Genomic DNA, 121,896 nt, shown 5'->3' on the forward strand with positions numbered 1-121,896 from the left:
GGGCTGAATGGCCGGGCATGTTCCGACCATTCAGCGCCTTACAATGACGCCAATTGGCTAGCAGCGTGATGACGTGCTTGAAAGGCGCTGATTGACGGGGCAAGTCATTCTGCCCCACCAATAAGCGTCATTGGACGTCGCTCGTTCAGCTCCAGCAGACCTGCTCAGAAGAGAGCAAGTCTGCATTGCCAGCGGACAGAGTGGGAACATGTGAGTATGTAAAGTTTTTGGGTTTTTTTCTCATAAAACTGTGAGTGGCATGATCTATAGTGGGGGTTCTATCTACAGGGGGGCGTCTATATGTGGGCTACTATATACAGGGGGGGTCTATATGTGGGGATATGGGGAACTAGCTACAGGGGGGTCTGTATGTGGGGCACAATCTACAGGGGGAGTGTCTATATTTGGGGATGTGGGCCACTATATACAGGGAGGTCTATATGTGGGGATGTGGGCCACCATATACAGGGGGGTCTATATGTGGGGATGTGGGCCACTATATACAGGGGGTCTATATGTGGGGATGTGGGACACTATATACAGGGGGTCTATATTTGGGCCACTATATACAGGGGTGGTCTATATGTGGGCCACTATATACAGGGTTGGTCTATATGTGGGCCACTATATACAGGGGGGTCTATATTTGGGCCACTATCTACAGGGGAGGTCTATATGTGGGGTGTGGGGCACTATATACAGGGGGAGCTATATGTGAGACACTATACAGGGATGGGCTATATGTAGAGCACTATCTATAGGGAGCTATTTTTAGGGCACTTTTTATAGGGTGGGCTATATGTGGGACACTATATACAGGGGGAGCTATATGTGAGACCATCTACAGAGGTGGGCTATACGTGGCGCATTGACTATAGGGGAAGCTATATGTAGGGCAGCACAGTGGCTCAGTGGTTAGCACTAATGCCTTGCAGCTCTGTAGTCCATATGTGGGCACTATCTACAGAGGGCTGTATGTGGGACACTATCTACAGGGGCTTCTATGTAGGTCACTATCTACAGAGGCTCTATAGGGTTCACTATCTACAGGGGGCACGGTCGGTGTGTGTGTGTGTGTGTGTGTGTGTGTGTGTGTGTGTGTGTGTATGGCCCTTTATTATATTTAGATGTGTTGAGAATTTTAACGTCGTTTATAGGTGCAGAAGTGATTTAAAAGTGAGAAGCTGAAGAAATCTGAGCGTAAAACTGCAGAAATGGGTCATGGCCGGTAGAAATCCATCATAGATGTCTGGACCGGAGGAAGAAGAAAAGAACTAGAATCGGAGACGTCACCGGTGAGTCACTTAATGTAAATGTTTATTATGCCTCTAATCAGTAATGTAGTCACTGTGTGATCTGCAGCGAGATGATGGTGTTTTTTTTTTTTGTGAAACAGCATCTCCCAGCATATCCTCACCATTGTTTGGGCCATGCTGGGAGCTGTAGTTTTACGCTGTACAAACCTATACGGCAGGGGTTGCACTAAATTGAGCTGTATTTGTTCTGGTGTTGTATATGGACTGATCTTGGTTCTGATGCTGTATGTACTGTAAGTACTGAGCTTTGTTCTGGTGCTGTATATATGTAATGAGTTTGGTTCTGGTGCTGTATATACACCGCATTCCAAATTATTATGCAAATGTTATTTTCCTAAATAGTCGATGCAAATGACAGTCAGTATAATCTTCAAGCCATCAATGCGAATTTTATTGAACAAATCTCCTAATGATAACAGATTTTTTTTTAGAAGCAAAAAACTCAAAATGCACTGTCTCAAATTATTATGCACACTAGAGATCAAAACATTTTAAAGGTTGTAAAGAGAACTAAAATGGTAATTTGTTGCATTTGCAGCATCAGGAGGTCATATTTACAGAAATCAAAAGCTCTTTCAATCAAAAAAAACTTAACAGGCCAAGTTACATGTTAACATAGGACCCCTTCTTTGATATCACCTTCACAATTCTTGCATCCATTGAATTTGTGAGTATTTGGACAGTTTCTGCTTGAATATCTTTGCAGGATGTCAGAATAACCTCCCAGAGCTTCTGTTTTGATGTGAACTGCCTCCCACCCTCATAGATATTTTGCTTGAGGATGCTCCAAAGGTTCTCAATAGGGTTGAGGTCAGGGGAACATGGGGGCCACACCATGAGTTTCTCTCCTTTTATGCCCATAGAAGCCAATGACAAAGAGGTATTCTTTGCAGCATGAGATGGTGCATTGTCATGCATGGAGATAATTTTGCTACGGAAGGCACGGTTCTTCTTTTTGTTCCACGGAAGAAAGTGGTCAGTCATAAACTCTGCATACTTTGCAGAGTTCATTTTCACACCGTCAGGGACCCTAAAGGGGCCTACCAGCTCTCTCCCCATGATTCCAGCCCAAAACATGACTCCGCCACTTCCTTGCTGACGTCGCAGCCTTGTTGGGACATGGTGGCCATTCACCAACCATCCACTACTCCATCCATCTGGACCATCCATGGTTGCACGGCACTCATCAGTAAACAACACGGTTTGAAAATTAGTCTTCATGTATTTCTGAGCCCACTGCAACCATTTCTGCTTGTGAGCATTGTTTAGGGGTGGCCGAATAATAGCTTTATGCACACTTGCAAACCTCTGGAGGATCCTACACCTTGAGGTTCGCGGGACTCCAGAGGCACCAGCGGCTTCAAATACCTGTTTGCTGCTTTGCAATGGCATTTTAGCAGCTGCTCTCCTAATCCTATTAATTTGTCTGGCAGAAACCTTCCTCATTACGCCTTTATCTGAACGAACTCGTCTGTGCTCTGAATCAGCCACAATCATGTTCCGGATCCTGTACATCCTCATTAGTCTGGAGTGGCCAGAGGTGAGATGAGGGGCAGCGGCGCCACTGAAACCAGCCTCCGCCCCCCCCCTCCTGCACCATAATTGTATCTACTTCTATAGGACGCAGATACAATTCTAAGTCATTCAGTATTCTAAGTCATTCATTTGTAAACTGCCTGAAGAAGGGGCCTCTGTGCTCTGAAAGCTTGCATATAGAACTTTTATGGTTAGCCAATAAAGGTATCATACCTATTATACTTTTGTCTTTTTTGACACAAAAGTATTTAACATTTCATACATAAACGCTGAATGACAGGGCACGTTCAGTGCCTTGCTATTCAGCGCTTTTTAATGACGCAAGCGGCGTGATTATGTCATCGCGCCGCTTGCATAGTTGAAAGGCGCTGATTGGCAGGGCAAAATGACATGACGCAAGCATTGTGCCACTTGCATCGATCAACCCAGCAGACCTGCTCAGAAGAGAGCAGGCCTGTATTGCAAGAGGATGGTGTGGGAGCAGGTAAGTATGCAAAGGTTTATTTTTCTCTTATAAGTGTAAGTGGCATTATCTACATGGGGGTCTATATGTGGGGCACAATCTACATGGGGGGCTATATGTGGGGCACTATTTACAGGGGGGCTATATGTGGGGAACTATCTACAGGGGGGCTATATGTGGGGCACTATCTACAGGGGCTACTATCTGCAGGGGGAACTATGGGGCCACTATCTACAGGGGGCACTGTGTGTGTGTGTGGGACACAGTGTATGGTGCTATTATAATCAGTGACACAGTGTATGGCGCAATTAGAATTAAAGGTACAGTTTATGGCGCGATTATATTTAGGAGTGTAGTGCGTGGCACCATGAGAATTTTATCTTCGTTTATAGGTGCAGAAATGTTGAAAAGTGAGAAGCTGAAGACATCTGAGCGGCAAATTGAAGAAATGGTCTGTAGCCAGGAGAAGTCATCATAGAGGTCTGGACCAGACGGAGAAGAAAAGAGAAAAACAACAACTAGAGATAGTCGCTTAATGTAAATATATATTCTGTCTCTAATCAGTAAAGTAGTCACTGTATGATCTGCAGCGAGATGATGGGTGGTATGATTTTTTTTTTTTTGTGAAACCGCAACTCCCACCATATTCTTATCATTGTTCGGGCCATGTTGGGAGCTGTAGTTTTACGCTGTAAAAACCTATATGGCAGGGGTTCCACTAAATTGAGCTGTATTTGTGTTGGATTTATGTACTGAGCTTGGTTCTGGGGATGCATATATGTATTGAGCTTGGTACAGTATATATGTATGAGCTTGGTACTGGTACAGTATATATGTATGAGCTTGGTTCTGAAGCTCTAATTATATAGGATATATTTGTAATAACAAAATTGCAGTGCAGATGGGATTGTTTCAATTCATTGTATATTTAAATGGGAACCGGTCAGGTAGTTTTAACCCCTTGAACCGCCATCATGCGGTAATACATGACCTGACAATATTTCCAAACATTCCCTTGTATGTTTCTTTCACATGCAGCAAAACCTATAAAAATCAACTTTTAAAACGGCGCACACTATATGCTAGTTACTCATTAAAGGGTCATGGGGCGGTGCCGCTATCATGAAGAGTCACATAATCCTGCTTCCAAACCCAACTTTCCATGCTTGATTGACATTCCCCTGGCTGTTATACATCACTAGCAGCTTCCTCCAACTTTCTTGGATGTGCCATTGCCTTGTATTACCTGGCCTTGTCGTTTTGACGGAATCAATAGTGTAGTCAAAACGACGGAACCCCTGCACAACTGAGACAAACAGAAACCATTGGCGCCAGATCCGTCACCATTGAAATCAACGGTGATGGAAACGGAAACCTTTGGTTTCCGTTTGTGTCAGTCAGGGTCCCGTTCCGACGGAGAGCCCTGACAGAACAGGATACTAGCACAGATGTGAACGAAGCCTCATAGGAGTACAGATTCTGAGGTGTTCTCCAATTCACTTTTAATGCGAGTAGTTTCCTCTCATTATCATTAGAGGGCAGAGGATTTACAGTGCTATTGTGCTACCTAGAGAAGGCAAAATAGAAACACTATACACACTCGAGTCTTCGTATGCAGCTCCCGGTCACTCTCTGGAGGAAGAGGCTGTACTCCATTTCTTCCTGTAGACTATTAGTCTATGAACCCTTTTCTGACCATTAAATATCATTCATTTCCTCTGCCATAGAGCAAAAACACACCCGGCTGCACGGTCTTATACAGACAATGCATGAAAGATGTGTGTCTCTAATATGGAAGCTCCCAGGGGAGATTTTAAAAATAATCCAAAAATTATCATACGTTATTTCTCTTTTAGGATTTGTTCATATTTGTTTGGTTGTGTCGGTTCATAAATAAAAACCACGAGGAATATCCCTTACAATGGGTCCGTCTGGTTGCGTTTTTTCCTGTAATTTTTAGGGAAAGAATAGCGCCGCATGCAGCACATATTCTTCCCATCAAATCTGCTGGGACTGCTGACAGAGGCTCTGACTGTAGTATGAACAGAGCCTTACCGGAGTTAAATCTAATTGATAAAAGTAAAAAGTTAAATTACCTGATACGTTCTCTTTAAAGTACAACTGCAGTCACAGTTTATATTAAAGTACAATGTGGAGTTTAAAGGTGTTTTACAGCTAAACAATTGCTTAGGCTTGTTTAAAAGTAATGTGAGAGATGACTCTCTAGTGGTCAAATGTGCTGTTCTGCCATTTTCATCGCCAGTCATGTAATTATGGAACTCCGTTCTTTATTCTGAAGCCATTGAAATGGGTGGGTCATGTATGCCACGCACAGCCCGAACCCCTTCTTCTCCATCCATGAAGCCCTAACCTTCCTGTCCTCCTCTCCATCACACAGCCAACAGCCCAAACCCTCTATACTTTTTTAAGATAATCAAGAGGGAGGCTAAGAAAATAGAGAAAATTGTTATTGTAGCACATGCACTGTTCATAGGCACAGTGACACAGGCCAAAAACGCGCCCCATTGATTTCAATGGGAGACGGAGGAGTTTTTTTTCCCAGCAAGTGGAAAAAAACGCTCGCAGGAAAAAGAAGCGTCCTGCCCTTTCTTCAGGCGTTTCCATCTCTGACTGGATGGGAGGCAGAGAAGCGTTTTTTTGACCATGGGGCTCAATGGCTGCGGCCAAAAAACACAGCTAAAATTGCTGCAAAAACCGTGGCAAAGAGAGTGCAGGCAGGTCAAAATCTGCCTTAAAATTCCTAAAGGAATTTTGAGGCAGATTTTTCCACCTGCAAAAAACTGTGAGAACAGGGCCTAAGGGTCTGTTCACATCACCGTTCGTTTTCCGTTCCGGCAGGTTTCCGGTTTTCCGACGGAATCAATAGCGGAGTCGACTGCACTATTGATTCTATCGGAAAACCGGAAACCTGCTGGAATAGTGACGTGCGGAACCATTAGCGATCTTTGCGTCACCATTGATATCAATGGTGACTGAAACGGAAGCTGTGGTTTCACTTTCACTTTCCGTTGCGGGGTTCACCCGACGGAAACCTCCGACGGAACCCCGGAACGGAAAGCGAACGGTGATGTGAACAGGTCCTAAGTGACGCTGATATTACATTTCAAATAACAGAAACCCCTTTAATCCTCACATGCGGTTTGATGATGAAGGTCAAGTGTTTGGCTTCTCTGCTGTAACTCCTTCTCCTCTGTGTCATAACGCTATATCCGCTATTCGAGAGCAGAAGGAAAGAGTAAAAACGGACAAGATGGACACTTCACATTCATTAGAATATGGCGTGTGAGGATTAAAAGTACATTTTACTAGTATGGCTTGCAGTATTATCACCAACACAGGTATGATTAAACTTGTTTCTTGTATACCCAACACAGGTATGATTAAAGGGAACCTCTCAAGTAGTATATGCAGTCTGATCTACAGGCAGCAGGTTATAGAGCATAAGTAGCTAAGCAGATTGATGTATAGTTTTTGTGCAAAAAGATTCAGGACAACAATTAATTTATTCCTTTAAATCCCCTCACTGTGAGCTAGAGTCCAGTGGGCGGTCTCAACCATTGATTGACATCCTTTCCTGCATGTGTGAATACAGAAACAGCTGTCAATCACTGAGTAGGCCCGCCCCCTGGACTCTTAGTTGGCAAGGATTGAAATCAATAAATGACAGGTTATACTGTATCTTTTTGCACAAAACTATACATCAATCTTCTCTGCTCTTCCAGCTCTAACATGCTGCCTGCAGATCCGAATACATGTACATGACAGGTTTCCTTTAATCTGGTCTCTTCCACACCTAACATAGGTACGATTAAACTTGTGTCTTCTACATCTTTCTAGTGGGGGGAACCAAAGTGGTGACAGACCCCATTTAAACCTAAATCTAACTTACCATTTACAATACTAAGGACAGTCACTGGAATATTCTTCAAAGAGAAAATAAGGATAAGCTGCGTTGTGTAAACCCATCCTTTTCATTGTAAATGCTTCCAGTCAGGATCATGGCAAAGTTTGGTAACAACCGCTCTGGAGTCCGTAATGGTGGCCATATTGGTTAAAAAGAAACAAGAATAAATAAATCTAGCTCTATACAGGATATAGCTAAAAGATGAACGCTCATTTGGCCGGCAGCCATAACCCCCCTCCCTCCCTCGATTCCCCAATAAACAAATCTGGTGTCAAGGGCAATTTGACTTGGAATGGAAGAAACTGCAAAGCAGATTAGACACAGGAAGGTACAACGATATCGCTTACGAGATCAAGGTGAGCTGTAAACCGTGTTATTACGTCAAATTATGATATATATATGTTTTAAGAGTTACATACTATACTGCACACAGTATAAAGAAAAAACTACAAACAACATTTTAGTTGTGAAGCATTTATTTAGAAGAAAAATAAATAAAAAAATATTCAGACAGTTGTGCCTGGTGCCCAGTTAGCTGATCGGAGTTAATGCCGCCAAGCTTTCCTCCACCTCTGACAATTTCTTCAGTATTTCATTCATCTTTGTTTCATTGAGTTCTATGCACAGAAATTCAGAATCCTAGAAGAGAAAAGGTAAAACTAGTGAATTAAATAAAATAACGGTGGCAATACATAGAGACAAATATAGAGGAAAAAAATCATCACCCGCCAACCGACTCCCCAATCCCTGCAGCTCCCTTGTTTGCAATCTAGAGCTATGACATGGCAGACATAGTGACGGTACATCACATAAGTAGGGCAACTACTCTGCAGCGACGCTGCGTCTGCCGGCAGTGAAAAGTTTATGACAACATTTTTGTTTTATTACTTTTAGGCCCATTTTATTCCAAAAGAAATCCCTTAAAAAGTTTTTGTTCTTCTGCCCGGCCACCTCAGACTTTGACATCCAAGTGGCATTTTCAGGAAATATTTGAGGATCTGCTTAAGAAATTCCCTTTGGAGGATAGTACAGGAACTAGGAGAAGAACTTTCTCATGAAGATTCTCAGGTGATCAGCGGCCATGCTCCTGAAGCAGCTTGAAAGTCAGATAACTCTACAGTACGAAACCTCAGAGAGTGGGGGAGGGGGTCGAACGCTGGACAGAAACTTTATTTGGGGTTTTAACATATTACTTTATTTAAAGCTACCCTTTGGGAAGGAGTGTGCACATTTCCTGTACAGGTTCCAGGTTGGCTCATGACCACCGCTACCCAGGACCTCAAAATGCAGCTGTGGTAAGGAGGCCACCCGTATGAAGACCCCTATGGATCTCCAGAATGAGGGAGAGGGTAATGAGGGAAGTATAATTTTGGAAGTGCAGTGGGTGCCTTCTCTCTTGGAAAAAGCTGCATTTTTCAAGGAGTGCTGCTTTAATTTACACTTCGCTCCATTCTACTGCTTCACCCTAGGAACAAGCATTAGAATATTTGTACAGATGGACCACGTTGTACACAGACGGACAAGAGCTTTCAGCAATCATCAATCACTTGACATTTCTGCCCCAGAATCTATTTAGATTTCATAAATATTATTATTTGGAATTCCTTTTAAATCGATAATCTGATCATTTTCATCCATGGAGTATCTATAGGATACGTGACAAATGTCTGATGTCCCCCAACTATTGGAAGTATGGTGTTCTGCTGGTCTGTGGCTCGCTCTATTTTAGTCTATATGAGTTACAGTAATAGCCGAGCGCACTGGCTCGGAAGTTCCCAATATTTCTATAGCCTTTAATGGAGAGAATAGCGCACATACTCGTCCTGCTCGCTTCTTTTTGACCCTGTCCTGGGGACTGGCAGACATTTGGTTACAGAACTTCTGCTGTATTGATAGGTAAAGGTCACATAGGTGCAAAATCCAGATTCATACAGAGATATATTTATACCAACATTAACATTTTATGTGCACCTTGGGGGAAAAAAAACGAAGTAGTATATATGAGGCTGGAGCAGCTCACTTAAAGAGGACCCGTCAACTTCCCAAAAAACTCCAGTTGACATCTCAGCTGCAGTTTTTTGGGCAGGTGACGGGTTCTCTTTAACACAATGCAGAAGTAGCGAATACAAGCTAACCAATGTCAGCAATATACTGACGCCACACAGATCTATCACATTGGTATGGATATACCATGAGAAGAACACATCAATGCGTTTACACTGTCTGAATTGGGCAAATTAACCCAATGATAAATTGCTGTTTATTAATCTATCAATTTAAGAATCCAACCATGTGACGTGGTCGTTACTAAATATGTTGACTTAATGAGCTAAAGTGAAAGCACCTCTGAGGTAAAAATAAATAATATACATATATATATACACACATATATACATACACACACACACACACACACACTGGATATAAAAAGTCTACACACCCCTGTTAAAATTACAGTTTGTCACGTTACAAAGTCAGAACAAGATGAATAATTTCAGACGTTTTTCCACCTTTAATGTGGCCCATAATCTGTACAATTCCATTGAAAAACAAACTGAAATTATTTAGAGGGGAAAAAAAATAAAAAAAAATAATGTGGTTGCATAAGTGTGAACACCCTCTTATAATTGGGGATATGGTTGTTTTCAGAATTAGCCATTCACATTCAAACGCATGTTAAATACTAGTCAGTACCCAGCTGCCATTATTTAAAGTGATTCTGAGTAACCCCATATAAAGTTCAGCTGTTCTATTAGGATTTTCCTGACATTTTCTTTGTTGCATGTGACAGAAAAAGCCATGGTCCGTAAAGAGATTACAACACATCAAAGGGATCGGATTGTTGAAAGGCAACAGTCAGGAGAAGGGTACCAAAGAATTTTCAAGGCATTAGCTATACCATGGAACACAGTGAAGACGGTCATCAAGAAGTGGATTACATTTGGCACAACAGTGACATTACCAAGAACTGGACGTCCCTCAAAACTTGATGAAAGACATGAATAAAATTGGTGCGGGAGGCTACCAAGAGGCCTACAGCAACATTAAAGGAGCTGCAGGACTTTCTGGCAAGTACTGGTTGTGTAGTGCATGTGACATAAATCTCCCGTTTTCTTCAAATATCTGGGATGTAGGGTAAGGTGGAAAGACGGAAGGCTTTTCTAACAAAGAAAAACATCCAAGCCCGGCTATGTTTTGCAAAGACCTGCCAAAGTCTGCCAAAAGCATGTGGGAAAATGTGTTATGGTCTGATGAGACCAAGGTTGAACTTTTTGGAATTATGGTCAAAAGGTATGTTTGTCGCAAAGTCAACACTGCACATCACCAGAAGAACACCATACCCACAGTGAAGCGTGGTGGAGGCAGCACTATGGAGCATGGTGGAGGCAGCACTATGGAGCATGGTGGAGGCAGCACTATGGAGCATGGTGGAGGCAGCACTATGGAGCATGGTGGAGGCAGCACTATGGAGCATGGTGGAGGCAGCACTATGGAGCATGGTGGAGGCAGCACTATGGAGCATGGTGGAGGCAGCACTATGGAGCATGGTGGAGGCAGCACTATGGAGAATGGTGGAGGCAGCATTATGGAGCATGGTGGAGGCAGCATTATGGAGCATGTTGGAGGCAGCATTATGGAGCATGGTGGAAGCAGCATTATGCTTTGGGGCTGTTTTTCTGCAGCTGGAACTGAGGCTTTAGTCAAGGTGAAGGGAATTATGAACAGTTCCAAATATTTGTCAATATTGGCACAAAACCTGCAGACCTCTGCTAAAAAGCGGAAGATGAAGAGGAATTTCACCTTTCAGCACGACAATGACCCAAAGAATACCTCCAAATCAAGAAAAGAATGGCTTCACCAGAAGAAGATCAAAGTTTTAAATGGCTCAGCCAGAGCCCAGACCTGAATCCCAATGAAAACCGGTGTGGTGACCTGAAGAGGGCTGCACAAAGGAGATGCCCTCGCAATCGGACAGATTTGGAGCCCTTTTGCAAGGAAGAGTGGGCAACAATTGCCAAGTCAAGATGTTCTATGCCGAAATTATTAATCTTGTAATGACTTTTTAAAATGGCATTTTAACAGGGGTGTGTAGACTTTTTATATACACTGTATATATATACAATCCACGGGCAAAGAGACACAGCACTCCACAAATCAAGAAAATCAGGCCATGTGCTCGTCACCAGGGGATGAATCAATTCCCCTTCTTTTTAGATAGATACCAGCATAGAACGTAGTAACGGCACCAGGACTTCATGGCACTTAAGTATGCAAAACTCGCAACAATGCTCAAAAGTGACTTTCATCCTCCTTCTCCATCCGATATTTGGTCTACGTCTGGTACTTTGATTACACTCCACGCAAAAACTAATACACTGTGTTATGCCTAGCGCAAGGCCGTAGGGGGTGGTGCATGACACAGGGATTCCCTCACAGTGTACAAGTTTTGCTCAGAACGTTCCTTTAACCATCTGGACTTGAACCATTTAAATTTAATCACAATTAACTAAACACTAAGCAATTCATATACTGAAATTAACTTCCTGTAAATTACCATAAAAAAACAAAAACGTACTCAGGAGAATACAGACAGCAATGTACCAGAAATCAAATGATCGTCCAACATTTTACATGGGATAAATTCCACCCCAAATTCGTTGTTTGCAGTCAGTAAATTAGACATAATCATTGATATTCATCGATTTAAATGTAAAAGCAGCCTCTGACGGCCATTTAGGATTGGAGATCACGAAACCTCTATTCTCCCGAAAGGTAAGGGTCACAGAGGTAGGACCCCGACCCACAAAGGCATTTATAATATAACCTATGGATATACCGTATGTCCTAAAGAGGAATAGCCAGTTAAAAGGCGTTCCATCAGTTATGGCATATAGCCAGAATATGCCATGGTGACCGGCTGTGACATCCCATCTTTCACTATATTGAAAGGGCTGCGGCAAATAACATTCAGTACTGCCTAAAGACAATGATTTCAAAATATATCCCCAGACCCTCATCTCCTGTGCTACAGATTAGCATCATTGTCACAAGTTCAGTGACCTCTCCTAGACAAACATTTCCATGAAATAAGAGGAGATGCAAAACGCGTTCATACATTAGGACCATGGACAGGACTATGGATTCCCAACACAAAGAGACAAAAGAGGTCTTGGCTCCGTCACCTGAATCACACCAAATATTGTTTACCTAGTTCTCTTCTCTACATGTCCCGGTGAGGTATCTATGTTTATGGGTTTATATTGACAGGAGCTAAGGACGCTGGTTACCAAACATTGTATAGCCCAAGTTACAATGGAACATATATGTAAGTAATGAATTTCCAGATCGGTGTGGACGACAAAAGTAGAACTTTGTTGGTGGGACAACCTCTACCTGGAGTCTCACTTTAAATAAAAAAATATACATAAATTGTTCTTTAAAGGCTTTGTACGCCTTTAAAATATTTTTATTTAAAAAACAAAAACAAAAAAAAACTGTCTGTCTATCAGTGTGTTTGTTGCAACTTTCTAAATACTTAATTAAAAATTATTTTTACTTTTAGAGATACAGCTGCTTTGTATCCTGTATACAGAGCAACTGTATCTAGAGCTGAAACCTGTATCCGCCAGGTCAGCGGCACTGACGGGTTCAGTGTCAGCGGGTCTTGCGTGTCTCCGACACGCAGGATTGAGCGGTTACCAGTCACATCTAAGTTCATAACTTAGATGTGAGCGATAACTGATTGATCCTGTGTGACCCGCTGACAATGAACTTTTCAGTGCCGCAGACCTGACGGATTCGGCTCTCAGCGTACGATACAACTGTTCTGCATATAGAATACAAAGCAGCTGTATCTCAAAAAGTAAAAATAATTTTAATAAAAAGTATTTATAAAGTTGTACCAAACCATGAACCGGCCATTAGTTTTAAAGGGTACTGTGTAATACTAGCTTTGTCCTGTGGTGGCACTGCAGAGGAATGGAACACTGGCTGCCAAGTTCCTCCCAAAGATTACTGCTGATCAGTGGGGTTCCAGGAGCAAGACACCCTGTGATCAGCTTATTATCGGGGGACCCTTCTAACTAAAATGGATCCCCTTAAATGAGAGGCTCATGACAGAATGATAGTGTATGTGAAGAGACAACTGCTCATGAAAAGAGACTAATCACATATTCAAACCGCTTTACAAAATGAACTTAATCTCTCAGGGAGTAAAAATAAATATTTAACTCACTAATCAGCAGCGGTCAAAGGTTGACCATGCGCGAGCTTGCTTTTCCACCGTTGCATTGACATCATATGCTTGAGTACAATATTTAACACATTTTATCGTGTACGGCAGACATTGTGACATCTGATCTACTTACATAATGCAAATAGCTGAAAATATCAGCAACATGGACTTCTATTTAGGTCTAGATATGTAGAGAATCCCATACGAAGGGCCTTAGGATGAAAGAAAATTAGTAAAGTAAAACTCCATGAGTTCCCACCATACATAGGTCATACAAGTGTAATAAGGACATGGACAGAACTATAGTATTTGCCAACAACTGTCTTAAGTTTTAAAGTGCCCATTCACATAAAGTGCATTTTGAGATATTTGTTAAAAATTTCTTAGGGTGCATCATTAAAATGCATTATTTGCGTGCCATATTTTACAGACATGTTTCCTTCATGGAGATGCTGAAAACATTTTAACAGGAAGAACTGGCATTGCTAGTTCCTAATGGCCACGTGGGCTGTCGTTGTGGATGCCACCTCCCTGTAGTGGTGCTTTCGCTTTGTGTACTAATCTAAGTGACAAAAGGCACAGGGGTCTGATAATGGCAGTAACAAGCACACGCAGGGCCGCCATCAGGAATTTCGGGGCCCCCTACAGCAAAATTTTCTGGGCCCCCCTACCGTGGCACCGCCTGTTAACGGTACTCCGTCCAGCACTATATCATGGTACCTAGGGCCGCCATCAGGGGGGTATTAGGCGTACTGATGTGAGAGGCCCGGCCAAACCTAATTGAAAGGGGGGCACGGCAAACTGCCGCGACTTGCCTTTGGTAGAAAAAAAAACAGGCCCCTGCAATGGGGCCTGTTTTTTTCACCAAAAGAATGTCATGAGCTGCGGGCCCCCCTTTCAATTAGGTTTGGCCGGGCCTCTCACATCAGTACCCATAATACCCCCCCTGATGGCGGCCCTGGGTAGCATGGGGATCGTCATGGGGGCCGTCAAACACCGTCGCCCGTGCGACCGATCGCGCGCACCCGCAAACTCCCGCGCATGTGCACCCGCGACCGCCTGGAACCGCGCACCGAATTTTGAGGCAGATTTTGACCTGCCCACACTATCTTGCTGCGTTTTTATGCTGCGTTTTTTGCCCGCTGCGATTGAGGACAGCAGACAAAAAACGCAGCGAAAAATGCATTTTCTGCCTCCCATTGATTTAGATGGGAGGTCAGAGGCAGAACCGCGGCAAGAAAGGACGTGCTGCTTTTCCTTTTTTCCGTGACTGGCTCCCATTGATTTCAGATTAAATCAATGGGAGGCGGTTTTGGAAGTCGTTTGGTGCTGATTCTGATGCAGTGTCCGAGTCAATATTAAGGCCCAAAAACTCTGTGAACTGGGCCTTATTGTTAGGGCTTATTCAGACGATCGTGTAATACATACGCCTTGCACGGACCTATTTTACTCTATGGGGCCGTGCAGACTGTCAGTGATTTTCACGCAGCGTGTGTCCGCTGCGTAAAACTCACGACATGTCCGATATTTGTGCATTGTTCGCGCATCACGCACCCATTGAAGTCAATGGGTGCGTGAAAATCACGCCCAGCACTTCCGCAGCCGTATAAACTATGAATGAAAACAAAAGCACAACGTGCTACAAACATACAAACAGAGTGTCATAATGATGGCGGCTGCGCGAAAATCACACAGCCGCGCATCATACGCTGCTGCCACACGGAGCTGTTATGGACCTTTTGCATGCGCAAAACGCCACGTTTTTGCACGCGCAAAAAGCACACGCTCGTGTAAATCCGGCCTTAGGGTAGGAACACACTAGGCATGAACACTGCGGATTTTATGCAACACATTTTATTGTGGAAAACTCCAAAACCCGCCTTTTCAGATTAAATCAATGGGAGCCAGTCGCGGAAAAAAGAAAAAGCAGCACGTCCTTTCTAGCCGCGGTTCCGCCTCTGACCTCCCATCGAAATCAATGGGAGGCAGAAAATGCATTTTTCGCTGCGTTTTTTGTCTGCTGTCCTCAATCGCAGCGGGCAAAAAACGCAGAATAAAAACGCAGCAAGATAGTGTGGGCAGGTCAAAATCTGCCTCAAAATTCTTTAAGGAATTTTGAGGCAGATTTTTTCGGCCTGCAAAATATTCTGTGTGAACAGGGCCATACTTAAACAGCACTTTGAGACACTTTACTCACCGTGTCAGAAGAGCTGCTCCCACTCCAGTCCTCTTCAGGCGATGTCTTCGGTCCAGACGTCGTCCTTCACCTCCAGGCTCCAGAAAATGGCGGGGATCGTAGAACTGCCGCCGCGCAAGAACTCCCCCTCTCCTTACGCAGCTACGCTCTGGAGGAGGAGGCGGAGTCGGACGAGGAGGCGGACGAGGACAAGGAGGACGAGGAGGCCGAGGAGGACAAGGAGGACGAGGAGGCGGAGTCGGAGGCGGGCCAGCAGGTAAGTAGACCGTGCGCCGCTGTCCCTGTGTGGCTGTCCTTCCACGTCGATGTACTTGTGTTGCTCCCTCTCGGCGGCGCGCCTGGTCGTTCGCGCGCAAGCGGGCGGTGTTTAGAGGCGCGGCGGCGGTGATGAGAGGGGGGCCCGCAGCTCACGACATTGATTTGGTGAAAAGAACAGGCCCCATTGCAGGGGCTTGTTTTTTTCTACCAAAAGCAAGTCGCGGCAGTTGCCGGGCCCCCCTTTCAATTAAGTTTGGCCGGGCCCCCTACAGTAGTACCCCTAATACCCCCCTGATGGCGGCCCTGAGCACACGACTTAAAGACATGAAGAGGGGGAAGATGCAGGAGATCGCAAAAAAACAGAAGATTCAACTCCGAAGTCTTAAAAAAATATATCACTAAATGTTTTCTCCTTCATTACAGTAGGAGGAGCAGCTCTGGAGAACAAACTTCTGCTCTAAGAAGTGAAATATTGTACAGACTAAGAAAAGGAGCAAGTAAAGTTTCATTATCAATATATAATTGAAAATGATATAGCAGACATGCACAAATGGAGGCCGTGATGACTTTCTGTATGAATCCCAAGAAAGAAGTCATACAAGAAATAAGTAATACCTATGTAGCACCATTCACCTCAGTATAATAGTCAGGTTCTGAAATCAAAATATAATTCTAAATATTTTAACCTTCTATTGCGGTCCCTTCTCGAAGTTCAGCATTAACCCACGCTGGTTTCCAATATGAACTGACAGAAATATACCAATGAAGCATAAAAAGAGTCTCGAATCCATACTCACATCACAACACAGCATAGAAGACGCTATCAAGTGCAATGCTATGCTGCCAAATGACAAGTATTACCTTGTCCAATTTTTCAGAGTAGTTATTTGTTATGGTTGCTGTCATTAACCCCTTAATGCCCTAAGCGGTAAATCTATGGCAATGGGAGCCAGTGCTTAAAGGGGTTTTCCAGTCATAAGAAAGTGATGGTCTATCCTCAGGATACGCAAACAATATCTGAGCGCTGGGGGTCTGACTTCCGGCAGCCCAGCTGATCAGCTATTTTGCAGGGGTCTCGGCGCTCATGTGAGCGCTGCTTCCCCTTCTTTACTTGTCTGCTCGTACTGTGAATCACTGACACACTTGTAGAGTATTCAGAGTATTTAATACTCTGACACGGTTCAGAGTATTACAGTCTTCTCCCATTCAAGTGAATGGGAGATGTGAAAGTCATTATACAAGCATGGTCTCTGTGTCTCTAACCTTTCTCCAATATAACCTATGGGATTTACAGAAACAGCGTTGACAGTGTGTTATATCAAGTCCAGAGTCAGCGCAGCCGTCTACCAGGAAATTTTCGAGCACTTCATGCTTCCCTCTGCTGACAAGATTTCTGGAGATGGGGATTTCATTTTCCAGCAGGACTTGGCACCTGCCCACACTGCCAAAAGTACCAACACCTGGTGTAATAACCACAGTATCACTCTGGTTGATTGGCCAGCAAACTCGCCTGACCTAAAGACTATAGAGAATCTATGGGGTATGGTCAAGAGGAAGATGAGACGCCAGACCCAACAATGCAGACGAGCTAAAGGCCGTTATCAAAGCAACCTGGGCTTCCATAACACCTCAGCAGTGCCACAGGCTGATCGCCTCCATGCCACGCCGCATTGATGCCGTAATTCATGCAAAAGCAGCCCCGACCAAGTGTTCAGTGCATATACTGCACATACTTTTCAGTAGGCTAACATTTCGGTATTAAAAATCATTTTTGAAATTGGGCTTATATAATATTCTAATTTTCAGAGACACTAAATTTTGGGTTTTCAATAACTGTTACCATAATCAACATTAAAAGAAAAAAATGCTGAAAATAGATCACTCCTTGTGTAAATGAATTTATATAATATATGAGTTTCACTTTTTGAATTGAATTACTGAAATAAATTAAATTTTATTGATATTCTAATTCATTGAGAAATACAAGTATATAGGTCAAAGAGAGTAAAAAATTTAAGCAATGTGAAGTTTGAAAACATACTAAGTAGCACAAAATGAACACAAGGACACTATACAACTAGGCCAATTTAGAGTAGGTAAAGACCAAGTGTTCTATGTAATGCCATTAGATATTTCCAAAGAAAAACCCTCTGTAGCTGCAACAGTGGAGTCTTGTTTGTAAATTTCCAGTTCATGGTGACCGTGAAGTATAAGCTCATAAACACGGTTAGCTGCAGATCACCCATGTCAATTATAGAATAAATTTTTCATGTGACAACAGTTGCAACCAAAATTTATAGGAAGAAATTACACAAAAACAAAACAAAAAAAAGATTCCTTTACAATACAACAAAAATCTACACAAAAACCCCAAGATCTACCCTTGTGCTCTTGTAAACACACTTCTTTAAACTGACCCTTCCTGAAAAAGAAAGAAACATTACTTTTGCCGGGGGGCGGGGGTCGGGGTGTGGATGGGGATACGATCCCAGGAGTTATACTTACGAGGTCCCCTGTTGTTCCAGGGAGCAGTTATCTTGAGCTGCCTGGGAACCTGTAAAGGAAATAACTCTCTTCGGACAGGGCAAGTATAACTTTGGGGTGAGATGGTTGATTTCCCCTTTCAGTTTCTTTTGCGATGGGTCCCTTTTAAGGTATAATTAGGCTTAGAATAGGTCTAACTTAGGCAAGGTAAGAAGACTTGGGGCCTCAGGATATGAAAGATATCTACAAATAAGGCAGTATCATAACGTTTTAACACAGAGTTGATCCCTTTCCTGTGGCCTGTGGAGTTCCGTATTAGTTTTATTAGTTCTTCTATCTGCAGGTAGTAGCTCTGATAACAAGTCCCATAAAACCTTTCTCAGGCATCTCATAAGGAGGAGTGGCCAGATCACATCTATCTAATTCAGGTCTAAAATACAGGAAAAGGCACAAGAGAGGCTGTAGAATGCACCCTGTGCAGCAGCATGCATGTCACAGGCATTATGTTAAGCTCCAGCCCACTGCAGGGAGAAGCAGAGAGGATTGGTAGAAAGTATCCTTACATCACCTAAAAGAAACAGCTTAGAGTAGAGTCAGTGACAAAAGCAGAATACACAGTGCTAAACATAATTGCGGTCGTCACCAAGTGCATCTTTGTTGCTATGCAATTGCCCATTTATATTCTGCAAAATATCTTATTACTCAGAAACCTAGATACAGATACAGAAGTGATATTAAGTATCATGGTTATTGGTGAAAATTCACATGGAAAACTAAGAATCATAATAATTGAAGGGAAACTCCGTTAAAAACCCTAAAGTGCTAGATAAAACATAAATCAAAAAGACCTCTAGCAACTTCTGGTTAATAAACATGTGGTATTATGTGTAATTATTTTTCAGTCTACATAAACAGGGTATATTTATGAAACCATGGTAAAATCCTGAACATGTTTTAATTAATATGAACATTGTATTATGTTGTGATTAAAATTTAATTTATTTTTATGGTTCAATAAAGTTTTTATCATAACAGGTACAAAGTACAAAATAATAATTCTAATGACATGTGCATCTTCCCGGTTTCGAATAAATGTTTCATATAGGAGTGTACACAAGATTTTTCAAAAAAATTAACTTGGCTAATGCAATCAGCACATACAAACGATAGAACTCAATCCAATAAGGAGTGGCGGGGGGGGGGGGGGGTGAAACAAAAAACCCATAAAGATAGATTGGGGGAGGGTAAGTGGTGAGGGAAACGTATCTGAGGATAGGGGAAGGGCACATAAGTGACACAAATTAACGTTACCGAAGCGTCGGGAGTGTTTAATAGACATCGCGTCCTGGCTGGAGGCGATGTCTATTTACTCTCAAGACACTTCAGTAACGTTAATGTGTGAGTAAGTGACAGCACACGCTGTACTGATTTCATGAATGGAGAAAAGTGTATGACGTTGATTGGTCACTGATTGGTCAGCGTCATACACGCCTCTGTACAACACCCACTTGGTCAAAAGTAAAAACACGCCCAGTTGGGCATTAAGAAAGTCATTAGCATAAAGCTAAAATAGGTCATAACTTGGTGAAAATTGTTTTTCTAAATAAAAATCACTGCTGCTACCTACATTACAGCGCCGATCACATTATGTAGGAGATAGGGCACTTATAATGCTGTGACAGGGCCTCTTTAAGGCCTACGACTGGTTGAGGCTTTCCAAGGCGTAAACACTCCAGTTTATTTACAAGCCCGAGAGGAAGTATTACGGCAAGTCCCATTATACAGCTCCAAGGCCTGGATTGCATTACATTTTTAAGGCTTTTAGTTCCAAAATAGCATAAGTACTTAAGTCTAGAGCTTTAATGCAGGTTGTCTCACTAGAATTTGTAGTTTCAGAGAGAATACAATTCTGCCAGTGCTTGGGGCTGTGCCAGGAGCGACAGGTTTAATGTGGTGCATCGGCTATGAGCCATGACAGGACACAATTTTGCTATATCTCCTGTTGCACAGCAAGTAACATGCTTTAGATCAGGGGTCTCAAGCACGCGGCCCAAAGGCCGCATGTGGCCCCTGGGGCTGTCATCTGCGGCCCGCGGGACACAGAGCCGCTAGTATCGGCTCTGCTCCGAGACTCTGGAATTCCCTGACATCCCTGTCCACATATAAACAGCGATGTCTGGGGCTTCCCCAGAGCCGGAGTCCCGTGCAGAGCGCTAGTATCGGCTCTGCTCCGGGACTCTGTGGAATTCCCTGACATCGCTGCCCATATATGGACAGTGTGTCAGGGTCTTCCCCAGAGTGGAGTCCAGGGCAGATCGCTAGTACAGGCTCTGCTCCGGGACTCTGTGGAATTCCCTGACATCGCTGTCAACATATGGACAGTATGTCAGGGTCTTCCCCAGAGCGGAGTCCCGGGCAGAGCGCTACTATCGCCTCTGCTCCGGGACGCTGTGGAATTCCCTGACATCGCTGCCCATATATGGACAGTGTGTCAGGGTCTTCCCCAGAGTGGAGTCCAGGGCAGATCGCTAGTACAGGCTCTGCTCCGGGACTCTGTGGAATTCCCTGACATCGCTGTCAACATATGGACAGTATGTCAGGGTCTTCCCCAGAGCGGAGTCCCGGGCAGAGCGCTACTATCGCCTCTGCTCCGGGACGCTGTGGAATTCCCTGACATCGCTGCCCATATATGGACAGTGTGTCAGGGTCTTCCCCAGAGCGGAATCCCGGGCAGAGAGCTATTATCGGCTCTTCTCCGGGACTCTGGGGAAGCCTCTGACATCGCTGTCCATACATCAACAATGATGTCAGGGGCTTCCCCAGAGCAGGATTCCCAGTGATGTCAGGTGCACAGCTGGAGTCCAAGGAAGAGACTACTAGCGCTCTGCCCGGGACTCCATCTCTGGGGTTGTCCCTGACATCTCTGTCCATATATGGACAGTGATCTCAGGAGCAGAGCTGGAATCCCAGGCAGAGTGCCAGAAGCGGCTCTGCTGCGGGACTCCAGCTCTGGGCAAGCCCCTGACATCACTGTGGTAGCATCTGCGGAGGGCACTGCTGTGGCAGCATCTACGGAGGGCACTGCTGTGGCATCTACGGGGGGCACTGCTGTGGCAGCATCTACGGAGGGCACTGCTGTGGCAGCATCTACGGGGGGCACTGCTGTGGCAGCATCTACGGGGGGCACTGCTGTGGCAGCATCTACGGGGGGCACTGCTGTGGCAGCATCTACGGGGGGCACTGCTGTGGCAGCATCTACGGGGGGCACTGCTGTGGCAGCATCTACGGGGGGCACTGCTGTGGCAGCATCTACGGGGGGCACTGCTGTGGCAGCATCTACGGGGGGCACTGCTGTGGCAGCATCTACGGGGGGCACTGCTGTGGCAGCATCTACGGGGGGCACTGCTGTGGCAGCATCTACGGGGGGCACTGCTGTGGCAGCATCTACGGGGGGCACTGCTGTGGCAGCATCTACGGGGGGCACTGCTGTGGCAGCATCTACGGGGGGCACTGCTGTGGCAGCATCTACGGGGGGCACTGCTGTGGCAGCATCTACGGGGGGCACTGCTGTGGCAGCCTCTACGGGGGGCACTGCTGTGGCAGCCTCTACGGGGGGCACTGCTGTGGCAGCCTCTACGGGGGGCACTGCTGTGGCAGCCTCTACGGGGGGCACTGCTGTGGCAGCCTCTACGGGGGGCACTGCTGTGGCAGCCTCTACAGAGGTCACTGCTGTGGCAGCCTCTACAGAGGTCACTGCTGTGGCAGCCTCTACAGAGGTCACTGCTGTGGCAGCCTCTACAGAGGTCACTGCTGTGGCAGCCTCTACAGAGGTCACTGCTGTGGCAGCCTCTACAGAGGTCACTGCTGTGGCAGCCTCTACAGAGGTCACTGCTGTGGCAGCATATACAGAGGGCACTGCTGTGGCAGCATATACAGAGGGCACTGCTGTGGCAGCATCTACAGAGGGCACTGCTGTGGCAGCATCTACAGAGGGCACTGCTGTGGCAGCATCTACAGAGGGCACTGCTGTGGCAGCATCTACAGAGGGCACTGCTGTGGCAGCATCTACAGAGGGCACTGCTGTGGCAGCATCTACAGAGGGCACTGCTGTGGCAGCATCTACAGAGGGCACTGCTGTGGCAGCATCTACAGAGGGCACTGTGGCACTATCTAAAAAGGAGCGGCCCAATCTTGACATGTGTGCTAACTGAGCCGCCGGACTGCATTTAGCGACACAAACTGGAAAGCTGGATTGTTGAAATAAGCACGTGGAGAAATCTCTCAAATTTTAAACCTAGCGGTATTATTATAGTAATATAGTGTTATAGTAGTTCAAATAACTAATTGATTAAACAATAATTTTGTATTGTATCAAATTTGAAAGTAATGCGGCCCGACAACTTGACATTTTTTCTATATGCGGCCCACTTACCCGGCCGAGTTTGAGACCCCTGCTTTAGATTTAGCCTAAAGAGTTAGGGTTGTGTAATTTAATTGACAAATAGCCAGTTATAAACATTTTATCGAAGTTAAACTTTAATAAACCATTTCGATTAATTTTATAAATGTATTCATTGCCCAAGATGTTACGACAGACAATGTGTTGGGGGATAGCAGTACAAGAGTGGTGGGCGATAGCAGTACTTTATCACATCACCGTCCTTACAGACAACCACTTCAATCTTAAAGCTGTAGCGGCGCTCAAATTGAACTGCAGATTTTGCGGGGGGGGGGGGGGGATTCAGGAGGGCTGTGCAGATGAATAGCCATGCACATAATACTGTACATGGACAGCAGCCCTCCACTCTGGCTCAAAGAAGGGCATAGTCTAATAGTTCATAAGGAAAGGGTATGTCCTGTTGGGGCAACCGCTTTAAGGCTCTGTGCACACTACATTTTGGCCCTAGGTTCAGCGTGTATGTCAGAAAATCTCCTCCATAGGGCTACATAACCCCAATGTTGGCCAAAAGAGTGTCCTTTTGGCCTCCGTTTGGCTGGTATACATCAGTATACTTTTTATTTTTCTAAGGATGAAATAGCGTAGCAGATTACGCTTTTTCATACCAAAGAATCCTGCATAAAGCTGTTTACCGTGCGGTATACTTTTTTTTTTTTAAACATGGGAGTCTATGGGTGACGTATGTCACTGTATAGAATACGTCGCAGATAGGTCTTTAACATATACATCATGCGCTCTTCATTAGCATTTACGTATATATGCTAAAAAAAAGATCCCATTATAGTCAGAGGGCGACTTATGCACTAAAAGGATGCCTAACGGTGGTATCAGTCACCATAGACTATAATGGGATCTGTTTACTGTATATAGATAGAAGAACGTATGACACAAGACAATTTCTTAGTAAGCAAAAATATATATATATTTTTCCTTTGTGTTAAGAAGTGGTATACAAATAACACCATGACAATAGTGTATAAATATAGAAAGAATTCACCCAACATGCTGAAGTCCTTGTGTTCATAGCCGTCGGATGTATTTCTTTTCCGGACAGAAAGAGATATGGACTTTTAATGTCTGCCCGTTTTTTCTACGATATCTGTTTACCGTATACCATTTAACTCTTTAACGTTTAATAGTTTAACGAATGCATTGGGAGATTTTTCTGGCTTATACATTAAACACATGCCAATAACGTGCTAAGGGCTCATAAATCCTAAGGACTCATTCAGACGAGCGTAAAACTCGTCCGTGTGCTGTGTGTGAAAATCACATTCACACAAGCAGGAGTTTTCACGCAGCGTGTGTCCATTGCGTGAAACTCACGCACCTACGCGCCCATTGAAGTCAATGGGTGTGTGAAAATCATGCACAGCACACGGATGCACATCAGTTTGCTGTGCGTGATTTGCACATCAATTCCATTGAAAAAAAAAAGATGTGCTTTGCGAGTGCATGAAAAACGCATGCCACTCGCAAAGCACACTGATGCATAACGCAACACACATGCACCAGATTCATGCGAGTTTTTCACGCACGTGAATCTGATACGCTCGTGTGAATGTAGCCTAAGTTGTCTTTTAACAGGTTCAGGACCGGGCTGTTTTGAGCCTTCAGGACTAGACACCGTTTATTCATTTTTAGCACGCGTTAGTTAAACGGCTATAACTTTATTTGTTGGGCTAGCGGCGTGATTTTTGAGATAATTTTTTCGTGGAAAATGCAGGTTTCTTTTTTAATCATTTTTATACACATCTTTTTGCCATTTTAGAATTTTCAGGCTTATAGTTTGAAAATAATATAGTGAAAAAATATGCTTTTTTCAGGTAATATAGTTTTAACCTTTTATTTGTGATTGGCATGGTGTAACATAAATGCTAAACTATTGCATGTCTATTTCAGGGTAATTGGATCAGGGCTAGTGTTAGCCCTTATTCACATGACAGGGTTTTCCCGGCCGTGTGACGGACGTTCATAAAATGGACGTCACACGGCCGCAGTAGGAAGAATAGACCCCTAATGGGGCTATACACACACGACAGATTTATAGATGGGCCGGGAAACCCGGCCGTCAAAAAATGGGACATGCCCTATTTTCGGCCGTATATGCCCTATTTTCGGCCGTTCACCCGGCCGCCCGGGTCCCATAGAAGTCTATGGGGCCGGCTAATACACGACCATGACTGGAATGTGGTGGTTCTGTATACAGGGGTACTGTTTGGCAGGGCCGGGGTGTACAGCAGGTGGAAGGGGGCGCTGCGCTGGCTCCCTTCCCCTGCTTGTTTTAAAAGCGCCCTGGCCTCAGCAGCCGCCTTTCTGCCAGGGCGCTTCTTCAGGCATCGCTACCGCTATAGCAGCCATAGTGGCTGCTAGCGGCGACACCTCCCATGAAGGAGCGGAATCCCCATGTGTTCGGGGATTCCGCTCCTGGACAGAGCGCTTGATGTCTCTGTCCATATATGGACAGTGACATCAGGGGCAACTCCTGAAGCGGAATCCCCGACCACTATGTGGCCGGGGATTCCACACCAGGAGAAGCCAGTAAAACGTTCAGTGTCCATAAATGAACACAGATGACAGGGACTTTTCCTGAAGTGGAATCACCGGCCACATGGGGATTCCACTTCAGGAGTTGCCTCTGATGTCACTGTCCAGATATGCCCGGCCCGGAACGCATGTAAACCGGCCGGGAAAAACGGGCGATTTTATCGGCCGAGACTCGGACCCTGTCATGTGAATAAGGCCTTAGAACAATGATTGGTGTGGGAAATGTTTTTTTTTAGGTGGGTATTTTATGTGTATTTATTATTTAGTTTATATGCACTTTATTCTCCTTTAATTTTTAAGTATTATAAATCCGCAACAAATACAGTAGCAGCAAAGTGGATGAGATAAAACAAATCTCATCCACACGCTGCGTAAATATGGAGCAGAAAAAACGCTCAGAAATTGACCTGCGGTGCAGAGTTTTATTCTGCAGAATGTCAATTTTATTTGTGTAAACGCTGCTTATTTGTTGTGGGTTTTCCCAATTCAAATGGGGTGCAGAGTTTTAGGCTATGTTCACACGGAGTATTTTGCCGAGTTTTTTGACGCGGAAACCGCGTCGCAAAACTCGGCAAAAACGGCCCGAAAACGCCTCCCATTGATTTCAATGGGAGGCGTCGGCGGCTTTTTCCCCGCGAACAGTAAAACTGCCTCGCGGGAAAAAGAAGCGACATGCCCTATCTTCGGGCGTTTACGCCTCTGACCTCCCATTGACTTCAATGGGAGGCAGAGAAAGCGTATTTCGCGCTGTTTTATGCCCGCGGCGCTCAATGGCCGCGGGCCAAAAACTCCGCGAAAATCGGCGTGCAGGGAGAGGAATATCTGCCTCAAACTTCCAAACGGAATTTTGAGGCAGATATTCCTCCTGCAAAATACCCCGTGTGAACATAGCCTTATTCTGCAGAATGTCAAATTTTATTTGTGTAAACGCTGCTTATTTGTTGTGGGTTTTCCCAATTCAAATGGGAAAGCAAATCCCGCAACAAATAGAATTTGCTGCGATCCCGCCGCAAAAAACGCAATTCAGAAAAATAAAAAAAAATCACATACTTACACAGATACCTCCCTACAGCGCGGCCTCCTGGGACATCATCCCAGGAGGCCGGGCTGCTAGCAGGCCAGTAAGTGCTTACGTTTTCCGCAGTGGACAATGTGGGCGAAAAACTGCACCACAGTTTGGTGCGCTTCTTCGCCCGGAATTCCCTGCAGCGCACAGGGCGGATAACCCGCGTGCTATTACGCAGCGTATCCGCCCCGTGTGAACACAGCCTTACGGTCTTATCCCTCAAAAGGTTTTTCCACTATAACCTGGGGCTGCACCAATAGGGCTGTGCTGCGTCTACTTAGACCCAGCAACAACCTCAGACGACCGGCATCCCAGCTGCCGCTACCTCTAGTCATATACATGGCTCTCATTGAGCGCTGGGTACAATCGATCAGAGAAGACAGAAGCAGTGAAAGCAGCTTCTATCTTCTCTTCATGGTCCCGGCAGTCTCTGAGTGGTGAGCACCCGACATTCAGCTGCCCGATCACTCGCAGCCAGCTAAAACCTACGCTGTAGATACACTATGGCGCGGGTTTTAAGGATCTCGACCGCCGTAAGTTTATATACAGCCGGCGGTCGGGAACCAGTTAAAAATGGGGCAATTCTGCTAAGAACAAAGTAAACACTTCTGCATTGTGAGAACTTAAAGGGGACCCCCACCGATCGACAGAATGGGAGTCCCAGTTTCCCCCCAGCCGCAAGACGGCAGATTGGAGGAGTTGAAATGGAGCGGCCGCCAAGCATGCGTGCTGCTGCTTCATTCAGTCTATGGGAATGGCGGAAACAGCCGAGCAGTTTAAAAGTAGGTGTCTAATGAAGGACAGATAATTTATCATGATATCCCAATGATTTGTGCAAAAAGACAAACTCAGCTCTGCAACATCTGTAGTTATCTTGTGGATTGTACAGACATATGGGTATTGATTTGCTAATGTACAAGAGAAGAGCTTTGCTGAGATCATCTGAAAACATGCAATCTACTGATGGAAAGTTTACACGCGGCTCTATGAGCCAAACGCTACCAATTATAACAACATCTCACTGATGAGACATAATCTGCGGATAGATTGTCAGATCCAGTGAGCCGGGAAGGCTGCAACAGCTGAAGGGCAGCATTATCTAATCTGGTAGCTATAACATTTGTCACACAATCAAGCAGCATACAGGGATTATTCATATTTTTACACAGCAACTGACCTATTTTTGTTCCTGGGGAATGAAAGGTTTTTGTAAACAGTTAGGGTATGTTCACACGGCCTATTTACGGACGTAATTCGGGCGTTTTTGCCCTGAATTACGTCTGAAAATAGCGCCTCAATAGCGCTGACAAACATCTGCCCATTGAAAGCAATGGGCAGACGTTTGTCTGTTCACACGAGGCGTATATTTACGCGCCGCTGTCAAATGACGGCGCGTAAATAGACGCCCGCGTAGAAGAAGTGACCTGTCACTTCTTTGGCCGTAATTGGAGCCGCTATTCATTGACTCCAATGAATAGCAGCGCTAATTACGGCCGTAATTGACGCGGCGTTCAAGCGCCTGCACATGCCGGTACGGCTGAAATTACGGGGATGTTTTCAGGCTGAAACATCCCCGTAATTTCAGCCGTTACGGACCCCCGCCGTGTGAACATACCCTTATTTATGACGTTGATGGGGGACAATTTAAAGGGAACCGGTCAGTAGGTTTCGGGGCACTAAACCACCAGCATGCCGTTATGCAGCTGGGGTTTAGTGTTCCAAACATGCCTACCTCTAAGGCCTTATTCACACAAACGTGTTAAACGCCCGTCTGACGGCCATTGAAACAACGGCCGTCACACGGACCTATATAATTCAATGTGGCCGTTTACACGGCCGTCGTTTCAATGGACCATGTGAAGGGTCCGTGAGAAAATAGGACATGTCCAATTTTTTCACGCTTCACGCATCCCTCCATAGACTCTAGTCTATGGAGGATGCGTGACATCACGTTCCGCAGCGTAGAGAACGTATGCACCTCAAACGTGAAAAACTGCAGTTTGAATCTAGCCTAAAGGTATGTTCACAGAATTTTATATAGAACAGAGACGCTCAAGACAAAACAGATTTTTGTCACACCTACGTCTAGAGCAGGGCCTGAGGCGGCGGCTCCGGTGCATGACACACATTTTCTCTCCTTTGTGTCAGTCAGGGCTCCGTTCCGATGGAAAGCTCAGACGGAACATCGGAACGGAGCCCTGACGCAGATGTGAACGAAGCCCTAGCTGTGTGGGGATTTGGTGCGCTGTAATAATAAGATCTGATGTGAATGGTAGCAATCTCTATATAAGACATGGAAAAGAAATAATAAAACAAAAAGGTTACTAATATATATATTTAATTAGCCAGAACAATATTTTAGACCTATTAAGACCAGTGAATATAAGCTGTGAAGTTAATTCAGATGTTTTCTTGATTATATCGGTTTCTTGAAAAGCTGGGTAACAATCAACATGGCCTCCAATACAAGTCAAATCTGCCTAGTTTTAAGCAATAAGCTGAGTTCACACGAGACGAATACGCTGCGTAAAAGCACGTAGCGTATCCGCCCTGTGCGCCGCAGGGAATTCTGGGCGAAAAACTGCACCAAACTGTGGTGCAGTTTTTTGCCCGTAATGTCCGCTGTGGAAAACTTAAGCACTTACCGGCCTGTTAGCAGCCCGGCCCCCTGGGATGACTATTCATCCCAGGAGACTGCTGCAGCCTGTGATTGGCTGCAGCAGTCACATGGGATGAGACTTCATCCCAGGAGGACGCGCTGGGGGAAAGAACACAGACTTCTGGGTATCAGGCTTTTTTGCGGCGGGATCGCTGCGAACCCACCATAAAAAACGCAACAACTGCTATTTGTTTGGGGATTTAGCTCCGCATTGAATTCATATTTTCTGCGAAATCCCGCAGCAAATATGCAGCGATTACGCAAATGCAATTGACCTGCGGTGGTTGAAATTTCTGGGCTCAGTATTTACGCAGCGTGTGGATGACATTTGTTCAATCTCATCCACTTTGCGGCTACTGTATTCCGCTGCATTTTTTACGTCTGCAATTCCTGGAAAAACTGAGCAAATCCGCTATGTGTGGACAAGCCGACATGGTACAGATGGATATGTCATTGCCTCCATTTATGTGTCCGGTCTTCACTGTAATAGGATTTATAATCTCTAGCTAATGTAGACCCAACTTTGGGAACCAACAAATAAAAAAACAAACGGATTTTCAGATGCAGAAATTTCTGCAACAAAATTTGCCACGTGTGACTGCACTTTAAACGGGTTGTCCGAGATACCATCATATTTTCAAAAACCCCTTTAATGCATGTAATTTATAAATGTAAATACATTTTTAATATACTTACATTTTCCCTTAGTGGCCCCGTTTCCAGATCCTGCCGTGGGGAACTTGACGGGTGACGTCACTTTCTGCACTGGCTCTGCCGCTTTGTTGATCTTGAATTTGCTGGGTATACGACACGTCACTTGTCACGTGGTGTATATCGGCTTGTTTTGCTTCACAGCCCGTAACGCTAATGCGCTGTCACTGCTGTTCTCGCGGTCCCTGCTGTTCTCGAGATAACAGCAGGGGCCGCGCATGCGCGTTACAACAGAACAAGCCAATATACACCACGTCACAAGTGACGTGTCATATACGCGGCAAAGAATTCAAGATCAACAAAGCGGCAGAGCCAGTGCAGAGAGAGACATCAACAGTCAAGTTCCCCACGGCAGGATCTGGAAACGGGGCCACTTTGGAAGATGTAAGTATATTACAAATATATTTACATTTATAAATTCCATGCATTAAAGGGGTTTTTGAAAATATGATGGTATCTCGGACAACCCCTTTAAGGGCTTATTCACACGAGCGTGTTAAATGTTCGTGGGATGGCAGTTGAAACAGCGGCCGTCCCACGGGCCTATGTAATTCAATGTGGCCGTTCACACAGCCGTTGTTTCAAGGGACCGTGTGAAGGGTCCATGGGAAATAGGACATGTCCGTTCTTTTCGCGCATCACGCATCCCTCCATAGACTCTCAACTACGGGGGATGCGTGACATCGCATCCCGCAGCGCTGAGCACGGATGCACCTCGGATGTGAAAAACTGCAGTTTTTCACGTGCGAGATGCGCAGCGCTCGTGTAAATAAGGCCTCAGGCTGCATGTACACGTGTATTTTGCTGCGATTTTCCACAGCATTACGCAGATATAATTTGCAAGCAGAAACGCGAGATAAATTGACATGCTGCGGATTTAAAATAGGCACCGCAGGTCAATTTCCGTCCCAAAAAATACCACAGCGTGTACATGAGATTTCCTGGAACCTCATAGACTATGCTGGTACTGTATTACGCTGCGCTAAGGCTTAATGCACACGATGCGTATTACATGCTGTGGACGCTGCGTTTTTTTCTGCATGTAAATTGACCTGCGGTGCGTATTTTACAATCCATCTTACAATTTTACAATTTATCTTGCGCTTCCGCTTGCGAATTGTATCTGTCTATTTGTAAGGAAAAACGCACCAAAATTCGCAGCATAAAAACACACTGATTTACGCATGAAAATGTAAAAACCACACGATTAGGTGCGGTTTTTACCTGCGAGTTTACTGCGGTTTTGATTAATATTTTCTGCAGCAACGTGTGCATGTAGCCTGAGAATCGCAGTCAGTGGTTTCTGAATGCTGCGCTATTTTCTATAGATCTCTTGTGCGGTAGGGACATTGGAGCCAAGACCCATTGGTGGCAGGTATGGCAGCACAAGTCAGTTGTTGGATGGCTGCCTACGTACAAAGCGTGGCCACGTCGTCGGGCGGCCTAATTCTTCCCCAGGCGCGAATATAGAAAATGGAAGGCCCGTCCCAGGCCGGAGCTGTTGAAGACCCATGTTTTTCCAAATTTACACATAAAAATAGTACACTGAAATATTCATTTATAGGTTACAAAGTGTTTCAGTAGGCAAATGATGAGAACAATGTTCTAGGATACTATAAAATACGGTGGTCAACAATTTTGAGATCAGGACAGAAAAAAATAAATCCTATGAAAAGACGCCCAGTAACCTAGTTTCATCGTAAGACCATAAATAATTTAAAAGACTTAAAATTGTATAAAATATATATATATTTCATGATATGCTTTTTGGATCCTTCTTTTAAAACAAGTTAAGGGTTTAATGGAGACGCTTCTTTTTTGTTTTTTTCCCTTCATATTTAAACTGGGTTCCAAGCGACAGGCCAAAAGCCAGAAAGTCTATCTGCAAATGAAAAAACGAACGTCATTAATACAAATGGCTGATTTAGTAATCTGCCACTATGCGATGACTGCACAGAAATCTGCACACTGCAATGACCTACTTTTATCAATTAATGCACCAAGATCCCTATTTTAAATACCAGACCGAACGTCATAAGACCTTGTTCACACAGTGCAAATTTGTTGCAGATTTTGCATATATTTATTGCATTTAAGCCAAAACAATGAACGAAACCTAAACAAAAGAAAAATATAAAGGCCTTATAGGTCTGATCTTTGGGATTGACTTCTGGCTTTGACTTGCATGCAAAATCTGCAGCTAATCTGCACGGTGTGAACAAGGCCTTATGGTGCAGTCAGATGTGGCGTAATTTCCTGTAAATTTGTGTGTGGAATTTTGCAGCTGAGGGACTTTATCCCGCGTTTTATGTATGTATTGCGGTTCTTGAATATGGAATTTCATCATAGACATCAGTACTATGTGAAGATTCCGCACTGAAATATGCAACACAAATACACCTCCTTGGAATGCGGCAGAATTAGGGTATGTGCACACGTAGTGTTTTCAGGTGTATTTCGGGGCATTTACGCCTCGAATAACGACTGAAAAAACAGAAGCAGAACGCCTACAAACATCTGCCCATTCATTTCAATGGGAAATACGGCGTTCTGTTCCTACAGGGCGTTTTTTTATGCCTCGTTTTCCAAAAACGGCACATAAAAAGACGCCCGCGAAAAATAAATGCATGTCACTTCTTGGGACATTTTTGGAGCCGTTTTTCATTGACTCTATAGAAAAACAGCTCCAAAAACGGCCATCAAAAACGCAGCGAAAAAAGAGTTTGATTAAAAAACGTCTGAAAATCAGGAGCCGTTTTCCCTTGAAAACAGCTCCGTATTTTCAGACGTTTTTTACTGAGCATGTGAACATACCCTACGGGTGCAGTCACACGAGGTGTAAAAATACACAACCGTAAGGGTATGTACACGCATCTTATTTTCAGCTGTTGTTCGGGCCGTAAACACCCCGAAAAACAGCTGAAAATACAGAAGCTGAACACCTCCAAAAATCTGCATTTCGTTCCGAAAAAACGCCCCGTAAAAAGAAGTGCATGTCACATCTTGCGCCGTTTTTCATTGTGTCAATAGAAAAACATCTCCAAAAACGTCCGTAAAAAACACATCAAATAACGCTTGATGCTTTAAAAACTGAAAATCAGGGTCTGTTTGTCCTTGAAAACAGCTCCGTATTTTACGGCTGTTTTTAGTTCGCCGTGTGGACCTACCCTTAGGGCGAGTTCACACGTAGAGTAAAAATAGAGATTTTCGGCCACGCATTTAGTTGCAGCATAATACAGTAGCAGCAAAGTGGATGAGATTTGAACAAATTTCATCCACACACGGCCTAAATGATGAGCGGAAAAACCTCTCAGAAATTGACCTGCAGTGCGTTTTTTTAAATCCACAGAATGTCAATTATATTTGCTTAATCGCTGCTTTTTTGTTGCGGGTTTTCCCCATTGAATTCGACGGGGAGGTAAAACCCGCAACAAATAGCAGATGCTGTTCTGTGTTTCTTCGTTCAGTCCGGCCTCCTGGGATGACGTTTCATCCCACGTGACCGCTGAAGCCAATCACAGGTTGCAGCGGTTACATGGGATGAAACGTCATCCCAGAAGGCCGTGCTGCAGGACGTGTCGCCATGGCTATGTATGTATAAAAGATATATATATATATATATATCTTTTTATATATGCAGCTTTCCGCAGCGGACAATTTGGTGCGGTTGTTCGGCCGGAATTCCCCACGGTGTACAGGGCAGATTCACGGTGTGCTTTTACGCAGCGTATCCGACCCTGTGTAAACATAGCCTTAAAGTGGGAGGCGGACATCTACAGAACTTACAAAAAAAAACACTATGAAAAAGCTACACGAGGAAGGCTCTGCAAGTTCACCTGCTATTGCCAATTTACAACCTGCAGAATGTGAAAAGTGACAAGATTTGTCATAGGGGCATTACTTCCTTTAAATGAAACACACAGCTTGGACAGCCATTTCTCAGAGAGACAGCCAACCACTGATGGAACGCCTATTGATCACCTGTTAGTCTACAGGTGCACGTTGCGTAAACCGCAGGTAAAATCCGCACCCAATAGTGCATTTTTTTATGCGGTTTTTACATTTCGGAAATAGGTGCAGTTTTATGCTGCAGAATTTGGTGCATTTTTTTCTACACTTGCCAGATACAATTCACAGACGGAAACGCAAGATAAATTGACATGCTGCGAATTTTAAAATCCACACTGCTGGTCAAATTACGTGCTGAAAAATTCTGCAACGTGTAGATTAGATTACCTTGAATCACATTTACTTTGCTGGTACTGTATTAAGCTGCGGATTCTCCGCAGGAAACTATGCGCGGAAAATCTGCATGTAATACGCATTACGCATCGTGTGCATTTGGCCTTATAGCCTAAAAGCACAGCAGGGAAATGAATCATTAAGGGTATGTTCACACGCACGGTTTTCAGACGTAATTCGGGCGTTTTACGCCTCAAAAAACTGCTCCATTACGCCTACAAACATCTGCCCATTGCTTTCAATGGGTTTTACGATGTTCTGTTCCCACGAGGTGTAATTTTACGTGTCGCTGTCAAAAGACGGAGGGTAAAAAGTGCATGTCACTTCTTGGGACGTTTTTGGAGCCCTTTTTCATTGACTCCATTGAAAAACAGCTCCAATAACGCCCGTAAAATACGCCGCGAAAAACGCGAGTAGTTACAAAAATGTTGAAAATCAGGAGGTGTTTTTGCTTGAAAACAGCTCCGTATTTTCAGACGTATTTTGCTATGCCGTGTGAACACACCCTAAATGTCACCCATTTAAATAAAAATTCTCCAGAAACATTGTCACTCTTGTCCATAGGCTGCGTCTGGTATTTCTTTTCATGTTCAAAGATGGACATATCCTTAAAGAATAATTATTAATAGGACTGCTTATTCTGTCCAAAAAAAAACTAAGCATCAAACTCATTTCATCAGACTGCAATCTAGTAGTTTTGTTCTGGGCTACAGCCACAACTCCCACCGAGCCAAAAAATAGTAACTGTATAAGAAATCCACAAATATGTAGTAATATTCCCCTCGCCGTCAGTGTGATCAGCTGTGCACCGTGGCCCTGGGTTCCACCATTACCCCGTATACAATACAATCCAGCAACGAGTACCACTGCACCAGCCTCAGGAATGTTTCTTCAATCAAGTAGTCTTTTATAGCGCCAACATATTCCACAGCGCTGTACAGACATGGTCATCACTCACATTGGTCCCGATACCCAATCTAAATTCCAAATTAGTGGGAGAAAATTGCAGTACCTGGAGAAAACACACGCAGACTCGGGTAGAACATAAAAACTCCATACAAATGTTGTCTGGATTCAAACCCAGTACTTCAACGCCATTGTGCGAACCAATGCACCGTATTGCCCATCATTAAGTTTACATGCACAAATTGCGTAATTTCCTGCAGAAAATATGCATCAACTCCGCAGGAAATTCGTAGGTTAAAAACTGGACCTAATCGTGTGTTTTTCGATGCGTTTTTTAAATTTTGATACGTAAATAGGTGCGTTTTCATGCTGTGGGTTTTGGTGATTTTCCTTTAGAACTAGTTAGATCCGCAAGTGCAGGTCAATTTACGTGCTGAAAAAACCCATAGCGTGTAGATGAGATTTCTTGAAACCTCATTTACTTTGCTGGCACTGTATTACGCTGCGGATTTGCCGAACGTAATACGGGTCATGTGCATTCGGCCTAAGGGTATGTGCACACGAGAAGTGCCTTTTACGTCTGAAAAGACAGACTGTTTTCAGGAGAAACAGCTGCCTCGTTTCAGACGTAAAAGCTCCTCCTCGCATTATGCGAGGCGTCTTTGACGCTCGTAAATCTTGAGCTGCTCTTCATTGACTTCAATGAAGAACGGCTCAAATTACGTTGCAAAGAAGTGTCCTGCACTTCTTTGACGACGCAATCAATTTACGCGTCGTCGTTTGACAGCTGTCAAACGACGACGCGTAAATGACAGGTCGTCTGCACAGTACGTCGGCAAACCCATTCAAATGAATGGGCAGATGTTTGCCGACGTATTGTAGCCCTATTTTCAGACGTAAAACGAGGCATAATACACCTAGTTTACGCCTGAAAATAGGTCGTGTGAACCCAGCCTAATAGATACATACAATGAAGGCAACGTTTCTGTCAAACAACGGCCTCTCATACGGGCTTGAGAAAGGCCATTATTTGGCCGAAACATCACCTTCATCGTATGCATCTTTTACTGATGGAGTAAAAATACTACTTGATTGAAGAAACGTTCCTGAGTCCCTATGAGGAATCATTGACAACATATAAAGTTTCTTTTATTACAAACCTGATGAACTTTGAAGCATCTTTTTCTGTTATTGGTCTGTTAGGCACTGATAAATGTACAGTAGATAATAATATATTCTTCTATAGCTAAATATATGACACATTATTCTTCGCTCAGTGCGTTCATGATTTGCACAGGACAATGCACCGTGTTCACATGACCGGCCAACTTTCCGGGAGCGTGACACTATTTAAACTCTGCTGCATGTTCATAGTCTTATATTCATAATCTAGGACTTTGGGATATAGATGTATATTAAGGAATTGCTCAGAATGAAATATTAGATAATTCTGTGCTCACGAGACACATATGATTGATGGAAGTCTTTGGAGGACAGTATTCCCCAATACTGAATTGTGAGCAAATCTACAGTAAACACTGATTTCTCAAACCTCTTCCTTTTCCAGCAGGGAAATAAAGATTCCTCATGGATGGTCTCCCATCATCAACAGGAGGCTACATGTTCATTTAAAGAGGCACTCCACCTAAATTAAGCCCCATGGAAACCTGGTTTGGAAGAACCGCACTACTGAACAACTTTTTAGATCAAAAGTACTATTAGATCTTGGCTTCAAGAGGGGAAATGTTACTGAATATTCTCTTAGGGAAGGTTTCCGCTCTACCTTATGATGCGATCCAACTCTCATTTCGATCTAAAAAGATGAAGAAGAGAGCAAATTTACTGAATATGGTGTGAAAGGGGCCTTCATTTTAACAAAAATATTCTGCCCTCAGTTGAATGCCAAGAATCATAACACAGGCTGGTTGCTAGGGATCTGCTGCCTGACAATCCCAGAGAAGACGGTGGTCGCTAGGTAGTGTATCCCTAGTAACCAGACTATTGGTCTGACACTGTGCGGACAGCATAGACTGGGAAAAGAATTGGCAGCAGCCATGCTCCATCTCAGACTGTGGCATTAAAGTAGGGGGGGGGGGGGTCTCTGTGCCTCAAAGCGTGCAATTATATTTTCTTGGTTTTGTTATATAGAGATAAAGCCGTAACTAATTCCTCATGTTCTATAAAAGTGAATGAAATGCACAGAAACCTGCACGTGTGAGAACACCCTCAGGCATCAGTGTTTTGTAAATGGAGAGGGCCGAGGTGGTTGACATATAATTCTTGTTAGCGTTGAATGTTTATTGTTACTTTGAAAATGATATATAGCGAGGGTGGGAAATTTGATACAAAAAAAACAATATAAAAAACTGGACCAGAGTTGTAACGACATACTGTAGCGACAAATTGTATGACTAAATCTAGGGATCCTGCAAGTTGATCTTCTGGGCAATGCCACATCACCCCAGAGCCCTAGCCTAAATTTAAGGGAATGGGCTGCGATATCCCAGGAAAAGTCATAAACCAGTCCAAGTCCTATCTGTAGCATCATATTTGTAGCCGGTTTTTAATTGACTGATCAGCACGACGGGTATGGAGCAGTAATCTAGCATTTTCTGGGATACCTACATATGTTCGAACTACACGGATTTAAAATGTATTTCTTATACCTTTAAAGCTCATGCTACCAGATCTTAAGTCAGCCCTAGAAAAATTAAAAGTAGAACTTAACTTATCGCTACAGGAAAAATATTTCTAGAAAGAAAAAAAAAAATTCAAAAATGTAACATTTCCGGAGCATCACAAGTATACTCTACTATGCTGCAATCTGTACTCAGACGACAAACAGGCTTTAAAAAAAACCCCTATGTGCTCTAGAGAACGTGCATCATCATTGAAGCATCTACTCAGCCTCTCCCTGTAAGACGGCCAACTCAGATATATACCGGAAGTCTGAGGCTGTGCAAACCTCTGCTCAGCACCGTGACACAATGAAGCCACACAGAACAGTTCATGCTTCAGGTTAAACATGTTCACAAAGTAATACTGTGGTGTTCTTTATTACCAGAGTCCTGAAAAAAGAGACTCTCAGTCAAAATCAGAACTTCTATAAATATTAAACACATATTTTAATCTTTGCAGCCAGCCAGGCCTGCAGCAATTTGAAGAAAAACTTTTTTTTTCTAGATAACTAAATGAACACTTTCAAAAACTGATCAGGGTCTATCTATCTATCTATCTATCTATCTATCTATCTATCTATCTAATATCTATCTATCTAACTATCTCTCATATCTATCTCATATCTATCTATCTCATATCTATCCATCTATCTAGCTCTCATATCTATCTATCTGATATCTATCTCTCATATCTATCTGATATCTATCTATCTCATATCTATCTAGCTCTCATATCTATCTATCTGATATCTATCTCTCATATCTATCTGATATCTATCTCTCATATCTATCTGATATCTATCTCTCTGATATCTATCTCTCATATCTATCTATCTGATATCTCTCATATATATCTATCTATCTGATATCTATCTATCTGATATCTATCTATCTGATATCTATCCATCCATCTAAGGGCTTGAAGGAGAACTGCTACGTTTGATGGTTAAATGTATAAAACCCTTTCTTCAATGTCGCGATGTCCCAGACTACAGCTATATTGATTGGCTTTGAAATCTAAGTAGGAGGAGAAGCTAGCTACTTGCTCGCTGACTGAACAAATCTGCCAGATCCTGGGTGAACAAATAAACTTTTATAGTCACTGATACTAGTTCAATATAGATTAAATCAAGCATGTCTCTGCTACGTGAGAGGGCTGGAGGGATTCTCCCACTGTGAAGGGCTGCAGAAGAGACCTTAGAGAGGGAAATTCTTCTGGGTGACCAGGTGACATAGAAATTTAAACTAATAGCAGGAGAAGTCTGAAGCACACACAGCTGAGCTTACAAGAGAAAGGCCTCATGCACACGACCGTGTTTTTGCGTCCGCAATTCAACCGCAAATCCACGGGTAAATTGCGGACCCATTCATTTCTATGGGCCCATACACACTATCCGTGTTTTCACGGCTCTCCGCATGTCCGCACATCCGTGCCGCAGAAACTACGGACATGTCCTATTATGGGCCGCAAATGCGGTGCGGACATGCCAATAGAAGTCAATGGGCCCGTGGAAATTGCGGATACACCGCCGTGTGTCATCCGCAGTTTTGCGGATTTGCGGAAGTGTTGCTAGGCGACGACCGGGAATGAGTTCTGTCGTCATCATGTTTTACCTAGGCTTTTTATTTTTCATCCGCATTTTGCGGATTACATACGGATGAACTGCGGAGGACATACGGATGAACTGCGGATGACATTTCACGGAACACGGTCCTGGAATTTGCGGACCAGAAAAACACTACGGTCGTGTGCATGAGGCCAAAGACTAGCACAGCCAGGAATTCAGTCAAGTTTTTGACTTGCGTTAATCTAAAATAATAAACTGTACAATTTACACCTGTATAATAACGAAAGCCACATCAGAGTATATCAAGTTCCCAATATCTTACATTTAAGTCCTAATATATTCAAGTGGAATAACTTTATTATTCCAGAACTAGCAGAAGTGATTTGGATAAAGAAAAGCATCTGTAGGGAAATCAAATTCCTTGCAGTTGCTTGACTAGGTTAATTAGAAGTACAGAGGGTGGTATAGTAACGAATGCCTTCCAACACTCCCGGATCCAGCGGGAAAGTCCCAAATTCCGAGCGAGGTCCCGCTGAGCCAGGCGGCCTGCAGCATGTCAACTGTATCTGCACCCTCAGGACGCAGATACAGTTGAATATAATATAGCTCCCTCTGCTACACCATTCACCCTGTAAAGCCTGCAGCAAGCGGCTTGGCGCAGAAAGGAGCGATGCAGTAAGTCTGTTAAGTATATTTATTAATGAACTTGTAGAGGGATTGCACAGTACAAAAAGAACATAAGATAAAAGTTGGACCATCGTTTACAATAATTAGCGTGAACAAACGTTTTATGATGACCGACGGTATACCTCTTTCTGCCGAAAGTATGTTTTGCCAGGTTGGAAAATTTTGTCCGTGGTAGTTTCTCACGTTGAGTCAACCCCAGGGAGTCTGTTCTTTTGAAAACTGACTCCATGATTGGCCTGTTAAGTTTCTGCTTTTGCGGATGGTATCTTTCATATGAACGATTCCAAAAAACATCGATTGGCCGATCATTGTCTCGTGTGTATGGCGGGCTTTATTAAATGGGAAAATATTGGGTTAATATGACATGAAAAAACTCTGAAACTTTAGTGTATAGTAAACTTAACTGTAACAGTCAGTGTCAGACTGCTGCCGCCAAGGTGTAAAAATAAAAAAGATCATGAGATGCATCAAAAGGGGCATGGATGCCCATGACGAGAACATAGTTCTATCATTTCATAAACACTAGTCAGACTGCACATGGAATATTATATAAAGTTTTGGGCACCAGTACACAAGAAAGACCTAGTGGAGCTTGAGCGGGTTAAAAAAAACGGGCTACGGAATTAATAAATGGAATGGGTGGACTACAGTACCCAGAAAGATCAAAATTACAGTTATTTCGTTTAGAAAAAAAGACGGCTGAGGGGTGACCTAATAACCATGTATTATAACAAAGGTCAATACAGAGATCTTGCTTATGATCTATTTATACCTAAAACTAAATATAACAAAAGGGGAGATCCTCTATAGCTAGAGAAAAAAAAGGTGGTTTCTACACAGAGAAGGGGATTCTTTACTGTAAGAGCAATAAGACTATGGAATTTTTTGCCAGAGTAAGTTGTCATGGTAAATTCACTAAAAGAGTTCAAAAAGGGGCATGAATGCCTTTCTTGAGCTATGAGGATATGTTTATTAGATTACTGGAGAAGGATGGTGGATTCAAGGATTTATTCTGATTGTCGGGAAGGAATTTTTTATATTGCCTTATGGGGTTTATTGGCTTCCCCTTTTATCAACATTGCAAAATAATAGGCTAAACTAGATGGACAGGTATTTTTTTTCAATCTTTCAGACTATGTTAGAAGAGAAGCTTACACTACAGAGGAGATGGCCATCAGCACATCACTACATCCCTTCATTAATTGAATAAGGTAATATAAAGAGCCCCTCTATACTGCTGATGGCACTAGGTGAACAGTCATAGGAAATCTGGTTTGGGTGACCGTACACGTAGCGGTAGAATTAGTGGTTTCACTTGAATAGGAGAAGGCTGTAATACTGTGAACCGCCACTACAAGTGTGTTGGCAATTCACAGTACGAGCAGATAAGGAATGAAGGGGAAGCAGCGCTCATACGAGCGCCACGGCCCCTTCAAAACCGCTGATCTGCGGGGGTGCCGGGAGTCGGACCCCACCGATCAGATATGGATGGCCTACCCTGAGAATAGGCCATCAGTTTCCTATGACTGGAAAAACCCTTTAGAGGGGTTTTATATACACAAGTTAAACACTAAATACATGAAGTATAGCTCCATTAGTCGAACGGAGGCCAAAGAGTGTCTGTTTGGCCTCCACTGGGACAGTATATTGAAAAAAAAATTCAAAAAGGTATAAGATAGCTATTCCATGTGACTGTATACAGTAAAAAAACAAAAACCGCTTTGAAATCAGTCTTGGGAGTAATCTTACGCATGAGACTAAATTAATTTTGAGCGGGTGGACAGCACTGGTGGCACCGGTTATAAAAGTACATATGAAGAGGTTCTCAAAACCTCTCTTTCTGTACTCTAGTACTGTGCCGCCAGCGTGGCACTACCATTCGTCTGCTAATAGCGTCAGTCAGGCGTCGGCACATTGAGCCAATAAGGTCTGCGTGGGCATCTCTGTGGTGTCATTAGAAGCCGTCTGGCGATCCCTTGCTGCCAGCACCTGGAAATTAGAAGGGCCGCAAAGACTGAGGTGGAGGGAGACAGTCTGTGACAGCTCCAGGGTCAGAGTTCTCACAGGAGGGAGAGCTGGAGGTAAGAAGATCGCCAGGACGGCTGCGGTCCTTTCCCTGCACCATCAATCCCTTTCCTCCATTGCCTCCTCCTTATTTATCATCCTCCGCCCAAGCCCTGTGTTTATGCACCCATGTGTATCGTCCAACAGTATGATCCTCCAGGGTCATTTGCCCCTTCTCCTGGTCTGCTACTGACCCCATCACCTTCCTCCATTTGATCATGTGCAGGTATCTGAATTTACAGGTCACGGTGAAAATGTGTTGTTGTTTTTTTGGCCTGGAACCGCAGCAAAACCGCACCATTTTGCGGCAATTTTGAAAAATGTATTCATTTTTCCCTGCATAAATAGCGAGTATTTAACACCACGTATCCCTACATACTAATAATTTGAATTACCACAAATTACGTACTCCTCCTCGGCTAAAAATACTGCTCAAAAATTATAAGAGGAGTATTCTTACCTAACTTGTATCCCACTGTTTACCTATACACTGAGATGTCGGAGGTATACATCAGGAGCTTTTCCAGGCGTATACGTCAAATGCAGGGCAATAGCATAATGTGAACAGGGCCCATTCTACTTTGCGTTTCAATTCCTCACAATCGGTCTAGGCAGTGTTCTGTGGGGTAAAAACCTTAGCAGCGGCACAATGTTTGCTACAATCTATTCTGCAGTCCAGGCTGTTTAGCTCACAGAGCGTTGCCTAGACTGATTACAATTGTTTCCACTTCAGCTTAAGAGCAGGACTAGGTATGTGTGGATTTGCAGCGTGTGAATGTCAACAAGAGTATTCTCATTCCCTGACAGAAAACGAATAGCTTGAAGATAGTGAGGAATTAAAACCAGTGTATTAGAAAGTTGTATAAAATGATGTTGATGATTTATACAGTGATTTAGCTTTAATTTCCATAAAACCGGAAAACCCCTCTAACATATTGTTCTATGGGTTGGAGCTCTGATTCCTCTTCTCCTCCTGCTTAACCTACTTTATTACCCATCATTTCTCGCTTCAGGGCGCATACTGAATACAGATTCATATCACTGAGTACAATGCATCTGAGAGGGTGGACGTAAAGCTGAAGTTAAGGTAGTATTACACGGCCCGCTGTGGGCCGTGTAAACAAGTGCCGATCAACGACACAGCTCATTGATCGGCGTTTGTTTGCTCCTTTCACAAGGAGCTATGTATGGATACGAGCGCTCATCCCCATACAGTCCAATCGTGTCGGCAGCGCATCTCCGTTTACACAGGGAGATGTGCTGCAGACAACGATAAAAATGTATGCATTTAAAGAGGCTCTGTCACCAGATTATAAGTGGCCTATCTCCTACATAATGTGATTGGCGCTGTAATGAACAGGGTGGGCCATTTATATGGATACACCTAAATAAAATGGGAATGGTTGGTGATATTAACTTCCTGTTTGTGGCACATTAGTATATGGGAGGGGGGAAACTTTTCAAGCTGGGTGTTGACCATGGCGGCCATTTTGAAGTTGGCCATTTTGTATCCAACTTTAGTTTTTTCAATGGGAAGATGGTCATGTGACACATCAAACTTATCGAGAATTTCACAAGAAAAACAAGGGTGTGCTTGGTTTTAACGTTACTTTATTCTTTCATGAGTTATTTACACGTTTCTGACCACTTGTAAAATGTGTTCAAAGTGCTGCCCATTGTGTTGGATTGTCAATGCAACCCTCTTCTCCCACTCTCCACACACTGATAGCAACACCGCAGAAGAAATGCAGAATGGGCAAAACAAAATGGAACAGGGCCCTCAGTTTACACAGAACATTTTGTTCAGTGATGAGGCAAACTTTTATGTGAATGGTGAAGTTAACAAACAAAACCACCGCTATTGGTCTGACACTAACCCACATTGGATAGATCCCTCCAAGACTGTTGGAACACAAAAATTGATGGTATGGTGTGGTATATGGGGTACAAAGATAGTGGGGCCATTCTTCATCAATGGAAACCTCAAGGCCACGGGATATCTGAAATTGCTACATGATGATGTGTTTCCCTCTTTATGCACTGAAGCTGGCACGTTCCCTGAGTTTTTCCAGCAAGATGGTGCACCACCACATTATGGGTGTCAGGTCCAAGCATTCCTAGATGAACAGTTTCCTGGAAAGTGGATTGGTCGTCGTGGGCCAGTTGAATGGCCCCCTAGGTCTCCCGATCTGACCCCCTTAGACTTTTATCTTTGGGGTCATCTGAAGGCAATTGTCTATGCTGTGATGATACGAGATGTGCAGCAACTGAAACTACGGATACTGGAAGCCTGTGCTAGCATTTCTTCTGCGATGTTGCTATCAGTGTGTGAAGAATGGGAGAAGAGGGTTGCATTGACAATCCAACACAATGGGCAGCACTTTGAACACATTTTATAAGTGGTTAGAAACTTGTAAATAACTCATGAAAGAATAAAGTAACGTTAAAACCAAGCACACCATTGTTTTTCTTGTGAAATTCTCGATGAGATGGATGTGACACATGACCCTCTTCCCATTGAAAAAACTAAAGTTGGATACAAAATGGCCGACTTCAAAATGGCCGCCATGGTCAACACCCAGCTTGAAAAGTTTCCCCCCTCCCATACACTAATGTGCCACAAACAGGAAGTTCATATCACCAACCATTCCCATTTTATTTAGGTGTATCCATATAAATGACCCACCCTGTAGATAACAGCAGTGGTTTTTATTTAGAAAAACTATCATTTTTTACCATGTTATGAGCAATTTTAGATTTATGCTAATTCGTTTCTTAATAGACAACTGGGCGTGTTTTTACTTTTTACCAACTGGGCGTTGTACAGAGGAGTGTATGAGGCTGACCAATCAGTGACCAATCAGCGACCAATCAGAATCATACACTTCTCATTGTTCCAGCCCAGCATGATCCACAGCCCAGCGTGATTGTGCAGTGAAAGAAGCTGGGCTGGAACAATGAGAAGTTTATGACACGGATTGGTCAGCGTCATACACTTCTCTTCACAATGCCCAGTTGGTAAAAAGTAAAACACTCCCAGTTGTCTATTAAGAAATTGCTCATAATTACGGGGTAATGATGGGGTGATTGCATCGTTTTAAAGTTATCAGAAACGAGTGTTTGCCCGATATTTGGCCAAGTATTTGATCCCTTGCTGATTTTGTAAGTTTGCCCACTGTCAAAGACATGAACAGTCTAGAATTTTTAGGCTAGGTTAATTTTACCAGTGAGAGATAGATTATATAAAAAAAAAAAAAGAAAACCACATAGTCAAAATTATATATATTTATTTGCATTGAGAAATAAGTATTTGATCCCTTTGGCAAACAAGACTTAATACTTGGTGGCAAAACCCTTGTTGGCAAGCACAGCAGTCAGACGTTTTTTGTAGTTGATGATGAGGTTTGCACACATGTTAGATGGAATTTTGGCCCACTCCTCTTTGCAGATCATCTGTAAATCATTACGATTTCGAGACTGTCGCTTGGCAACTCTGATCTTCAGCTCCCTCCATAAGTTTTCGATGGGATTAAGGTCTGGAGACTGGCTAGGCCACTCCATGACCTTAATGTGCTTCTTTTTGAGCCACTCCTTTGTTGCCTTGGCTGTATGTTTCGGGTCATTGTCGTGCTGGAAGACCCAGCCACGAGCCATTTTTAATGTCCTGGTGGAGGGAAGGAGGTTGTCACTCAGGATTTGACGGTACATGGCTCCATCCATTCTCCCATTGATGCGGTGAAGTAGTCCTGTGCCCTTAGCAGAGAAACACCCCCAAAACATAATGTTTCCACCTCCATGCTTGACAGTGGGGACGGTGTTCTTTCGGTCATAGGCAGCATTTATCTTCCTCCAAACACGGAAAGTTGAGTTAATGCCAAAGAGCTCAATTTTAGTCTCATCTGACCACAGCACCTTCTCCCAATCACTCTCAGAATCATCCAGATGTTCATTTGCAAACTTCAGACGGGCCTGTACATGTGCCTTCTTGAGCAGGGGGACCTTGCGGGCACTGCAGGATTTTAATCCATTACGGCGTAATGTGTTACCAATGGTTTTCTTGGTGACTGTGGTCCCAGCTGCCTTGAGATCATTAACAAGTTCCCCCCCGTGTAGTTTTCGGCTGAGCTCTCACCTTCCTCAGGATCAAGGATACCCCACGAGGTGAGATTATGCATGGAGCCCCAGATCGATGTCGATTGACAGACATTTTGTATGTCTTCCATTTTCTTACTATTGCACCAACAGTTGTCTCCTTCTCACCCAGGGTCTTACTTATGGTTTTGTAGCCCATTCCAGCCTTGTGCAGGTCAATGATCTTGTCCCTGACATCCTTAGAAAGCTCTTTGGTCTTGCCCATGTTGTAGAGGTTAGAGTCAGACTGATTAATTGAGTCTGTGGACAGGAGTCTTTTATACAGGTGACCATGTAAGAGCTGTCTTTAATGCAGGCACCAAGTTGATTTGGAGCGTGTAACTGGTCTGGAGGAGGCTGAACTCTTAATGGTTGGTAGGAGATCAAATACTTATTTCTCTGTGCACAATGCAAATAAATATATATCATTTTGACTTTGTGATTTTCTTTTTTTTTTTTTATATAATCTCTCTCTCACTGGTAAGATTAACCTAGCCTAAAAATTCTAGACTGTTCATGTCTTTGACAGTGGGCAAACTTACAAAATCAGCAAGGGATCAAATACTTATTTTCTTCACTGTATATATATATATATATATATATATATATATATACACACACACACACATATACATACACATACACACAGCTGTAGGTTCACCAGTAAAGTGAAGTATCATACACACAGCACTTAACTTTTTGTGCACATTTTTCAGTAAGTCGTTCCTCAACAGTCTCTATAATAAACTGCGGGGACTTGTATTATACATTTTTATGCTTTATGTTCTCATTTACAAGTGTTCCATATAAACTGCAGCATAATATACCACAACATTCATGAATATTATAATTAAATACATTTCCACTGAAATCTGCATCTCTATGATGTTAAAGACCAAGTTCTTAAGGTCAAATTCTAAATTTAAATTCTGGGGCCTCGCCAGCGCAGGATTACAGATATTTTTTAGCTCACGGGAGGTGTTGGATTTGAGAATTCCGGACCCTGGGACAACTGCCAGATCATGGGTGGTATTATTCGCTTGTGGAGGACATCAAAGCTTAAACAAACCACGGTGAACTGCAGAGATTTTTGCTGAGCTGAGGCAACTATTGGGTCAGCATCAATAATTTATATTATATCTGAATATATTAAAACGTTCATTGTGGTTTACATTCTTATTACTGCTTTCTCGAAGGTACTTCTGTTTAGGAATGTGTTGTTTGTGACATATGTTGCAGTGATGAATCAGATTTGTAGTTATATGCACTGCAATCCCAAATCCTAAGAAATTCAAGTATATGGATGTGAATTCTGGTTTGTCTGAAATTTTTAATGAATATATTATAAGTCACAACAAAGGGTTAGTGCAGCATAGACTGGCCCCTTATAGAAGCCTCAAGTTATGTTTACATCAGTCGTTTTTTGTGACTTTTTTTGCAAATGTGGTAGTCATGTCAAAACCGCCACAAAAATAGGCGTGCACGTTCCCCGCTGTGAAAATAAACTCCCCGAAATAAAACGTCACTAGTGATGTGCCGTGTACTCGGCTAGGACTATTGGCTCCTAGCCCATGCAATCAGTATACGGCAAGTAACTAGAGGTAGAAGAAAACGCGTCGTCACAGGTCACATGACGCGCGGGGATAGGCAAGAACGAGGATACTTTAAAAAAAGTAAATTTCAATGTTAGTGTGGAGCAGATCTTAGCTTAATTTACAATAAAAAAAAATGTATCTTGGAAAACCCCTTTAAGTAAATGTTAAAGAGGCTCTGTCACCAGATTATAAGTGGCCTATCTTGTACATGATGTGATCGGAGCTGTAATGTAGATTACAGCAGTGTTTTTTTATTTAGAAAAACGATCATTTTTGACGGAGTTATGACCTATATTATCTTTATGCTAATGAGTTTCTCAATGGACAACTGGGCGTGTTTTACTATATGACCAAGTGGGCGTTGTGGAGAGAAGTGTATGACGCTGACCAATCAGTGACCAATCGGCATCATACACTTCTCTCCATTCATTTACTCTGCAGATAGCGACAGTTAATTTTTTTTAAATTATTTATAAGTATTCTATAATAAAAGGGGTGTCACGAAAATTTAGGAAATTATTTTCAGCTCATAAAAGTATGACACTTACAATCTTTGTCAAGATCACGAGGAGAATCATGTGTGTCAGTCATGATGTTAGTACACGCATATTCAAACAGCAAGTTTACGTACCCTCTGCAAACAAGGAACAGTCTGCGCTGCATGGACTTGCATGTGCAAACAAGCACCATACAGAATGGTTCCGGAGAAATCGATATCGGAGACCAAATTGCAGCAAATGCACGTGTTTCAGCACTCGAAGCAATACATTCAAGGATATATTCAAATTATTATTTTCTTTCTTCCATTATTGTTAAAAAAAACAAAAAACACACGGCAAAGAATATCATGTACGCATGAAAAATTATTGTACGTGTGTGTATGTATGTATATATATATATATATATATATATATATATATATATATACACACACACACACACACACACACACACACGTGTGTTCATTAGGAAGGTCTGAAAGATGTTTTTGTAAATGTTGGCTCCAGTGCTTACTTTTAACAGTTCTGTAAATTGTTTGTACAATGAAATATCTATCATATTTATCCACTTCAAAAAACCAAAGAACATACAAAAATGAGCAACCTATTAAATATTAATAAACCTAGATGAAATTACAGGACTGTGAGAAACTCATTAATGGGTTTTGTGTGTGAGCTGTCTGCAATGGCCATAAATTAGCTAATGTATTTATTAATATTTAATTACAGAAGTGCTTTATGATGATAAAAAGAAAAAAGGAAAAATATATTATTTTGAGCAAAAATGTATTGTTCAACATGAACATCTTAGGGCCTGTTCAATTCTGCGTTGGTATTTCCGTTGTTGTGCACCGTCAGAGGAGCAGAACAATTGTTCCATTGTTCGATGGACACCACCAGCGGCTGACGGCACCTACTGGATTCTGTCGAGTTTTCCGGTATTTTCAGGCGAATATGTGACGGAGGCCCCTAAGGGAGCCTTCAACGCAGATGTCAATAGGCCCTTAAAATGACTGAGCAGTGTGCGGTCTGGATAAATATCTTGACCTACTCTTATTAGGGGCAAGCATTAAGAAGCATTCACAGCAATCAAAATAGGTTTTGGCCGGATTATATGGGCTCTTGATTGGTCACACCAACTATGTCAATCTGCACCAGCACCACCCTAACTAGATAAAAAGGAGCTCGTTTAAAAAAAAACAAAAAACCAAAAAATACAAACACATTTTCTCTAATAAAAGCAAAACAAACAAATACAAAAGTTACTTATATGTTGACAAAATCCTATGTAAGCATAACCTCATACATGGACGCACCCCATGTAAACAAACTAACACAGGCACGCCCATTAGTCACAGGCTCTATGATCAGGGCTTAGGTACAGAAATACTACAGAGAATACATTTAAAAAAATGAATGATCGTAAAAATGACCAATTAAATATTGCAGTTTTCATATTGGCCAGTAGAGGTCAGCCAAATTAGCTACATACCAGACTGGTAAAACAAAAAAAGTGTACCAATTTACAGCCTGCTGAAAAGCTGACAAATCATGCACTAAAAATGCTTAGATTATTAGAAAAGTTATAGAATTGTGATAATGTCCCTTTAACTGCATTTTGGAAAAAATTTCTCTGATCGATAAACTTGGTAAGGAAGCTGAACAGCCCTATATAGCAAACTGGGTTTTGCCCTAGTTCTGCCTAAGACACATTACATGACCGACCACTGCCTGGCAACCTACTGGGCATTAACTTTCAGCTTTTCTATGTTAATAAGGTCAAACAACACTTATGTTCAGTAGGGTTCTTATAGTGTGAAGACAGAATCCCAAAATCGTAAGAATTTAAGAGTGTTCCCCTCTCCTAGGTGGTGAGTTAACTCCTGAGTCATCGTGGAATTATTTTTCTATATTACGCCTTAACTGGCATAAACACAGGGAAACTAGAATGAATAGCCTTCCCTGTGTAGTAAATGTGGAAACGGTTTTCCAGAAAAACAACTCAGGACGTCAAGTGAAGCTTGTTACGCTGCCAAGGCTTATAGACCTCTACATGCAAAACATGTGACTAAACCAAGTCACAGTCCACAAGGAGAGACCTCTAACGCTATGTTCACACGCTTAACAAAAACCGGCTGTAAATACGGAGCGGTTTTCAAGGGAAAACAGCCCCTAATTTTCAGCCATTTTTTTAAGCAACTAGCGTTTTTTGCGGCGTTTTTTATGGCCGTTTTTCGAGCTTTTTTTCTATTGACCCAATGAAAAGCGGCTCCAAAAACGGTTTAAGAAGTGACATGCACTTCTTTTTACAAGACGTTTTTAAAAACGGCCACGTAAAAAAACGCTCTGTCGAAACAGAACACCGTTTTTCCCATTGAAATTAATGGGCAGATGTTTGAAGGTGTTCTACTTCAGACTTTTCGGCCGTTTACGGCCCGAAAAACGGCTGAAAATAAGCCGTGTGTACATACCCCAAGTGTTTTCCTATACGCTTCTTCATCGATCCTGACAACTAACACACGTGGACCCGTGCACACGGCCGAAGTTTTCATACGCAATTACGAAATCCGTAAATGCAGATAAAATACTGAAGCATTCATCTCTATCGGCCACGGACACCTTCCCGTATATTTACATGTGTGTGTCCGGGCCGTAGAACTAAGCCGCAAAAAAATAGGACATGTCCTATATTTTGCATTTACCAACCGTGCTCCCATACATTTTTCGTGACACTCTGCGGCCTGACCATAAATACTGCACAGACGCGTGCATGGGGCCTTTGTAAGAACTAAGTAAACCACAGCAATTAGTTTACCTAAAATATTGTCACAATCAAGTTTTTATGAACTTCAATTTATGATGACCTAAACAAATATATTTGGTTTGTAAAGTAATGAAGTTTTGCACTTTTAGGGTATATTTATATATAGTGCAGTTTAAGTCACAACCAGGAGTAGATTAAAAAAAAAAAAAAAGTAGTTCGGTAGAATCTTTCCTTTATCCTTTAGCTCCAATTTTGGTTGTGGCTTCAAAAACTATAAAAACCTGCACCAAAACTGCACTGTGTGAATAAGTCCTTAGAGTGTATTCACACGTGCAGGTTTTTTTCAATGCAGTTTTTAAAAGCCAAAACCAGGAGTGAATTGAAATAAGAGGTGTAATATAGCTCCTTTATACTTTCTCTCCCTTTAGGGTATGTTCACACGGCTTAATAAAATATGTCTGAAAATACGGAGCGGTTTTCAGGCGAAATCAGCTCCTGATTTTCATTAGTTTTTGTAACTACTCGCGTTTGTCGCGGCATATTTCACGGACGTTATTGGAGCTGTTTTTCAATGGAGTCAATGAAAAACGGCTCCAAAAACGTCCCAAGAAGTGACACGCACTTCTTTAACGTGGGCGTCTTTTAACGCGCCGTCTTTTGACAGCGACGCGTAAGATAACACCTCGTGGGAGCAGAACATCGTAATTCCCATTGAAAGCAATGTGTGCAGGGGGCCTAAAGGCACTTTCCAGAAACAGCGTGATTTTTTATTGAGGTATTCCGGCTTGCTAGGGTATGCTGTCACTTGCCGATCGTTAGGCCATTGACAATTGTCGCAATAAAGGGGCCACAGTGCCGTGAGGAGCCCCATGGCTTCTACATTTGCCCCTGCTGCCAAGGCTGTCCAGGTGCTGTGCAGATACTACATCTCAGTCACATTGAATGGAGCAGTGTTGCAGTTCTCTGCGCAGCAACTGGATGGTATCGGCGCTGTGCAGAGAAAACCACGAAGGGGCCACATTAGGGTGATCTTAGGGGGTCTCTGTGGTCTTACTGCCACAAGTGAATTGCTGATGAAGGAATACCCCTTAAAAATACATAATTAGGATATGTTCACACGGCCTATTTTTGGCAGTTTTTGGGGCCGTAATTGCTGAAAAATCGGAAGCAGAACGTCTCCAAACATCTGCCCATTGATTTCAATGGGAAAAACGGCGTTCTGTTCAGACAGGCCGTCTTTTTACGCGGCCGTTTTGAAAAACGGCCTCGTAAAAAAACCGGCTGCGAAAAAGAAGTGCAGGTCACTTCTTGGGACGTTTTTGGAGCCATTTTTCATAGAATCTATAGAAACCAGCTCCAAAAACGGTCAAACAAAACGCAGTGAAAAACGCGAGTGGCTTAAAAAACTTCTGAAAATCAGGAGCTGTTTTCCCTTGAAAACAGCTCCGTATTTTCAGCGGTTTTTGACTCAGCGTATGAACATATCCTAATGCTTATTTAAAGGGGTTGTCTGGAACCCCCCCTTTTAGTATGAAGCATCCAGCTTCTTTAACCCCTAGCGATCAGCCATCATCTCACCATACAGTGTAGCGGATGTGTCGTCTACTGTGACATCCCGTGTTGGGTGCAGTTGGATTTGTAGTCGGCAACCGTATAAATTCAAGGACAGCTCGTACAAATAGGAGAATTTTGGCCAGTGCCCATATTAATAAATAGATGAATCTGTATTTGTTTTTAATTTTTTTTTAAGCGGGACGACCATGTAACCATGTTATAGAGGGGTTTTCCCAAGTGGTAAGATACTAAAGAGGACCTGTCACTAGGTCATATAAAAATTCAACTGCTTTACTGACCTGAATAGCGCTGTCTCCCTTCCAGTCTTTTTTTCCTGGACCACTCCCCTCCAGAGACATGGCCCACTGTGGTGTTGAATTCCTATATGCTACTTTCCTGTATGTAGCCAACAGGACATGAACTACCCTCAAGCTGCTTGCGCCGATTGGTCAGCATCAGAGGCAGGTTAGCTAGCTCCACCCTTACTACAGCAAATAAGCATATTGGGAGCCAACACATCAGTGGGTCATATCTCTGGAATGGGGGGGGGGGGGGTCCAGGAAATAATTAAAACCAGCGCTGGAATCAAGGACACATCGCTATTCAGGTCAGTAAACCAGTTCAACTTATAAGAACTAGTGGAAGTTCCTCTTTAACGGTACATTTTCCTTTAAGAGACAAGGCTTTAGCATGAGAACTCTCCTGTTAATTACACTTCATTTCTAGTTGTGTGTTGGATATCAAATGACAGCCATATGACCAGAGGTTTACATTCCCATTTCTCAATCATCTGCTCTTCAGCGGTCTCTTACTCACAGCCTGATGAGTCTCTTTATCAGCAGCAGTCATGTGCTGCCCTCTTGAATGGGCTGTTGAGAAGACGGCAGTCTGTAAAAGGATTACTAAGAGATCTGAAACGAATGAGTTTGACAGGTTCACAAAGGCCTCTATGAAGAGGATATAAATAACTAAAAGACAGCTTTTTCAGAATGAACTTTCTTGTCTGTAAATTAAAGCTTTATTCACAAGTATGGATTCTATTACATAGGACTGTGTAAAAAAAAAATGAAAAAAAATCTATTTGAATATTCTCTGCTGTAAGCTGCCACCGTGGTGTCTTCTTCACAAAAATTTAAAAAACTTAAAGATAGTTTTCCCTATAGAAGCTCCAGAAATGTCATCTTCTATCAAAAAGGTGGCAATATTTATATTCAGCACTCTCAATTTTATCTATTTCTGAGAAAGCTGGGTGAGAAACAATATGCCTGACATTACAGCTTTCATATCCAAAGCCTTTCTGTAGGGGACCATAGCCAGAGACTGGGGAAGAACTTTTAATGACATCCATGTTTAATAAAATCATTAACCGGTTCCCTACCGCTGGCTGTGTATATACAGCCGGCGGTCGAGGTCCTTAAAACCCGTGCCAGAGACTATTTACGGCGCGGGTTTTAGCTTGCAGCGGTCACGTGCTCTCTGCCTGCGGCTCCCTCGGTCTCCAGGACATCGAGAGTTACTCGATCGGGCGTCGCCCGGCCTCGCTGACTGAGGCAGTCTGCAGCCAATAGGAGCTCAGGAGCGTCAGGCCAATCAAAGTCTGGCTGATGTTCCTGAGCTCCCGCTCTCTCCTTATTTAGTTCTGCCAGGGATAGTTGGCCTTTGTCTGTAATTAGAGTTTCCTTGCCTGGTGCTTTCCCTTGTTTCAGACTCCCCTGAGCGACTTGCATTTTGACTTCCTGTGACCTGACCTCGGCTTGACTCCTGACTTTTCTTTGCCTTCTGACTTTTGTTTTTTCCGCACTCTCCTGGTTTGACCCTGCCTGACTTCGCCTTTTGCACCCGGACTTGTCCGCGGCGCATTTGCCCTGCCTCTCCCTCCGTGTCTTCCCAGGTGACCTTTTATTTCGTACTGTCTCTGTCTTATCCATTTGTCAGTTTCACTTGTACCAGTATAGGGAACGCCGCCCAGTTGTGCGCCGTCGTTTAGGTTGGGTCGTACAAGTAGGTAGGGACAGAGGTTTGGGAAGAACAGGGACCTCACTGTTTACTGTGCATTTGTTCATGACAGCAGCCCAAATCGATCCAATAGGTGAATGTCGGTTCTCCGGCTGTCAGAGACTGCTGGGGACCCTGAGAAGATAGAAGCAGCGAAAATCTGATCTGTTCTACACAGAGCTCAATGAGCGCCGTGTATATGAATAGAGGCAGCGGCAGTGGTCCAGGTGATCAAGTGACTGGTCACATGATCACCGGGTGCCGTTAGTGGCAGACTGATGCTGGGTCTTACTAGACCCAGCACAGCCCTATTAGTGACAATAGTCACTATAAAAGGGCTGTTCTCCCCTGGAACTGGGACTGCTGTGCAGCTCTAGTGGAAAAACATGGTGTAAAAGAAGTAAATAAAAAAAATAAAAGTCCCCCAACGGTCTTTTCTGACCATAATAAATAAATAAAAGTAAAATAAAAGTGCAAAAAATTTAACTACACGCAAAATACCAACCCCCCAAAAAACATCCCCCCCCGCCAATCATAGCCCTGAACCAATTACCCTAAAATAGACATGTAATATATTCAAATTTACAGTAGACAAGGACATCACAAATAAAAGGTCTAAAACTTTAAATTACCAGAAAAAAAATAGCTAAAAAGTAAAAAAGCTTATTTTTTTACTATTATTTTAAAACTCAGGCTACATTTACACGACAGTGAAAAACGGCCATCACACGGCCGCTTTCAGAACAGTAGAGTTCTAGAAGTGTAGAAAAAACACCTCCGCCTCCATTGAAATCAATGGGAGGCGTTTTTCAGAAGGTTTTTTGGCCCAGTCTCCACGTAAAAAAAACCTCTGTGTGAACAGCTCAAGTGCACCAGATCAAGAGCGGTTCGTTCAGAGCGGCTCTCTATTTTGGCTAAATAGAGGGGTGTGTAGAGTAGGGAACCCCACTCAATAATCTCCATATGCCCTAATAGAACATATTGAAAATGATCTTCATTTAGGTGGAAAAGGTCAACTAATGTCTTGAAGATTGTGGGTCCTGAAGCAAAAAGCTGTAACCACCATGAGCCATTTAGAACACTGATCTCCTCTTATGTGGCACAGGGGTCTTTGGGCCACCTCAGGCACCTGGGCCCAGTGTAAAAAAACAAACAAACTCTGCACCTCCTATAGTTACAACACTGACTACTTTCCCCTTATACAGGGACCGATCCCACTTTTTTCAAGTGATGACATAAGCAAACTCTTTTTCGACATTTAACGTGTACGTTCTAGTCAAGAAGGGGGGCATATGGACCAAGCTAAGCCCTCTCCAAATAAAGCCCGTCGCTCGATTGGCCGGGATCGGAGATAACTAAATTGACTTCGGCATCATTTCAGCATATTTGCATCCCCACCCCCAGGTTTTCAGGTTTATTTTGCAGTACAATCCTGTGGAAACAGGAGGGTGAGGAGTTATGTATACCACGTCATTTGGTTAAAACCGTAACACATTTGGGCCTCATTTATCAAATCTAACCGACAGAAAAACTTGCCTTATTGCCTATAGCAACCAATCACAGCACAACTTATTTTTCCAGAGTAGCTTAAGAAATAAAAGCGGATATCCGATTGGTTGCTATGGGCAACAAGTCCAGCTTTTTTTTTGTTAGTTTTGCTATATGAGGCCACAGCCTGAACATTACAGTAGTTCCCGTGCTAAGTTAATCAGCTTATTGAAGGAAAGGCATTCAAAAATATAAATAAATAAAAATATGTTATATAATTTTTTTAAATGTGAGGAAAAACAATTGAAAAAAACAAACCCAATGGCCCCATGCACACAAACGTAGTTTTGCAGCCACAATTCACCCGCAAATCTGAGGGTGAATTGCGGTCCCATTAATTTCTATGGGCCCATGCACACGGCCGTGGCTTCCACGGTCCGTGCATTGCCCGGGAGCCTGGACCGCAAAAAGATAGGACATGTCTTATTACGGCCATATTTTGCGATCCATGACACTCCGCGGCCGTCCGAGCCGCAAATCACGGGCCGTGCACACTGCAAACGGTCGTGTGCATGAGCCCTTAATGTACATCTTCAGTACTCCATATTTAACTACTGCTGGACAACCATAGCCGGATGCTATAACTAACTCCTCCTTTCAAGTAATACAGTTCAGTCAGTGGCCAAAGTACAGGGTGGGCCATTTATATGGATACACCTAAATAAAATGGGAATGGTTGGTGATATTAACTTCCTGTTTGTGGCACATTAGTATATGGGAGGGGGGAAACTTTTCAAGCTGGGTGTTGACCATTGCGGCCATTTTGAAGTCGGCCATTTTGTATCCAACTTTAGTTTTTTCAATGGAAAGAGGGTCATGTGTCACATCCATCTCATCGAGAATTTCACAAGAAAAACAATGGTGTGCTTGGTTTTAACGTTACTTTATTCTTTCATGAGTTATTTACAAGTTTCTGACCACTTATAAAATGTGTTCAAAGTGCTGCCCATTGTGTTGGATTGTCAATGCAACCCTCTTCTCCCACTCTTCACACACTGATAGCAACACCGCAGAAGAAATGCTAGCACAGGCTTCCAGTATCCGTAGTTTCAGTTGCTGCACATCTCGTATCTTCACAGCATAGACAATTGCCTTCAGATGACCCCAAAGATAAAAGTCTAAGGGGGTCAGATCGGGAGGCATTTCTTCTGCGGTGTTGCTATCAGTGTGTGAAGAATGGGAGAAGAGGGTTGAATTGACAATCCAACACAATGGGCAGCACTTTGAACACATTTTATAAGTGGTCAGAAACTTGTAAATAACTCATGAAAGAATAAAGTAACGTTAAAACCAAGCACACCATTGTTTTTCTTGTGAAATTCTCGATAAGTTTGAGGTGTCACATGACCCTCTTCCCATTGAAAAAACTAAAGTTGGATACAAAATGTCCGACTTCAAAATGGCCACCATGGTCAACACCCAGCTTGAAAAGTTTCCCCCCTCCCATATACTAATGTGCCAAAAACAGGAAGTTAATATCACCAACCATTCCCATTTTATTTAGGTGTATCCATATAAATGGCCCACCCTGTAGAGAAGACAAAGCCATTTATTCTATTGGGCTGCACAATCTGCAACGGTCTTTCACTGCAGATTTTCTGTGAGCAAGTTCACACAGGAAATCCGCAAAAAAAACAAAAAAAAACCAATAACACGCTACGTGCGTGGGTACCCTAAGGCCAGGTCCATAAGTGGCATCTGAATAATCGACACAAATCATACAGTCCTTAGGCTGTGTTCACACAGAGTTTTTTTGCAGGCAGAAAATTGTGGCTCAAAATTCCGTTTGGAATTTTGGGGCAGATTTTCATCTGCCTGCACGCCGTTTTTCGCTCACGACCATTGAGTGCCACGGGCAAAAACGCAGTGAAATACGCTTTCTCTGCCTCCCATTGATGTCAATGGGAGGTCAGAGGTGTAAACGCCCGAAGATAGGGCATGTCGCTACTTTTTACCGCTGAAATCAATGGGACGCATTTTCAGCCATTTTTGGGCGCGTTTTCCCGCATAAAAAAACCTCAGTATGAACAGGGCCTTATATCTTGGGGTTTAAGAAGTCAATTCTGGATATTCATAGCAATGAAAGTACCACAATTTGAGATGCATGAAGTAAGATGTGGAGATCGTTCTGTAGTAAAAAATAACTTGAAGGTTCAGACTGCAGTGAGAGAATTTGCAATTGCCGACTTTGTGTTATTTGCATTGAAAAGCTTTGCAAATCATTTTGCAAAAGGTAACCAAAGAAAGGAGAATTTTTTTTCCATATATAAAACATTACTTTTTTATGGCTAGAAGCAAATACCACAAATCTGTACCTCAAAATGTATTTTATTTTGTGTGTGGGAAAGAACATGTTCCGTACTTTAGTTCCAGCATTTTGCTGGTTTGAATCCGACTGGAAAAACCTTCTATGTGTTTTGATGGTGCCCTCCAAAGCTTTTCTTCCCACATTTCAAAATTAATTAATTGGTGTCCAATGTTAACAAGAAAACTCCAGCAGGGCCACACAAAGTCCACTGCCTGTAACCTCCCACCCCTCCCCCACCATCAGTGCGAGGAAACGTAGCGACAGCCATGCAGTTTTGCAGGTAAAACAGCAGCATTACCTGAAAAATTTGGTGGCCATTAACGATGAATTTGTAATCTGCTCCCACCACACATAGGTGTGCGTTTTGTATGCTGCGAAGTGTGACCTCACCTTAAGGCTGGGTTCACACGAGCACATTAACGTCCGTAATGGACGGACGTATTTCGGCCGGAAGTCCCGGACCGAACTCAGTGCAGGGAGCCGGGCTCCTAGCATCATAATTATGTACGACGCTAGGAGTCCCTGCCTCTCCGTGGAACTACTGTCCCGTACTGAAAACATGATTACAGTACGGGACAGTTGTCCTACAGAGAGGCAGGGACTCCTAGCGTCGTACATAACTATGATGCTAGGAGCCCGGCTCCCTGTACTGAGTTCGGTCCAGGACTTCCGGCCGAAATACGTCCGTCCATTACGGACGTTAATGTGGTCGTGTGAATCCAGCCTAAGGCCTAATGCACATGATGCATATTACATGCGGATTTGCCGGGCGTATTTTCATGCAGCAAATCCGCAGAGTAAGGGCTTATTCAGACGAACGGGATATAGGTCCGTGCAACGCGCGTGATTTTCACGCGCGTCGCACGGATCTATATTAGTCTATGGGGCCGTGCAGACATGTGCATGATTTTTACTCAGCGCGAGTCCGCTGAAAATAAGTCACGACATGTCCGTTCTTTGGGCATTTTTCGCGCATCACGCACCCATTGAAGTCAATGGGTGCGTGAAAACCACGCATGCTTCCGTGCGACCAGCGTGATTCGTGCAACAGCAGTGAAAAGGATGAATGAAAACAGAAAAGCACCACGTGCTTTTCTGTTTACAAACATCCAAACGGAGTGTCATAATGATGGCGGCTGCGCGAAAATCACGCAGCCGCGCATCATATGCTGAGGCTACACGGAGCTGTTAAGTGCCTTTTGCGCAGGCAAAACGCCACTTTTTTTGCGTGCGCAAAAAGCACACGCTCGTGTGAACCCAGCCTAATACAGTACCAGCAAAGTAAATGAGATTTCAAGAAATCTCATCTATACATTTTTTTTCTGCACGTAAATTGACCTGTGGTGCGTATTTTAAAATCTACAGCATGTTAATTTATCTTGCGTTTCCACTTGCGAATTGTATATGACGCACCAATATCCGGAGCATAAAACCGCACCTTTATCCACAACAAAATGTAAAAACCGCACCTAAAAACGCACTATTAGGTGGGGATTTTACCTGCGGAACTACCTGCGGTTTTGATGCAGATTTTCTGCACCAAATTCCACAACATGTTCATGTAGCCGAATGGTTTAAAAAGTAAATAAAAAGAATAACCAGGACTATCGTTTCCACGGTAACTGCAGTACCACGAATGGTTGGCGACAGAACTAGAATTAGTACGAATTAGATGTGAAGCAAAACTTCCTTTAAAGGAAGTCGGTCACTGCTGTGTATGTGTTAGTGAGGTGGAGCATTGGGCTTGAATCAGAATAAAAAACGATGACGTCAAGCAGGAGCACACTCCAGCCTAATTAACACACGGCGCAATAAAAGTTATTTTTTTACCCTGACGCATGCCGTGTGTGTGGTTCACACTATGCGTTTTTAGCTTTTTTTTTTTTTTATTAACTCCCATTAAGAGACATGGGAGGTTAACTACAAAAAAAAAAAAAAAAAAAACGCATGTTAACGCAGGGTGTAAACCCATCCTTACACCTCTCCTTTTAGATAGGACCTTGGTATTTGCTGAAAAAATGAAAACGAAAAAACCTGTGTGGCAAAAGTCTGCATACTTACTTCATGAACCCAGCATTCTAGGTCCTACAGGAAATAAAATTGGACTATGTGGGTGTGGAAAATGATAGGACAATTTTCCAAGAGAAATACAAGTGCATGGACCATGTATGGCGCCAAGGAGCGTACCTACGAGTCCGTACTACAAACCCCCTATTCTCCCCTAGAAGGATTGTGACGGAGCGATTGGTCAGTATTTGGAAGCCAAAACCAGTAGTGGAACATAAACAGAGAAAACCTATAATGGAAAGATTTGAACCTCTTCCGTGTTTTGGACCCACTCCTGGTTTTGGCTTCCAAATACTGAAGCAAAATACTGACCAGAATACTGATGTATGTATGAGGCCTTAGACCCCATGCACACGACCGTAAAATATCTCCGCAATTGCAGACCCATTCAGTTCTGTTGGATGCGGACGCCTTTCCGTATCGCTACGGATAGGTGTCCGTGCCGTAGAACTGTACTGCAAAAGATAGAACATGTCCGTGTGCATGAGGCCTAAGATTAGAGACACACAAAAGGTACAGTAACAGCATAAAGCACGGATACATAATACTTTTTGCAGGCAGTTTTTGGTTTCAGAACAACATGGTTTTTAATCATAGCCTAGTAAAAGGGAGCACACCTCCGCCAAACATGCATAGTGAATTATAAATTAATAATGCGCCCGGGAGGTGAGAATCAAATGACTTAAAAACCTTCACAGTGTTTAACCCCTTACTATCACAGCCAGTTTTGGCCTTTGGGAAAAAAACAAATTTTTTAAATTTTACATTTATGACATTATGTGGTAATAACTTCTTAATTCTTTTATGTATCGAAGTGATTCTGAGATTGTTTTGTGTGACACATTGCAATTTATGTTAGTGGTAAATTTTGGTTGATACAGTGTTTATTTGTGAAAAACACTAAAAATGTATGTCTTTTTTTTTTTAACATGCACTTTATTTTCTCTGCTTGTAAGTCAGGCATATCACACACCGCTAATAATTGCCATATGTCTGTCTACTTTAGGTTTGCCTCGTTTTTAAAATGTCCTTTTATTTTTATTATTGCTTATTTTTAGCAGAACCAATTCAGGCCTGAAGTGGCTTTTAGGAGCCTATATTATTATAAACTTTTCAATGAATGTTGAAAACTGCACACCACAAAGTATTCAAAACAGCATTTAGAAAGATTATTTTAACCCTTTAGGCGTTTCACAGGAATTAAAGCAAAATGGAGGTAAAGTTTTTTTTTTTGTAAAAAAAAAATAATGCATTTTAATCAAAAAATTTTTCTGTAACACAGCAAGAGTTAACGAAGAAACATCTCCATATTTATTACCCTGATCCTGCAGTTTTTAGAAATATTCATATGTGGCCCTAGTGTGCTACTAGACTCAATCACAGGCCTCACAAATGAAGGAGCACCATGTGGATTTTGGGGCTTTTTGTTAGGATATTTTTCAGGCACCATTTCAGGTTTGAGGCCTTGAAGTGCCAAAACATAGAAAATACCCCGGAAAAAAAACATTTTAGAAACAACATACCTTATGGAATTCATCTAGGGGTACAGTAAGCATTTTGACACTACAGGTGTTTCATTGAATTTATTTGAATTGCCATGAAAATCAAATATTTTTTTCCAATATGTTGTAGTTTTAGCTAAAAATGTTTTCATTTTTACAAAGAATACAGGAGAAAAAGCACCCCACAATTTGTTACACAATTTCTCCCGAATATGGCATATGTGGTCGTAAACTGCTGTTTGGGCACATGGGAGGACTCAGAAGGAAAGGAGCGTCATTTGGTTTGTGGAGCGCAGATTTTGCTGGAATATTTTCAGGTGCCATGTCTCATTTACAAAGCCCCCGGAAGTACCAGTAAGTGAAAATCTCTGAGAAGTGACCCCATTTTGGAAACTATGCCTCAAGTTATTCATCTAGGGGTGTAGTAAGGCCAGGTTCCCACGTAGTGTAAATGCTGCGGATTCTCCGCAACGGAATTCTGTGCGGAAATTCCGAAGTATTTACAGTAGCAGCAAAGTGGATGAGATTTAGAAAATGCCTACGCTGCGGAAAAAACCTGCAGTGTAAACGTTAATTGACCTGCGGTGCGAAATTTAAATCCGCAGCATGTCAATTTTCTGTTGCGGGTTTTTCCCATTGAGTTCAGAAAGCCATGTGTTGCGACTTTTGCAGCGGAATCGCAGCGTTTCCGCCACAAAAATCGCAACTCAGGAAAAAAAAAATCAAAAAAAATAAAATCAAAACTTATCTAGAACTCTCTCCTTCTACCTGAAGTCCAGCCTCCTGGGATGACGTTTCATCCCATGTGACCACTGCAGCGTCACATGGCTTGCAACATCATCCAGAAAGGCCGGACTACGCGCAGAAGAGGGAGGGGGTAAGTATGGATGGTGAGGTTTTTTTGGACGGAAGGTGCTGCGGGTTCCAGGTCAGGTACGCTGCACAGTTTTTACGTAGCATTTCCGACCCGTGGGAACCCGGCCTGAGCATTTTTCTCCCACAGGTGTTTTCCAGAAATTAGTACACAGTGGATGTTGCGTCAAAATGGAATTTTTTTCCAGTGTCCAATAAGATATGTCCAGTTTGTGCCAGTGTGAAAATACAGCTCTCTAATTATTCTGCCATGTTTTCTGGTTTTTGAAATACCCTAAACTTTTGCCCTGGACATATGGCTGGGCACAGGAGTTCCTTTAACACATCATTTGTAAAAAGAAACCCCAAGATCTGACTTCATTTTGGAAACTACAATCCTCAAGGCATTTATCAAGAGGCGTAGTGAACTTTTTGACCCCACAGGTATTTACAGAGATTAATGCGCAGAAGATGGTACAAGGTGAAAATTGCAATTCCCCAGTTATGTCAATTAGTTCCCAAAATGTCGTGCCCAGTCCATGTTAGTGGAGACACACCATTAATTGTTATGTAGATTCTCCTGGGTATAGAAATGCCATATATGTGGTCGTATGCCATTAGGCCACGCTGTAGGGCTCAGAAGGGACGGAGAGCCATTTGGCTATTGGAGCATGGATTTTGCTTGGTAGTAGTAGTTTTAAGTTTTTACTACTATTTCAATTTACAATGTGGGGGCAAATGTAAGCTGGGCAGAGTACATCAGGGTATAACAATGGGATAAATAAATGATAAAATTACTAGATTAGCTAAACTCTGATCCCAGCCGTAGAGTGTCAGCTGTAGTGTACAGGTGATGGAACTAGTTCAGATTGAGTTCGCACCATCACTCCATTGTATAGACGGGGTTAAAGAGGAATTCATACATTAATATAATAGTTACCCATGTATAAATACACGGGACATTAGAAAATAAACTATTTCCCCTAGATGCGGTATTCCTAAATATCTAGGATCATGACAGTCAACAACTTGGTTGAAAAGTGCCATGTGTTGTGGTCTTTTTCCAGGGCTACCTCTATTAATTATCATTTCTATGTGGGGGGGAAGAGAAGTGACATCACCTCTGGGCAAAACAAAGTGAAGCTTAGTATTGTTGGCACTCCCCCCAAGGGGGCTATGGAGGGAGTAGGCATGACCTGTGCTGCAGGGTGGCACGTGTAACATACATGTTGCCTAATCCGCACCCTTTAAAACGCTGTTCCTACAAATAGTCCCTTACAGGTCTTGCTTATTCAGTCTTTTTGTGTAACAGAGACGTACAACAGTAGTGAGAAGAGAACTGCAGTCGGAAAACTTTATCATAGTTTATGGAATAACAGAACTCGCATGATGTTCAATAGTAAAATCTTTTCGGCATTTTATAACGGTTACAAAGTGTTCTTTTACATGAAAACAACAGTCTAGAATGAATTTTCCATGGAGAGTCCTACCCAGGGGTCATATTCTAAATTATGTTCCCAAGGAAACACTAGGCTTCTCTGATCTCCAGGGAACGACGAGATTTAATTCCCCCAAGGAGCCTTATGTGCCATAAATGGAAACGGCAAAGAATTTATTTTACTATATGCATTTCCCATAGGCAATATATCTAAAACGAAATCCTTAAGAATGCAACTAATTCATGAGCAAGATAAATATGTTTGGAGGTGGGACACGTGTTCTTGGGATTCTTATAATCTGCAACCACGGCTTGCTGTTGATAATAATCATGTTTTATATGTTTTGCTTTTTGAAAGGGTCATGTGACCAATTCAAGATTGCAACAAAACAATCAATAGGATTTAACTATAGCTCCAAACTAGTCAGCAGTAAAAGGACCTACACGGCATTATTGTTATTGTATGGCATAGTTCATGGAAGGTTAGAGGGAACATTTCAGGTACTGACAGTATTCACCAAACTTGCTCCTTGTATGGAGGTTGTGCACACAGGGTTAGGTATTAAAACGTCCCTACAATGATCCACCTACAAACCTCTTGGATTATGCACCTCAGTGTGGAAATTCAAGTTTCTCAATGAGAATTAAAAAAAATATTAGTGCTCTATGCTGTGTAGTAGGTAAATTTCTCTGGCAGACTGTACCCTCAGCATTAAAGAGAAATCTGCACGGATCGAGACAGAGCGAGAGAGAGAAAGAATACGAAAAAGAGAGAGAGAATACGAAAAAGAGAGCGAATACCAAAAAGAGAGAGAGAATACGAAAGAGAGAGAGAGCATACGAAAAAGAGAGCGAACACCAAAAAGAGAGAGAGAGAGAGAGCATACGAAAAAGAGAGCGAACACCAAAAAGAGAGAGAGAGAGAGAGAGAGAGCATACGAAAAAGAGAGAGAGAGAGAGAATACAAAAAAGAGAGTGAGTGAGTGAGAGACAGAAACGCACTGTAATGTAGATTACAGCAGTGTTTTTTATTTAGAAAAACGATCAATTTTTACGGAGTGATGATTATCTTTATGCTAATGAGTTTCTCAATGGACAACTGGGCGTGTTTTACTATATGACCAAGTGAGCATTGTACAGAGGAGTGTATGACGTTGACCAATCAGCGTCATACACTTCTCTCAGTTCATTTACACTGCAGATAGCGATATAGCTATATCGCTTTTTGCAGTCACATAAACATACTATAACGCTACTCATGTGTCATGACAATGAATATACATTACCTCCTGCCAGGACGTGATGTGTATTCATTCTCCTGACCACTTCTATAGCGTCTGTGTGATTTACAGCACAGCACAGTGAGATCTCGCTGTGAATGACAGTTTACAGCGTAATCTCGCGAGACTACGCCTGCTGTGCTGTAAATCACAGAGACGCTACAGAAGTGGTCAGGAGAATGAATACACGTCACGTCCTGGCTGGAGGTAATGTATATTCATTGTCATGACACTGCAGCAATGTTATAGTGTGTTTATGTGGCTGAACATAGCGATATAGCTATATCGCTATGTGCTGTTTAAATGAATGGAGAGAAGTGCATGACGCTGATTGGTCGCTGATTGGTCATCCTTCCGCAAATTTAAACCAATCCGTACTAGAGGATTTTTTTCTGCCTCATCTGAACTCACTTTCTTTGGATTTCACGCCAAATCCAGGCAGAAATCGCTAGCGCTCATCCAGCAATGCATGTGAATAGGGCGTTTTGTGCCATGTGTGGAGAATTGGCTGCACTGCAGATTTAAAAATTTGCAGAACGTTCACTATTGACGCGGGACCGCGCTGAAAAACCACAGATTAGCTACACTGAAGGTCAATGGAGCTAATCCACGTGCACAATTGGGTGCCAATTCGCGGAAGAATTCAGCTTAAGGCCTTATTCGGACGAACATTGTATACGTCCGTGTGCTGCCCATTAAAACAACGAACAGCACATGGACCTATGCAATTCAATGGGGTTATTCAGACATGCATGTCCTATTCTAGTCCGTTTTTGCCTATTCAAGTCTATGGGTGCGTGAAAATCACAGACAGCACACGGACTTCATCCGTGTGCTCTTCGTGTTTCACGCACCAGTCGACTGCGCTATGGATCTCCGTAAAAAAAAAAAAAAAAACCCTTTCGCAGTGGTGACAAACGGAAACCATTAGCAAAGTATCCGTCACCATTGAGATCAATGGTGATGCAAACAGAAGCTATGGTTTCCGTTTCCGTTAAGGGGTTCCCCCGACGGAACCCCTCAACGGAAACCAACGCTGATGTGAACACAGCCTTAATACATAAAAACGTTTCCCAATTCACTACATAGTGAATAGTAAATTCCTTCCTGAAAATATGCTTATGGCAATAGGTGTGGATGATTTCCTGGCATTGAGCACAGGAAGACTGAACAGTCAGTAACAATTTCCTGCGGATCCGATTTTAATTCTCCAGTGCAGAAATTTTTGATTGTCTGTAATAGTTACGCGCAGCCACTGTGCCAAATTCACTTGATATATTGTGTTTTGGGATTAGGAAAAGGACAGAAAAACAGATAAAGGTTCATCTATGAACATGTACACAAGAGGCTTTAGGGCTAGTTCACACAGAGTTCTTTGGTGCTGTTTTTGACCCAGAAACGGCATCGGAAACTGCGCCAAAAAACATTCAAAATTGCCTCCGATTTATTTCAATGGGAGGTGGAGGCGTTTTTTTCCCCGTGAGCGGAAAAAAACGCACAGGATAAAAAGTGTCCTGCTCTTTCTTCCCGCGTTTCCGAGACAGCGATTTTCGCAGTGTTTTTTGCCCACGGCGCTCAATAACCACAGCTGAAAAACACAGCAAAGAAAGTGCTCACAGGTCAAAATCTTCCTCAAAATTCCTTTTCCTGCCTGCAAAAAAAACTCTGTGTGAACATACCCTTATTTAATCAAGATGATGGGCGTTTTAAAATAAATAGTTTTTTTTTAACATGGTTCGTGTTTTTTCCCTACTACTTATTTCTGCTTTCATCTAGCCACAGCAATAAATAAACAGCATTGACCCCTATTATATAGTGTGAACTGTGCGAACCTCCAGCAGTGAAGTGTATTGAGATTGGCGTTTCATACGCTAGTCTTAATAGAAAAAAACATTTGAGTAAAATGCAACACATTTATTAAGAGGTGAAAGCGTCCTAATGAATGTGTTGCATCTTTCGGCTCAGCCGTGCGCTACAATCATAGCGCAACGATCACGGCCATACGCCATCTATTCCCCCCCCATACATCAGCCATAAATTTAAAAAAAAAAAAAAAAACACACACAAAAAAATAAAAAACACATACTCACCTCACCGCTCCCTCAGCATTCTAGCGCAGAGTCCTGACGCCGAGCACCATCAGGGCCTTATATGCGATGCAGCAGTTCAACGTATTTAGTACGTTGTATGAGCCACGCTGAAATGATGAGGGGACCCGGAGGGGAGAAGAGAAGAAGGTGAGAATACGTGTTTGTTTTGGTTTTTTCCCAACTTTGTTGTCCAATGGGTCGGGGGGGGGGGGGTTAGTCTGATCGGGACGGGAGAGAGACAAGGTAGGGGCCCATCATGGGCAATATAATTCATGCCAGTTTTTTGGCATAAGTTATAATAAATTTGTCGGGCCACAATTGCCCCGTTCCCTTTTCCGAAACAACGCCCCTTTCTACAAAAGCGGCGAAGGCGGCAGAAAAAAGGCAGAAAGAAGCAATTTGGGGGACTTTTAGGTCCTTTTTGCGATTTCTCTATGCCTGAAACTGGCGTACAAAGGTTGATAAATTACCCGCCCAAGACTTTCATTTTAGGAACTTCTACAATGTTCTTTCTAGCTGTGATTTTCTGGCATGAGGTACAATTAAAAATACCGCACATGTATGTTCTCGTCTGACAATGAATAACCGCTACCATCAGTAACCACGGAAAACTGAAAAACAATTGTTTTATTAACCTAGACTTAATGATAATCACTTGCTGCCTTTCCCTGAACCCTTCCAGGACTGGGGGTGTTTTTTGGGTCCAGAGCAGTTACTGACCCGCCCGGTTCTATTGGCCGCGGACACCTTTCCATATCGCTACGGATAGGTGTCCATGCCGTAGAACCGTGCCGGGAATTATGGAGCATGTCCTACTTTTCGTTTTTTTACGTGCCGTGCTCCCATACTTTGTATGGGAGCACGGCCCGAAAATGCGGCCCGCGGCCATGCCCGCAATCCTGGGCCGTGATTACAGGCACGGCCGTGTGCATGAGGCCTTAGAATTACATTTTTTAGGTCGTCTTTAGGGAAAAATAGTCCAAAAAAGGCAAGAAAATTTTTATTTTCCCTTAATTTTTTCGTGTTGAGTTTTAAGGTAGTTTACTTTAAAATCAAACCTCAAGTGCATAGCGATGCCATATATGTGTACATTTCGTAACGCATGACGTCGATACAGCGCTGTGAACAGGAACACTATTTTAGTTTTTAGTTTTACATGTATCTTCACCCTTAACAATAGACGCAGCATCTGTACATGAATGAAAATCAACTTTGTGCAGAAATTTTTTAGTGATGGCGCAAAAAACAGATCGGTAGAACAGGCAAAAATTGGTGGCTGGGGGTAACTATTATATATTTGGGGTAACGTACATTCTGCATGACAGGAACCGGAGCACCTGATGCCCATGCAAAATGTGTTTATGTAACGCAGGATATCCAATTTTGTGCTTGTGAGTTCAGAGAGGTATGTATTTTTGGCGGGAAGGGGCCTTTAATTGTTTTTATTATTTGGTTCTAATTGTATAAATTTTTTATCATTTTTTTTTTTTTACATTTAACTATATTGATTTATTAACAGTACAGCATCTAGGCCAGAGAATGTAAGTTACCGTCAGGCATGAACACCCTGTTAGGCCCTGTTCAGACAGAGTTGATTGGTGCCGATTTCGATGTGGAAACCGCGTCGGAATAAAATGACAAAATAGGCCGAAATCACCCCCCATTTCAATGGTTTTTGTCCCGTCCGGCTTTTGGCTGCTCGTGGGGGAAAAATGGCGGCATATACTTTCTTCCCGCTAGTTTCGGAGCCTTTTTCGCTGCATTTTTTTGCCCGCAATCCTTGAATTAGCTTCAGTGGCCGCAGGGGAAAAATGTTGCGAAAACTGTAGAAAAAAAAAAAAGAAAGCACAGGCAGTTTAAAATCTGCCTCAAAATTCCTGAAGGAATTCTGAGGCAAATTTTTTCTGCCTGCAAAAGGACTGTGTGGGAACACGGCCTTATGCTGCTGGAACGTGGCGATCGCTACCTTCCTGCAGCATGGACATGTTCAGGTCTGACAGCAACTAACAGCCTCTGGTCCTCGTGCCTTCATCAAGTAATAACCGGTTCAAGTCCCGATGACGGCACCCGGACCAGAGGCTGTAAGGTACAGCCAGATCTGAATACCCGATGCAGCAGGAGGTTTTTAATAATGATGCATTAAGGATGAGCGGTCTCTTCTCCTGACATGTCTGTTTAAGTATTTACTTGTATTCCCCATGAAATAGCAATTCTGGAGCATCTTTTCTTAGAACTTGTTGTTTTGCCCCTGTTATTTTTCTTGTAAATGTATGAATAAACTGACACTAGGTGCTGCCATTCCCCTGGTCAATGATGCATTTCCCTACACACTAAGGCCACGTTAAGACGTGGCAGATTTGTCACAGATTTTGCACCGAATATCTGTGACAATTTACAGCACAATACTTATACATGGGGTTTTGTATACCGCGTCCACATTTTCTTTTTTCCCACAATCAGCGCATATTTTAGGGCATGCTGTAAAAGGTCACATCCATAACACACGCATTCGGCGAAATAGTTGGATTTTCATTATGGATTTCACTCTTTGCAATGCAACGCAGCAAAAATCTGCATGTAACACATGGAGATTATGCAGAGGATTTGCATTAAACTAGTTCTGTAAAGTATCCACTACGTCTGAACCCACTTTACACTGTCCAACCCGTGCTGACTGTGCCCGGCTGGGTAGAGATACTTTCTATTGACCACGGGAATGGTAACAAGTTGTCAATTTATTCATACATTTCCAGAAGGACAGCAGGAAAGATGCTTCAGAATTAGCCCCACATATTTCATGGGAAATACAAGTACTCACTACGATAGACATGTCATGAGAGCGAACTGGTCCTCTATAAGATGGCGCACTATAGAAATATTGGTGTATATGTACGCAGGTCATGCAGTGGTTATATAAAGCTGGCCATACATATTAGAAATCTCCTCTTACCGGAGTCTGAATATTTATTTTAATGGGGTGAGGGAAAAAGGCCGCAGCCAGACACAACATAAAAGTGTTTCACGTGGCACAATGACATCAGTAGGCACAGAACAGCTAGAGATAATAGTGTTAGCGATATAAAACAGCGCATTGTATAATAAAAGTATAAACAGTGCAATGCAAACACTAAAATGAGAATAATAAGGAGACTGGCAAGAAGACAGAGAACAGGAAAATACATTGCTTAGTAATATGAAACGAGTCTACCGGCAGAGGACTGATCAAAATATCCACATGTACCATATCGCGATGACCGCACCGGTCTTTTATTTGCAGAACACAATAGTGGCCCATGCCCCTTACCTTGTCTTTTGTACCAATCTCCATCTCTACAATGGCAGTCGAGCTGTTTACTTGGTCCGTGTGTCTGGACTGCGACTTTACATCTATCCTCCACTTCAGGCTCTTCAGAGTGTTTTCCCATCTGCTCTGGCTGATCACACTTTCCCGAATTTTTTTCTTGTGATTCTTCCAAAACTTAGCAATGACCAGAGACTGTTCCGCAGCGATTCCTCCTTGTTTTTTAGTCTGTGCCGTCAGGAAGGCATCAATCTGGTTTAAATCCATATCTGCGGATACGATTGACTGAAACAGAAAAAAGAATGAAAGATAAAAACAGATTATCAAACGACCAGAAAATAACATTGTGAACATATATTAGTTTACGGCAAAGAGAACTCCCCCAAAGTCAATCACCAGTAAACTTAACTTAACTTGTAACCACGTTTTACGCCACAGAAAAAAAAAAAAAACAACAACTTATTTCCGTGGATTCCGTTCAGTAAAACTTTGCGGATTAGCCCCACTCAGATTAGTTGTGGATCCTGTAGTAAATACATGTCTGATTTGCCTATGGAAAATCTGAAACCTGTAAAACGTACCCTAAGGGTATATTCACACGTACACGTACAAAAAGAAGTGGCTGAAAATTACGGAGCTGTTTTCAAGGGAAAAAAAAGTCTCTGATTTCAAGGCCTTTTTTGAAGCTGAAAATTAATCCTTTTTTTTTCATTTGAAGCTTCTTTTGAGGCGATTTTCAGAGTGTTCATGGAAAATCAGCTCCAAAAGCAGCAGCGTAAAAATACACCTCATGTGACCAGCACAGTGTATTTCTCATTGAATTAAATGGGAAGCGGTTTGTAGGCGTTTGCGAAGTGTTTTTCCAGGGGTATTTTAAGGCATTTACGCTCAGAAAGAAGCCTGAAAAAAAACGCTGTGAACATTTTTTTCCCCCCTCTGATTTTTATTTAATCCCATTTTCCCTAAAAAAAAAAACAGCACGCAGAGATGTGAACGATATAGATATATATATATATATATATATATATATATATATATATATATATTAAAAAATGTTTCAAAATTTGCAACCACATGGTCTCCTGGCCCCTTTTTTCCCAGTGTGCATAACTTTCAACCCCTTAAAAAAAAAAAATAATAAAAAAAAAAAAATCATCCGGTGTTTGTGTATGGTCTCTGCAGCAGCCACCTGAACAGCTCTCTTCTAAATGCTGAATGAAGCAGCTTGTTTTGCCTCTACCATATCAGGAAATCACAGCATGATCTAAAACACCAGTCACAATCTGACAATTAGCTGAACAATTAGCTGAACTGAGTATACTCCCTCAATAAGGTCTTATGCACACGACCGAGATTGGGCCATACAAAATTATACAGTACGGAGCAGCAGTTCCATGGTGAGGCAGGGACTCCAAGCATCATAAAATGTCTACGATACCAGGAGTTCCGTTCAACTGTACCGCGACACTCGGATCGTTTTTCATGGCCCAAACTCTGTTGTGTGCAAGAGGTGTAAAGAAGCCTCTCTGATGAGAAAAGGAAGTTTTGGTTTTAATTAACTGTGATCTGGGCGAACACATTTCTAATAAAAAAAATAGATATTTGCAGTGCACAAAAAGTGAATCTATCATCTTGGGGGACTACTCACAGGGCGGATTTACACGAACGTGTGCGTTTTCCGCGCGCAAAAAACGCTGCGTTTTGCGCGAGTGGCAGGTGCGTGACAGCTCCGTGTGTCATGTTCATATGGATGCACGGCTGCGTGCTTTTCGCGCAGCCGCCATCATTATGACACTCCGTTTGGATGTTTGTAAACAGAAAAGCACGTGGTGCTTTTCTGTTTACTTTCATTCTTTTAGGGCAGATTCACACGAACGTTGCGTTTTTGCGTACGCAAACAACGCGGCGTTTTGCGAGCGCAAAAACCATTTGACAGCTGCGTGGGTCATGCGTGTCTGATGCGCGGCTGCGTGATTTTCGCGCAGCCGGCATCATAGAGATGAGGCTTGTCGATGCCCGTCACTGTCCAAGGTGCTGAAAGAGCTAAATCTTTCAGCACCCTCGACAGTGAATGCCGAACACAACAGCGAAAAACATGTAAAAAAAAAGATAAAGTTCCTACTTACCGAGAACTTCCCGGCCGTTGCCTTGGTGACGCGTCCTTGGTGACACGTCCATGGTGACGCGCCTCTCTTGACATCGGGCCCCACCTCCCTGGATGACGCGGAAGTCCAAGTGACCGCTGCAGCCTGTGATTGGCTGCAGCCTGTGCTTGGCCTGTGATTGGCTGGAGCTGTCACTTGAACTGAAGTGTCATCCCGGGAGGTCGGACTGCAGGAAGGAGACAGGAGTAATCGGTAAGTTAGAACTTCGTTTTTTTTTTACAGGTTCATGTATTTTGGGATCACAAGTCACTGTCCATGGTGCTGAAACAGTTTAACTCTTTCAGCACCATGCACGGTGAATGTCTCCCGACGTCGCGGACCGGAAATTTTTTGGCCGGGTTCGGCCAAAACGAGTTTGGCCGAACCCGGTGAAGTTAGCTTCGGTTGTCCGGGTTCGCTCCTCGCAAAGACACTCCGTTTGGATGCTTGGAAACAGAAAAGCACGTGGTGCTTTTCTGTTTCCATTCATCCTTTTGACAGCTGTTGCGCAAACACGCAGTTCGCACGGAAGTGCTTCCGTGCGACATGCGTGGTTTTCACGCACCCATTGACTTCAATGGGTGCGTGATGCGTGAAATACGCATAGTTATTGAACCTGTCGCGTATTTTGCGCAGCGAACAAACGCTGCGCAAAATACACGGACTGTGTGTACTGCCCCATAGACTTCTATAGGGCATTGCGTGCCGCGCGAAAACCACGCGCCCTACACGCTGCCAAATCACGCTCGTGTGAATCCCCCCTACTGCTGTTGCGCGAATAACGCGCGTCCCACGGAAGTGCTTCCGTGTGGTGCGCGTGATTTTCACGCACCCATTGACTTCAATGGGTGCGAGATGCGTGAAAAACGCTCAAATATAGAAAATGTCGCGAGTTTTACGCAGCGGACTGACGCTGCGCAAAACTCATGGACAGTCTGCACTGCCCCATAGACTAGCATAGGTCCGTGCGACCCGTGTGAAACCACGCGGGTTGCACGGACGTATAGCACGTTCGTGTAAATCCACCCTAATACTGCATTATATCCCTACGGTTTAAAAACTGTGTAAGTTTTATTTTTTAATTGAAGTTTGATTTTCTAATAGGATCTGTGTTTTAAAGTGGCCTAAACAGAAGATCTACAGGACAGCTACTTGCACCTTGTGTAGGATTGTTTGCACAGATGCAAGGATGCTTGTTCCGGAAGAGGACAGACGCATATACAGGAAGTCTACGCTCTCTTTCAGCATATGTAATCAATACAAATCTGGATGGATGCTTATAAGGGTATGTTCACACGGCCTATTTACGGACGTAAATCGGGCGTTTTTGCCCCGAATTACGCCCGAAAATAGCGCCTCAATAGCGCTGACAAACATCTGCCCATTGAAAGCAATGGGCAGACGTTTGTCTGTTCACACGAGGCGTATATTTACGCGCCGCTGTCAAATGACGGCGCGTAAATAGACGCCCGCGTAGAAGAAGTGACCTGTCACTTCTTTGGCCGTAATTGGAGCCGCTATTCATTGACTCCAATGAATAGCAGCGCTAATTACGGCCGTAATTGACGCAGCGTTCAAGCGCCTGCACATGCCGGTACGGCTGAAATTACGGGGATGTTTTCAGGCTGAAACATCCCCGTAATTTCAGCCGTTACGGACCCCCGCCGTGTGAACATACCCTAAAAGTTGCAATGATACATATTAGGGCACCATTACTCTTCTTCTCTTCCTTAAATGAATATTTACGGAAAAATACATTTCTCTGTAAAAAAGTTTGTGAAGTAGAAATTGCTTATATTATCATTCTACTTTAAAAGTTTTGCACAGAATTAGAAAAACAGGACTCCTTTTTTTCCCCAAAAACAGCACCACACCTGTCAACAGGTTGCATGTGGTATTGCAACTCTGGCATTGCAGCTAAGCCCCATTAATATCAATGGAGCGGAGCTACAATTTAAGAGCAGCCATGTTTTCCTAATCCTGTACAACCACTTTATTGGTATTAATATGGTTATTTATAGCAAACTATACAATCAACTTTTTGTAGGTGTTAGGCCAGATCCACACGAACGAGTGCAAACTCATAGACTTAAGTCTATTGAGTAATCTTTGAAAACGGAAGAAAATAGGACATGTTATATTTTTCAACGGATCCTTCACACGGTCCATTGAAACGGCCTTGTGAATGGCCCCAAGGAAATACATGCGTCGGTGTGACGGCCTTTGTTTGAACTGCCGTCCTACGGACGTATACTACGGTTGTCTGATTTCGACCATACGATCATACTAGCCAACATTCCCGATTTATGCAAATTTAGATCAGGTTTCCTATTATTCAGGGTGTGTGCGCCTTTTGGATGCCCTCTTTACTTTCTTTGTACCCTCTTGGGTATGCAAGACCCGGTCTAATTGATTAATCTATCTATACACACACACACACACACACACACACACACACACACACACACACACACACACACACAGTATGAACGAAAGTATTGGGACACAGGGATTTCATTCAGTGCCATTGCCACAGGTATATAAAATCGAGCGCCTCACCATCCACTCTGCCTTTACAAACATTTGTGAAAGAATGAGTCATTCTAAAGAGATCACTTAATTCCAGTGTGGTCCTGTAATAGGATGCCACCATTGTAACAAGTAAGTTCGTGAAATTTCTTCCCACTTAGATATTCCACGTCAACTGTGAAGCATTTAGGAACCAAAGCGACTCAGTCACGAAGTGGCAGACCATGTAAAGTTACAGAGCAGGGTCTACAAGTGTTGAGGCGCACAGTGCACAAAAGTCGCCAACGCTCTGCTGACTCAATAACTGCAGAGTTCCAAACCTCCTCTGGAATTAACATCCACACAAAAACTGTGCCCCGGGAGCTTCATGGCACGGGGGGCCGAGCAGCTACATGCAAGACTTACATCACCAAGCACAATGCCAAGCGTAGGACTGAGTGGTGTAAAGCCGCCACCTCTGGACTCTGGAGCAGTGGAAACGTGTTCTGTGGAGTCATGTATCCCGCTTCTCTATCTGGCAGTCTGATGGACGAGTCTGGGTTTGGTCAATGCCAGGAGAACGTTACCTGCCTGACTGCATTGTGCCTACTGTAAAGTTTGGTGGAGGAGGGGTGATGCTATGGGGTTGTTTTTCAGGGGTTGGTCTAGGACTGAAATGTTGCATTGTCTGATGTTGCCTGAATAAAGGAAAAAAAATTATCACCTATTGGAGTGCTGCAAGATCTTCTTTTGAATACTTTAAATAGTCCATGGATCAGGACTATTTGCTGGCATCCTGACATTTAAAGAGGCTCTGTCACCAGATTTTGCAACCCCTATCTGCTATTGCAGCAGATAGGCGCTGCAATGTAGATTACAGTAACGTTTTTATTTTTAAAAAACGAGCATTTTTGGCCAAGTTATGACCATTTTTGTATTTATGCAAATGAGGCTTTCTAAAGTACATCTGGGCGTGTTGAAAAGTAAAAGTACAACTGGGCGTGTATTATGTGCGTACATCGGGGCGTGTTTACTACTTTTACTAGCTGGGCGTTGTGTATAGAAGTATCATCCACTTCTCTTCAGAACGCCCAGCTTCTGGCAGTGCAGACACAGCCGTGTTCTCCAGAGATCACGCTGTGACGTCACTCACAGGTCCTGCATCGTGTCAGACGAGCGAGGACACCGGCACCAGAGGCTACAGATGATTCTGCAGCAGCATCGGCGTTTGCAGGTAAGTCGATGTAGCTACTTACCTGCAAATGCTGATGCTGCTGCAGAATCAACTGTAGCCTCTGGTGCCGACACGATGCAGGACCTGTGAGTGACGTCACAGATCTGCACTGCCAGAAGCTGGGCGTTGTGAAGAGAAGTGGATGATACTTCTCATCAGAATGCCCAGCTAGTAAAAGTAGTAAACACGCCCCGATGTAACACACATAATACACGCCAAGTTGTACTTTTACTTTTCAACACGCCCAGTTGTACTTTTGCAAGCCTCATTTGCATAAATACGAAAATGGTCATAACTTGGCCAAAAATGCTCGTTTTTTAAAAATAAAAACGTTACTGTAATCTAAATTGCAGCGCCTATCTGCTGCAATAGGAGATAGGGGTTGCAAAATCTGGTGACAGAGCCTCTTTAAACACACCACACCGTGGATATACATAGTCTACACACTCCTGTTAAAATGACAGGTTTCTGTCAGGTTACAAAGTCAGTCCAAGATGATTCATTTTAGAACAACTCTTACAATTCCATTGAAAAATAAACTAAAATATTTTAGGGTGGAAAAATAAAAACCAAAAATAATGTGGTTGCATAAATATGAACACCCTTAAACTAAGGCCCTATTCACACGATAGGGATTCCCGTCACACAGCCGCAGTAGGAACAATAGACCCCAAATGGGGCTATTCACACGGCCAATTTTTTTGTCCATACCGGGCCGTAAAAAAATAGGACATGATCTATTTTTGGCTGTTCTTCCGGCCGCATGGCTCCCATAGAAGTATATGGGGTTGTGTAAAAAACGGCTGTTACTCCGATGTGATCTGAGTGACGGCCGTGCTTTCTGCCGCACGTTCGCTCTCTTCTCCTCCTCCTCACAGTGGGAAGTGCATGTGAGGAGGAGGAGGATATTTTTTTGCTTCCCGTAGGAGCGGAATCCCTAATCCCCGGCCACAGCGTTGCCGAAGCTGTGGCCGGGGATTCCGCTCCAGTAGAAGTCCCTAACTTCAATGTCCATATATGGACAGTCCCGTCAGGGACTTCTCCTGGAGCGGTCCCTACTCCTGAAGCGGAATCCCAGGCACTGTGGCTGGTGATTCCGATTTAGGAGAAGTCCCTGTCTTCTCTCCATATATGGACATTGAAGTCAGGGACTTCTCCTGGAACAGTCCCCTACAGTGGCGCTATCTACAGGAAGGTAGGAGGGTGCCATATATGGGGGGGTTGCTATGTAAAAGGGGGCTGTGTAGAACTACCTACAGGGGGGCTGTGGTGTGCTACCAACACGGGAGTTGTGTAGCACTACCTACAGGGGGGCTGTGTGGCATTATCTACAGGGGGGAGTGTGTGGCATTATCTACAGGGGGGAGTGTGTGGCAAAAAAAATGTACAAATGGAATTCATCAGTTTTTAAAACGGGCAGGGGAAAAACTGATGCAAACGGGTCAAAATTGGCCGTTAAAAACAGAAACGGAACGGATGCAAAACGGCCGAGAAAAACTAACCAAAACTGACGTTTTCAATCGTCCGACACTCGGATCCTGTCGTGTAAATAGAGGCTAATACTTTGTTGAATTACCCTTTGACTTTATGACAAAATTCAGTCATTTTGGGTAGAGGTCTATCAGCATGGCACATCCTGACTTGGCAATTGTTGCCCACTCTTCCTTGCAAAAGCACTCCAAATCTGTCCGATTGCGAGGGCATCTCCTGTGTACAGCCCTCTTCAGGTCACCATACAGAATTTCAATGGGATTCAGGTCAGGACTCTGGCTGGGCCATTCCAAAACGTTCAAAATCTTCTTCTGGTGAAGCCATTCTTTTCTTGATTTCGAGGTATGCTTTGGGTCATGGTCATGCTGAAATGTTAAATTCCTCTTCATCTTCAGCTTTTTAGCAGAGGTCTGCAGGTTTTGTGCCAATATTGACTGATATTTGGAACTGTTCAGAATTTTCTTCGCCTTGACTAAAGCCCCAGTTCCAGCTGCAGAAAAACAGCCCCAAAGAATAATCCTGCCTATACTAGCGCTCTGCCGGGACTCCGGCTCTGGGGAAGACCCTGACAACACTGTCCATATATGGACAGTGATGTCAGGGGGTTCCCCAGAGCAGAACCTATACTAGCGCTCTACTCTGCTCTGGGACACCGGCTCTGGGGTCAAATGAAGTTGTTTTTTTTACCATTATGTAAGAGAGTGTTGTTTGGTACAGCATGGATATGTTGCAGGTTTATCGTTCGCTCTCACTGATGTAACGCGAGCAGTAAAATGGCAACGGAGATTGTGTATAACTGGGTATAGTAGGCCTGATGAGCCCCTGTTGCGGGCGCATTGCATGTGGGACACAAGCGGTGCATGCTGGGAACACTATGACTGGAAGAGCAAGACAACGAACACACAGAGGTAACAAACCTTTCAATGTAAACCATAGAGAATAATGGTAAATAAAAATAAAAATGTAGATAGCGATATTCAGGGGGCATTAACAGATAAATTGAGGAGCGTTGCAGTGATTTAAAAAAAAAAAAAAAAGTATTGGGAAAACCCCTTTAAGGTAGCAGATTGTTCCCCTTTATATTTTACTTTTTGGTTATTACATTTTAATACAAACATCTCATATACTTGATATATGTCATTTGGGCTAATTTGTGATATTTACAGGTAATGTGGATGCTGCTTTTTCATTATATTGGATTGTATGCTCTTAATTTGTCCCTGGGTGAGTGATTGTGATATTATAGGTATATAACGTGATCGCGGCAGTTAGTAGGCAATCTGGCTTTGAGGCTTTGCTGTAATATCAATCCGGAATGATGTCACGTTAGTTGTTAAAATGTTATGATGACAGGTCCGGGCAATGTGTGGGCATAGGGATCAGGGCACAAAGATAAAACTATTGAGGAGAGGACTTGAGTACAGGGCACTGCTGAACTGTATGAATAGGTCGGAGTTCTGCCATTCCTCCTGCTGCTCCACACATTGCTTACAGGTCAAGTATCTCTAGAAGAGACACTACATCCTCAATCCTCCTTTTCACACGGGCTGACACCAGGGAGCAAGGAAGGAAACTTTAAGGGCTTGTCCAATTTCTGCAGCAGTTCCGTTGAAAGAAGACAATCCACTGCGGAAAAACCGTACCATTTTTGTACTGCAGAAAAAAGTGCAGATTTTTGCTGCGTTTTTCTCAATGCTGCGAGACGGTGACATCTACTCTGAAAAACGCAGCAGGAATGGACATGCTGCTGTACGAAAAAAACGCACCGCAGTTGAATTTCTGGTCGGAAATTCTACTCAGCGTGTGGATGAGATTTGTTAAATCTCACCCACATTGCTGCTACTGTATTCTGCTTCCGTCCGCATTTCCTGACAAAAAAATACGCAGCAATTCCGTTATGTGTGGACAAGCCCTAATACAAAATGTGTTTGTTGCTTGGGAGGTGTTATATAATAGAGCGCGGTCCGTCTATGAGATATTGGTCTTAGAGTTTCGGACTAAAAAACTTTTTGTTGTGCACAGTTGTGGAAATGTACCAAGCTGTTCTGTGCCAGGGCGGACTGGATTATCTTTAGCTAAATATTTTCAGCCTGTTAGCCAAATATGTTTCCATCAATGAAATCCAATTACACCCGACTGAAAGCAATGACAATAATAAAAGTCAGCAAATTATTGCGTTACATTTACAGGCAAGAGAAGCCTCATGTCTCTTACAGCGGTACACACTCTGTTATTCCTCCTGGAAATGTATGAAAATATTGACAACTTGACGTTACTTATCCCGCTTGTCAAAGGGTATGTGCACCTTCCTAGTCTAAGGCTGGATTCACACGAGCGTGTGCCTTTTGCGCACGCAAAAAACGCGGCATTTTGCCTGCGCAAAAGGCACTTGACAGCTCCGTGTGGCAGCAGCATATGATGCGCGGCTGCCTGGTTTTCGCGCAGCCGCCATCATTATGACACTCCATTTGGATATTTGTAAACAGAAAAGCACATGGTGCTTTTCTGTTTTCATTCATCCTTTTGACAGCTGTTGCGCGAATCACGCTGTTCGCACGGAAGTGCTTCCGTGTGAGATGCGTGGTTTTCACGCACCCATTGACTTCGTGATGCGTGCGTGATGCGCGAAAAACGCTCAAAGAACGGACATGTTGTGACTTTTACACAGCGGACCAACGCTGCATACAAATCACGCACATGTCTGCACGGCCCCATAGACTAATATAGGTCCGTGCGACGCGCGTGAAAATCACGTGGGTTGCACGGACGTATATCCCGTTCGTCTGAATAAGCCCTAACTGTCAGCACGAATTGGAGTGTGCAGGGACACGCCCCATTCACAAAGGGATTGGTTAATACCCAGTTTATAATGTATTCATAAATTCCAGGAGGAATAACAGAGGAACAGCATAATTGCAAAAACAGCAGACAACAGTAGGGTCTCCACCAACAGGCTGTAGCTTTTGTTGAGCAGAGTAACAACTACAAGCTCCATCAGGTAAAGCAAACGCATGGTGTGTTTATTGAAATTTGCCCTGAAGCGTATTTTTATTTTAAAATATGAAAAATAGAAGAGTTATGTTTAGTAAAGCGGTGCACAGGTGTTTAAATGTTCAGTTATGTCTTGAAGCAACCATTGTGTCTTTTCCCACTAATTAACATTAAAGGGGGTTGCCACCTTCCGACAACTGAAGACCTATCCACCGGATAGGTCATCAGTACACGATCTGTGGGGGTCCGACACCCGGGACCCGCACACATCAGCTGGTCCTGTGCCTCTGTGCACCAGACGTACATGCCGGAAGCACTTCACTCCGGCCAAGGAATAGCGGCCGAGCTGCAGTACTGCAGCTGTGCTCCTATTCAAGTGAATAGGAGCAGACCTGCAAAACGGCCGCTGTGCTATGTACGGAGCCAACTGCTTCCGGGCCCCGTACATAGCATTATGTGCCACAACATCCGGTGCCCACAGGCCACCGGAGTGGCTTATCGGTGCAGGGTCCGGGGTGTCGGACCCGCACCGATGATATACTGATGACCTATCTGGTGGATAAGTCATCAGTTGTCAGAAGGTGGACAACCCCTTTAAAAGAGAGCTCCCAAATTACCATTATAAGGCTGTGTTCACACGGGGCGGATACGCTGCCTAAAAGCATACTGCATATCCACCCTGTGCGCCGCATAGAATTCTGGCCGAAAAACCGCACCAAACTGGGGGTGCAGTTTTTTGCTCAGAATGTCAGTTGTGGAAAACTGCAGCACTTAGTCGGCCTGCTAAAAGGCCGGCCTCCTGGGATGACATTTCATCCCAGGAGACCACTGCAGCCTGTGATTGGCTGCAGCGGCGGTCACATGGGATGAAGCTTCATCCCAGGCCGGCCCTTTGACGTCATCTAGGCCGGCCTCCTGGGATGGTGTTTCACGTCATCCCAGGAGGCCACACTGGAGGGAGGAACACAGACTTCTGAGTAAGCATAAGATTATTTTTTTCAGCGTTGCCTTTTTTGCGGCTGAATCGCTGCAAACCCACCGCAAAAAAACGCCACAACTGCTATTTGCTGTGGGTTTTACCGCCCCGTTTAATTCAATGGGGAAAATCCGCAAAAATAAGCAGCATTTACGCAAATACAATTGGCGTGTTGCGGAATAAAAAACTGCATCGCGCGTCAATTTTTTAGCTTTCTTTCCGCTCAGCATTTCCGCAGCATATGGATGACATTTGTTTGTTTAAGGGCGGATTCATACGAACGAGAATTGCGTCCGTGCAGGCCACGTGGTTTTCACGCGGCTCACATGGACCAATAGAAGTCTATGGGGCAGTACAGACAGTCCGTGCTTTTTGCGCGTTTGTCCGCTGCGTAAAAAGCGCGCCATGTTCAATATCTCGGCGTATTTCACGCATCACGCACCCATTGAAGTCGATGGGTGCGTGAAAACCACGCAGGTCGCACGGAAGCACTTCCGGGCGAACTGCCTGTTTCGAAGCAACACCTATCCAAAAGGATGAATGGAAACAGAAAAGCACCACGTGCTTTTCTGTTTACAAACATCCAAATGGTGTGTCATAATGATGGCGGCTGCGCGAAAAGCACGCTGCCGCGCATCATATGATGCTGCCCCATGGAGCAGGTAAGTGGCTTTTGCGCAGGCAAAACGCTGCGTGTTTTGCGTGCGCAAAAACGCCACGTTCGTCTGAATCAGCCCTAAATCTCATCCACTTTGCTGCTACTGTATTATGCTGTGGATTTTCCGCAACTAAATCCATGCGGAAAAACCGCAGTGTTTACGCTACGTGTGAACTGACCCTAAAACTTTAACCCCTTAAGGAATTTTCATGGCAAACATTAAGGGTACTTATGCCACAGCGCCACCTTTTAACGGAGTGGTGTCATAAGCCTGGTACGGCTAAAGCGGATGCCGGGCTGTCTAAAGATATCTAAGCTATTGCTCTACAACCAGGATCGGAGTTACCTTTGATCTCAGTTATGTAACCCCAGATGCTGTAGTCAATAGCGACCGTGGCATCCAAGAGGTTTCTGAGGGAGGGGCCTTTGTCTGTCACCCCAGCAACACCCCCGCGACGTGATCGCAGGGTGCCGATGGATTCCATGGCAGCCGGGAGTCAAACAAAGACCCTATGGTCTACCAAGAGTGTATGACTAATAGAATTCCTGTCTTTCTACACGGATGGGCATAAAACACTGAAATACAGAAGTACTGCAGTGCTTAATAAAAGCTTTCAATGATCGCTTAGTGGAACTGAAGAAAAAAAATGTGATCAATAAAGTTTATAATAAAAACAATGAAAAATCCCAAGTAAAAAAACGTAAAACCCATTGTTCCCCCTTAAAAAATCCTTTATGAAAAACAATAATTACAAAATGTTTTAATAATTGGTATCTGTAATGACCGCAACTATAAAACCATTATGCTATTTAACCCGCACAGTGAACGCCATTAAAAAATACAATAAAAAAACTGTTATAATTCTGCCTTCCAAAAAAACTGAATACAAAGCGACCAAAAAGTTGTATGTACTCCAATAAAAACGAAAGTGTCCTGCAAAAAATTAGCAAAAAAAAAAAAAACAACCACAATTATGGCTGTATTTGTAACGACCCACAAAATAAAAAACATGACTGTTTTTTCAAAACACAGCGCCACTCTTGTCAATGGGCTGTGTGTGGTACTGCAGCTTATTCCTATTTAAAGAGGCTCTGTCACCACATTATATGTGCCCTATCTTGTACATTATGTGATCGGCGCTGTAATGTAGATAACAGTGGTTTTTATTTAGAAAAGCGATCATTTTTTTTTACCAAGTTATGACCTATATTAGGTTTGTGCTAATGACTTTCTTAATAGACAACTGGGCGTGTTTTTACCTTTTGACCATGTGGGCGTTGTGGATGACGCTGACCAATCAGTGACCAATCCGCGTCATACACTTCTCTCCATTCATGAACTCAGCACAGCGTGATCTTGTGAGATCACGCTGTGCTGTCACATACTCACACATTAACTTTACTGAAGTGTCTTGACAGTGAATAGATATCGCTTCCAGCCAGGACACGATGTCTATTCACAGTCCCAACACTTTGGTAACGTTTGTGTGGGACTTAATGACAGCAAGCGTGATCTCGCGAGATCACGCTGTGGATAACAGCACAGCGTGATCTCGATGTGCTGTGTGAGTAAGTCCCACACAAACGTTACCGAAGTGTCGGGATTGTGAATAGACATCCCGTCCTGTTGTCTATTAAGAAAGTCATTAGCATAAATCTAAAATAGGTCATAACGCCGTCAAAAATGATCGTTTTTCTAAATAAAAAGCACTGCTGTAATCATGAGACTAAACTAAAAGACTGGTGCTGTTTGTAGAAGAAAGCAGCAATGTTTTTCTAATCTTATAGAACCTCTTTGAGGATTTCCTAATCATGTACTGAAAATTCTTCAGACATTGAAGTTTTGTAAAATCCCCAATACAATTTGCAAGACCCGTGTCAGTTATATCGGGTGACTTCTCAGCAGTAAATTTTTTGGATCCCACATCACTGTCCACACCCTAACCACTGCTGTCAAGTGTCTGTAGATAGACAACGATGTGGGATCCACAGGATGTACTTCTAAGAACACAGACAACAGGAAACCACACGAGAGTTAAAGGGGTTGGACGTTTTTTTTAATACCGATTACCAATCCACAGGATATGCCATCAGTATATGATTAGTGAGCTCCAGCTGCCTCCGGGCACCAGACGTTATGCAGTGTTCAGTGCTGGAAGCAGACGGCTCCGTAAACTGCATAGTGGCCGTGCTGCAGAACTGAATCCAGTGGATAGGTCATCAGTTGTCCGTTAGTGGACAACCCCTTTAATAAAAACATGGAAAATTAAAATTAAGAAATAAATCCGAAAGTAGAAGTTTATAAAAAAAAACGGAAACTGAAATAATTCCAATAATAATTTCAATATAGGACATTTCCATGAAACAAATACACAATTTCTGATAATATACAACAAATACTAAATATTCTCAGGTAAAAGTAAAAATCCATCACAGTGAAAAACAAGCATTCCCCATTACACATCACCTGCTAAGAACTAGAACAATCTATTATCCAGTGATAGTAGATATGGACTGCCACTGGAAGAACGGCAGGCAAATGACTGCAGAATTTGAAGCCACTTAGACTGGGTTCAGACTGTGCAGTTTTGTTGCGTTTTTAGCATGCATTTTTTTGTTTTGGTAGATTAACCCCCATGTCTCTCAATGGGAGTTCATCAGCCAAAACAAAAGTAAAACACATGCTAAAAATGCAACAAAAACGCACCATGTGAACCTAGCCTCAGACCAGTCTCTCAAATTATGAGGCGCCCCCCCACTTGTAAGCAAAGCGAACCTGGGGGGGGGGGGGGGGGTTTACGGAAGTGATTATATGCCTCAAAGTCCATTCTCTGGATGAAGCCATCTCTGGTTTAACAATATGACGGACTCCATTTGTGCTTATTACAATGATCTACTGGATTTGGGAAACAGATAAACTGAGGTAAGTTTTTAACATTTTGGCACGAACAACCACCAACGGTGAGTTCTGAGGATAAAATAAAAAAATGGAAAGCTTTGAGTCAGGGTCCTTTTATACGGCCTGACGTGGGCCGTGTAAACAAGCGCCCATGAATGAGACATCTCGTCGATCGGCGCTCGCTTGCTCCGATCACTTGTCCCCATACATTTCTATCATTTTGGCCACGCATCTCCCAGTTTACACAGGAAGATGTGCTGCCGACAATGATGACATTACTTGCAGCATTTACGATACAATAAACCGATGAACGAGCGTTTGCTCATTCATCGAATGATCGTAAACAGGGCAATGATCGGGAACGAGCGTTTGCCTGATAATTGGCCCACGTTTAAGGGCCTTAGGACCATAACAAAAGCCAGTTTTAATTTATGAGTGGCCAGGGAATAAAACATCCATAGATATGAGAGATACACTAAAAAAAATATTTAAAAAGTATAATAATCTTTTGGTTAAATAGAAGATTTTTGAATTCAGTGCATTTGCTGGACACGGATACTTCAAATATGGAGACATTTCTCAAGATAAGTTTTTACTCTAAAGTCCCAATTAAGAAACCTGGAGAACCGACACTGGAAGGAACGCTGAGCAGCGACACCAGATGACCGAATATTTTCTCCTTATAAGGAAAGAAGGAATTATCCAGCTTCTTCTAAGTAGAATACATCCGTACAAATGAGAACATCACAGTCCTCCTCTAGTTAGAGACCACGGGTACAGGGGTGTAGCTGTAGAGAAGGGGTCAGCAACCTTTTACACTCCAGTTGTTGTGAAACTACAACTCCCAGCATTACCTGACAGCCAACGTCTTTGTCGTCACAGTCAAAGACTGTCTGGGAATGCTGGGAATTGTAGTTTCACAACAGCTGACCCATGCTGTAGAGCAGCGGTCTCAAGAACGCGACTGGGGCTGTCATCTGCGGCCTACGGGACACAGAGCCGATAGTATAGGCTCTGCTCCAGGACTCTGTGGAATTCACTGACATCTCTGTCCATATATGGACAGCGATGTCTGGGGCTTCGGCAGAGCCGGAGTCCCATGCAGAGCGCTAGTATAGGCTCTGCTCCAGTACTCTGTGGAATCTTCGGACATCGCTGTCCACATATTCGGTACTCTGTGGAATTCCCTAACATCTCTGTCCATATATGGACAGTATTGTCAGGGTCTTCCCGAGAGCGAAGTCCCGGGCAGAGCGCTAGTATTGGCTCTGCTCCGGGACTCTGTGGATTCTCTGACATCACGGTCCATATATGGACAGCGATGTCTGGGGCTTCCCCAGAGCCGGAGTCCCGTGCAGAGCGCTAGTATAGTAATAGCCTCTGACATCGCTGTCCATACATCAACAGTGATATCAGGTGTTCCCCCAGAGCAGGAGTCCCAGTGATGTCAGGAGCACAGCTGGAGTCCCAGGAAGAGCCTACTAGCGCTCTGCCCAGGACTCCAGCTCTGGGGTTGTCCCTGACATCCATGTCCATATATGGACAGTGATGTCAGTAGCAGAGCTGAAATCCCAGGTAGAGTGCTAGAATCGGCTCTGCTCCGGGACTCCAGCTCTGGGCAAGCCCCTGACATCACTGTCCATATATGGACACTGATGTCAGTGGTTTCCCCAGAGTTCCAGCGCGGAGCCTATACTAGTGCTCTGCTCCGGGACACTGGCTCTGGGGTTGCGCCTGATATCACATTCCGGTCCAGGAGGATCCTCTACGTCACTGTGTATGGACAGTGACGTTGGGGGCTCCAACAGCAGAGGAATCCCCAGCCAAAGCGTCGGCAACACTCTGGCTGGGGATTCCACTCCTAGAGGGAGCCCCAATGGAGCTATCTAATTGGGGTGTGTGTGGCATTATCTGCGGAGGGAACTGTGGCAGCGTCTGCGGAGGGCACTGTGGCATTATCTACAAGTGGGTGTGTAGCAGTATCTACAGAGGACACTGGCATTATCTAGGGGTGTGTTGCATTATCTACAGAGGGCACTGTAGCAGCATCTACAAGTGGGTGTGTTGCATTATCTACAGAGGGCACTGTGGCAGCAGAGGGCACTGTGGCTGCAGAGGGCACTGTGGCTGCAGAGGGCACTGTGGCTGCAGAGGGCACTGTGGCTGCAGAGGGCACTGTGGCTGCAGAGGGCACTGCGGCTGCAGAGGGCACTGCGGCTGCAGAGGGCACTGCGGCTGCAGAGGGCACTGCGGCTGCAGAGGGCACTGCGGCAGCATCTACAGAGGGCACTGCGGCAGCATCTACAGAGGGCACTGCGGCAGCATCTACAGAGGGCACTGCGGCAGCATCTACAGAGGGCACTGCGGCAGCATCTACAGAGGGCACTGCGGCAGCATCTACAGAGGGCACTGTGGCAGCATCTACAGAGGGCACTGTGGCAGCATCTACAGAGGGCACTGTGGCAGCATCTACAGAGGGCACTGTGGCAGCATCTACAGAGGGCACTGTGGCAGCATCTACAGAGGGCACTGTGGCAGCATCTACAGAGGGCACTGTGGCAGCATCTACAGAGGGCACTGTGGCAGCATCTATAAAGTGGCTGCACAATCTTGACATGTGTGTCTGCCAAACGCTGCCAACTGAGCCGCCGGACTGCATTTAGCGACACAAACTGGAAAACTGGATTGTTGAAATAAGCACGTGGAGAATTCGCTCAAATTTTAAATCTAGCGCTATATATTATAGTAAGGTAATGTAGTATTATTTATAGTAGTTCAAATAACTAATGGATTAACAATAATTTTGTATTGTATAAAATTTGAAAGTAATGCGACACGTCAACTTCACATTTTTTTCTATATGTGGCCCATTTACCCGGCCGAGTTTGAGACCCCTGCTGCAGAGGGTGCAGCGGTAAGGCTATTTTCACACGCTAAACAAAAAATGGCTGTAAAACACGGAGCTGTTTTCAAAAGGTAAACAGCCTCTGATATTCAGCCGTTATGAAAGAATCAAGCGTTTTTTGATGCGTTTTCTTACGAATATTTATGGAGCTGTTTTTCTATTGAGACAATGAAAAGCGGCTCCAAAAGTGTCTCAAGAAGTGACATGACATGCACTACTTTTTACGCTCCATTTTTACAAATGGCCGCGTAAAAAAACAAAAAACGCCCGTCGGAACAGAACAACGTTTTTCCCATTGAAATCAGTAGGCAGATGTTTGGAGGCATTCAGCCTCCATATTTTTAGCCCATTTTACGGCTGAAAATAGGCCATGTGAACATACCCGAATAGTCACACCCAGGCCCTGGTACATGAGGAAGCCAAAAAGCGATCAGTATTATATATTGCAAACGATAGATGGGGGGATAGATCCAAGGGAATCTAACTAACTTTCTAAAGCGACTAAGACCAGACAATCGCTGTAAAAAACCTGAACGTAGAAGTCAAGACTGCCGTTTTCTATACAAGCCGTTCTAATACATTGGTTTTCCTCAGTTTTTGAGACGCAGTAGTAGAACTGCAACATCCATTCCAATTTGGGTGTACAAGTCAATGACCCAAATAAGCAGACCTCCTACCCGCTCGGAATCCCGGGTCGGAGCGCCACCTGATGCGCTTCCTGGGACGCTCCCAGAATCATACGTTTAATATATACCGGTGATGGATGCCATACAGTGGGGAAACTTTAAGCGCTGCCAACATCCAAAGACGAGACTTCCAAGGTGAACTGTATTTATTATGGCTACGCATTTCAACGCCGCACTAGCGTCTTCATCAGGCCATTATTGTCGTCTTTGGATGTTGGCAGGGCTTAAAGTTTTCCCCATTTTTTTTGCCGTTTTATTCTACAAGTGGAGCGGAGGTGGATCTTTGCACATTTAGGGTATGTGCGCACGTAGCGTTTTCGGGCGTATTCCATGGAGTTTACGCCTCGAGAAACGCCTGAAAAAAACGGAAGAGGAACGCCTACAAACATCTGCCCATTGATTTCAATGGGAAATACAGCGTTCTGTTCCGATGGGCCGTTTTTTTTACGCCTCGTTTTCAAAAAAACGGCACGTAAATAGACACTTCTTGGGCCGTTTTTGGAGCCGTTTTTCATTGACTCTAAAGAAAAACAGCTCCAAAAACGGCCATAAAAAAACTCTGCGAAAATCGCGAGTGGCTTAAAAAAACGTCTGAAAATCAGGAGCTGTTTTCCATTGAAAACAGCTCCGTATTTTCAGATGTTTTTGATTTTGTGTGTGCACATACCCTAAAAGGCCAGCATATCTTGTGTTAACCATATTCCCTTCTACATTAACGTTCGGCACCATGAGGCTCCTTGTGTACTTTTTTCTATTTTAGACATAAAGTGACATACCACACGGTATATGTTTTTTTTGTGGTGGCCCTCAGGATGGAATAGCGTAGTCTACTGACTTATACCAGCCCAAAAGGAGACTCTTTTGGGCCCTGTTAGGCTAATGGAGCCCTATAGACACGTTTTTGGCGTACGCGATAGTTTTTCCAATGTACACGCTAAACGTAGGGCCAAAACATTATGTGACCTTGGCCTAAATAGTTTATGAAGGAGCTCTGGCTGCTAAATACAATCTAGTAGAATAATGAAATTCTCGCTATTTACTTCACTGGGTGAGTTTTGTGACTCACTGCTGCCATCTAGCAACAGAAAGAAAGAATGCCAGAAAAGTAGTTTTTTGTTGTTGTTTTTTTTTTTTTTTTTTTAAATAAAATGGCCTTTTTGTTCAAATTGTAAGCATACATAACATTTAGGCTACATGCACACGTCACGTAAACCGAAAGTAATTTTCAGGAAAAAAAGCGCACCTGAAAGAGCGTTTTTCGGTGCAGTTTTTACGTTTTACTGCGTAAATTGCGGCGTTTTTACGCCAAAGGTTTTGCTGCACATTTCTGTAGAACTATAGGGATAGAATTCGCAAGCAGGAATGGACATGCTGCAGTTTCGAAAATACGCACCGCGGGTCAATTTAATAAAGCAGCGTGGACATGACATTACCTGGAATGTCATTGACTACACAGGTACTGTATTACGCTGCGGTTTTGAAAGAGATTGTCCCAACCGGACAACCAGCCCATCAACTAAAACCCCAGTGAATCTGCTGATATCAGCGGCCACAAGTTCTACATGCTGCAGAAAACGTAATTGTGAACACCTTATAACGCTGATGCACTCCGATAATCTTCTAGAATACTGAAACGGATATCAGTGGCCGCATAAGGCTGGATTTATACTTTGGGCTTGTCCATACGTAACGGAATTGCTACAAAAAATTTTTTTTACTGCAGAAAATGGTGCGGATATTGATGCGTTCATTTCAATGCTGGGAGATGGTGACATCTCTGAAAGACGCAGCAATTCTGTCCACTTTCTGCAGCAGGAACTGAAATGCTGCGGAACGAAAAATACGCACCGTAGAGGATTCTCTGGACGGAAATTTTACGCAGCGTGTGGATGAGACTTGTTATATCTCACCCACTTTGCTGCTACTGTATTCTCTGTCCGCAATTCCGGATGTAAAATACGCAGCAATTCCGCAGTTTGCAATATTTAACTTCAATTTTGGAGGTAATCACGGCAATAAACCACACATTTAAATAGACCTTACAACTGTATGAAAATAACTAAACGTACATTTTTGTGCTGATAGTTTATAACATGGGGATGGCTATGAACACGTAACTATATATAGCCTGCCATTTACTGCATCTTTTTCATTACACCCTTGTATATATCTGGCAGAAGGCCAAAATCTGCACCCAGCCTAAAGCAAACAATCTGTGCATCAGCCAAAACAGCGGACTCTGCGGAGATGTGACCAGTAGACGTGCCAGTTGGCGGCCATCTGGATCCTGTGTTTATTTTCAGTAAACAAATAAGAACTTCGTACTTCCATAACCTGCCGCTCATTGCTTAAAGGGACATGATGGCGAAATAAGCACATAATCAGTTTTTAGGATTATATAGATTGCGTCCATGCACAATAAATTTATGAAATGTGGGCCTGGGCATTATATTTGCGCTACTTAAAGGGGTCGTCCACTACTGAACGGATGACTTATCCACCGGATAGCTCATCCGTATATCATCGGTGCGGGTCCGACACCCGGACCCCCACCGTTAAGCCACTCTGGCTATCTCAGGGCACCGGATGTTATGGCCCATTATGCTATGTAGGGAGCCGGAAGCAGTTGGCTCCATACATAGCATAGTGGCCGTGCCGCCAAACTGCAGCTTTGCGTCTATTCACTTGCTGCTCGCCGCTATTCAGTGGCCGGAGCCAACTGCTTCCGGCATGTAAGTTCGGTGCTCGGAGGCAGCCAGAACGGCTTAACGGTGCAGGGTCCGGGTGTCGGACCCCCACAGATCATGTATGGATGACCTATCCGGTGGATAGGTCATCAATTGTCCAGTAGTGGACAGCCCGTTTAAAGGCCCTGCATCTACAATGAAGCAGGAGGAGGAGGGTGTGTACCTAACAGTGTATAATACGCCCAAGCATTCAGACCCTAAATGCTTAGGATATGTTCACATCTGCGTTAGTGTTTTCAGTTGTTCTGCTCCGTCAGAGGAGCAGAACAAGTAAAGAACAGAAGAAACGGTTCCGTTGCACAACGGGCCCCTCTAGAGCCCATTGAATTCAATTGGTTCTGTCAGCATGTCTGTGATTTTACCGTAAACAATTAGCGCAGCATTCTGTGCTACGGTTTCCAGTAATTCCTGCCGGATCTGCGACCCAGGCCCCTAACTGAGCCACCAAGAGACGTGAACAGACTTCTTGGGATGTATAGCTCTCTTTGTTTGCTGGTGTGTCACCTTTTGATGTCATTATTTATAATTTTTGGTATGCATTCCCTTCCTATTATCTACTGTTCACCCATTGTTGTCAAGCGTTGGCCGTCCCTGGTTACAGAACAGGAATTACGGCTGCAGAAGATGGGGGGGGGGGGTGTCACTTCACTGCCTGCCCATACAAGTCTATGGAGAGGGGAGAAGACAGATGTGCTACAGTTGATGGTAAGATTTCTATGTCACCCCAGTGCTGGATTTTCAGCTACACTGCTCATTACTGCTGTATAATCTCCTCCATGCTTCTGCAGCGTCTATATATGATAGAGATACGAAAGCAGGATTCTCCTCTTCTATGTGTGCAGTATATAGAAGACATGATAGCAGTTAGGCTCCGCACACTAGCTCAGAGAAAACTGAGAATTAGAGATAGAGCCTGCAGAGGGGAGAACTGCTAAATAATGCAGCTTACAAGTCCTATAATGGTCAGAAATAGTGTTATTCCTCATGTACACACGACAGCTTAATCTGAAAATTCACCTGAAAAGTTTAGTTCAGTACACTAAGGTAATAAAGTACTTTTTTTTTTTTGCACCACCATAACGGGGGACCAAAACACTGGTAGTCAATGGTTTAAATGATTTTCTCTTGTTGGTAGGATATTTTCTGACAAATAATAGTTTTATAAGCCCTTATTCACACGACAGGATTTTCCCGGCCGGGTGACGGCCGTTCATAAAACGGCTGTCACCCGGCTGCAGTAGGAACAATAGACCCCTAATGGGGCTATTCACACAATCGATTTTTTGACGGGCCGGGAAAACCACCCATCAAAAAATGGGACATGCCCTATTTTCGTCCGTTCACCCGGCTCCCATAGAAGTCTATGGGGCCGGGTAATACACGGCCATCACCGGAATGTGTCGCGAGTGACAGCCGTGTCTACCATCACACTCTTTCTCCTCACAGCGCAGAGTGCATGTGAGGAGGAGGAGTTTATGCCATTTGAACGAATCGCTGAACGCTGGAAGTAAGTTTCTACAATGTGGGGGTGCTGTATACAGGGGTACTGTGTGGCAGGGTCCAGGTGTACAGCAGGTGGAAGGGAGCACTGCGCTGGCTCCCTTCCCCTGCTTGGTGTAAAAGCGTCCTGGCCCGGCGACACCTCCCATGGCCGATGGCGCCGCTAGCAGCTGCTACTGCTGTAGCGACGCCACTATAGCAGAGCAGGGAGGTATCTCCCTGCTATGCTATGTGCTAGCCCTACTTTAGCTCGATGAAGGAGCGGAATCCCCGTGTGTTCGGGGATTCCGCTCCTGAACAGAGCGCTTGATGTCTCTGTCCATATATGGACAGTAACATCAGGGGAAACTCCTGAAGCGGAATCCCCAAACACTCTGTGACCAGGGATTCCACATCAGGCGAAGCCAGTAACGTTCAGTGTCCATAAATGGACACAGACGACAGGAGCTTTATCTGAAGTGGAATCACCGACCACATGGGGAATCCCTTTCTGGAGTTGCCCCTGATGTCACTGTCCAGATCTGCCCGGCCCGGAACGGATACAAAACAGATGCAAACAGGCCGGGAAAAACGGCCGGTTTCATCGGCCGACACTCGGGCTCGGTCGGGACCCTGTCGTGTGACTAAGGCCTAAGAGTTGAGACACTGTTTACATTAGGTTTTTACTTTCCAGCAAATATCCTGACACGTGCCGAACTTAAACCCCTGATATTTGCATCCGTATATCATTGAGTTACATACATACCCATAAACTCCCATGTAAAAGAAATTCTGTCATAACTTTATAAAGAGCATCAATAAGATAATATTGCACTCGCTGATAGGTCCTAAAAAGCGTTCGTGCGCTGAAAGGAGTCGCAACCACCTGTTCTCCCCTGGCCAAATAAGGGGGAGGTGCCTTAACATATGGCGCACGCTTTTAAGTGGCTCCCCCAACAAAACTTTCAGGTACTATTCTGCCTATGTAATAGCAGCCATTGAATTGAAATGCTATCATCATCATATAGGTCATTTCTGGTGACATCTCCCTGGGGTATTCCCAGAATCAACAATTATCACCTATCCACAGTATAGGTGATCATTTTCTGAGTGCTGGGACCCCCAGATTCTCCTAACTGAAACCCTAGCAGTAAGGAGGACATTGAATGAAATGGTGGTGGAGCGTGGGCTGCCGCTCCATTCAATGTCTATGCGAATGACGGAAACAGCTGAGCGCCGTCATTCCGATAGAAATTGAATGGAGCGGCAGCGCACATGTTCGACCACCGCTTCATTCAATGCTCTCCTCACTGAGGTCATGCAGTTAAGAAGAACGTAGATTTGGGACTCCCGTTCTAATGATCGGTCCCGGCGATCACAGAATTTTCAGCTATTCTGTGGATCGGTGATAATCCATGATTCTGGCAATGCCACTTTAATGGGTTTATCCCTTTAGGAAATAGTCCCTTATAGACAGATTGCAGTAAATAAACATACCCCCGTAAATATTACATCCCATAACCTCTTAAAGGGAACCTGTCAGCATTTTTATGCCCTAAATAAATCGCTTTACAGCTATATTTCTGAACATAGACTTGTGTGCCAGCAATAGTATGTTTAACCCCTTAATGACCGGGCCATTTTGCACGTTAATGACAAAGGATTATTTTTTGTTTTTTCACGGTCGCATTCCAAGAGTCGTAACTTTTTTTTTATTCCGTCGACATAGCCGTATAAGGGCTTTTTTTTTGCGGGACGAGTTGTATTTTGTAATTGTACCAGTTTTAGATGCTTATAATATATTGATTAACTTTATTTTAGGAGAGAATTGAAAATAAGCAGCTATTCCAGCATTAATTTTCAAGTTATAAATTTACGCCGTTTACTATGCAGCGTAAATAACATGTTAACTTTATTCTATGGGTCGGCACGATTACAGGGATACCAAATATGTAAAGGTTTTATATGTTTTTTCTACGTTTGCACAATAAAAACCCTTTTAGAAAAAATTTACTTGTTTTTGCATCGCCGCATTCCAAGAGCCGTAATTTTTTTCTTTTTCCGTCGATGTGGCCGTATGTGGGCTTGATTTTTGCGGGACAATGTGTCGTTTTCATTAGTACTATTTTGGGGTACATAGGCCTTATAGATCAACTTTTATTTTACTTTTTATGGGGGGAATGGGAGAAAAGAGAGAATTTTACGGTTGTTTTTTGCGTTTTCTTTGGACGCCGTTCATCCGGCGGTTTAATTAATGTGTTTATTTTATTGGTCAAGTTGTTACGATCGCGGGGATACCATATATGTGTATGTGTGATTTGTTTTGACACTTTTACTAAATAAAACCACTTTTTGGGCAAAAAAAGTAGTTTTATTTGACTTTGACTGTAATTATTATTTATTTTTTTTCACAAAACTTTATTTAACTAATTGACATTTTTTTTTTCAAGTCCCACCAGGGGACTTCACTATGCGATCTACTGATCGCATATATAATGCTTTGGTATACTTAGTATAACAAAGCATTATTGCCTGTCAGTGTAAAACTGACAGGCAACCTGTTAGGTCATGCCTCCGGCATCGCCTAACAGGCAGATGCTGAAGACAGACCTGGAGGTCTATGTTAGACCCCCGGCTGTCATGGAAACCCGACGGCGACCCGCGATTTGTTTGCGGGGGCGCCGATTGGGTGACAGAGGGAGCTCCCCCCTCTGTCAAACACATTAGATGCCGCTGTCACTATTGACAGCGGCATTTAATGGGTTAAACTGCCGGAATCGGAGCGCGCTTCGATTCCGGCAGTTGCAGCAGGAGCCAGGCTGTGTATAACAGCCGTGCTCCTGCCGCTGATCGCGTGGGTACAGTGACAGTACCCGCACGATTACAGGACGGATATATCCGTCCTCCTGCGCGAACTAGCAGCTGCTGAGGACGGATATATCCGTCCTTCGGCGTTAAGGAGTTAAAGAGGCTCTGTTATCACATTATAAGTGCCCGATCTCCTACATAATGTGATCGGCGCTGTAATGCAGTGTTTTTTATTTAGAAAAACGATCTATTTTCACTAAGTTAGAGTTTAGCTTTATACTAATGACTTACTTAATGCCCAACTGGGCATGTTTTTAACTTTTGACCAAGTGGGCGTTATGGAGAGAAGTGTATGATGATGACCAATCAGTGACGAATCAGCGTCATACACTTCTCTCCATTCATTTACCCTGCACATAGTGATACTGCATTGTTCACTATATGAAGTCACATACACACACAATAACGTTACTGAAGTGTCTTGACAGTAAATAGACATCACCTCCAGCCAGGACGCGATGTCTATTCACAATCCCGACACTTCGGTAACGTTTGTGTGGGACTTACAGCACAGCAAGCGTAATCTCGCGAGATCACGCTGTAAATGACAGGTTACAGCGAGATCACACTTGCTGTGCTGTAACTCCCACACAAAAGTTACCAAAGTGTTGGGATTGTGAATTAAGAAAAGTAAGACAATTAAGAAAGTCATTAGCATAAAGCTAAAATAGGACATAAATTGGTGAAAATAGATCGTTTTTCTAAATAAAAAACACTGCGGTCACCTACATTACAGCGCCGATCATATTATGTAGGAGATAGGGCACTTATAATCTGGTGACAGAGTCTCTTTAAATACCTTGAGCGACACATACAAGTGGACATGTCTGACACCTCCCGCCAGATCGAATACAGCGATATACAGGTGCATGCATATTGCAAACACAGCCTGTTCTTGGCATCAGTTTCTCTTTCCTTCAGTATCCGCGCCGCTCCATATCTCGCTTTCCCGCTGGATCTGAATGACCGACATCTCAAATCAAGGCAAAATGAAAAGGATTAGCGCAGAGACCACAGGATACTTCCCTGTTGAAGATACACCCAGCGGACACTTATATACTAGATTAATCTGCATATGGTGCTGGAGAAACTTTTTCTAAGATATGCTGCACTATTGCTGGCACACATGATGATGTTTAGATATATCCCTCTAGCACCTATTTAGCGGTTTTAGCAGTTTGGGCGGATACAACCTACTGACAGTTTCCCTTTAATCCAGCAGTGCATAAGTGACTACACTCTCCCTCCCGTCAGTGGTTGTTTTTGGTCACATGATCGGTGTACCTTGATGATGCCTTGCATCTTGTCGTGCAGAGCTCTGAACTCGTCGAGGGCCAGCTCCGGGTACAGCTCGTTCTTGAGCAGCTCCTCCGTAATCTCCGTGTTCCCATAATATCTACGCTGCGCGATACCGTTCAGCAGCCCGCTAAGAGCTTTACTACTCTCTGCATCTGCCATGACAGCAGCACTACCACGTGACCAACTGCAGTCTAGTCATGTGACTTCCAGCAATTGGGATGGCGGAAGAGCTCTGCCGCCATGTGTTGATTGGCAAATGATACTGTCGTACTCTAGTACTGCTCTGGTGTGACAGCTGCCGTGTGTGTAGTTGTTTAATCCGTGTGTGATGAACTAATAGATCCCATACCAGAGGGCGTTAGAGATTCCATTGGAAGCAGAAACATGACAGGAGAACGATGTTTACAGCAACCAATGACATTAGGGCTTTCATTTTCCAAAGGCGTATTTGAAAATGAAAATAGCGGCGTGACTGCTTCAGTTTTTCTATGCATTAATCCGCTCATAAACATCAAAGGAGCAAATCCTGACAAATATGACCTTTTAACATTGGCGTGGAGACCAGGTGTCTTGGCCCAAAAATTGTCCAGTAGCTGACAATTATAGCATGTCTATTTAACCCCTTCCCGTTGTAAACAACTCTCGGATTTTCATTTTCGGTTTTTCCTCCCCACGTTCCAAAAGCCATAACGTCTTTATTTTCTGTCGATATAGTCCTATGAGGGCTTGATTTTTGCGGGACGAGTTGTACTTTTTCGTAGCACCATATAATGTATTAGGAAACGGGAAAAAAATTATTTGTGGGGTAGAAAATGAAAAAAAAACAGCGATTCCTCCATTTTTTTTGCGCTTCGATTTTACGGAATTGACTGCAATTAAAACAACATGTTAGCTTTATTCTGTGGGTCAATACGATTGCGGTGATACGAAATATACATAGTATTTTTTTATGTTTTACTACTTTTACAAGGAAAAAACGAAGTGTAAAAAAGAAAATTTATTAAGTGTCGCCAAAATCTGAGAGTCATAACTTTTTTTATTTTTTTGTCGATTTAAGTGGTATGAGAGCTTATTTTTTGCGTAATAAGCAGTCGTTTTTAATGCTACCATTTTGGGGTACTAGCGAGGTTTTGATCACTTTTTATTTCATTTTTTGTGGGCGATTAAGTGACCAAAAAAATAGTGATCTGGCGTCTCCATTTTTTTTTTTTACGACGTACTCCTTGCGGGTTAAATAATGATATATTGTAATAGTTTAGACTTTTACGCATGCAGCGATACCAATTAAGTTTATTTATTAATTTTTTTTTACAATGCTCTAGGGGGAAAATGGGAAAATATATTTATTTTTTTTTAGCTTTTAATGATTTCTATTTTTTGACATAAAAAAAAACTTTATTGTACGAATTTTTACTTTTTCTTTTTTTATTAGTCCCCCTAGGGGACTTCAACCAGCGATTGTTGGATTGCTTGCACGATATACTGCAATACTAATGTATTGCAGTATATCGTCTTTCTGACAGGCTTCTATTAAGCCAGACCAGGGCTTAATAGAAGCACAAAGATGGCAGACGTGGGAGCCTTCATTAGGCCCCCAGGCTACCATAGTAACCAACGCCACCCCGCGATTGCAGTGGGGCGCGATGAGCTGCTAAAGGGGGTCACCCCCCCCTCTTTCTAACCAGTTAAATGCCACGGTAGATATTGACCGCGGCATTTAACAGGTTAAAAAAGCGGGATCACGCTCGTTACTGTGAAGTGTTGGCTGTAGCATACAGTCGACACCTGCATCGTGTGGAGCCATTCCATACTTCCCCCTACCCGGCTATGACGTAGCCATACGTCAAATGTCGGGAAGGGGTTAATATATAGATTGCCTCATTTGCAGGAAGACCCTAGATGCCCACAAGAGCAAGACACACAAGGACAGCCAAAAGGCCTCCATTAAAGGGGTTGTCTAATGACGACAACACTTCTATATGGACGTCATAGAGAGGCCAGAGCGCATTACGTTGATTTGAAAGGTAAGGATGTAAGGCCTAGTTCACATGGATTTTTGAAGGCAGATTTTGAATTGCCAGCATTGTTTTGACGCTTTTTTTCCCCCACACGTTTTGCGCACGGCCATTGAATCCAATGCAAAAAATCATGGGCAAAAATGTTTCAAAACATGGAGAGATCTTGAGAGTGAATAGACATCACCTCCAGCTATGACGCGATGTCTATTAACACTCCCGACACTTCGGTAAAGTTTGTGTGTGACTTAATCACAGCACAGCGTGATCTCGCGAGATCACGCTGTGAATGACAGCACATCGTGATCTCGATGTGCTGTGTGAGTAAGCCTTTACCGAAGTGTCGGCAGTGTAAATAGACATCGCGTCCTGGCTGGAGGTGATGTCTATTCACTGTCAAGACACTTCAGTAAAGTTAATGTGGGTGTATGTGACAGCACAGCGTGATCTCGCGAGATGACGCTGTGCTCAGTACAAATGGACATGAATGGAGAGAAGTGTATGACGCTGATCATACACTTCTCTCCACAACGCCCACTTGGTCAAAAGTTAAAAAATGCCTAGTTGGGCATTAAGAAACTAATTAGCATAAATCTAAAATTGCTCATAACTTGCTCAAAAATCATCGTTTTTCAAAATAAAACCCACTGTTATCAACATTACAGCGCCGATCACATTATATAGGATATAGGGCACTTATAATCTGGTGACAGAGCCTATTTAAGGCCAGGATCACACACACACACAGTTTTGTTGCAGTTTTTTGAGCCAAAGCTAGAATTGGATCCATAAGAAACGAAAAGTATAAATAAAATACTGATGCATCTTCTTTCTTTTGTATCCTTTCCTGTGTTTGGCTCAAAAACTGCCATAAAATCCACATAAAAACTGGGTGTGTGATCCTGGCCTCAACCATAGGGAATGATTGGACGAAGCCATACTGGGTCATTTAACCACTGAGGCAATGTTCAAACGCTTAACAAAAAACGGATGTTTTTTTTAAGCAACTTGCGTTTTTGACGGCCGTTTTTGGAGCTGTTTTTCTATTCAGTCAATGAAAAACGGCTCAAGAAGTGACATGCACTTCTTTTTACAAGACGTATTTTTACGCAGTCGTTTTTAAAAACGGTTTCCGATTTAAATCAATGGGCAGATGTTTGGAGTTCAGCTGTTTACGGCCCGAAAAACGGCTGAAAATAGCCTGTGTGAACATACCCTTAGATGCCGCAGTCAATACTGAGCGCAGCATCTAAGCCATTAGAAAGAATGGGGTGGTTCCCTCAGACAGCCCATTAACCCCCTACGATGCAATTGCCCATGGTTGTCATGACAGCCTGGTACCGCAGCTGGGCAAAAAACAAGCCCTCACACCGCTCAATTGCCAAAAAATAAAAAAGTTATGGCTATCAGAATACGGTGACCCAAACACTTTTTTTTTTAAACAAATAGATTTTACTTAGTCAAAGTAGTAAAACATTAAAAAAAAAATCTATTTAGTATTCCCATAATCTTATCGACCCGTAGAAAAAAATTATTTCTACCGCACGGTGAATTCTGTAAAAAACAAACCCCAAAAACAATGCCGGAATTGCTGTTTTTTCACATTCCACACCACAAAGAATAGTTTTTTTTTCAGTTTCCCAGTACATCAAGTGGTACATTAAATGGTGCCATTAAAAACTACAACTCGTCCCGCTAAAAACAAACCCTCATACGGCTATATCGACGGAAACATCAAAAAGTTATGGCTTTTGAAACGCTGGGAGGAAAAAATAAAAAAAGGCAAAAATAAAAAATTGGTTGCATCTCCAATGGGTTAAACTTGTATCTTGTGCTGATTTTTTCTGACATAGGGAATAATGGGAGTCGGTGGAATTGACCAAGGGTTTTAATAAATCTTACATAAACCATATCTCGTACATTACTACGATAACCACCATCTTCTATAGAACTACAACTCCCAGCCTTGCACTTTCTATCCACCAATCAACTTTCTATTGTCAGAAAGAACGAATTCAGGCGCGTTACAGGGCGGCCTCTGACGTCATCACGCACTAAAGCCTCCCTTACGTTCCTACGCCCACGCCTCCAACCGGCGTTTTGTTCTGGAAGCTTCGGGCGCTGGGGTTTGATAAGGAAGACCATAGAATCCGTTGTCATCCTCCGCTTAGTGACCCGCACCAGGACGTAAATATCTCTGTACTACACCCGCCGGGACCGCTCTACCTGCAGCATCCATTATGCCGGATATCGCCGCTCCTAAAATCATGTCGCTTCCAGGAGGAATCAGTGGAGGTGCGAGTAAGAAGAGAGGAGCTTACCAGGATCGGGACAAGCCGTCCCAGATCCGTTTCAGCAACATCTCCGCAGGAAAAGGTGAGAAGGCCGCTCCGTTACACGTTATGTAGGCCCCAGCGGCTGTAGACTGCGCCCCATGACTCTCTAATTCATCTAAAACTACAATTCCCAGCATACCTCGACTGCCGGGGGGGATTCCTGAGATTTATGTCCTGCATGATTCTGTGTGATGTGGCCCCTGCTATGACAGATCAATGTCCAATTTAGGGAGGTTAATGTGCTGTGTCCCTATTTAGAAGTAGAAGAAAAGGGATACTCCCTGCTAGACCCCCCCCCCCCCCCCCCCATACATGTGTGTAGTATGTGATCCTCCCTATGTAGTGCAGCATGGCAACGTATGGCCGGTGATACACAAGTACTGCACGTTGTCCCTATACATGGTCAGGCTGCTATAGATTTGCTCGTACACTGTGATTGATACTAGATTAGGACTAATAGATTGCATCCAGTTATAATCTCTACTTGTAAATCTGTCGTATTCTGCATTGTAACTGATGTCAAGTGCTGAACATGAATGAACGGCCGCCCGTTGTCAGATTGCGATCAATGTTGCAATGAAATCATTTACTCCCATCCTATAATGTAGAGAAAACTATCATTAGCTGCAGACGCATAGCAGTGTTATAGTATTCTGACTAACGACGTTCATGGTGTAGACGTAGGAACGTCCTTCTGCTCGGCTGTGTCTTTCGCTCAACATATCCTTTTTGGAAAATATCTGGTCCTCCCCCTTTTTCCTAGGTTTAAAAGAGTAATGGGGTCATGGGACCCCGAGCTCTCCAAACAAATCTTTATGGCATATGTTACTTGTTACCACATGTCGGCAACCGTTTCCCTTTTTTTTTTTTTTTTTTTATATAAGCGGTTGACTGGCATTAGTTATGCCTGCTTCATATATGATTTCTCTTCCCCATGCTTTACACTGCCGCTCTGTTTAGACCGGCTGCTGTGTATAAGTACATGAAGTGCTGGTTTCCATTACTGCAAGGATGGGATGAGTAAAAGAATGATTGAAGTAATTGGCACATAATGATACGATTCCTGAATTCTGCCAGATTTGACAGTTCATCAAATAGGTGCCCTAGTGATAGTCGGATGTAATATGTGCCCACCTATAAGATGGCACTAGTAACATACCCACACGGTGCATTGAGAAGTGTATTTATATGCTGTTCTGCCAGTAGAATAGATCCCTCATATTTTTCTTATTATTGTAGCTGTTGCTGATGCTGTTAGAACGAGCCTTGGACCAAAGGGCATGGACAAAATGGTAAGAGAATGGCTCCTCAGTGTCTGGTGAAGTCTTGCCTGATGCCCATTACCTAGATCTTGATATGTTATTTCCCCCCCCTGGGTAATGAAGATTCAAGATGGTAAAGGAGATGTGACGATTACAAATGATGGAGCAACAATCCTGAAGCAAATGCAAGTCCTGCACCCGGCAGCAAAGATGGTAAGTTACTGTTAGTAGTAATTCTAAATACTGTCTGTCCGTGTACTTTTTTTTTTTTTTTTTTTTTAATTAGATTATATTCATTGTTTAGTTTCTGTAACTTTCTAATATACTTGCCAAAACAGCATTATGAATACATCCTATGACTGCTTTTAGGCGTTCCTTAATCCCTTCCCGCAAAATGACGTGCCTGGTACGTCATAGTGCGGGGGGTTATGTATTGAGCGCGCTCCATACTCAGCTGGTGTCATCTACGTTTTACAGCGGACACCCAGGACTAACGGCCAGGAACAGCAATCTCGCTGTTCCTGGCTGTTTAACCCCTCAAATGCTGCGGTCAATCGCGACCGCAGCATCTGAGGCGTTGAAAAGAGGGGGACGGCCCCCCACAGCGAGATCGGAGGGTGACGATGGTTGTCGTAACAGCCCAGGGGCCTAATGAAGGCCCCCAGGACTGCCTGTGGCAGGGCTTATCATAAGCCTGTAAAGATGACCATATGCTGCAATGCATTAGTATTGCAGTGTATTGTACTAACGATCGCTGGTTCAAGTCCCCTAGAGGGACTATAAACTGTGAAATAATGTTATTAGTAATGAAAAAAAAATGTAAATATTTTTTTTAAAAACCCTTTATCTCATTTTTCCTCTAAAGTAATATCAGAAATTAAAAGGTTAACAAAATTGGTATCGCTGCATCCATAAAAGTCTGAACTATTCCAATATAGCGTTATTTAACGTGCACGGTGAACGCTGTCAAAAATAAAACATTTAAAACGCCCAAATCGCTGTTTTTTGGTCAACTTGGCTCTTAACAAAAAAAAAAAGTGATCAAAAAATGATACCGATAAAAACTAAAGGTCATCCTGCAAAAAATTAGCCCTCAATCCACAGAAAAATAGTCGTTTTTTTTTAACAAAACGTTTTTTAAAGGAGTAAAATATGAAAAAACCTATATAAATCTTGGATTACCGTAATTGTATTGAGCCACAGACTGTTACACCATTTTAAAGGACAACCCCACAGCACTGTTCAAGAAGGAGCTGCTGGGCATTTTGAGTGATGCAAAGAGCAGATCTTTGATCAGTGCGAGTGAGTTTGGGTTCCTGTTCCCACAATTTCCAATCATGGCGTGTTTTTATAGCCTGCCCAAAATCCACAAATGGTATCCCCCCTTACGTGGCAGACCTATTGTTTCAGGCATTAACAATTTAACTCAAAATGTGAGTACATATGTAGATCAGGTGTTGCGCCCCTTTGTCTTGAGTCTCACATCATATGTACGTGACACCATGGATGTTCTGAAACTAATTGACGGTATTACTTTGGAGAAAGACACACTGTTGGCTAGCCTGGATGTTGAGGCGTTGTATTCGTCCATACCTCACAAATTGGGTTGTAAGGCGATCGAGTACTTCCTTGGATCAAGGGGCACTCAGTTTGCAGCCCATAACCAATTTGTTTTGCAGTTACTACAATTTGTTCTTGAAAAAAATATATTTATCTTTGAAGACAAGATCTTTCATCAGCAATGTGGCACTGCAATGGGGAGTCCTGCTGCTCCCACCTATGCAAATTTATTTCTTGGCTGGTGGGAGGAGACAATTGTCTTTGGGGACAAATTTGCCAAATGGACTTCGTCCGTTGGACTATGGATTAGATATATTGATGACGTGCTGCTTCTTTGGAACTCAACAGCAGAGGAGTTCCATAGTTTTGTAGCAGCCCTCAATACAAATGATATAGGGCTAAGGTTCACATGTGAGATCAGTGAAAAAGAATTGTCTTTTCTGGATTTGAAAATTATAAAAACAGGAGAAGGTACAATTCGTACCAAGGTACACCGGAAAGAAACAGCAACCAATAGTTTCTTGCAATGGAATAGTTGTCATCCTTATCCCCTCAAACGTGGCATTCCAAAAGGCCAATTTATGAGAGTACGTAGGAATTGTAGCTCCATGGGTGATTTTGAGTGTCAGGCTCAGGAACTCAAAACAAGATTAAAGGATAGAGGTTTCCCCAAGGGTGTAATCAGAAAGGCCTATGAGGGAGCAAGGGACGCAGACAGGCAATGTCTTCTGGTTCCTAAAAAACGTAAAGAAGAACAAGTTACGAGACTCATAGGCACCTATGATTCTAAACAAAATGATATTATGCAGATCCTGAAAAGGTACTGGCGTATTCTCAGTTCTGATACAGATTTGGTAGATCAGATCACACAATGGCCCTCTGTCACGTATCGGAGAGAGAAAAACATTAGGGACAGAGTCATGCACAGTTGTTTTGACCCCATTACACCTAGGGGTACGTGGCTGGATAGACAAATACCAGGCACCTTTAGATGTGGTAGTTGTAAAGCCTGTGACTTCATTCTTAAAGGGAATAGCTTTACCAGTGTTGCAACACAGGAAAAGTACAACATTCGGGATTTTGTCAATTGCAAAACAGCGGGGGTGGTTTACCTTATTACATGCCCATGCCCCCTAAATTATTTGGGCAAAACGGCACGACAATTTCGGCGCCGGATAAGGGAGCATGTTGGAGATATTATCCATGCTAGGGACACCCCAATATCTAAGCATGTACATGCTAAACACCAAGGCCATGCAGCATGTTTCAAGCAATTGAACTCATTAGACCCCCAAAAAGAGGAGGTGACTGGGACAATTTAATTCTACGCAAAGAAGCCCAATGGATCCATAGACTGGCATGCATACAACCAGCGGGTTTAAACGAGCAGACTAATTATACGTGTTTTATTTAATATGCAATACCATTCCTCTTTAGGCGGCCAGTATTCACCCTGGGTTGCCTTTTTGGGTGGGTGGTTTATTTTGCATAGTGCACTTTGTTTGATTTGGCCAGCCAAAATATAAAGAGATCTTTTGTCAGAATTTCCAAATGGGAGGGACTCCGTAATCTTGTCCACCCAATATGTGTTTATAAACTAAAGAGTTGCTTTTTGAGATAGTCCACTTGCGGTGGGTAACTGTCCCGCAAGACATACTTACAAATCAATTATCGTTTTGCTCTTACCTTCCTCTAACTTGGCAGTCCGGGCGATACGTCCTTGGCTTCTACTGCGCCTGCGCGTTCGGTATGATGCGGTCGATGATGACCCCTGGCTGTCAGCTGACGGCGGGGGGGTCACATGGGCAGGTGTCACGAATCGAGAGGGTGCTGTGATTGGTCAGTTCTTGTAGCGCCGCCAAATACGAGGGGTGGAGTTTTGGTGCTTATAGTAACCCAGCGCCTGCAATGAAGTATGCCGTTGACATCGATACGAGCATCTTCCCGTGACGCACAGCAGAATATCTGCTGTTGAATATTATTATCGCTGGTGATGAGGCCAGAGTGACCAAGATACGGACCCCTGAGGATGAGTATCTGAAACGCGTAGGGTCGTTCATTGTACATGGAATGTCTGCATAGGGGACAGTAGCATTGTGTTACACCCAGCGCTAGGAGATCCGGTGATTGTTCACGGACACTGGTGCTTTTTGGGGATTGTACTATTGTTGTGCCCAGGATAAATGCTGGTTCCAGTAAAATATTGTTACAAACACTGAGATATACTTATCACAATGACTCAGTGTTTCTTGTTTAATACATTTTTTAATTTTCACGGTGGGGCTTATTTCACAGTGGTGTGTTACCCCTGTTTTTAAAACGAGTTACTAATAAAAGGTATATTTTACTCAGTTGTCACTTCAGTGAACCTGAGCCACAGAGTAAAGCTGAGTTGTCGTTTTTACTGCATGGTAAAAGACCTAAAAACTGAAATTGGAAAAAACATTTCATTGCTTTTTGGGTTTAGTTTCCCAGTACATGATATGGTACTTTAAATGCTACCACTAGAAACTACAACTCCTCCCGCAAAAGATAAGCCCTCACACCACTCTAATAATGGAAAAATAAAAGTGTTATGGCTCTTGGGAGTCCTCATCCTGATAGGGTTAAGAGGTTTTTCTGTGACGTTGATATTAATGTCCTATCCTTAGGGCAGGTCATCAATATCAGATCAGTGGGGGTCCAACTCCCAGCTCCCCCACCGATCAGCTGATTGAGGGAACTGCAGCCTCTTCCTTTCGTACCAAGCACAGCGCCGTACATTTGGCAGTGGCTGTGCCTGGTACTGCAGCTCAGTCCCATTCACTGAATGCTGTGTTTGTGTTGAGCAAAGAAAACTTTCTACATAAGGCGAATTATTTCTTCCTGCTTTGTCGCATCTACCAGTCTCAGAAATGAGCTGGAAAGCCGAGTGAACCCTCTCTGCTGTGTTCAGAGGATGGCGAAGAGGAGGCGGGGATTCCCCTTGTAGACACAATTGTGCTTTCTATAAGTTCCTGTCCTAGTGATAAGTTCTCCAACTTTTTTGAGGCTAGGTTAAAATGAGATCTATCCTCTAGTACTAATAGTATGAATTGTGTATAACTATAGAATTCTCCAACATAGTCTGAAATTGTCAGCTGATGCCAACCAGTGTATTCTTAGTGATACTTGTGCTGGATGATGGATCCATCCTAATTGATTTAAGCCTGATTTTGATGTTTTTTTTGTTTTTTTTTGTTTTTTTTTGTTTTTTTTCCAGTTGGTTGAATTATCCAAGGCACAAGATATTGAAGCTGGAGATGGCACGACATCTGTGGTGGTCATTGCTGGTGCGCTTCTAGATGCCTGTGCTAAGCTCCTGCAAAAAGGTAGAATTCACATTCTTATTGTAGATCACTGCTTCTCTGGGCTCCTTAAAGAGAACCTTTCATGTCCCCATACATGTGCAGCTGAGTGCAGCATGTATGGGTAGGGCTGCACAAACCGTGGGGCACTTTAAAAAAAAAAAAAAATTCTACCTACCGCCGTTATTTAGATATTGGTGCCGTTATATTTGGCACCCGATATTTAAATAACCCCCTGAACAGTCAACGGGGCGTGTACTGGTAGGGGGGCGGGGTACTATGGCTGTGACACTGTCCAATCAGATATGGGCAGTGCCACAGCATGAGAGTGTGCGATTGCAGTCTTTCCACCCGAACAGGCAAGGGGGCGCTGTCACTGCTATAGACAGTGTAAGAGCTGGGGAGGAGAGCGCTCCCTCATCTCTTCAGCTCTTGTGAGAGATCAGTCTTGGATTGTCTGCCGAACTGGCGAGGGCGCGTGTCGTCAGACAAAGTACAAGACTGATCTATCTGAATGTGTAGTATTACATTTTAGATCAACAGGCCATAAATTTATGGATTTGGTTAAGGCTATTGAATGCAACTTAAAGGGGTTGGCCACCATCAGTATAAAACATCCAAAGTGCCTCAGACAATAAACAGAACCAAAAAGAACTGGTATTAGGCAAAATGAAGTATGTATAGATAATTTTTAAAACCTCCATCTTACCGTGCTCCCGAAGTACTGCTCTCTCCTGCAGGCTTGTGTGGGAGGGACATCCGAAAGGTGAAACTAAAAATCCCAGCATGCATCCCTGCCTGTCTTCCCATTGTGAGTGCAGCACCACAGCCAGCGGCTCTACACAGCTGTATAAAGTGTGCCTCACTGAATCCGAGAAAGTATATAAAAAAAATTGTAAGATTCACCTGGCCCGATCTATAAATAAAATAATATTAATATAATTTTTTTCAAACTAATTAGCATTATATAATCTAGCAACATCTCCCTGCTCCCCAGCATCCTCTCCCTTCCCACAGTATCATATCATCCCCTCCCTCCTAATATTATCTCCCTCGGTATTCTTTCTCTTCTCCTTCAGTATTTCCCCCCAGTGTCATCCATGTTTGGTATCACTTCCCTATAGAAATCCTCTGTCTTCCGCAGATCCCCACGATCTCCTCTCTGCACGGAGTATAGTAATGTACTACTTGTAGCAGCAGACTGTGCTGTGTAACCAGGGAGAGAAGACACTGACCTGTTACACAGCACAGGAGCCGCCCACACCTCCTGCTACAAGTAGTACAGTATTAGGCTGCAGTGTAGAGAGGAGATCATGCCGACGACCTGGATACGATAGCTGCTTCTTATAGTGGGCAGTGGGGATGTGAAGAAGGGGGGGGAGATGTGATACTGGGGGGAGGTTATTTGAGCAGGCGATAATACTTGCGAGATTTGATGTAAGGAGGGAGATGAAAATGGGTGAAGCTGATGTAAAGAGAGACAAAAAAAACTGGGAGTGAGATGATGAGGATGGAGATGAATGTAGGAAACCAGCGCATGAACAGATGGAGACCAGGAAGTCCAGGCATGGTCGAGAGACTGGTCACATGCTCCTCCATGTCACCCGCTGGGACGGACGAGAGCAGAGAGGAGAAAAATGTATCTTCACCAGCGGTCGTGGCTAACAGTAGGATGAAAAAACAGCAGAACTGGTAATGGAGGAATATGAGTAAGGGTAATATTTTCCTGCCTGCCACACATTAGAAATAAGTCCAGATATAGTGGCCAACCCCTTTAACTGGTTCCCGACCGCTGGCTGTATTTTTACGGCCAGAGATCGGGGTCCTTTAAAACCCGCGCCATAGACTTTTCTTACGGCTCGAGCGATCAGGCAGCTGAATGTCGGGTCTCCGGCTGTCAGTGACTGCCGGGGACCCTGAGGAGAGGATAGAGGCAGCTTTCGCTGCTTCTGTCTTCTCTGATCACTTGTACACAGCGCTCAATGAACGCTGTGTATAGGAATAGAGGCAGCGGCCGCGCCGCTGTCTCTATATTGCTCCCGGTGTTCATGTGACTGGTCACATGATCGGCGGGTGCCGTTACTGACAGACTGCTGCTGGGTCTTCCTAGACCCAGCACAGACCTATTAGTGACAATCGTCACTATGAGAGGGCTGATTTCCCCTGTAACTGGGACAGCTGTGCAGCTCCAGTTAGTGGAAAAACATGGTGTAAAAAGAAAAAAAAAAATCTAAATTTCCCCAAAGGTCTTTTTTGACCTTTTGAGGGACAGACCATAGTAATAAAAAAATAAAAGTAAAGTGCAAAAAAATTCATAATAAATACACATAAAATACCCACCCCAAATAAAAAACGTTCCCCCCCCCCCACCCACCCCAATCATTGTTGTAACGATAGCGCTGACCGAATTACCCTAATATAGACATGTAATATATTACAATTTACGGTAGACAATGACGATCACAAATAAAAGGTCTATTTTAGGGTAAAACTGTTATTACTAAAAAAATAATAATAGCTGAAACGTAAAAAAGCTTATTTTTTTTACTATCATTTTCTAACTTTAAGCCTAAAAAGTCAAAAATGGCAAAAAGGATGTGTATAAAAACGATTAAAAAAAAAAAGAAACCTGCATTGTCTACGGAAAAAAAATCGCAAAAATCACGTCGTTCGCCCAACAAATAAAGAAGTTATAGCTATTAAACTATCACGTGCTAAAAAGGTCTAAACTGTGTCTGGTCCTGAACTGGTTAAAGGAGCACTCCATTTTTTTATTTTTATTGCACCCTCCATTTGTACATTGGTATTTCAGTGGGGTGCTGTGTGTAGAAATACTTACCGATCCGCGCATCCTGTTTTTTTCGGGGTCCAGCGCCGCTCACGTGACCTTCCCTCTGAATTGCTGCTTTTCAGAAAACCGGAAGTAAGGCTCTCAATTCATTCCTATGGAGCCTTGTTCTGGCTCCCATAGGAATACATTGAGAGCCTGAGTTCCAGTTTTTTTCAAAAGCACAGCGACTCCAGACATGTCAGAGGGAAGATCACTTGAGCGGCGCTGGACCCAAAAAAGACGTATTTTTGCTCAAAGCACCCCACTGAAACACCAATGTACAAATGGAGGGCGCAATAAAAAAAATAAAGTGGAGTGCTCCTTTAAATGAACATTAACTTTTCAAACTACTCATGCTAATCTATTAGTATACCTGATATAGAATGACTTTGTAATTTACTTCAGTTTTAGCCATGCAAATTAAATTCTGTGAAGTTATTGCCATTAGGTGTCTCCCTTCCTGTAATCTGCTGTCCACCTCCTGTTGTCAAGCATTGTCCGTCCCTGGTTACAGAGCAGAATTGACTGCAGAAGGTGGGGGGGGGGGGTGTCCCACTTGTCTTCAAATACAAATCTGTGGAGCAGGGAGTGGTGAACAGGAGTCTATGGGGAGGGGGAAGAAGCAGAGAGAGACACAGACATCCTGGTAAGATTTGTCACCCCAGTGCTGGATTCTCACCTAGACTGCTCATTACGATAGGAGAGCAGGATTCTCCTCTTCTATGTGTGCAGTGTATTGAAGACATGATAGCAGTTAGCACTAGCTCCGAGACAACTGCGAATCAGAGCGAGACCCTGCAGAGGGAAAAACTGCGAAATAATGCAGAATACAAGTCATATAATGGCCAGAAATGGCGTTCTTGTTCATGTACCCGCATGACCGCTTATTCTGAAAAGTCATTTGAAAGGTTTTGTGTATGCTTTCATTTTAAGCATTGTGAATGTCATTTTCTTTCCTTTCATACAGGTATACACCCCACCACTATTTCTGAGTCATTCCAGCTGGCTGTAGATAGAGGGGTTGAAATTCTAAACAGTATGGCGCAACCTGTGGAGTTAAGTGACCAAGAAACGTTACTGAACAGCGCAACAACATCACTAAACTCAAAGGTATCTGCATATGTTTAATTTATCTGCTAAAGCATTCTATGTGTTTTCACGTATTAAAGGGGTAGTCTGCTTCTGACAATCCCTTCTTATTCGACGACACCATTGACCATAGGCTAATCGCAAAGTGTCCCCCCGCTGCAACCCACAGAGGTCGGTTGCAGTCTGGGGGGGGAAATATGGCAGTAAATGTTGAATTTCCCTAACACAAAAACCTGAGGAGCCCAAATGGCGAGTGTGGATGGTACCATCCGCCTAAGGCTAAAGAGTAGTAGGTTGGATGGCAGCTCTACCGATACTTGACACTGGAGTGCTGAGTAACACTGGCGGTGGAAAGCGCATCAGTGAGGCGGGCAACACACACTACAGGAGCAGCTGTGGGAGGGCGCCAGAGCAGAACGAAGGGGAAATGCTGCACTCATCCTTCAGTGCTGACAGATCTTGGAGCTCTGATGTAGAATGCCCACTGGACCACTCTGGCATCTGGTAGGCAAGTATAGGGACCTCCACCTAGTGCCCAGCTCTTCTATATGAGGCTGGCTGTCCTCCTCGGGTTCCTTGTATTTTTCTAACTTGTGAACCCTCCGAACGTCTGTGATATTACACGTGCAGCAGGAAACTTTTACATTAGGACCCGAATTCCTCATAAATAGTCTAGTGGCCATTATGTGTATTTTACGGTTCTCTGACTGTTCCGCACCAGGAGAAGGAAGGTTCTCGGATAAACGATTATATATGCACCACATCGTTTATACATGGTATACTTGCAATGCACCATGTAGAATATACACGTACGTATCTCTATGTATCTACACCCCATTATATATGCATAGCAAACTAGAAATACACAATATACATGTGTACTCGTGTATATACCACATCATGTATACATAGCTGAATTATGTGTTGCTTTTTTGAACCCCATCCTTTTACGTAAATGCAGCATGTATAGCACTTCCCAAAAGCAAATCTGTCACCTATAAAATAGTGCCCTATTTTCACTTACTGTGGCTGCTTCGGGTTCCGGGGTGATATGTGGCTGCACAGTTCGGTGGCCGAGAGAAGGAGTCTGATGAATTCCCTCCGTCACCAGCTATGATGGTAGTTTCTTCACTATAGTTAATCATCACTGGGTGGTGAGAGTCTGCATCAAATATATCCTACCCCTGGCACCAGCTCACTGAACTTTTTTTTACTTTTTTTTTTTTTTTTTTAGCAAAAAATTAAAATTTAAATCGCCCATAAGTTTAAAATAAATAGGTTTTATTTTTAAGACCGGTCGCCCAGAACTACACGGTGACGACTCTGAGTTCCCCCTGGGTTTTCTAAACTGCACAACCCCTTTAACATACTAAGGATTAGACAGATGTGCTGTATTGGTTATACCTTCTGGCCTCTGCTCATCATTAATCCACTTGCCCAGCCTTTCTCATGATTAGATTTGTGCTGGCACAAAATATAGATGCTGGAGGTGTTCAATAATCTTCTCATGTTAACAGGTTTAAGTAGAATTTTGTTTTTCATAGCTACATCTTTTTTATTTCTTTAAGGTGGTCTCCCAGTATTCCAGCTTGCTTGCACCAATGAGTGTGGATGCTGTAATGAAGGTGATTGATCCATTGACGGCAACCAGTGTCGATCTTCGTGACATCAAAATAGTCAAGAAACTTGGGTGAGAAATTTTCTTTTAAGTAATGTACTCTCATAGTATCGCTCTATTATGCTAAAATCCTACTGCATATTTCATAAATTATTTGCAGTTCTAGATTAGAATTTAAAGGGTTTATCCAGGATGTGAATATTTTTTTAGTAGGGGTTGCAAATGAAATAAATCAATAAAGCTATTTTACCTATCCTTGCCCCTGGCAATCCAGCGCTGAGCCTCCGGCGGCGCTCCTGGTGGCAGTTTACGTACACGTAGCATGTGACAACTGCAGCCAATCAGAGTTCACCTGCTATATGTTGTATTTCTGTCATTCTGCCAGAAATAAGTTTTGTCACCATAGAGCCCTGCTGAGCCCAATGATTGGATGAAGCGGTCACATGCATCTTTTTTTTATTTTTATGGAATAGCATAGTAGACTATGCAATTCCATATGATGCACAATATACTTTTTAACATGGCAGCCTATGGGTGACTTGTAACCCGTTTAACGTATATGCCATGGGCTTTTTAATAGCTTTTCATGATGCATACTTTAAACAGATACCTTTTATAGTCTATGGGTGACAAATGTTAAACTGATTCCTATTAATGACATTGTCACCTATAGACTATAATGGTATCGGTTTAACAGATACGTCATTAACTCGAACGACCCAAGTTCATGGCGTATCTGTTTTGTTTTAACGGATACCATTAGTCTAGGATGATGGAGGCCACTGTTAAAGCATCCGTCATAGCCTACATTTAATGTATAAGTCGGGAGCTTTTTCGGTAGTATACGTCAAATGTTGGCGATTTAACGTGATGTGAACTTGTCCTTAAAGACTACAGTTTCCATGATTCCTCTCCCCCTCACAGACATTACCTCCTTTTTTTAAAGCTTCGTCCATGTCCCTCTATTACAAGGTGTAATGTAGTGCTGTATTTACTCAGCCTTCAAAGAGAACACATACTTTACTATTGAGACACTTCTGCTTCTTGGACATTCCATGGCCAGCATGTAAAACATGCCCCTTCCAGAGAGAGGGAGCAGTGTTTCTAAAACAATAAACTTCACCTGGCTGTGACATGTACAGCACAGAGGAGATGGCAGGGAGAGAAGAGGTCAGGGACATGATGTGTCATAGTTCAAGGAGGGGGAGATAACCATGTGTTCAGAGTATGGGACGTCACACAAGCAGGAGATATACACCAAGAGCTTGGTCGTGTGACTGCATGCGGGCTTGGTTTACAGAGGCATTTCAGCTACAGACAGCACATTAGTAAGTGATAAATACTACTGCGTTTAAACTATTTACACCCCATTTAAAGATCGGAAAACACTTTTATTATACAACCAGCAATGTTTAATGGTTTTCAAATTAAATTGGTTTACATATCCGTTTTGATGTTAAAATGTATAGTGTTTTTTACACTAGAAGATTTACTAATGGGGCTTGCCTAATGGAGTAACATATATTGTCTTTTCTTATTCCTAGTGGAACCATTGATGACTGTGAACTGGTTGATGGTCTTGTGCTTACACAGAAAGTGTCAAACACTGGAGTAACCAGAGTAGAAAAAGCAAAGATTGGTCTAATTCAGTTCTGTTTATCTGCTCCGAAAACGGATGTGAGTATCTAGGATTATATGTATTACAGCTCTCTAGGCGAAGCTAGACATTTGGCATGCGCACGTTAATCCATACAGTGCAAACGACTGCAAATGTAAACCTTGCTTATCTGAATCCAGTTTATTTGACTTTCTTGGTCAGTCTACTGTTTGCACAAGTTTTATTTTGGGAGTTATGTATTGTCTTATGGAACGAATGTTCAGTTGACTAAACAGCAAGTTACATATCTTTAATTTCAGATGGATAATCAAATAGTGGTGTCAGATTATGCACAGATGGACAGAGTTTTAAGAGAAGAAAGAACCTACATCCTCAACCTTGTGAAACAGATTAAGAAGGCTGGCTGCAATGTGCTGCTTATACAGAAGTCAATTTTGAGGTATATCAAACATTTTGGGCAATGTGTCAGTTGATGCTGGTACTAAACGAAGATCAACCATTCGGTGTAGACCACTACAGGGTTAGCCCTATCGACCATGGTATTTGACTGGCATAGTGTAATTCAGTGCAGACAGGCACAGTTTTTTGCTGTCACGTCTGCCTACACGTTTTGCTGATAAGGGGTAACTTTGTGTAGGTACAATATGGCCATGTTGTCAGGACAGTCTGCTGGGAACACTATTATATCGAACAAATAAATTGGTCTTTTGTTTTGCTACGTCTGCGCTTAAGACTGTCTCGAGGTTATAAAAAGGGCATTTTTTTTTTGCAAGTGTGGCCAGAAAAGGAGTGGGATTTGGGTGGGGTATAAATCTGAAAAATTTGCTATGGCACATGCTTCCTTGTTTAGACATGGCTCTCAAAAGGCAGTTAGCCGGCTACCCTTGTGATATAGAGCGGGTCAGTCTGACTCCCTCTATAAATAAACATGTAATGCCAGTTTACTGTATTCAAACCGAACAAGATATTGTCTTGTATTGGGAAAGGCATGGCTTCTAGAGAGGGAAATATTATTTTATTTTTTTGTAAAGCACTATTTCGGCCAAATCTTGAGCATGCAGAGCAACCAACAAAGTAACTGTTTTCATAGTTTCTAATCCTAACTATATTCTATAATCCTTCTGATGCTATTTCCTTGTTGGTCTTTTTAGGGATGCTGTCAGTGATCTTGCCTTACACTTCCTGAATAAAATGAAAATCATGGTAGTTAAGGACATAGAGCGCGAAGAAATTGAGTTCATCTGTAAGGTCAGTATCCTCAGTAGTGACTTGGCATCGGTCTATGAATATTATACATTATTGACTCTTATGTTTATATCTAAGGGCCCTTTTACACCGGCCAATTATCTGGAAAACAAGCGTTGACAAAACGCTCATTCCTGGTCATTCCCCTGTGTAAACAGGGCAACCATCAGCCGCTGAATTAGCAAACACTTGTTCATCGACTGATTGTATAGTTTATGCAGCCTAAAATATATTATCGTTGTCGGCAGCGCATCTCCCTGTGTAAACAGGGAGACTCGCTGCCGACATGATAGTTCATCCTCATACAGCTCTGAGTAATGAGCGCTTGTCCCCATACATAGCTCCTTGTGAAAGGAGCAGCGGAGCACCAATCAAGGAGCTGTCTCCTTGATCGGCGCTCGTTTACATGGCCCTTGTCGGACTGTGTAGGACGACCCATAGACTAATTTTACTTTTATTTTTATTTTTTTCTGAAGACAATTGGAACCAAGCCAGTGGCACACATTGACCAATTCACAGCGGACATGTTGGCATCAGCTGAGCTTGCTGAAGAAGTTAGTCTTAATGGCTCTGGGAAACTTTTAAAGGTAAATGTAATATTATTTTCTTTTCTACCTTCCATAGTGCGATACAGTTGTTAATTGTTCCTTTTCTCGTGTAGATAACCGGGTGTGCCAATCCTGGTAAAACTGTTAGTATTGTCGTCCGTGGGTCCAATAAGCTTGTGATTGAAGAGGCTGAGCGCTCAATTCATGATGCACTTTGTGTAATTCGCTGCTTGGTTAAGAAAAGGTAAGATTTATTTATTTTTTTTTGGTTTTGCTTTATGCATCAGACTTTAATTAAAGTGATAATAACCAATCCGATTCAGATGAGACGAATTTTTGATAATAAAAGAAGCATTCTATGGTTTCTATTCTCCACAACAAGAAGTGGCACACGATGATAGGGAAACCTCTGTGTAAGGATATGTGCACACGACCTCTTTTCAGACGTAATGGAGGCGTTTTACGCCTGAAAAGACGGCTCCAATACGTCGGCAAACATCTGCCCATTGCTTGCAATGGGCTTTACGATGTTCTGTGCAGACGAGCTGTCATTTTACGCGTCGCTGTCAAAAGACTGCGTGTAAAATGACTGCTCGTCAAAAGAAGTGCAGGACACTTCTTGGGATGTTTTTGGAGCAGTTTTCTCAGACTCTATTGAAAACCGCTCCAAAAAACGGCCGCGAAAAACGCGAGTTGCTCAAAAAACGTCTGAAAATCAGGAGCTGTTTTCCCTTGAAAACAGCTCCGTATTTTCAGACGTATTTTGTTAATCGTGTGAACACACCCCAATGGCGCTCTACAAGTTTAAACTGGTTCTGAGCTGTAATAGGGTCATATGTATGAGCGCTAAGACTAGTACAACTCCCTTATAATGTTGGGTTAGGGATGTGCATACAACCGTATTGGGAGACAACTATTGCAATATAAATCTAGCTGTTGGGCTAGACCCATTAGGCCTACACAGTATTAGCACTGGATCCATTGTATGTAGGCCATATAGAATCCACATAGATGCACCAAGATTTACTCTGAGAGTCCTTGCTACTGTCTTATGTTCCACATAGGATGCATACATTTTAAAAGGTTTGTCACAACTAGACAACCCCTTTCAGAATGTATCTGTCCTTCAATTAGATGACATCGGTTTCGGCTTCTGAAACTCGCCAACAGATGTTATTGCCAGGAGAAGATTCGGGCAACCACAGATTTTGATTTAGGGTAAATGGACTATGACTCCAAGCCCCCCTGAAGTGATATTTTATTGTGGCTTTGTCTGAGATAACTGTGTTGCCCTCTTATCTATATGCTATAATAGGGCACATGGACAGGGGTTGTTCCCGACAGCCCCTTAAAGCGAACCTGTCACCAGTATTTCACCTATTGAACTCTGCTCACCTCTCGCCGGCCGCTGCTGTTAAAAGTCCATTGATGTTATCCCCTCTCCTAAACTCTTTCTCTGACCGTGAATAACGGTCTGCAAACATTTTGCGCCTTTTATGGTAATAATCCGGCAGTGTCGTTCATTCCTCTTCTTATGCCTGCCCACTGCTCAAAACTGGCCCACCCCGAATGTTAATCCAAAGTAAGCGGTCAATAAGGAGTTAAGAGGCAGGGCTTACCCAGAAAGGCTTGAGGAATGAAGATGTGCTCATTAGCATATAGTGCAGGAAAACAAAACTGAATACTAATGGTACAGAGATTACTTAGAAGATACCTTTTTACGTTTACTTTTTGAGCTACAGCTATGTATCCTGTATTGTATACATAGAAGCCGTATCTTGTGGTCAAAGCCGAATCCGTAAGGTGAGCCGGACTGACTGCTTTGGTACACGCTGGTCTTGCATGTCTCTGACCCGCTGGATCTACCCGTTGTCTATTGCTCTTTAAGTTCACGAATAAAACCCAATTCAAAACTTGTTCAATGAAATAATCAGTTAATTTATTTAAAAAAACAAAAACAAACGTTGCTTTCAAAAGTTTTCATAGCCTTTCAGTGCTTTGATTACGGTTGGGTATTTAGTAGATTGACAATGTGGGTCCTTATTCTTTTTCTAGAGCTCTGATTGCTGGAGGAGGTGCTCCTGAGATTGAATTATCCCTACGTTTGAATGAGTATTCACGAACCCTCAGTGGCATGGAATCCTACTGTCTGAGAGCCTTTGCAGATGCCTTGGAGGTCATCCCATCCACACTGGCAGAGAATGCAGGACTTAACCCAATATCCACTGTAACGGAGCTGAGAAATAGACATGCACAGGGTGAGAAGACGGCCGGCATAAATGTGCGAAAGGTATGTTCTGCGTTTTAGAGCTTAGAAAATTGATCTAATTTGTTTAATGAAAATTCCATCAAAGAGAACTTTTCACCTCCCCATACATGTGCAGCATGTAATGGGGAAGGCTGCACAAACTCTGGGGCACTTTACATTTTTTTTTTTTCTACCTCCCTCCGTTATTTAGATATTGGTGACGTTCTATTATACTCTTTAAATGCTTTATTTTGGGTTTTTTTTATAGGGAGGAATTTCTAACATTTTGGAGGAACTCGTTGTTCAACCTCTCTTGGTGTCGATCAGCTCCCTGACTCTAGCTACAGAAACCGTTCGTAGTATCCTGAAGATCGATGATGTGGTTAGTATTAAACTCCATATAACTTACATAATAATATTCTGATACACTCCAGGAATTTGCCAACAGCCACAATATTGGTCACATGTTCTTACATTTAACTTTGTTTACTGTCCTAATGTAACCCAAGACCCCAAGAAATCCTAGCGGTGCCCTATTGTAATTTCCCTGTATAAGGAAGTGCAACTGGAAGAAACGTGTGTTTGCGCCCCCCCCCGAAACAGCAGCTACTATAGATGGATAGATTCACCATATTGTGGATCCATACAACGAGGCTTATTGTGTTTTATGTAACTCGTCCTTTTACGCTTATGACTGACCATGTAACGTCCAGTAGAAACTTGTAGTGTTGGATCATCTACTCTTGCGTTTGCGCTTTATTTATGGTTTTGGTAACCTTGTCCCAGTTTTGTAGACGTGGACCGGGCAGAAGCGAGGTGTAAAAGAGTTGACCAGGATTAGACTTCAGTTTAATGGGGATGTACAGCAATATCAGACACACAGTAGAATAGTGGTGTGGTTTCCGGGTAGAAAAACAGCTGACCCTTCTGATAATCCTGGGCAGTTTCATTGAAGAGTATCTGTCAACGGTTTTAAATCCTCAAAGCTGACAGTGCTACATACGAGGCATGGAGAGGAGTTAAAGTTGTCGTTCATGGGACTTTAACCATGTTTTAGTGCCCTATGCCGCGATTGCACGTGCCATAGGGGCAGCATCTTCATGTTCAGTGCTGCGGGCTCTGCACTGAACGCTGCTCAGTTCATTCCCACTGAGTGACGGCTCTAATGTCCAATCCGGAGACAGCTAGAGCCGTCACTCATATTAATGTGTGGTACTTGCAATCGTGGCATACATGGATTTCACAGGTATTTTAACTCCTTTTCAGTTTTGAGTGCCCAATACTGCTGACAGATTCCCTTTAACTTTGTATATTTCTTAGGCCTCATGCACACGACCACAATGCGGATGAATTGCTGACCCATTCATTTCTATGGGCTCATGCACACAACTGTGGCTCCCACTGTCCGTGCATTAATGAAATCAATGTGTGCACGGTCCGTGAATTGCAGACGTCCCGCGGATGACCCTCTGGGGCCGTCCGTGTTGTAATCATGGGCGGTGCGCACGGCTAATGTCGTGTGCATGAGGCCTTAGGGTTACTCAGCAAATGCATCTCTTCCACTAGCACTTTCTCGCCCCATCAACCATCGTTGAGTTCCATATAAATGTCCATTGAACCATTATGGTGGCGCATAATGTTTTGTTTGGAAAGATTTTTGTATGTTTCACAGTTTCTAATGATTATGACTAATATCTGAAATATTTTGTATTTTCCAGGTAAACACCCGATAAACTTTGCACCTACTGTTTTTTTGATGAAGTAAACAGTCGCATGTCTGCCGACCTAAACTGGCAGGAAACCTTTATATGTCGGCACTTAATTTAATAAAATTGTTACATGGCGTTATATACAGTGTTCTGTTTTGATAACCCTTGTGTCAAACGTGTGAAACTTTCATGTCAAATGTAGCTCTACCGGTTATTGCAAGGGTTTTCACCAGGTCGGTTCCACTGTTTAGGGGACACACACACACACACGCGCGCACACACACGCGCGCACGCACGCGCGCGCACACACACACACACACACACACACACGCGCGCGCGCACACACGTACACACACACGCGTGCGCACACACGTACACACACACACGTACACACACACACGTACACACACACACACGTACACACGTACACACGTACACACACACACACACGTACACACACACACACACGTACACACACACACACACGTACACACACACACGTACACGTACACACACGTACACGTACACACACGTACACGTACACACACGTACACGTACACACACGTACACGTACACACACACACACGTACACACACGTACACACACACACGTACACACACACACGTACACACACACACGTACACACACACACGTACACACACACACGTACACACACACACG

General features: G+C 43.3%; 2 protein-coding genes across 2 annotated transcripts; one reads left to right on the plus strand and one right to left on the minus strand.

Moving 5' to 3' along the window:
- Nucleotides 1–7,698: 7,698 nt before the first annotated feature.
- On the minus strand, nt 7,699–98,110 carry COMMD1 (copper metabolism domain containing 1). Its single transcript, XM_075863159.1, has 3 exons — nt 97,797–98,110; nt 70,930–71,211; nt 7,699–7,879 (listed from the first exon to the last, which is right to left on the minus strand). The coding sequence occupies exons 1-3, from the start codon at nt 97,968–97,970 to the stop codon at nt 7,772–7,774; spliced, it is 564 nt and encodes a 187-aa protein (XP_075719274.1). The 5' UTR covers nt 97,971–98,110; the 3' UTR covers nt 7,699–7,771.
- A 3,777-nt stretch (nt 98,111–101,887) lies between these two features.
- On the plus strand, nt 101,888–121,354 carry CCT4 (chaperonin containing TCP1 subunit 4). Its single transcript, XM_075863158.1, has 14 exons — nt 101,888–102,202; nt 103,402–103,454; nt 103,548–103,637; nt 108,226–108,334; nt 112,108–112,250; nt 113,798–113,919; nt 115,392–115,524; nt 115,765–115,904; nt 116,617–116,713; nt 117,187–117,297; nt 117,372–117,502; nt 119,314–119,548; nt 119,775–119,888; nt 121,225–121,354. Exons 1-14 carry the CDS (start codon nt 102,067–102,069, stop codon nt 121,237–121,239), a joined length of 1,629 nt encoding a protein of 542 aa, XP_075719273.1. The 5' UTR covers nt 101,888–102,066; the 3' UTR covers nt 121,240–121,354.
- Nucleotides 121,355–121,896: the final 542 nt, after the last annotated feature.

This window comes from Rhinoderma darwinii, chromosome 4 (assembly GCF_050947455.1).
Source record: "Rhinoderma darwinii isolate aRhiDar2 chromosome 4, aRhiDar2.hap1, whole genome shotgun sequence".
Classification (NCBI taxonomy): domain Eukaryota; kingdom Metazoa; phylum Chordata; class Amphibia; order Anura; family Rhinodermatidae; genus Rhinoderma; species Rhinoderma darwinii.

Bases quoted from the DNA above. Each gene is read 5' to 3' on its own strand.
- CCT4 (XM_075863158.1), top strand. From the start codon at position 102,067: ATGCCGGATATCGCCGCTCCTAAAATCATGTCGCTTCCAGGAGGAATC. The intron at 116,714-117,186 runs GTCAGTATCCTC...TTTTTTCTGAAG, and splicing joins AAATTGAGTTCATCTGTAAG to ACAATTGGAACCAAGCCAGT. The intron at 119,549-119,774 runs GTATGTTCTGCG...TTTTTTTTATAG, and splicing joins CCGGCATAAATGTGCGAAAG to GGAGGAATTTCTAACATTTT.
- COMMD1 (XM_075863159.1), bottom strand. From the start codon at position 97,970: ATGGCAGATGCAGAGAGTAGTAAAGCTCTTAGCGGGCTGCTGAACGGT. The intron at 71,212-97,796 runs GTACACCGATCA...TTTCTGTTTCAG, and splicing joins AGATGCAAGGCATCATCAAG to TCAATCGTATCCGCAGATAT. The intron at 7,880-70,929 runs GTAAGGGGCATG...TTTCTCTTCTAG, and splicing joins AGATTGGTACAAAAGACAAG to GATTCTGAATTTCTGTGCAT.